Source organism: Rhipicephalus microplus, chromosome X (genome assembly GCF_043290135.1).
Source record: "Rhipicephalus microplus isolate Deutch F79 chromosome X, USDA_Rmic, whole genome shotgun sequence".
In the NCBI taxonomy this organism is placed as follows: Eukaryota; Metazoa; Arthropoda; class Arachnida; order Ixodida; family Ixodidae; genus Rhipicephalus; species Rhipicephalus microplus.
In genome coordinates this window covers 39,268,110-39,401,091 of record NC_134710.1, presented here as the reverse complement: position 1 = coordinate 39,401,091, position 132,982 = coordinate 39,268,110, and the positions used below count along the sequence as shown (strand labels likewise).

The following is a 132,982-nucleotide window of genomic DNA, read 5'->3' as shown; positions in this document are numbered from 1 at the left end:
TCTGGACCGCCATTTCAACAATCAACGTCGACCTAATAGTTGACTTTAGTGTCGCTTTAACCAGAAAAGAAACGCCATGCCCGTCTCTCGGTGACCGAACGAGTGTGAGGGGATGCCGGGGAAGGGGGGCTGCATTGATCGAGCGGTGACTCTCAACATTGACTATAGGGGCGCGGTCGCCAGCACTCGCGTGCACTATATCTCGGCAGACATCAGGGAACAGTTCGTATACCCTTCTACGCACTATCTCCTCGCTTCATGCTGTGTCCACTGACATGGTAAACTTCACGAAAACCGCTTCCTTTTCGGGAGCGGCAGTATTCCCGTACACTGGCGTTTTGCCGAATTACGTGACATTAGATGAAGAAGAGTTAGCTGCTACTATAGTATAAGATTACGAAGTGCTGGTATCGCATTCACAGCATCGCCCTTACGGGGAAACAGATTTCTTTAGGAATCAAGGAGACAATTTCTCTTTCCACCAACTCTTAAATCTCTCCCCCCCTTCCTCCGCACCACCACCGATATGACGAATGCCGCGCCGTTGATCTGGGGACGCGCTGCAGCCGGAGATGGCAACACCGGCGCACCTACGCTGGTGATTTTGAGACAAGCGCACAGGTGTACCTCAAATAAGCTTACTGCAAGCAACCACTTTGCCTCTTGTTCGTTGCTAAAGACGGCGTTCAGCACTTTGAAAAGGTGCCTGTCGCGTATTCAAGACCCGAGACCTACACGAAGAACGTCCCTTTATTCCGACAGCTCATGCCTAACTTCTTTCTTCTCGGTTCTCCTGCTTGTTGTCGCGCGGCCACAGTCATCCGCAACATACTTTCAAGGGTCCAAAACGATAACCAGGCAGTCTCGCTAGTCCAGATCCCTTGTCTCGCTGACTTTCCTCCAGAACATATGCTAAGTGAACCCGTCCCTTCCCTTGCCTTTCCAGAAGCCATTCACCCTAAAGGATGCGCACAATATCATTCTCTCCTGGGTGCGCAGACCACCCCATTCAGCTATTGTAGCATTGAACGTGCGCTACCGTCAACACAGGAACACACTTTGCAGTTCCCAGCAGCGAGGCTTTTGGCGTTCAAGCTCTAGCACAAATGACCGTCTCGATGTGTTTCCTGTCAAGCGGGTGATACGGTATGACCGGTCTTCCCACCAAAGATCTCCCCTGAACTTCCACTGGACGACTGGTTGGCTCTGCAAGACGAGCAGCAACTGCATAACATCAGCGTTGAGCTTTGGACCCTTCAGCAGGGCATCGTTGTGGAAGGCATGACCTAGTGCACGCGTTGAGGCGTCAGACACAGTACGAAGCCTTGGTATGACAGCATTTTCATGAATGTCTGCTTGATGAGGCACATAATAGCCATCGTCTTGTGGCTGTGGTATTTCAAATCGCCTTGTCTGTTTTTCGCTAAACGCCACTGCGATTGCCTTGCCATGGTGTCTATACAGTTCAGAACGTTTCTTGAACTAGTCCAATGGTACTTGTGGATAGACTTCTCCCAATCTTCGATGAACGCTGCCTGAATGTCTACCCAAAACTTGTGGTTTTAGCAGAACCTTGTAGCAGCCGTGAAACTTGATGCTGCCCTGTTCAGATGCCTCAAGTTCTGGCGGAGCCTTGCTCTTTTTCTCAGTAGGGCCTTAATCCTCATGACGCCGAGGCACCACATTGCAGAAAGATCACCGTTAGGAACAAACATTGTGCTACAGTACAGGAATAGAGTGCTTGTGCATGCTGAACTTCTCTCGCGTTATATGGTACCCTGAAAAGTCCAGTCGAACTTGGTTTCCATGGCCGTAAAATCACCGGACAAGTGTTTTATCCTTCCAGTCGCTACTTTGCAGTAGACGTCGGAACCGAGTAAAACGCTTACTTCCTGTGGGTGCCAGGTGTCGGGATGAAAGTTGTCTGCAGCATCATAGTTCTTGTCGCACAAAAGCTTCAAAGCATCTTGACAGAGCGGCGGACTTGTAACTGCACAATATTTGGGTACTTCCAAGCATATAGCTTCTCAAATTTAACTAGTGGGCACTCTGGTGCTGTGATCGTTCAGCAACCATGGGAATGATGAGTAGTACACATATTTGCCTAGTTTTTGTACTTGCGGGCGGCGAATTGTACTTGCGGCTTCGTTTATTGCTGTGTTTCGATTTTGTTTTGAAAGAAGGATTCAACCTTTTTGAACTTCGTGACCCAATTTGGCAAAGTAATTTCGAAAAAAAAAATAGACTGGTGAAGCGCAATCGCTGAACCTTTGCTGATATTTGATTCGTAAGAAAACAGCTTCAAGCCACATGAACTCACACGGAGCCAAAAGCAGACCAGAAGTATGAAGTTTAGACAAATGTGTGTACTACCCATGATTCCCATGCTCACTGAAGCGCCGTGCGTTGCAGCTCCCATAGACACTAGCACCAGAGTTCCCTTTAGCGTATATTAGGAAAATCTACGCTTCCAAGGCTTCCAGGGTTATCGCCATGTCCCTACGTTAGCCTCGTAGAGTCAAAGCTACCCGTCAACTGCGTGTAACTTCGCGGAGCTTCGAGTGGCCGAACGTAACCAAAGAAAGTTTTTTGGTTCCGATAACCAGGCATCTGAGGTCCTTTGAGACATGATTGATTGATATGTGCGGTTTAACGTCCCAAAACTACCATATGATTATGAGAGACGCCGTAGTGGAGGGCTCCGAAAATTTCGACCACCTGGGGTTCTTTAACGTGCACCCAAATCTGAGCACACGAGCCTACACCATTTCCGCCTCCATCAGAAATGCAGCCGCCACAGCCGGGATTTGAGCCCGTGACTTGCGGGTCAGCAGCCGAACCCCTTAGCCACTAGACCACCGCGGCGGGGCCCTTTGAGACATCTGCTCGGATGAATATGCGCTTTCTGCCGTTGTAAAGAAGAATGCGCACGAGACGCTTTCGGGACCCGCACTCGGTCCAGATTCATCCTGTTTGAAGAAGAACGGCGTTGATTTCGCTCAGGGCGCTTGGGGCTGATGATACTGAAGGCTTGTTAGTGACTCGCTCGGTGATGCGTGGGTCATCCTGGTTCACTGTCGTCGCGTTTGTACGGGTTGGGGCTGCCGGTGTGAATAATTCACAGAGAAAAGTGAGGTGTCGTCGGTTGCAATTACTACAGGTGATGCCGCGTGTACGTCGGCAATAACATGCCATGTGGTTTTGCAAGCCACAACGGTAGCAGCAGTGAGCAGTGCACAACCAAGCCCGTTTTTCCTCAGCGGAGAGTTGAACGTTATAGTTCGCCATGGTGTGCTGACAATGCTGCATAAAGGGCACACCTCTTCCGTAACTGTAACAGATTCGGCAGCAAGTGGGGACGGCGTAGGCAAAGGTACCATCGGTGCTGATGGAGGTTCGACCTCTTCAGGCCGAGACCAGGAGGAACCAGACGTCGTTTGTTCTGGTCTGCTTTCCCCTCGAACCATAATCTGAATGCACAGAAAATTGAGCAATTCGGCAGCCTAGTGAGCTCTCTGTTCAAGTGTTGCGATGCCGGATGTTTCCTGCGGCACTTCCTGCACCTTCTGGCGGTAGAGAATCGCGAGGTCAACCGGAAGGCACTTCATCAGGCCGCGCTTGAGGACCACATCGTGCTGGTCCGGAAAGACGCCCAAACCGGTCAGCGCGGAGACTGAAAAGTGGACCTTGTCGTAGAGCAGACGAAGTTTCTCCACGTCTGCCGACGACTTGACTGGCGCTAAGACGAGCAGGGGGTCAACGTGCTCTCTGACAAGCAAGTCGCGTCGACCAAATCGCTCCGCCAAAGTCTTGACCGCGATGTTGTAATTGTCCTCGGTTAGTCGAATGCCTTCAATTGCTCTCTTTGCTGCACCGCTCAAATAGGACTGAAGGTACTTTAGCTTCTAGATCTGTAAAAGTTCTTCATTCGGGTGAATCGTGGCACTGAAATGGTCCCAGAAGGACTGCCGATTGCGAAGTGCGCCGGAAAACGTGGGGATTTGTAGTTTCAGCAGGATCCCCGTGCGATGACGCGGCATCATTCCTTCACAGGGAATTGCATCGGCTACTCGAGAAGAGTCACATATCTGGCTTTGGGTGGCGTTGCTGGGATCACCAGCGTAGGCGTTAGGTGATGTAGCCACTGACCTTGCAGCACTCGTTACTGTCGCCTTGTCTGCAGCCTCTCGTAGGTAGAAACGCGCTCGTGACACGGCGTAAGAGACCGTTTGGTCGTACTCTTCCACGACCTCGAGCTCATTCTCGTAGTCGTCGTTGTCAGTCGCATCAAAGATTTCTTTGTTTAGGGTGACGAGTTCGGCGTTCTTCTGAGTGAGGTAGGCAACGTGGGAGTCAACCTGCCTGGCATGGGGAACGGAGACTTGCAGCTCGTCGTTCAGGAGCGTGATAGTTCATGTGACGCTGGCCCTGACGACGCCACGGTTCTTGCGCAGCCACTCTAACGGCGCCATTGGAAGTAGAAGTCTTTGAAGGGTGTGACTGACGGTTTCAGCACCACAAATATGTCGCGTATTAAAGACCCGAACCCTACACCAAGAACGTCCCTTTATTCCGACAGCTCGTGCCTAACTTCTTATTTATTCTCGGTTCCCCTGCTTGTTGTCGTGCGGCCGCAATCATCCGCAACAGTGCTGACAGCATCCGTCGAAATTTCACAAGGATTCCTTCGGCTAGAGTGTACTTACCTATTATTATCCATATCTCACGGGCAACTGTTTTCTTTGATAATGTAGCCGCAGGAATTTTCTGACTACAGCCTGACTGTTTAAGCTCAATTGATTGATTGATTGATTGATTTGTAAGGTTTAACGTCCTGAAATTACCATATGATTATGAGAGATGCCGTAGTGGAGGGCTGTGGAAATTTGGACCACCTGGGGTTCATCAACGTGCACCCAAATCTGAGCACACGGGCCAACAACGTTTCCGCCTCCATCTGATGTTTAAACTCAAAACGTCTTGTTTCTTCCAGAAAGTGGTAGTACAGGTCAATTGGTATTTTTTTTCCTTTCTGCATTTGTTTTTCATTCATGCTGGCTACCTCACCGTGAGTCTGTTTAACGGCGTTACTTCCATATGCACGCATCAGTGTAGGTAAATGAGCATGCAATTAGTACGTTGTTGAAAGCTGCGCGGTCAGATCAGGCCCCGGAATCTCAGCACTAGTTTCGGTTTCAAGTAACATGCACGCTCGTAGCGCTTACCTGACATTCTAAGATCAGGTTGAACGGAGTGATGTTTATGTGAATGTTGGTATTTATTGACTTTGAGAAGTTTTACAAATAAAAAAATTGATAACCCTGTAAAGAACTTCTTTTTTTGTTTATATGTCTTTTCTTATTTCTCATTTTGTTAATTTTAAATCAGGTGATGTACGGGAAATGATTGTCTTGCGTTCGTAGTGCTTGCCTCTACTGCTTCTCGCCCCTCGCTCAGCAATATTTGAAGTTGGATCCCGCTCAGTTATCTCGCTCGGTGGTGGCACGGCAACTACGGGAAAGATTAAGACAGCAAGCTGTGGCGGGCAGAGAATGGAAGCCACAGTGAGCTACGCCAAACAAGTACACCATGCATTTGTCCGAGATGGCTAAATCGGACAACACATGTTTTTCGTGGCGGTGCGGTGTGCTATCCCGGGGGTGTCTAGTTGCGCAAAGGCCTTTCAACGTTTCCTAATGGCAACGGGTGAGCACAAAAATTTGCACCCATTATTTGAGCAGGAATTGATTTTTCATGCGTACTAGAGTAAAACCGCTTCTCTGCAAGCCTGGTTGGACTGTCAGAAGTGTAGTGTCGCTTGACTAACAGGTCAAGCCAAGCTGCTGTACGCAAAATGCGTTTATTGAAAGGCTTGAATTTGAGTTCGCTCGGCTACATAGTTTTAGCTTTTTAGCTTCTTTTACTTTTGGCGTGTACTTGAAATGGTGTGAAGTAATTATAGGCTGCTTAATTTGGTTTACTGTGATATCGACTTGCCTTGAAGGCATACTATTTTTTTTTGCGTGTAAGCGAATTATTGTGCGCCGTCAGGCCGCTTTCTTCTGATAAAATTCTTGTAGCTGTGGTTTGAAAATTTGTGAGTGTTTACTTTTAATACTGACACTCAAATACACGTGATGTACCAAATGGTTCTCAAATTTATTACAGAGAATGTCGATTGAGCCAACGTTCTGACCAGTGAATTTTTCTCCGTCAAAGCACTTTTCTTCGTTGCTCTGACTAGTTCAAGTCAGCTAGCCAAAATAATACACTGCTTTCAGCTACGTTATTTCTTGAAAAAACTCATCGCTTCAAGCCTCCCCGTGCCTTTGAACTTGTCTCGTTTGGTACTAAGTTCTGTAAGAAAACCATGCGCACCGCCAGAACAAACGTGATTGAGTCAAATACGACGTGTCCTACTAGCGATTGTTGATAGTTTTTGCATTAGCTTGGATATTCTGGTTTCAATGTTTGCTCATTATATGTGTATGTCAGTTGTAAACTAAAGCTGCTTTTGTATATTGACACTTTCACCTTGCGTGTATATCTGTTTTTTTTTTGTGGAGAACGAGCAATAAAAAATAGGTCATTTCATATGTGCCGACCGACTTTCGTCTTACAGAAAAATCCATTAGCTTGAATTTCGCCTCTTTAGAACACTCCAAAAATAAAAAAAATGATTAACAAAATTGTACGAGTGGTCGCATCACCCAAGCGGCCAGTGGACCTCATAGATAGCACGAGTACATGAGCACCTGCATGCGAAGGGAGAAAGAAGGGCTTGCGCAGCAGACCTCCACCTCTCATTTTTTTCGTCCTTTCCGTCTATTTGATGACCTTACCAGTGACGTCATGAAAGAAATTTTCTGTTCGTAATTTTTTTTTTAGTAGGATGCCCGGCAGCGTGTTTCCGTATTATATCCCAGGAGATGTATGGGGAAAATGCAGCGCCGTTATTGGCTGAAGGCAATCTTGTGATCTAAGCGTACTTTCGGTCTGTTTTTTTTTTGTTTCTTATGCAAGATGATGGCGTGCATAGACATTAGCACAATGCTAGTTTCGCAATACGCCAGTGAAGCTCGTTGAAGCAATACGCCGTAAAAGTTACGCCGAAACGTGTGGGCTCTCCGCTGACAGTGTGGCTGAAACGAGTTGCGTTCTTAAGCATCTGGTGTGCTCCGATTTTTTCATTTATTACGCGTTCGTTTGGCCGCCAGCCGGTGAAAAAGGCGCGCCACTTAAACTACACCGGATGTCAGCTGTTTTAAGGTAAGTCGGTTGTATCACATGTGAAATTTAGGCTGTGGTCTTCTGTGCTCCGCGCGTAAAGACGAGACGAACTTGTTTCAATGTTAGTTGTTTTGAGATAGTGTGCTGTTTCTCGCTACGCCATACGTTCGCTCAAGGGTCCTTTGCCATCTTATTTCTCTTTATATGACGCGACGCACTGCCAGCTTGAGCGCTGTGAACGCTCATGAAACGCATGAATTAGAGTAGAGCGGTTGGAGTCAAAGCGTTCCCCTGATGCAACTGCGCATTTAAGAAGGACACTGAAATGCGCATAGCGTGGGCCTTGCCACAATAAAAAGTAGATAGCGCAGTTGTCCCTCCCAGACTGATGGGTAATATAGCGTTCAAAAAAGTTTTGGGCTGTTTTTAAAAAAATGAAATATGAAGCACGAAATGGTACATGCCACTTAATGCATATCTCTGTCATGTTGAATAAAACATGCCGTACAAGTAGTAGTGTACACTGTTGTCCAGGCAACCTGAATATCAAAAATATTGTATTGTGAAAAAAAAAACATGGCTACTTAATTCAGACACATCGTTGTACAGTGAAGACACACGAGGTATTTGGAGACATAGTTATTGGAAATATTGTACGCATTTTTTTACTGTAAGGGAGCATATATTACACAAAAGTGTTGTTGATACAAATATCGACAAATGATCTGCGAAAAATTTGCTTTGCAAGAAAAAAGAACTAGCAAAAAATTGGTGAAATAATACACAGTATGAAAACAAACTGAGACGTGTTGACTCGTTTAAAAAATTGGCCCCGTATCTGCATGTAATCTGCAAATGTCGTCGAAAGACGATAGTCTTGCGTGTGAATAGAGGGAACAAAACAATCATTTGATGTTCTGCGCAAGGTAATTGGTGAATGGTAGTCCGGAGGCGCTGCGTTAGAGTGCCCCGAGCGTGCAGGGGAGGCGAACGAGCGAATCAAGTCACGTCACACGTGAGACATGAGCGCCATCTGGCAGTTATTTTTGGAAAACAAAGCGCGTGGCCCTGAGACGGGCGTGAGAACCCGTCTCAGAGATGATAAGGTGTAGAACGCAAGGCGACGGGTAGTGCCACCACCGAGTCGTCTTAGCAAAGCGTTGGAAACACTCGCTTCTTCGTGAAAGCGTTGCATGGTCAGCGCAGTGTGATAAGCGCTACGGTCCTTAGAATTGCTTATGTATGCATTTTCTAGTAAAAGAAGATTATGTAGAATATCTATGTGCTGTTATGGTGCCTCAGATATGCGCAATAATTGATTTTTAATTGACAATCGCACACTTATGAACACTGAATCTTGAGCAACATTGGTGGGTGCTGCGGATGGGGTCGGGGTATCGGCTGGTGCTGTTCAGAGGACCCGGTTCGCGGTAACGGTTGACAAACACACAAATGTGCAGACAGACAAACCAAAGTTTTGCGTGGAAGGTCCCTAAGAAAGACTATCTTCTTTAATTAATAAACTGCTTTATACTTTATGCATTTCTGAAAATGAAATCATTTGTGAGTCACTGCATATGTCTGTCTTTTTTGTCTGTATCTTCTCGTGCCATTTATCACTTCACTATGTTTCAAAACCAATCAGTCTACAAACCCATTGACTGCGAATAGGTTTCCTAAACTGTGACATGTTTTGAAAGAAATGATCTTGTGAAAGAAGATTACTTCGCATTGCATGCTATATGAGAGAGACATAACGTCATGATCCCAATAAAATGACGTATTTGTTCTCAATTTAACACACCATGCAGCAGCCAAATTTAGGTGATCTTTTACGGGAAGCAGGACTAAAACACCACAATATGTGAAGTGGTGTTAAAGTTTGGAGTGAATTGTGTGCTCTAATACCTTGCACAGATGCCATGAAATTGCACCAGACCGCCATTAACAGAAAGATATGTCCTCCTACTTTTTGGTAAAGCCTCACCATGGTGGTTATAGTATATAAAGCACTCAGCTGCTGACCCGCAGGTTGCGGTATTGAATCCCGACTGCAGCAGCTGCATTGTCGATGGAGGCAAAAATGCTATAGGCACGCGCGCCCAGATTTGGGTGCACGTTAAAGAACCCCAGGTGGTCAAAATTTGTAGAGCCCTTCACTATGGCGTCTCTCATTATCACATGGTGGTTTTGGGGCATTAAAGCCCACATATCAATCAATCAATACCTTTTGCTGAAATAGTCTCTTTCTTCGTCCAATTCATGTGAATGCACAGTTCACCCAATGTAGCTTTTTATACAGTTCGTCCATAGCTTAGTTCTAATTTTTCTCTTAGTGATTTTTAACTATATCATGTTACTCAGCATGAACGTTCCCTAGAAATTGTTCACGGAGATTAGCGTTGCTTTAGAAGTAGCACCAGGCTTACGATACCATCTGGTAAGCAAAGACTTGAGTCTGAGCATCTGATTTATTTATTGATTAATTTGTTTTTAGTTATCTCGTACACACTGCTGGTCTTGAGCAGGAGTGAATTTAAAACGATGTAAAAATAAATGAAACAACATGCGAATACATCTGAGAAATTACTGTACAAGGAACCTTAGCATGTGACTGCACTCTGCACTGCACACGGCAAAGTAATTATTGAAATACATAGCCAGTTCATTAGAAGCAAGCACAAAATACAGTTTTGTAGCTGGTTGACCATAAACAAGGTAAAAAGATATGAGCAGAGAAATGACAGCAAGCAACGTGAGATTTCATGTGAAAAATTGACATATACAGCACCTTAGTGTCCTTGCGTATAACATGTAAAGACTAAAAATCACGGCTAGTTGAAGCAAACAGAAAAGAATTACTTTATATCAAAGATGCATGAAAAGTGTACGAAAGGGCCAAAACCAATTATTATGAACAATCAAGGGCACTCAATAAAAATGAACTAGTCTGGCATTGAACCAGCTCGACATGCGGATCCTTTAAATAATGGTCACTGCTGCAGATGAACATCGTTTGCGCCGTTATTTGCTATTCTTCGTTGGACAGAAACCCCAGATTTACTACTTCTGTACTGGTGAAAAGCATTGTTTCTGATCTGCTCCCAGCTCTAGTTCTACTCTAATTCGACTATCTACGTCAACCATCTTAACTCTGAGTTTCGGTGTGTTGGTGACTAAAAATATAAAAAGGTTAGGCAGAATCGATTGATTTGATTGATATGTGGGGTTTAACGTCCCAAAACCACTATATGATTATGAGAGACGCAGGTTAGGCAGAATCTGCAGAACAATATAATTCACTTTTATTGTTTGTCTTTAAAATATGAAATTTTGAACCGGCACATGCCCAGCATGAGGTCATGTAAAATGATAGGGTTTATGGCGCACATAGTAATGGAATTTATTCTAAGCAATTTGGCACACAATCTCGAGCAGATAAAACCGCAGTTTTGAGCAACAAATCAGCCTTTTTTAGCTCATGACAGTCCCACATTTTTAAACATACATTTTAGGTCCCTAAGTGGGAGTACTTTACCATGTTTAAAAAAATGAATATATGCATACGCACTTGTATATGATGCCACAAAAAGTGAACTTAACCCAGAGCTTCTCGTTTTCTTGCTGACTGCCCTAGATTTCTGTATAGTCTTGGCATCAGGCTTTTTGGTACTTCCTTGTAATACAAATTTCATTTGCTAATCCGTACAACTTTCCCTAACGCTTTCAGAGGCATAAATTTCCACACATATTACGTTTACTATAAGAAAGAACTAGCCATGTGATCACGTGTGGGCTTTCAATGCAACCTTGGAATATAAGTTACATGTAGAAGTACGTACTGTTGAACTTTATAGACAGACTCATTAAGCTTTTGGTTTTTTTGCACCTAATGAAAAATCGGGATATTGTAAATTTTAACAATATGCAACATGATACTAGCTAGAACGAAAGGCTTGGCTTTGAATTTAATTTAGACAGTTTTTTTTAACTTGCACTCGTGCCTAAGAAGGAGTACTGATATACAAGGGTAGCATTTCACTGTGCTACAGCAGCAAAATCTTCTGGCCACTGTAGTGGCTGGCATTGTTTATATATGCGGTTCATATAGTATGATAAACAAAACTTAAGTGACCTGCATAAATCTGATAGAAGTCAGAAGAAATGGAAATGTAAAATTTTCTAAAATTACTGAACTCATGCGACATGTTCTAATTACACATGCGTACTTCTTTCTGTAGTCAATGAAATCACTCCTCACATAACAGAATGTTGTCTTATAAAAACTTGCAATTCTGCACTCGTTTTTATCATTTCTTTTTAGTTTCCTACTCTAACATGCAGCTTGACCAAGATGAACCCACGCCAACTGGACAAAATTTCTACACTGCTCCAGCACCTTCAGTTGCACTGCCAGGCGCACTATACTAAATTCCTTCCTTTTTTGTGCACAGGTTGGTGTACAGTATTATTATGCAAAGTGTTTTAAGACGAGCTATGCATACCTTAGAGTTTTTCCCAGCCTTGCCTGGCGTATTGCATAACTATCTTATTGTTAGTTATGAAGGGTGATGAAGAAATACCAGGGCCTAATAGCAATTTTCCGTGAAAGATCTTAAATACCGCCCCAGAAAATAAAGCTTTACATATAATCTGAATTTCAAATTGGAATGCAGAGTGTCCAAACACACCTGTCTCTGATTCAGAATACACTTTCGTCGCTTAAATACTGTAAATAAAATGGGGAAAAGTGTGCTGCAGTAGTGAATACGGTAAGTGCTTGAATATTCTTCACGAAGACACCCTTTGCAGGCATCGTGTTAACTAGGTGACGAATCACATTAGTTGTTCGGAAGAAGAGTAGATTTGCATAAGTATTGACTACATGTGAACTGCTTAATGAGTGACTGGTCGAAAGCTTCGCACTCGTTGTGAAGGCCCGAAGCATTGCTAGCCATTCTCATCATAATCGGCTGCAGCATCAACAAAGCTTGCAAGCTACGTAAACAGCTTACAGAGGCACACTGGGTACTTTGCTAATATGCAAAATGATGGCGATTGGTGTAGTGGGTACCTAGCAAGTGTACCTGCAGTAGGCACCCCATGAGAGTTTACTGAAGGCTCTATGGAAGGCCACTCCTCCAGCTTATGGTGTGATTGTGCTACGTTGTCCACACAGGCCTGACATCTTTAGCCCACTTGTTTTTGTGTGAGTGAATTTTTCCATAATTTTTTTTCAACATTTTGACATTTAAACAAAACGCACTGATAGAAAAAGACCTCTCAAGGGCCTATATGTTGTGGATGTTACCGTAACTCACTGCCTGCAGTTATCTCTAAGCTCATTATACAGTTGGTTCGAACCTGTTGCTTTTTGTCGAACCAACCTGAAGGGTCCTATGCCGTGTGTGACTGTAGTGTCACGGCCATGGTAGTGTACTAGTTAACTGTGAAAAGATTGCACAGTCAAACTTGACACATATTTATAAAATTAGGGTATAATTTGACAGCCTGAATTTAAAGTCTGATAAATTGATGAATAGTCTGGTATTGATCATTAACACTAGTATAACGCCTGCTGTGGCCTTTCCTCACAAAATTTTTGTAACTGCCAGTTATGATGTGTGCTATTTGCGTGGAGGGCTTTACTTGATAATAAATATAGTTCAGAAGGAAACATGTTTCCTTCGGATCGGTAGGCGTGAAAGCTACTGCCAGCAATGACATGAAAAAAGAAACTAGCTTTTGTGTAAAGATGCTCCAAGGGTAATATCCTACAATGTTTTTTATGCTGTGAAAGCATAGGAAGACCCCACAGTCTGCTGTTTTCTTTCAGTTGCCTTTGCCTTGCTCCTATTTTTGTTTTCAGAAGAGAGCCAGGAGACTCCACTGGAAATTCCATTCACCATTAGATTGCAGAACTTACAGTAAAGTAACACCGAAGCCCCCCCCCCCCCCCCACCCTCCGCTCCCCCCACCAAGTATCTTTTGACGCTGTTTCCCATATTGCAATAAATAATGATATCACACTTAACAGTTGTTATTGTAATAGATTAACTGTATTTTTTATCTACTTACACCAAATAAACTTATTCAAAATCTAGTTTGTTTCCGGACTCATTTATAGTGCTTTGCCCAACACCCACCATTATTCACAGCAAGGATAATACGAGATGAATTGGCCCCCCCCCCCCCCCCATAAAAATGTCTCAGTTATTTAGCAACCACAACATTAATAGGAGCATGGAATTTGCAAAAAAAAAAAAAACCAAACAAAGTACACGACTCTGCACGTGAAGGTACGCTAGCTGACCTTAGAGTCGCTGAAAAGTAACTTTTGTCTTTTGAATTATAGGACAACTTTTGACAATATATATTGAGACATAGAACATTTTTTCAGTAAATATATGGGCGTATGATAATTTAGCAGTATAAGTGAAACTCATGAAAGCTTTGTTTATATATTAAAATGCACTTAGCTTAATGCTTAGCATTTTACCTGGTAAGGGCTCCTAAGAAAAGTAGGAAGTCATGGATTACTTGCACTTTAACTAAACGTTTTATAAGAAATGCTTCATATTCCATAGTTCTCAGGAAAAAAGGCTTGAGCAGCATTTTAGCCCTGAAGCAATGAAGATATGGCTAAGTGCTTGAACTGAATTTAAAATGTGTAGGTTAGAGTTTTTACCACTGGTGTATATATTATCACAAGCTCAAAGTTAAAATATGCGACATGCAAACACGGACACATGAGATATGCGCAGACAAATTCACATGTCTGCTTTTTTTTTCTGCTGCTGTGCATTATTTCAGTTGTTAGTTGGCATTTGTGGCTCCTTTATTTCTCTCTGGTGTCCATGTTTGCATGCCCTGTCTCTTAACAGGTATACAACAATCTGATTGATTGATTTGTGGGTTTAACGTCCCAAATTCATCATATAATTATGAGAGACGCCGTAGTGGGGGCTCCGGAAATTTCGACCACCTGGGGTTTTTTAACGTGTGCCCTAATCTGAGCACAAGGGCCTACAGCATCTTCGCCTTCATCGAAATTGCGGCCCCCGCAGGCGGAATTCAATCCCGCGACCACTCCCCAGAAACCGTGTTCATACACGAACCTTTATTGAGGGCGTGACGTCATTCGAGCCTGCTTTGTCTTCCTTTATCTAGCTTCAATTCTAGAACCACCTCCTTCCTTATAAAATAAATATAAATCTGTACTTTTGCCTCACATTTAGGTGCTAGCTACTCTTTCACCTAAGCCCAGTACACCATATGTTCCTGACGGGAGTAGAACATGTTTCCTCGCCATGGACCGTTGTGAGAACGAGGGGCAATAAGTCGATCGCTTACGTTTTAGTCTTGCTCCGCTGTCGCAGGAAGTTCGTTTCCTGCGGACATGTTACTACTGCTATAGTCAGTTTCTTCTGCTTGTATACAGTAACGAGTTCAGTGTGACAGAATTCTTCCACTCGCGATTGGCAATGCCTTGAAACTTTCATTGTGCGATCGAGATTTTCAACGGAACCTCGCGAGAAGCCCATTACTTTGGTGCAGACTCATTGTGGCTTTCACTGAATCTAGCGCTCAGAACATTCAATGATACTCGTCGGCAGAGCGTGTCTTTAAATTCTAAAAAGTCAGTTCGGCCTTAATCGTTTCATCATTTGCACTTCAGGGCAAGAACTGACGTACCCCAGCGACTATTTGTATAGCTAACCAACCATCGCTAGCATAAATCTGTTATTTACCAAATTTTATGGTGTAAGCAACCAAAAAAACTATCCGCCACTCGCTCAATGCTGTCAGTTGCTATGTGTGGATTATTCGTGTGTAGGCGTTGCTGCCAAACACGAAAGCGCAATCTCAGGATAGAATTTTGTACATTTCGTAGTCAATGCAAGTCTCATATTTGCGTGCGTACTTTGCCTGGGTGACGAAGTTTGCACGTTTGGGGCGCCTTATTCGGATTACCGCATACACTTGACGCAAGAATCTCAGCAGAGAACGCTAGCTCCTACGGGCAAAGCAAGAAGCTGCGCACGCATAAGAACGATGGTCTGGCTCTCACAACGCCACCTGCGCCTCACACCTTACTTTCACGCTAGCATCTTCACCAACCAGGCTTCTAAATCGTTCAGGCGTACGTTTGCTCGTCTGTGCGTTTTTTGAATGCCTGGAGGTAAAGCTTTCGTTCATGCCAACCAGACTTCTCTGACACGTTTGCTTGCTGTTCTTTTTGTGCTTATCTAAGTCGAAATTTATCTTGGAATGCATAATTTTGGCATTGTAAATTAAATTACATGGCTTTACATGCCAAACTCACTGTAGGTCACGAGGTATGTTATAGAGACGCCCATGGTTTAACTTCGATTTCCTGATGCTTTATTTTTTTATTAGCGCGAACTCATAGCACGACTTTGCAGCGCCATTTCGAAAAAGTGATCCAGTGCGTGCTCTCAGTAGAAAGTCTAAACGCCTGAGGCACCGCCCAACGGGCACAGTCCTATAGTCTCTCGATGAAAAGATATTGAACAGGGGTGGGCAACATTTTGAGATGGAGGGCCAAGTTGCGCACAGCCTACATAGCCTGAGGCCAAACGGAAAAATTGGGGAGGTATGCGAAAGGGTATTTGAAGGCAAAGCGTGAAAATTCGGCGAATGGACGCTAATACATAATACTGGATGACAAATCATGTTTATTTTGTGTGAAGATCCCACTTTAGGTAAGAACTGCCTGCCGGCAAAGCGAAGAGAGGGTTTGGCGTCATTCTGGGGGGCCTCATAATACTGCCACGCGGGCTGCACATTCCCGATTCCTGGCGTAGGGCGTACAGGTGCGTTGCATACACGGAGTACTCCTTTGCTAAGATGCCGTGGTCAGAAACGCACCGATCCCACTTTTGTCAAGCGTGCGTGCATGCATACATGTCGAAGGCCAAACGTGGGAGCCCAGGCTTGCATATATCATCGACTGATCCTCTCGATATACCATGAAAGATTTTGTTTTTTAAGAACGTATGTGTACAAAGTTGGTATTCTGACTATAGAGATTACCATGAATTCCTACACAAAGTTTTCTGCGAAAGTCATAGTGCGTAAGTTGCCTGGCAGTTATAGCTGACGTGACGTCATTGATTATACGAGGCAGAGGCACATGTGAACAAGCCGAATTTCGGGGTGCAAAGGTACAATGCTTGTCAGTAAAAATGTCACAAGAGAAGTGTCATTGGTTTTTGAGACAAATAGCTATCGTTTTTTCCTATTACAGAAAGATTCTTCACCACAAGGCACTCTTTTCTCACATTTTTTTGTCTTGATGTGTGTTTCTTATACGAAAGTATTCAAATCGCATTCTCATAACAATTGTAAGGCTTTGAATGTTTAGACTATAGGTTACGTCAATCTAAACCACAAGAATAATTTTGCTACGGTATTTTTATGCCTACCGTTGTTCAGACAGGGTTTTTTGAAACACTCCGATCGTATGGTCAAATCGTGGTGACCGCTTTCTTAAGGCTGTGTGCTAGAAAACCCTCTTTCACTTATATATTAATATGGGTAAGAGTATCCCATTGCTCAAGTTAATTCTAATTCTTTTGCAGGGTCATGCCTCCTAATCATACTTCGCTGCTTTCGCACAAAGAACTGCGCGTTATTTGGCATGTAATTTGATAGCACAAATAAGTCAGGGGACACCAGCTAGTGCAAGCATACGCGATCATCCCCATGGATTGCTGACTACGGCGAAAATTCTGCACTTACTTGCTCCACTTGATGCTTTTAGTTGCCACCTTGTGAAAGATAGTCCTACGCCTGTCGAAGCTTTTGCTCTGGAAGCGATATTTCTTGTTCAACAATTTTTCTTTAATTCCCACCTCCACCTTTCCCTGAACTTCTCACTTGCCCACATAAATAGCTCTCTCAATGTTTCACATGGCTAGGCTTTAGAATGGCCAACAGGATTCAGCAAGTATATTGTGTGTGCATTGCAGGTGCTGTATATTATATAGGCACTCACAAAATATTTCGAAACACCGGACAGGCTGCCGCGCTTTTGTAACTAGAGAGCCGTAGTGCCGTAGTTTGGGGGCATCACCACGAGATAGCTTTCAGTGAGCACTGATTAGCTGGTGGATAAGTGATCGCTTCACTCATTGAACGAGTGATGTTTTCCGCCGCGCAAAGCGCGATTGTCGCCAAAAAGGATCGTCCATAGAGTTTCTTAATATACACTACAGGGAACTCTGGCGCTAGAGTCTAGGGGAGCTGCAACACACGGCGCTTCAGCGAGCATGGGAATGATGGGTAGTACACACATTTGTCTAATTTTCCTACTTCTGGCCTGCTTCTGGCTCCGTGTGTGTTCGTGTGGCTTGGAGCTGTTTTTTCACGAAAACATAAATGAGCAAATGTTCACCGTTTGCGCTTCACAACTTTATTCTTTTAGGCTTACCATTTCGAATCAAGTCACTAAGTTCAAAAGGTTTTGTTCTCTTTTTCAAAACAAAACCGTAACCAGCAACAAACGAAGCCGCAAGTACGATTCGCCGCCCGCAAGTACGAAGACTTCGCAAATGTGTGTACTACCCGTCATTTCCATGCTCGTTGAATGATCGTAGTGCCAGAGTGCCCTCTGGTTAATTTTTGCAAACTCTATGAGATCGTCAAAACGGCCCATACTCTGCGCATACGCGGTCTTCCGAGGAAACAAGCCTCGCTCCGTAATTTAGAAAGGCGTTGCCTTGCACTGAAAGGGTTGCGTTTAGTGCACATTTAGCGTTGAAACATTGGGGGTTGGGTAGATAATGTCCGTGGCGCAATGAGTGCGCATGCGCATTCATGTACTTGCGCACTACCTTTTTTCACTGGGGCGCCAATCACATTTTCAATAGAACTTGCCTGACTCCTCCGTATATCTACCGTGTGCGATCGTGATTTGCAGTGACAAAGCCCTGCGTTTTGACTGTGTTAAGTGAAGTAGCATATAACGCAAGTCTTTTTTTTTTGAACAAAACAATGTCAATGTACATGCACTAAGGAGTGAGGCTTACTCTCTCAGGATGTCGCGTATGTGAGGCCATGGCAGAATTTTTTTTCACCACACCCCAACGTTGAGCGTCTGCCTGTCCGGTGATCCGTATTATTCTGTGAGCGAACTCAGTCAACGATTGAAGAATTTCCGGTGGAAACATGCGCCCGGTCCATGATCGGTTGAAACATGTGCGCTTTTCTGCTATAGCTGTTCTCTTCTTGAAGACTCACCTTCGTGCAGCACATCAATGATTAGTGGAGACGTAATAACTTTGCCTCTTCAGACTCAAAGTGGTACATACCGTGCTGTTGATGAACATTTTGCTGTCTTACATCTTTTGCACGTAACTAGTTCGAGTGCGATCGGTGTATTTCTTGCATGTATTAACCGTGGAAAATTTCGGTGTCAGGTGCGCAGTTGGAGTATTTATTGAAAGTGCTTTCTCCCAGCAAGTGAGAGTTTAGAGTGTAGCACACACTTGAAATCATGCACCGTTCAAGTGAAAATAATAATAACAACAACAACATCCTAAGAAACCGGATTTTCTCAAAGTGATTCTTTAAGATATTGTCTACAACATGTTTCAGAACATATACTGAATGCAATTAATCCTGCTGCACATGACAAACCATAGGCTTTGTATGAATTTATTGAATAGCAAGGGGTAAAAAAGGTCATACAAAAAAAAAAAAAGAAAATGCATGTGAGCGCTTCGCACTTTGTCAGAGGTTGCAAGTGCTTGGTTCATCCAGAACTACTTGCGAAGCTGGCAGTCAATTTTTTTTTACTCTTTGACTATTCGGGAACGTGATTTTCAGTTTTTGTATATTTTGAATCTCCGACAAAATTTCTGTACAATATATAGCGGCATCTGGCTGAATCAAAATGCCGACATCGATATTGATGCATGGGTCGACGAAGTCAGCCTTCGTGGATGAAAGGCTCCAGAAAGCTGACGGCCCTTTTCACCTCATCGCTGTCGTCGGGCAGTTCACTTTCGTCCTCTTCGGGGAGAACCTCGTCGCCGAACACCGTCTCGTCCACCACTCCTGTCGTGTCCCACACAAAAAGGCTGCCGTCGTACGAACCGGTGAACAGTTTGCCCTTCACCACCTGCAAAAGCCCGCTGCACTCAAATTCACGGTCGTGCTCCGAAATGTGATGACTTATCGCCGGGAACCTCGAATTAAAAACGGGGGATAGATGTATTAGAACTCTAATTTAGGAAGCTTCGCCTGCTTTTAGGCAGCACTTATCCTGGGATGAAGTTCTGCCGAAGTGCAGTTGTTAATAGAAGTCGGCAACGGTCTGCTTAGCACTCTACGCTAGTTGGTTGGTGCACATAAATCTTGTTGCCCAACGTCTTCTCTCTCCGCGCAGTAAGCCAAATGCCCCTGAGGCCCTTGTGCTATAGCTTTTATAAACAAGAAGCTATCCAATCCCGCTATTAATCAACCTGGTCTATCCCAAGTTTTGTGCTCATACAACATGTGATAAATGGGACGAAACCATAGATCTTATGCTCGGGCATCGCTCCACGTTACGCAGTAAAAAGGACAACACTGAAGAGTGGTGGGACGTAGCTCTATTCAGTCTCACATTAGAGGAGCAGCTATAGTCAGTCCAACCAAGCCGCCGAACCGCTTCGGGCTAGGAAACTAGCGCGAGCTATTGGACTTCAAAAAATTTTTGCATGAGTCTATCCATGTTACCACAGATTAACAACATGTAAGCGTTGCCAAAAACAGTGCGCGGCTGATCTGCCCAGACTGAAGCATCAATGCGGCGCTAACATTGCTCCCTGGATTGCACAAAACCACTTGGTTGCTATGGGAACGCGCATCTGCACGTCCGTTGACGCTTCTGAAAGTCATGCCTGTGAATGCAGCTCACACGAATGCTGACTTGAGGGTTGTGGAAGCAATGCTCGCCCTTCAACTGACCACCCAATTGATTTTGCAGGCATTTTGAATAAAGTTGTTATCTCTCTCTCTCTCTCTTTCACCACCAGTTATCCATCTTACGCATTATGAGGCAAAGTGAATTTCGTTTGCAAACTGCCAAATGAAAAAAAAAAAAACAGTCACACGTACTTGTGCTTTCACCAAATTTGCTGCCTCCGATACCTGAATGCTACCCTTATCATTTGCCGTTCTATCACACGCTGCGGGATCCTTAACTTCTTTCAGGAGTTTCTTTGTTAATATGATTATTAGTGTTTAAAATTCAAGAAACCATGATGTGATTATAAGCGATACAATATGAAGGGCTCCGCAAAATTCGGACCGCCTGGTGTTTCTTAACGGGTACCTAAATCTGAATACGCAAACCTCAAGCGTTTTCGCCTTTGTCGAAAATGCGGCCGCCGCCGCCGTGATTAGGTCTCACCATAGAGTTTCCCAAAATTAATTAGAGGGCGCTGTGGCGCTGCGATCGTTCAGCGACCACGGGAATGATGGGTGGTACACACATTTGCCTAGTTTTCGTACTTGCGGGCGGTGGATCCTACTTGCGGCTTCGTTTATTGCTGGTTACGGTTTTGTTTTGAAAGAAAGAATGAACCCTTTTGAACTTAATGACTTGATTCAAAATGATAAGCTTAAAAAAATAAGGTTGTGAAGCGCAACCACTGAACATTTGCTAATACTTGTTTCGTAAGAAAACAGCTCCAAGCCATATGAACACACACGGAGCCAAAAGCAGGCCAGAAGTACCAATATTAGAGAAATGTGTGTACTACCCATCATTCCCAAGCTCACTGAAGCGTCGTGCGTTGCAGCTCCCATAGACACTAGCGCCAGAGTTCCCCCTATTAAGTATTGTGAGAAACTCTATGGGTCCCACGACCTCCGGGTCAGTAGTCGTGCATCATACCCACTATACCACTGTGGCGGGTGTAGTTTCTTTGTTATCCTACATGTTTCAGCTCACAATATGCTAGCACTAGCGTTATGCGACGACTGTGAACGGTTAAGCTAGGCGAGGTTACGTTGGGGGCCTAACCCCCAAAATGCAGAGATGTTAATTGGCTGGCGCCTTCGACTTGCCTTGAGTAAGTCGGCTTGAAGCAAGCAGCGGACTTCAGCACGCCCAAGTCAGCCTTCGCGTTTTATAGATGCTCAGGCTGTCTTGCTTGGTCAAGTCGAGAACGAGCTTGAAAGCAGAAACAAATTGCTCGCCTGGTAACGAGGTTAATAATCAGGTGGTTTGTGTAAGTCCCGTGTTATAGGAAAAAAAAGATCGTACATATCAAAATAACTATAAAAGCGAAGTGCCACTAGCATATTTTTGCCATTTTACGGCTAACGAGTGGCACGTTGTGCCCGCCGCCGCAGCGATGCACAGTGTTGCGTTTGTAAAGCATCTGTTGCCCGCTGGTTTTAGTGGCCCCCCAAGTGCAGCACGTTTCTCCACGCTTGCTTGTTTGGAGGTGAAACAAGCATCGCGTAGGGTTCTTTCTTAGTTTTTTTTTAATCGAAGGACACGGCGTGTATTTGGCTGACCTGGCTCGCGAGGTAACGCGATTTTCAAGATATTCGCCTTTCTATTCGCCCGTGGACATGCTTGTAGCGGGCTAAGTCACAGTTTTATATGAAAAAAAAATAAAAAGCAACAAGTGCAGGAAAGAAAAGTTATTCAAATTCTTTTGTTAAGTTTGGTAAACAAAAGAAAAAGTGGGGGTCACGATATTGCTCTCGGCGAAATTTTGTCTCGCGGGGTGCAGCAATGTCTCGCTGCATGATGGTCAAGGGGGAGGCTCATGGTCTGAAAACCCGTCATAGGGGCACCTCTTTTTTTTGTGTGTGAACTTTTTCTTAACATTGTGCTGCAATTGATGCCTGTCTGAGCGAAAAACAGCGCCCTATACAGAACGAAAGGATAGATAAGGCACACAGACACAGCGCTGAGTCAATTTTGTACCGAAAGAGACGGATACAATGACAAATGTCGTCGTGTTTTAGACAAACAGAAATAGCCTTTGCTGTTGCGGAACAATTCGGCGTCTTCACCACCGGGGCTATTAATAAGCACGGCTGTGCAATCGAGACATCCTGTAACGCCAGGAAACTCAGCCATTTCATAAAAGTCCCGCATAACTATAGTAAGTGCCACCGGCTGCGGAAAGAGCACCAGCATCGCGTACAGGTGCTTTGCGATGAGTACCGTAACTTTTCAGACTGCACGGCATACTGTCGACTATGGAATGCGGACAAGATTCCCGGTGACTGTTTGGAATGTGCCAGCGCCGTAAAACCTGAGCGCCATCAGTAGCCGTAACACTGGAGGCACAGGCCGTCTTCGGTTGTTCCCACTTTCACGGAGCGGCAACATCGCCAGCAGCTGCCGCACGGCGTTCTTCGTGAATCTGTATCGAGCGTGGAACTGTTCCTCGTCGTACAACTCCATCGAATTTCCTGGGTCACGTAAAGTGGATAGAGGAATCTTCGACAGGCAGTGCGCCTCACAAATGCTACGCTTAAGGTGTGGCAAGCAAACCCAACAGCGGCCAACCCCCGCGCGACGTCCATTCAAAAGGTGGCCATGTTGGAATAACACATGATGTCGCTTTCAAGCTAGCCCCGCAGCTGACTTGAAACTTGTGTGCTTTGATTGAGCCAAGTCGCCTTGAAGTCGTTCGAAAGTTCGAGAACGATTTATGGCGAGCGGCAAGGCTGTCTTGAATCAAGAACGAGTCAAGTACGAGTCAAGTACAATCTCCGCTTTCGGGGAAAGTTTTGGACTCGGTACTATCTTGCACCCTTCATGCCACTGCTGTGCACCGGAGAGGTACGTTTTTAATCACTTTAGCACCTTTATTTTTGTTTCATTAACACAGTCTCGTATAAATTTTTTTGTTTTTTGAGGTTATTTTTTGTCTATATACCTTACTACTACGCGCTATGGTTGCGTCTTTCAGGAAAAGTTTAGCCAACCACCCATTCTTTGATCAATACAAGAGTTTTAGAAGTGCTATGCACGAACTTTAAGACCCAGCATGTGCAGCCATAAAATACTTCACAATAGGTAACGCCTCATTTTCTGCTTACCGCAAAATCAACTTCTAGCAAGTTTCTTTTTTAATAACGACGAAGAATGTTCATAATCAAGGACATTTCAATGCTGGATATTAAAGATATGAGCTGTCGAATTACCACCTTCATAAGCTGCTTTTATATGTGAAAATTTGCGAAGAGAAACAGAAAAAAAGAAGGGCTTGTGATGAGATTTTGTAAGCACATTTTTTGAAAGCAACGTCTTTCAATGAAATTCGAGGACTGGCTCATTTCAGGGCATTGCTCACACACTGGCGCCACTCCTGTTATAAAACATTCAGTTGATGTAAATCTTTCATTCAGATACAAAGCAAATAGGGTGAAATAAATGAGCTTTTTAGTTCTTTTTTTTTTCTTTGAGAATTATGTATGGATGATGGATGATGAAAAACTTGAGATGACGGATGGTTGTATGCAAAGAGCGGTGGTGGCCAATAAACTTGCCTTTGTTCAGAAAGTAATACTCGTAATTTAATGACGAATCATAGTACTGCACCACCGCTGAATTCAGTTTGGTACTTTATAAAGTAATGAAAAAGAAATGCGATAGTGCAGGTGAGGTTGCCTGAAAAAATATATATGTGCAGGTTGCAGGCGGTGGAAAGATCAATCAAGAATGGTTGTTTTTTCGCTAAAGAAAAAAAAAGTGGGACCACAAGAACACCATGAAATCGCTCGTGTCTTGTGCGTGTGTGCTAAGTTATACGCTCTGCTTTGGTCCCTTGTACCAAAGAAGAGTCAAGGGCGCATGGCAGCGTTTCCACGGACGCGGCACAAAAAGCTGCTTGGCCCGCACAACGTGCACGCCAGCTGTTCCCCACGGCCGGAATCGTGAGCGGGATCGTAACTTTGCAAAGGAGCAAGTATGATTTCCCTTCCTCAGCTGCAACAACGAAACAAACGTTAACTCAATTTGTTTCTGGAAACCACACGTTTTGCCCCGACATGCTGAACAACACCCTCACAAGAAAACAAACAGTTTGGGTTGTTGACTTACCACAAAACATATCCAGCGTTTTGATCATCTGGCTTTCCTCTCGAGCATATATTAAACTAAAACAATGTATGTTTCGTTGTTCTCTCGTAGATAACATATTTTAAGAAAAAAAGAAACTCGTCCTGTGGTGCTCTCAGCCTACACACGTGTTAGCGATATTCTGAAAAAAGACCTGGAGACAGCTTCCTTTGATCCAATAGCCTACGGCGTGCGCACGTGCGCGCGCGCACACACACACACACACACACACACACACACACACACACACACACACACACACGCGCGCGCGCACGCGCGCGCTCTTTCTCACTCACTCACTCATGAACGCACGAACGCACACTTTCTTTATCTGTTACCCGAGTTTAGCATACTACTCTGGTGAGGGCAAGGAGGGACACAAATATAATGAGGAGTGACGAAAGTTGACAGTGAATGCTTACGTGTGCAATGCAGTGCTCATGTTAATTCAGCAGAACTTCCAGCGGCTATTCAGTTTTTCTTTTCACTTCGATGATGAACTTAATTGAACAGGCAAGCTCCACCTGAACAATGAGACCTGAATAATGAGAAGTGAAAGGTTGCATGGTGGAACGCTGTGTTTGTTGTACCTTTAAAAAAGAAAACAGGGTAAGCAAAAATATTATTAATTTTTTTTACTTCATTTGAAATCTGCAGCTTTTTCTGAGCCAAAATAAGTCATTTGTTTATCTTAGAACGATTTCGTTTCTGTAACAAATCACATATTTCAAAACTTGTGCAGTGGCCTGTCAAGCCCCCATACTTACGTAGCAAGATATTCCTTGCAGTTAAAGCATCATAGTCATATGAAACAATTTTATTTTTAAAGCTGGGGTGGATTTGGCACATTCAGAAAAGAATGAGCCTAGAACTGCGAAAACGAAACAAAGCAGAGACATCAAGCTTTCTGTCGGGAAATATATAATTTGTCGGGGACGTCTTAGTGCTGTCATCATTGGGCAGCACTAAAAATATTATCGTTGGATTATTAAAAGAAATAGAGCCAGCTTGGAGGACATCCGAAAAGCTGTTCTGTCCAGATAATTTCACAAGGCGTCAAAAAATACCAATAAATCTAACGGCCTTTACTCGAAGGACTCCGAAAATTTGTCAATTCATCAAAGCTCACTTGAATAAAGAACAATTCGTTCATAAAGAAAACATTCCAGCGTCTGTTATTGGGGCTGTTAAGCCCAAATATCTGCAACTAGCGCATCCAGAATTACTTTCTAACTGCCTCCGCGGGAAATCTCAAAACCATAACGAGTCGTTGAATTGTCGTGTGTTCTGAAAAATGTTTTTCTCGAGCTTCAAACACTGTAAAAATGCACTCTTGATGCTGTGTTCACTTTTCATGATGAAAATATAGCCCTTGTGAATGTGATGAACTAATTTAGAATTTTATCAGCGCTCGGCACAGTGCAGGGTCTACGCACCCTTGAACTGCGTTGACAATACTGTGCTGACACGGCTTCATAGCACGCGACAGATGAAGCCCGCCACGGAAGACGTTTCAACACAAAAATAAAAACAAATATCGATGTATCTTGCAAGTGCCTATTGGACAAGTCCGTTAGTTTTCTGTTATGTCATTGTATTTTTGAAATAATGTAGATTTTGAACTTTAATTGAGACTATCTCAAAACATGCTTTTTGTACTTATGTTCTTTCTTCATAGTAACCACACTAACTAGAATCATAGTTTTTGGCCAGTATTTAGATGGCGTAATGGGGAATATACTGAAGCAGAATTATTGTTGTGTGAGAAAGTGCTATTCTGCGACACAACATCTGATAGCTATTATGAGTGATAATATTGTTCCTGAACTAAACTTACAAAAAATGAGCATTACAATTCTCAGTGTTAAATCTGCTTCAGTAAAAACAGGAATTACTCATCATAACAATCGTAATAAAATAATTACTGTATATTTTGTGGTTATTTAGAAAAAAGTATATAAACTTCGCCTAAAATACATGGCGGGTGTAGGGTTTGCCCTGTTCCCTTAAAAAAATCAAGAGTATACCCTTGTGGTCGGTCGAATGGTGACAAAGCTCAAAGCGAAGTGTCCCTATTCTCCCATCGCCACTCGGCTGTAAGGGCCATCAGAACAAACTGGGCCAGTAAACTGATGCGATTAGTTGAATGTATAATAAGTTCCTGGGAAATTCTGCACTAACTGATCATGAGGCGCATGTTTACTACGTAGAGAGCACGCATATAAAGCTTGAAAACCCTAGTTTCTCGTTAGTATACACGCTGACGGCGCACTGTAAGCGCCACGTGAGGCTCCGACGTGGCGCATTTCTGCAGCTTCTTCCTCTAAATTATTTGCCTGGAAGTGGTAGGCGTAGTCTTATTCATAATGAATCGATGTAATAAGGGAGAAGAATGGCGCAAAGGAAATTGTCAGGTTTTAGCATTTTGAAGTTCCTTGCGCAGGCAAATGCACGACGTTTGTTTTGATGCAACATCGGTTTTAGTGGCGCATTTGGCACTTACCTGAATACAGACGACGCCATGCTCATGGCCTCGAAAAGAGCGCTTCAGCGTGCCCGATTTGGCTTCGAACATGCGGGCAACCTTGTCTCCGGAGCCTGTGTACACTGTGATGGGCATTGAAAGAGAAAGGAAGGCACAGATAATTAAAAAGAAAGTTGAGAAAAAAGTTTATCCTTGAATTAGTTTCGTTAGGCTTCATTAGCGTTGAAGCTTTACTGATTAATCAACAAAAGGGCAATTAAATGTTGAATAACCCATAGTTTCCTTCTATCCAGTAAAAATGGTGGTTGTCTTTGCGGAATAGCGTGGCATTGATGCGGGCAACTTCATTCCTAATCGAGTGGGCCGTCCCTCCAAGCTATAAATAGCGCTGGAGAATGTACCTTATTACAGGTTCTTTTCGAGTACATGGCGTTTCATTTTTATTTTCCAACCGTGCTATTATGCACAAAGTTTGGCATGTCTCGTAGATAGAAAGTGATTATCACCAAAAACCAGCAGCTGCTCGTTCACCGCCCAAGCACTCACTACAGCCAGTTGAAGGGAGAAGATAAAACGTGCGGCCCTCACAACCGGTGTTTGCCACCCGTGTGTCCTTTGTAAAATTTTACTGCACTTGGCTGCTGAGTAGTGAGATTTGTTCCATTTCTGTGGCACACATATAATAGCAGTTTTAAAGCAGAGCTTTTATGGTTAAGAAGTGAGAAGGATAGAAGCGTAGAGAACTACAGGGAGATAGAGAGAACAAAGGAACGAAAGAAAGAAAGGGAGGAAATATAAAGAAAAAGAAAGAAAAAGACACAAACAAAAAACAAAAGACGAAAAAGAGAGAGCAAGCGAAGCCTTGTATGTAGTATGAAAAGGAAAGTTGAGGGCTCGTTCAGTTCTAGTTAGCCACAACTATAATTAGAACTAATAGACAATTAATTCAAAGAAAGTATACGGGAGGCTGTTTGTAGTAATTCTCGTATTAATATAAGCATATCAAAATGGACGACAAGACAACCTGCCACCAGCAGGGACAGAACGTGCCCCTTCAAATGACATGACCCCGCCGCGGTGGTCTAGTGGCTAAGGTACTGGGCTGCTGACCCGCAGGTCACGGGATCGAATCCCGGCTGCGGCGGCTGCATTTCCGATGGAGGCGGAAATGGTGTAGGCCTGTGTACTCTGATTTGGGTGCACGTTAAAGAACCGCAAGTGGTCGAAATTTCTGGAGCATAATCATACGGTGGTTTTGGGATGTTAAACCCTACATATCAATCAATCAATCATCAATCATCATTCGAATGAAGTGCCCGATGCTCTACGAATTCAGCTGAAGTGGCGGTCAGTCCGCGCCGACTTTATCGGGTATATATGTGAATTTCAACCTGGAAGTTTTAATCATCCGCGGTCGTAACCTCTCGAGCTACGTGATGCCAGCAGGCAGAAAAAAAAGGTGTCCTTCACTCGCCGCTATGGCTACTCAGAAACACTCAAAAGTGTCATAATCTCCAGAGGTAACCGCACAGTTAGAGAATGTCACGACCTATGCACAAAATGAAGCTCTTAATAGGCGACAACACGATTAACGGCTCGGTTATTGTACTTGTTTCCAAGTTTTCCAAGTTCGTCAATAAACTCAGCCTCAACAATCAAGCGAATGATCATTTACTTATATTGATCTATGATGGAGGTTCTGCTTTAAACAATATTCAGCTCAGCAACCAGACATCTGAGTGTGGTGGAAAAAAAAACCCGTCAGGCAGCAGCTTTCCATGCCTTGTTGTTCTCTCTTAACCATTCATTTAAACGTGTGCCAGTTTACCCGAAGCGTATTTCCCACACGGGAGTGTTCTCATGTGGTAAATACTTCGGCGGCCAAACTATAGCGCAAGTTTAAACGAAAGAATTAAGGCAGCAGAACAACAAGGCAAAGAAGCTGGGCTTGGCGTCGTCTTAGATCGACACAAGGAACAAATTATCCACGTAATTGTCGATGTTGGCCATACTGATGTGCTTGCCAACAAGTGCATAAACAAGCTATAGATAGCATTGTCGCCTAAAGCAGTATAATTTCCTGCGTAAGCGCTGACGATACAGTAAGGTGTGGTTATCGCTGGTGGCCATGATGTTTTCTAATTGTAGTTTTTCTCTAGTTTCTTGGTTCATCCATGGGATATGTGTTCGCCACTGCGGTTGTTGGATATACAATGGCCGGGTTTTTAAAGTAGTGAATATCTGCAGTAGCGATACGAGAGTGTGTGTGTGTGTGTGTGTGTGTGTTTGTGTGTGTGTGTCGATTGATTGATTTGTGGGGTTTAACGTCCCAAAACCACCATATGATTATGAGAGACGCCGTAGTGGAGGGCTCCGAAAGTTTTGACCACCTGGGGTTCTTTAACGTGCACCCAAATCTGAGCACACGGGCCTACAAAATTTCCGCCTCCGTCAGAAATGCAACCGCCGCAGCTGGAATTTGAACCCGTGACCTGCGGGTCAGCAGCCGAGTACCTTAGCCACTAGACCACCGCGGCGGGGCTGTGTGTGTGTGTGTGTGTGTGTGTGTGTGTGTGTGTGTGTGTGTGTGTGCGTGTGCGTCATGCTTGGGCCGCAACTAATAGTCCTTCTAGCTTTAAAGCCTATACAACTCCAATACTTTTAGCTTTGAAGAAGACAAGTTTGCCTGTCGAGACACCATCTCAAGCAGACAGCCCCTGTTTACGAGTTCATTTGATCGCAAGCTTCCATCTTCCCTTTCCTGCAGTTTTTTACGAAATATTTTTGTTACACAGGTGATTTTTAAGGGGTCCTACAACACTTTTTCAAGTAAAAATTGAATGACATCAATATATGAGATTATGGCCACATGAATCGCCTGCCGTAAAATTTTTACAATGCATGACACAAATTTGTCACACGTTTTGAGCGCTTTTTCTCTGCCTTCACACCAGAGATCGCGTTGAAAGCTATTCGAAGGTGAGGAATTACAAAGGGGCAGGAAGATGCTTCCATTCATCAGCGCGCGTCATGACCTCACGACGCCTTGCACAAAAGAGCGTTTTGCCGACGATATGGTGCTGCCACCTGGCTGTGCTCCTGCGTTCTGCACAAACTCATGTTTCCCGACGGCACTGCCAGATGGACTCCATAGCCCCTCTTCTAATTCTCAATACCAAAAAGACACGGCCGATCCAACATAGAGAAGGCACTGTCTGAGGCAAGACAAAAAATAAATGGCCACTTGGCCGGCAGAAGACTATCGTTTTTTGACAACATTTGCAGTGAAACACACAGATAAGCGGCTATTTTTTTCTTTGAAGGCATGGCTTGAGGCGATACCATCTAAAAAATAATTCAGGCCTGCTCCCTACTCCGCGGACATGGCCTTTGACGTCACTCATCTCTGACCCTCGTATTCTGCCGAGTAGGCGTGCGCGTGCATGCCTGCAGGTCAAAAGAGCTGGATTGCCTAGCCTGTCTTCATATGCTGGCCTTTCTTTTGGCGACTGCATGACGAAGACCGTGTTTTGCTTTGTCTGTGAACCACAAGTGAATGGTTTGTAGACCGGGCCGTCAGGAAGCGCTCAGACATACTTAATAATAATGATAAGTAAGAGTGCGCCACTGCATATGTTCGCGTGTGGCTTTTGGACGCGTAGCGGTTAGTTTGCTGATTCGCAAGAAATAAATAATGACGTAGTCGGCACTTCGCAGCTGTATACGCATTGCAGGATAGTTTTAAACGGACAGTATTATTCGATCAAACGTTTAGTTCTCTGTGGAATGGTTGCGGCGTGCACCGAGAACAGAACTGAGGCTATACCGATTGAGAGGGCAACGCGAACGGGCCAAGTTGCGCGACCGCAATCTGCTCTTCAAGCAAACTTCGAGCGTCCTCCATATTTCTGCGTTAATAAAGGAAGAAAAACTCCTTGATAGGCATAGTTAGTGTAAAGGCATATGTACACTCGTACGGAGACACACCCTTCCTCCTCCGTGAAAAAAATGTGGTCATTGAAATGAATCATTAAAAATAAATTACCAGGACTATTGTAATGTTTCGTTATACTAGCAAACGGGGCATGCATATATCAGACGGCGCCATGCTTACGAAATACTCATTTAAGAAGTACCCTCTTAAAATAGGCATCTTCGTTTGTTTGTTTTGTTTTTAAATGCGTAAGCTTGTTTAGACCGACCGACGAACATAAAAGGAAATGAATGTATAAGCTAGAATAAAATTCCTTAGTTGTGCTAGATTTCGAACGCTTACGCTCGAAAGCCGATCAGCTCGTTCACCACGCTGAGCACCCACGCTTCTCGCGGAACGTGATTATACCGGAATGATATAAATGCGTTGTACCCTTGGTACGAAACAAATGTGAAATCCTTATACTTTCTAGGCTTCCTTGAAACATCTCGTTGTGCTGAAAATAACGCCCTCTCTAGGGACAATATGTAATGCTAACCTGTAGGATAGAACTTTTCGGGAAAAGTCTGACTTTGCGAGACTTTAATGCGAAACAAGTGTTTCGGTGTTTGCTATAGGTGCGCTGTCCGATGAGACACTTGCAGACGCCGTCAAATGCTGTAAAAAAAAAAAAAACGATGAAAGCGCTGCTTTCGTCTGACTACAACATTCCATAGAATGTCACAGACATCGGGTTTTCTGCAACAAAACACTAAGCTAATGAATCACAAACCCAACTTCCGATAGAGATGCTGCGTGGTGTATTTTTTTTTTGTCGTTTATGCACCCACGCAGGTTTTCTAATCCAAGCTGAGCCCCAACGGCTGGTTAATGCTCAGTGGATCCTTCGCCTTATTAGACATGCTTGTTAGATATTTCGCAATTCTTGCGTGCTCCTTCGGTCAAGCTCCAGAATAAGTTTGAACACAGAAACAGCCCCGCATTCGTAGCGAGCGAGGTAGTGCGAACACTCGCTGGTTCACAAACAATGGAAGTAAGCATTACGTCTACTAAACACCTTAAGTAGCCTGAACACAGCCGCCCTTAATCGACCGTCCACACACCGCTTTAAAAGTAGTCAGTGTGTAGCGTATACGAACGTTGTTGTCCTGCTGCTATATTCGGAAAACCCAGTTCGTTGCGAGCGCTAACATAGTACCTAGTCTGAAGTCAATGTATATATATATACAAATAAATAAATAAATAAATAAATAAATAAATAAATAAATAAATAAATAAATAAATATATATATATATATATATATATATATATATATATATATATATATATATATATATATATATATATATATATATATATATATATATATATATATATATATATATATATATATACTTCTTAACATACGCTCCTTTCCGGATGTCTTTCTTCGTGAATGAAATTTTGTGCGCACCCGCGGCTACTGAGTATATTGTTACCATAAACTGATTTTGATTACTAAAGTCAAGGTCACTTTGTTCCAGCTCTTGCTTGAGGCTGCAGCACTCTCTGACCTCTACAATTGTTTAAGTCTACGCCTAACAGTAATATAATAAGTGTCGGGCTTCTTACGTGCCAGAGCCATAACAATTTTGCGGCCCAGCGTAGAAGAAAGGGGAAAAGGGCGACTTCCAACTAATTTTGAGACCACCTGGGGTTCTTTAACATGAACCAAAGTCTAAGTATGCGCATGTTCTTTACATCTTCCCCAGCCTTCTCTCCATCAATGTTCCGCCGCAGTGGTGGTGGCAGTATATAGGCAATCGAACCCCCGTCCTCGGGCTTCTACGCATGCTAACCAGACACTGTTAAAACGTAAACTATATTATGGACTATAGTATACACTAAATTACAATTTCCCGTCTGGGGGGCATCTTCGGACAAGACTTATTCGAGTTATTGTTGGAAAAGGGTAAGGAATTAATATACTGTGTTGCCGTACTGTCGGGAAAACGGGCTTCATCGCCTCGATATAGCTGCTCGCTCCCTTCTCTCTAGACTATATAACGTCCACAATCCTTCGCCCAAGCTAGACCCGAGCTTGGGAGTGCGGCACGTTCACATCAGGGGCCCGCAATGTTTTGTAGTATTCGTTTGCTACTGTGCCATGTCCTCCCAGTGACAGTCATACGTATACGCAGACTCGCGTACCAAGTCTGCATGTAATAGGGGAGGGAGTGCCCGCAGAGCCGCTTTTGCGCCGAGGAATTTTTACCCCGAGACGTTGGCTCTATATGACTGGCTTATTCTATGTCGACTAATGTGTTGAAATGTGTTGTGACAGCACATTTCTTGGAATTGTCAATAAAGCAGTAGAGTTCAGAACTATTGAATATTCGTCACTGAAAGTTCATTGGAAACGCATTGAAATACTAACTTTTCAATAATTGCTGAGCCACCGTTTTGTAGAACGTTGAAATTATATTACCATTTTGCTCAGAGGATATGGTTTTTTTTAAATAAGCACGCCCGATAGCTCCCTCATATAAATAGGCATGATGACTTCCGCCTTATTGTAGCAGTGTTATGCGAAGCTGATTTTTGTGTGTGTGTGTGCTGGTTGGCATTAACGTTGCAATGGTAGAGCCCACTTGCATTCACGCAGGTTACTCGTTAGCGTTGCTGCGCCTGCTGCCGATGTTATAACCTAAGCTTTGCTTTCGCGTTCGAGGGTCTTACATGATGCAGTTAGTTGTATAATTCGATTAGTTAGGGCTAGGTGCAGACCGAATCAAGAAGGGATAGCACAGTATACAAATGCTGGTCGGCTGCTTTGTGGAGTGAATGCTTGAAGTATGGTTCCGTTGGTGTCGTTGTCCACTCGTTTTTTTGTGTGTTTATGATAAAAAAAGCAAAGCCCTCTTCTTGGCAATCTCCGTTCTCCTTCATATTTATATACAGAGATACTCAGCAATGCACCAGAATGGGTCAACGCGATTTATTCGTCCATGATGACCTTTTGTTGTGCTGAGCTGAACATTAATACAGTCGAGAGTTCGCTAGTTATATGGATCTGGTTGCAAAACTGTTGCTTCAACTCTAAATCATGGAGGTGAAATGGTAGAGGCCCGTGCACTATGTGATGTCAGTGCACGTTAAAGAACACCAGATGGTATAAATTTTCGGACGGCGTTTCTCATATTCATATCTCGGTTGTCGGAGGTAATAACCCATGTATTATTAATATCAATTATAATCGACCATATGTCACGAAAAAAGTGGCTGGTTATTTCTGTAAAGGACATGCACGAGCCGTGGCCGGGCTTCCACGAAAGCAAGAGTGTTTGCGGTTCTATTTGATTGATTCATTGGGGGGGGGGGGGGGTTAACGTCTCAAAACAACCATAAGATTATGAGAGACGCCGCAGTGGAGAGCTCCGGAAATTTCGACCACCTGGGGTTCTTTAACGTGCACCTAAATCTGAGCACACGGACCTACAACATTTCCGCCTCCATCAGAAATGCAGCCGTCGCAGCCGGGATTCGATCACGCGACCTTCTGGTCAGCAGCCAAATAATTTAGCCACTAGACCACCACGGCGGGGCTGCGGTTCTATTTGAAATCACAGCTTTTTTACGGACTGTGAGACCAATTGATAATTTGCTGATACAATCATCACCATGCGATAAACGTGCTGCGCTTGTCAGTTTGCAATGACTAATGCTATATAGTGAGAGGGCTCCCCTAAACATACTGCCTTTGCTTTCGGTTTGTGTCTCCTAACGAAGAAACGAATGATCAACTGCAGGTGTCGGTATTGAACAAGCACTATCACAAGCGTCAGTCCAAGCGAGCGGTGAAGTAACTACAAACTGATGAAATATGTATTGCTAATTGAAAGATGGCACGATTTTACTTAATTTATTATTACCTCGTTCTACACTTAAAACAATCTATATAGACGGCAAGTGTGCCCCCGCTTCAGTAAAAGCCAAAGTTACGCATCTTCAAAGCGGGGAAGGCTTGCAAAAGAACGTCACTATATGATTGTGGACCAGAATGTGCCCGCTATGCGATATCGTTAGACAGTCCATACTCAGCGATGTCCACGTAAAAAGTTTAGAGGCGTTTGCAGGAAAGGGCTACGGACACATTTCATACGAATTTTCTAATATTAATGGTTTCCGCAGTAACGTTGCGTCATAGTTCTGGTAAAACGAAGATCTGTCTTCAACCTCTTCAGAAGCTGTATGTGCTTCGAATCTAATAAATCATCACAAGACGGATCGTTTGGAACTGTCGTCTCTGTTTCGAAATAAGCGATATACTCGCACCGAAATGACCTTGTTGCGTGTTTCTTTATTTCTTTCAGATAAAAATATTTTCAACACTGAATACAAAATGACGCTTAGCAGGAACACTGCAGCGTTCCGGTGTCGCGCCTTAATTGATGCATCCAGCTGCATCTGCTACGTAAAAAAGGTGCCAGAGAAAAGCTAAGCCATGACGACAGGCATCTTACGACAATATTGTGATATCAAATGAAATATAGTATTTTTAGGACTAGAAATAAATATTTCGGTGCTATGACACAACTATTATTGTGTCTGACTTCCCTGCTATTCAACAAACTTTGGCGTCGGGAAAGCACGCAACATCAGGAAGGCACCGAGCAACTTTCAATCATGTAGTCAGAGCCGCATTTTATTAGGTCTTTTTTTTTAACATTCAATGCGATATAATACAACTACTGACATGCCCGTGGCTGATACTTTATCTATCTGGAACAAGGCTTCACGGGAGCCGATAATAGAGAGCAAAAAGAATCGAATACCAAAAGAATGCTAATAAAAATGGCCGCTGGTACTACGACAGGCTCTCTGGTTCTTTTGGGAATTCAAATATTTTTAACCATCACTGGCCAATGAAAGTGCACCATAGCTATGTTGTTGGTTCAAACTCACCTTCATGATAGTTATTTTACATATTCGAGTTGCTCTTGCCTTATTTGAGTTCTCGTCGTCTGAGTTGTGGGTGTATTTTTTGTTCAACTTGGTATAAACGGTGATCTGTGTTAGTTAGCGAAGTAGTGTTTACTCTCAAATTAAGATTACCGAAGTGTGGTGACACGTTAAAAATTACATTAGGAGCGTTAGTCGGAAGGTAATAGCGGTATGCTGCAACGCCCATGGTTCAACAAATCGCGGATGAAATCAAATGCAACTAAAACAGCTAGTAATTCTTTGACGGATAAAAGAATAACATCCTTAGTTTCAGCATACAAAAAATAACTCATTGCTGAAAAAGTTCGATGAAGTCAAGTATCTCGGTGTAAATTTTAAGAATAAAATTAAACTGGGAATGTCATTTGAATACCATATACCAAACGACTCCAAGTAAGCGGCGCCTTTTGAGTAGAAAACTAAGAAACAACGCACCTCTCAGCGTTAAAACTGAATGCATATGATACACTATTAGGCCAGCTTTAGAGTATGCGGAAAAATGGGCTCCACAACAGGAATACTCAAGCAATAAACTAGAACGCATAAAGCCCATATTATTGCGGCTTATATAGTCACAGCATTCACGACGAACATACATTAAGAACTTGCGTGTCAGGACTTACATCCAACCACTTGGGCAACGTAGAATGGTTTCTAGACTCAAATGTTCATGCCTCCTTTATAACGACTCTTATCTAACACACCAAGCGACGTACTACTATCAACAGCAAAAGTTTGCGGGACGTTGGATCCACAACAAACGCAAATTCCCGCTATATCAGTGATTGATGCTTGTAATCAAGCTGGTAATTGTACAGGTCGGAATGCCAAGTGCAGTATGGAACATTTATTTTGAAATTACATTCCCAGGCATAGCAGAAAGTTAGCTTTATCGAACATACCGCGTGCCGGAAACTTTCGTTGTTGAGAGTACAGTCATGCTCCATTTATACTTTCAACTCGAACTAAGCATAATAAAAAAATACCTCAACAATTCAGTCGTAATAAACTTACAAATATTCTTTTCTTTATTTCCGCTTACCATTTTTCATTGAAATATGCAGCCTACCAACGTTAAAAACTGATTCTCTGTTGATTAATTCATTAGCAACATTCAAATCACTTGGAAATCAAATGGTAAAACATGATTGGTGTCATTAGTATTTCATGTACAACCCCTTGAGCCTCCACAGTTATTATATTGCTCAATCTTTGTTCACACCTTGTTTTCTGTTTAATGTGCGTATTCTTTGTTTATTTGGTATGTGTTCATGCTCTGCTCTGTACATATATAAATTCATTTTTTTTACAGCGAAAGCTGTTGTGAGATCGCAACACGGTTCACGTGCGTGGCGCCTTGGCCGCCACCACCACCCGTTACCACTATCGCACGAAATGAGACAAAAAAAAAAGCTCAGTAAACAAAAAAACACCATGGCCACAGTGGGATTTAATCTCGGGTTCCCTGCATACCAGCCCAATATTCTACCCCGCTAGTGGTAGAATATTCTACCCTGGATCTCCTCTGCAAACTGTCCTTAGGCATGCTTATTGTCGTCAAAATAATCGCGTTCATATGAGTAATAAAGCGTTTTAAAACAGCAATGGAACTTCCCAGGTGGTCTAAATTTCCGGAGCCCTCCACTACGGTGTCTCTTATAACCATATAGTGCTTTTGAGATGTTAAACCCCGCATATCAAACAATCAATCAGCAATAGAACAATCAGGTGTCACATAATGCAAATTCCGCAAAGAGGGGGTCGTCGAATCATCCAACCATTTACAAAAGCTCGACATTGTTCACAAGTTAACTGTGGCGCATGCCCACTGTTGGGGATTGTGGTGATTGCAAGACCTTCTGCCATAAATCCTCATCGCCGTCAATCATAGCACGAAAAGTTGCACAAAGTTTCTTGCAAGTGTGCAGCAGGTACCACGCTTCTCCGAATAATGACGAAGGATGGCAAAGTGAATGCCTGCCTACTACACAATGATTAATGGCGTATACTAGACACCCTGCAAGAGTGCGTGATAGTTACTGAAGAGCGTTTAATAAAGGCTCTGAAAGTCCACTTATCCAGATTCAATGCGATAGTGCTACGCGTTCCACGCAGGCCTGGCGTGTTTTTTTTTTGTTTTTTGTGAACTGTATTCAAGTTAGACCCACTTTGGCATGAACCCGAGAAGGGCCTGTAGTAGTATGAAATAAATAAATGAATGGATGTATAAATAAATATTTAGAGAAACAAAAAACAAATAAATAAAGTTTATGCTTTCATAGGTTACGTTTCAGTTTGTGCAATTTCAGGTAAAGTTCCTGAAGCCGGGCAGCTGGCGGCCGATTTTACGTCATATATATTTTGAAGAGAAGTGCACGTCGCTATTTTCACTGTGCAAAATGGTATGAGCCCACCGAGAGGATGATTTTAATAGCTTCGGGAACAATAAAATCCTTTCGAAGACGTATGTGTGGAGAGTCTTGAATGGGCCGAAAGGTCCAGGCCTCATGCAGGCCAGTTCCCGACAAAGGAATCACGGCTTCTGTGGACAATGGAAGGTTCATGGCCTTATCTTTGTTTCTGCGCGCGAGCCAGCCGGCAGCAGGCGGACAAAGCAGTTGAGTCGCCCGGAGGAAAGTGCGAACAAAAACGTGGGCGTGCTTCCAAGAACGGTTCGCAAGGGGGAAATACTATGTGGAAGAGGGGCCCAGTATTTTGCCGCCAGGAGAGAACACCGAGAGTTCCGCAATTTATTAAACGTGGCGCAAGGAAGCAGTGCTGCAAGGTCCGCAGTATCAATTGACGCCGTTGTCTTATTTGTGCTTTTTACCGTTTCTATACATCCATCTGTCTCAGCCACAACGAGGCACACAGACCCACTCAAACAAGCACGCTTGACCGATTACGCTACTGAAAGACGGACGCACAAAGTCGGGCTTGTGCGTTGTATTGGTAAAGAATGCATATCAAATCGTAGGAGATCGAATAAAAGAAAACTAAATATTTATAGGTAAGATAGATTAAAATGCGGCAAAATTTTTATTATAGTGGATATTTGTTTTTATTTCACTTCTTAATATTAAACATCAATGCTAAAACTTCACTTTGAGTACAGTGTATGTGCCACATAAATATTGCCATGGTGCCTCCACTGAAAACTATATTTTCTAAAAAATGCTCCAGATGTCTCATTTTGCCCCCATCTGTGGGCAAAACGAGACAGCGTGAAAAACTTCATTGCTTTAGTTTTTGCAGTAGAATGATTTGAGCCTTACTTGGCCATTACACAGTCTTAAGTAACCGAGTACTTCGACTACACGCATCGGATCTAGACAGAACGCGGTGTTGTGTTGCTCTGAAACTCCTTGCAGATCTAATACTGCCACTCTTTCTTTGTATTATAGTGTTATAATTCATTGAACTCTTGCACCTCATTGGATTACTCTACGATTAGAGGCTACATATGTTTTGACGTATCTCCTTCACCTCTTTTTGCCGTTTTGATGAGAACTGCTCAGGCGTTTTATGGCTTTTAACTTCATGCGCCGGAGTCTGTGAGGCAATGATTTTAAAGCTGTGCCAATTTAAGATTTTCAAGCACTTATTTTTTTTCAATGAGAGTATTTGGAGAAACGGCGGTAAAACCAAGATGTGTATGTGAAATGACTTGACTCGGAGATTCCGCCATTTTGATGCGTCTCTTGAGAGAATCCTTGGGAACACGTGAAACCTCGATGCAGCGCGAATCCAGGGAGTCATGTCGTATATAGATTAATATAAATTTTATGAGTGTCTTTAACTGTTCAATTATTAGGACACTGTCTAAGGCGATCAGATGCGATTTTATCGTGTTTTTCCCCTCTGACACTGCAGAACTAAAGAAAAAAATCCGCTTCGTCATTGGGCACCAAATAAACTAAACTTTTGGTGCTATGTAGCTTGTAGTCTAAAGTAACAAAAAATATTTACGTTGTTTTACTGCCGCAGCAGTAGCTTCATGCATGGATCCGAAAATTTGGCTGAGCAGAATTTCGCCCCCTTTCAATTGACGGGCATGAACAAACCGGCTCCAGCCGCGTAATATTTCCTGCGCGAATGCTGTGTGAAATCAACTTTTTTCAGAGCTAGTCAGGGGCTAGCGTGCACTTATTGGTAGAAAAAATAAACAAATAAACGTAGTTTTTGTGTTAGCTACAGAGGCCGGAAAAGTCAAACTGTCACGTTTTGCCCCGTGTCTCAATTTACTCCACCCTATCATACCTTCTTTTTTTCACTTTTCTGAATCGTCACTTTAGTCCTGGGAAAAATGAAGATGACAGGGATTTGAAACGCTATGGCATACAGACAGGTATACAAACAACACCCTGTAATAAAAGAAATAGCTGATCTGGATGAAAGAGCGGGCGGATGGCACTGACGAGAAAGACACTGCTGCCTTGCGCGTTGAATGTCCAGGTGCGAACAGCCCTGACAGGAGCGATTCTGCCGGAACACCATTATTTTTTTTCTTTTCGGTGGTACGTTAAGCCTGCTTTACTCCCTCCTTTTGCCTGGCAAAATGAAGCTGTAAAAAAATTAGCGACATCTTCCCAAAGGAAACCCTGATGGGATACGAAGCAGCATCGTTGCGCACGGTGATTCGGCGGAGGGCGCACAGCACTTCCGAGACGTTGTCCACGACGTTGCCGACGACAACAACGTCGAGGATTTACCGATGTTGGCCATCCGCTGTCGGCGCTTCCACTCGGCTTCCGTGGTTCGCGTCTTGTAGGCGTTGCCGTTGCGTTGAAGGCACTTGCACCCGGCTTCTTCGACTCGCGCCTCGTTGGTGCTTTTCTCACACTGTCCCCATTCTCTAACGCGATCGGCATGCTTGACTCGCTTCTCGTCCGTGTCGTTGCTCTTCCGCTGCCGACGCTTGCGTTCGGCTTCCTTGGCTCGCGCTTCTTCGGGGTGGCTGGCGCGACGTCGCCATTCGTGAGCGTGATCTGCTCTGCTAACATTCGCAACGCCGGCCACAATCGAGTTAGGGTAAATCGCTTCGGCGCATGTTTCGGCGGGCGAAGGAGCTTCGCTTCCGCTTAGTTCACACTGAAGCATCCGCTTTCTGCAGTGAGCGAAATTCTCCTGTCGGCTCAATGCAGTGTCGTTAGCAGTGGATGCGCACCGCACCACCGAATTCGTTGAATAGCCATGGCGCGCCATCTGCCGAGTGAACAATTAACAACGGGGCGAACACGGGATGGATACGCTGCTCCCCGGAGGTTGTCGGCGACTCGTAATTTCAGTGCGCCCCTGAATAGAAGATCTTTTTCTTTTGCGCGTTTCAACGCTTGTTGCAACTCTGAAGAGAAAGACAACTACATCACAAGGTGCTCGCGATTTAAGGAGCAAAGCAACATAGGTACATGAACGCGTTTTTACCAGTCAATCCGAGCACGTTTTTTATTTTATTCGACAACTCGTCCTTTTGGAAGCTGTCCTTGTGCATGGGGTGGCTTTTGTCGTATAGAACGGGGTGGCTGCACACCACTTCAATGAGCATTTCTGCTAAGCGCACGTTACTTGACTGTGACATGACGAGCCAGTCGTACTTGGCCACAATTTTTTTTTCAAATTCATCGGCTAGCGCTCATATGGGTTCGCGGCAAGCCGATCCGGCGGCACACGCCGCAAAAATCTGTCCGAGAGTGATTGGCGTGGAGAGGGCCCTTTCGGCGGATCTCGCCGCCGCCTAATTGAATTCGGCGGCCAGAATGCTCATTGTGAACGAATCATTTCCGGCATCCTCTCTGTCGCAGATAAACGAGCCGAAACGCTCGAACGTTGTGATCGGTGGAGAGGGTGAAATGCGACAGAGGTGACACGTGGTGAACTCACGGCAAGCGAGGGAGAAGTGATGTCACCGCGCACTGCGAGGGAAGGCGTGACCCACTTGGCATTGAGTAGTATTGAAAACTGGGCAAGTTGGTAACGATTCAGAGCTGGTCGAGGTTAACAGCGCAAAAAGTGAAGACAGGGTAAAGCAGGGACACAAGACGAGCGCTGCCTTGTGTCCTTTCCTTACTCCGGCTTCGTTTTTTGCGCTGTTTACCTCGACCTACCTAGCACCAGCCCAACACCTGCGGTGAGGTGAAGATGGTGCGGCGCGTTGGCACGGAGACACGGTCAGACAGCGTCACACAGGCTAGTCAAACAGCTGCATCGGTTCTAAAAAAGTTCGATTCGCATGATATATACCGACTTTGGCGCAAGAGCGTGACGGGGCTCTGTGTGACTGAATCATGCCGCTGACCAGGGCGGCGCAATTGAGGTCGCGTGGTCTGCTGGAGCTGAACCTCTACACTTCCGCCTGTGGTTTTAATCACTTGTCCGGGCCCGTTGTATTACTGGAACGGCAGGAAATAGACAGTGGGCGTATACTAGTTCAAAAACACGACGGACAGCTTGGTCCACAGAGAAGCCCCCTTCGTGTTGACACAGTGTGCAATTATCCCTTTTCGCAATGCAGAGCGGTCAAGGGTGCAAGACGTACGCATTCGGTCGTGGTAGCAGAGGCAGTCAACCGTGTGCTGGTGGCCCCGGTAGACGCGGGTGCATTCGCCGAACTCCATGACCCACGCTCGGGCGGTGCTGTCCGAGCTGCCGGAATAAAGCATCTTGCTGTGCGCCTGCGCACAAATTCGTTTTTGCGCCACTCTTACTCGAGCCTTCAAACCAAGGCGCAATGCGCGACGCACTGCTGCGAATGCTACCGCAGGCAGTAAGAGCACCGCGTAGATGCAGTTAGGCCACTACGTTATGCGATGCGTTCCTAAAATGCGAGAATGTGAATTCAAATACGACTATTACGTACATTGAAAGGTTTATGGTTGACAAAAATTACGGCACACCGCATTCACTATGACTATGATGTTGTTATAGATAACAAATGTATTGTGGCGAAGAAAATAGCCTCCGTATTTTTGTGTAGACTCATCATGTTCCTATATAGATATCACACTCTACTCTTTTCAATGCTTCTATACAGCCTCTCGCCATCATCTAAAACCTGGCAGTCCCAGTAAGGACGCCTAAATAAATTGATTTTTGTATCTCCCTCCCAACCCTGCCGACTAGGCTCCTATGTTTTGGCTATTCGAAGAAAGAATGTAAGCGTTGATTTAGACCCATTTGCCAGAGTCGGTGTCGTCGAATGTGATTTCAAAGTGCACTCATGATTATAGTGTTGCTTGGAAATGAATCAATCAATGATTCAATCAATGAATCAATCAATAATCAATCAATAAATCGATCAATCAATTAATCAATTTTGTATATTTTCTAACTGTTCCAGTGGCGCTATTAGTCGGGAAAACACAGTATTGTAGCTTTCAATCTTGGTGGTTTCACTCACGAGCAAGCAAACAATGGGTCCCTGGTGTCCAGTGAGCACGTGCTGGCATTCACCGCTGCGAACGTGCCAACTCCTGATTACGCCATCACCGCCACCCGTGAACACGTAGACTCCGTCAGCATCCACTTCCATGGCGTTGATGGGCGCTGTGTGGCCACGTAGAATCTGCAATGCGGCCAGGACTTGACTGTGGGTGAACCGCAGCCTGCGCAGATTCAGTTCAAGGACCAAGTCTACGGCCCGGTAGTGAAACGGTTCAACATGTTGTTAAAAAAAAGAAAGAAATCGTGTAACTTTAAATCCGTAAGCGTGTGTGTACATGCCGACTCCACGAGAAAACAGTGTGGCCACCAGTTCACTGTCACGTAAGACGGACGGCTATAACAAAATACACGTGTGCTGCGTTGCATGTGTAAAACAAGAGTAATTTTCTTCGCACTGCAGTGCTTTTTTAAACTTTCTACTTACGCTCAGAAGGTAAATTTGTAACAATAATCACTGGGGTAAAGTTCAACACTGACGGTCGTACAATGGAAAGATGTCTAAATTATGTGGGTGCGTTGTGCGAGTGAAACAAATCGAACGTAAGCGGATAACACTTTCTATGAAGGCTTTTATCAAACATTGCATAAAAGCCTACCCCCAAAAATGATGCAAGGCCGACATGAAGAACTGAAGCAATCGAAAAAAATTTCAACTTTGTGAGATTGTAATGAGAAAACTCCATGCGCTGATTCTGAGACGTACCTTCCAGGTGCTGAAAAACTATATAAAAAGAAGGTGAAAGACGCCCTGTCTATGGCACTCGGCAACTACCACAACGCTCCAGAGATTGCCGTAACAGCGCAGCTTGCTGCTGACTCTGCGATTACGCATCGCTTAGACAAGTCGAACAGGAGATTCCGCATAGAATTTTTTGTGGTAAGCTGTTGAACGTAATAAAAGAAAAATATATGAAAGAATTCGAGGCCTTGACATCAACACCGATAGTTCACTATGCTTGAAACCCTCTGCCCCCTTCCAGCACTCCCCCAAAATGGAAAGAACACGAATAAAGGTGCATTATAAATGTACCCTGTAGACTCAGCCAACTAACACTACTGCAGAAGGAATACCTGAATTGTCGCAAAGTTGTCTTCATAAAAAAACAGTTTAAACTTATTCTTTTAATTGCGTTCATGATCTTGAACCTGATGAAATACACAAGAAAACATTAAATAACAGGGTGAATTGATCAAGAGCTTGTTTTTTTTGTTAGACAAAATATACTGATACCAACATTTAATCAAGCTGACGAAGGTATTGTCCCCTACAGACATTCCTTACCTTCATTATCTGTTGGAGGCATTAGATTGCGTCATTGAATGTAAATTATGCAATTAGCCGTATTTAGTATAGATGAGTTGTCCTAAAAGCTTCAAAAAAAAAGCACAGGGTTCTCGCGACCTCTAGTCGAGTTCAAGGCTATTCATCACTGTATGCATCACGCGGAACGATTTCATAGACAGTACAGTAGCTGATTGCGAAAATTCTTAGTTTTGCTTTTGTTCTTTTCTCGAGACTCGCGGCTACTATGGTGACCCCAATCCTTGCCCGTTCCTCTAGTTGGGGCTTGATATCAGTATGGCGAAGTCCAAGCACTCCGTATAGTGACCTGGTAGCATCGGATCAGTGGAGCGTGGTGGTAGCCGTCGCAGTAATTGCTCACATCGTTTTGTCCACTGCGACGAGCCCTGAAGGGGGCGCGAAATAAAAACCCATCCATCTGGCGTTCCACGAACGCCTTTCGGAAGCTCGCGTGTCCGGCGTCCTCATCCGGTCATTCTCGACTGTCTTCCGCAGGAAGCTGTGTTCCCCAACTTGGCCACCGGGCTCTTTCCGCCTGTGCAGAGCAACACCGACTTACACACGGACCACACTGTGCCTTTCATACAACAGCCTCTACATTATACTGCTGGCGACTTGCGTGTTGCAGCAATTGATCGCGCAGCGAAAAGTGCGGACAGCTGTTGTGAAAAGGGTTGCGATCCACGGCATCGCCACGTTTTCCCGTAATGCCTCGGCGTAAATTTAACTGCTCCGTTTTCGGTTCACTGTCTGCTTGCAAGCCTGCAGCAGATGACTCCCGGCTTGACGTGTCAGGAAAGAATTATGGGAAAGGAGGGACCAGGAGAGAGCTGATGATTTGTGGCTGCCTGCACGAAAGAGGTATTCAGCCCCGGGAAACCAGGTCATCGCCACAGTCATCTTCCTGCCATGAATAACATGCCTGGCCACTAAAATATTGCGGCATCGTGGTTCCAAGGGCAGCGTGAGCAATCTGCGGCAACGCGACTCGCAAAAGGCTATCGTGTCCATACGGGAACGTTTCAAGTTGCCCGCGGCAAGAATGGTTGAACAGTTCACAGGGGAATCGATTGCAGCACAAAAAAAGAACATTATAAAAGATTGCTGGTATGATACGTAAGGTTTTCCATGTAAATAGTAAAGAGACATATGGCAGACGACCCTAATTTCCACGGGACTGGCTCTTCTAAAGTCAAGCCATGTCCTATAAATTTGGACCCCATCCTCATATCTCCTCAATTGCGTCGTAATGATTATGGATAACACGTAATGTGGAAAATATGGTATAGGCTACCACTGAATTGTGGCCAGTTCATTAAAACGGTAAATTTTCCTATCTCCGGGCAAGTTTCACTGCCTTGACATTGTTGTAAAGAAAAAAAAATTCGAGACTTTTAGATTCTTCTAATTTATTTAAATGTGTGATACATTTGGTGCTGATTCTTCTTGTTTTATATTTTTGCCACTGGATGCTTCTCTTCTCAAGATTATAAAAACTAAAAGCACAATAAAACCTCATGGCATCGAGAGAAAACGAGGTACCATCAAAGTGATCGCCATTTCGATTGAGGCGAAATGGTAGAGGCCTGTGTTTCGTGTGATCTCAGTGCACCTCGAAGAACACCAGATGGTCAAAACTGCCAGAGCTCTCCGCTATGGCGTGCCTCATAATCCCACCGAGGTTTTGGCTCGTGAAACTTCAAATAATAATAATAATAATAATAATAATAATAATAATAATAATAATAATAATAATAATAATAATAATAATAATAATAATAATAATAATAATAATAATAATAATAATAATAATAATAATAATAATAATAATAATAATAATAATAATAATAATAATAATAATAATAATAATAATAATACTAATAATAATAATAATAATAACAATAATAATAATAATAATAATAATAGTAATATTATTATTATCCTACTTCTTCATGACCATGATTGCACCTCCTGTAAGTGTACTCCTATTAAATATGTTAATTCTATAAAATATCTTGGTGTGTTTTCCGAAAGCGACCTGTCCTGGAATGATCATTTTGCTTACATTTGTGACAGACTACGAAAAATCTCGTGGTTAATCTTCAATATTAGATCGATTGCACCCACCAATATTAAAGTGACCATCATGCTTGCTCTTGCGTATAGTATCCTACGATATGGCATCACTTTATTTGCTTTCTGCTTTTCGCGATGGCAGCGTCGGGTTGACAATATTTTAAAAAGCAGGTTGAAATCTATTGTGCACAATCGTTTTTCAACAGACAATGTAAATTTATTTTCTCTACTTCACCTTACCGTCTTTTAAAGCGTCCTTTAATCAAACTGTTGTATTACGACATTTCTGAGGCTCTCAATTCAAAAAGAAATGCATTACCCCTCGTATATTTAGAAAAACTTCCCGCTTTTCTGTACCATTCGTCAAAACACGATATGGCAAAGCTAATAGAAAGGTCTACGTCCCTACTGTTTTTAATGACATTCCCGGCAGTGTTTTTTCGGCAACGACTAAGCGCAGTCTACGAAAGAGCCTAAGGTCTCTTTAATGCTGCATCAGTTGTTGCATTATGGGTAAAATCTGTTTAAAAATTTTCAATACTTATCTTCACATTTCTGCTGTTTGGGTAGTATTGCTTCCGCTAATTTGATTCTTGATTGTTATTGTGTTTAAAAGTTGCGTAAATGAGTTACATGTATTCTTTCTTTGATTGTTCACTTGAAAAGCTTTTCAATATGTATGTCATCTCTCGTTTGCCGATGTGCCGGGCCAAGTCCTCCAAGCCACCGTCTGGCTTTGACGGGCCTGTTATTTGTTTTGTACAACTCACGATGACAATAAAGATTATTATTATTATTATTATTATTATTATTAGGAAAGATGAAGGGTTACGATGTTCGGCACACGAACAAAAGTAAGGCGAAATTCGGCTCACGGGCAGAAAACGCAAATGTTGGAAGCTCTATTTGTTAACGGGCGTTATGCTAAAAGAGTAGACAGCATTAGAATTGGGGCCTCAAAAGTGTGCTGTCCCGAAAAACTGCTTGTACTGGCTTTGGGTCACGCGAGAGGTGTGGATTTCAGAACCCGCTCTAACGTTCAGGTCTTGCAGTTGCAGTGCTACGGGGGCTAGAAAAGTAAACTACTGGAATAACAGTTACGATAATACAGAAATTAGCCCTCTGTGCACGTACTATTTAAAATTGTTTTTTTAGGAGTTGCAGGAAGGAAGGACGAAGCATGTGAGCACCCAGGCAGGTTAACCAGGCTCATGTTCAGTAGGTTGATACGCTGGGGGAATGAGAAAGGGGAGTAAAATGAATATAGAGGAAGGGAAAGAAAAAAGAAATGAATAATAATTGCCCGGCAGCGGTGGTGTAGCGGTGGCGCTATGTGAAAGTCAAATGCGCTGTTATATAATGAGAAAAAAAAAGGCGCAGATTATGTCAGCCAAACGTCGGTAAGTTTTCGGGTGAGTTGCAGTTCTTTGAGCGCAGTTTATGGTAAGTCCTTGTCATATACCTCACTAGATACGTGCGCAGGAGCGCCTGTGGTGTACTGAGCATTACGTTATCAGGTTCTTTATCGAGTAAAACAATTTATTTAGTAAGCGCTCATGTAGTCTTCTTCTCGTATTTTGCCTTTTTGCGCTGCAATCTATATCAAGAATTAACTAACAAGCCCAAGAAAGCATTTTTGTTATGTAGTGCAATGAATTCGCTCCCCTATGGTGTATACAAATTCCAGAGAGTTGTAGTGAAACGAATTGACTGGTAGGGAGTAAGTCGGGACGAAATGAGACGTGGGGTGAAATGAGGTACTTTGGCCTGGCGGTCACCTATACCTAAAAGAAATAGGTTGTGGTAGTGTTCATCATCTCATCAAGTGCCGCCAATTGACCATTTCCTTTCATAAACAACTCCGTGATTGTTCTAAGGTTTCATACGGGAAAAATGCACTGTTGTCCCGCCACAAACTCTTTCACTATATATATATATATATATATATATATATATATATATATATATATATATAAATATATAAATACATATATATATATATATATATATATATATATATATATATATATATATATATATATATATATATATATATATATATATTTATATATATATGTATATATATATATCCTCTTTTTGTCCACTTTTCTTGCTTGACATTTGACATTTACATTATAACGAGATCTAATCACTTCTCTTATAGTTTTCTTGGCATTATTGTGTGTTAAAACTCATCAATATTGTGTCAAAAACAAAAAAAAACTTTCCCGAATTTATTAGCGAGTGTCTCGTACTGATAGACATGGCTCCTTTAGGTTGCAATACGAGGGATTATTAATCAGCTGCCACCAGCTCGTAATAAGTTCACGTGCTACGTGACGACAAACAGGCTCATGAAGAGTGTTCCACCCTTGCCGCCAAGGCTACTGGTGGCGCTGACTGCCACTCCACTTCTAATTCACACACACACACACACACACACACACACACACACACACACACACACACACACACACACACACACACACACACACACACACACACACACACACACACACACACACACACACACACACACACACACACACACACACACACACACACACACACATATATATATATATATATATATCGCTTCATCAGTGATGACTCATAACTTGACCGAATCCAGGAAGACCTTCAGGATATATATATATATATATAGGAAGAGAAGTAACACAACTTAGCGGTTGTCTTAATTTTATTACCAACGGTTGCGACCGGTGGACCGGTCTTCGTCAGGGTTTGCGAACAAGTGCGACGCTATGCGAACATGCGGCATCGACATGGTGGTGCAAGAAGGAAACGGGAGAGAGCGACAAATATATATCCCACGGCCGAAACGTCAATAAAATAACTTCGTACGTGCGTCTTCTTTCCTATACGATATATATATATATATATATATATATATATATATATATATATATATATATATATATATATATAAAGGGAAGGCACGGCACGACAGGTCCGGGTATTTTCTATATTGAATTAACTTGCAGATAGCACATAAGAAAAGGATCGTATTTACTAACGTTTCGGCCGGGGCACGGCCGAAACGTTAGTAAATACGATCCTTTTCTTATGTGCTATCTGCAAGTTAATTCAATATATATATATATATATATATATATATATATATATATATATATATATATATATATATATATATATATATATATATATATATATATATATATATATATATATATATATATATATAGATTCTTGTACTAATTCAGACTTTCAAAATTATTTACACCTGCTGATTCTTGGCCAATCCCCTTGAGTGTGGTGTAGGTATAATTATTTCTCGGGCCATCATTGATACGCTATAATGGCCTTGTAGTTATGGTGCCCAACTGCTTATGCGAAGGTCATGGGATTGATTTCCAGCCTAAACGGCCACATTTTCGATGAAAGCGAAAGCGCTTCAGGCTCGTGCGCTTTAATTTAGGTGCACTCTAAAGAATCCTTGATGGTCGAAATTTCCGGGACCCTTGACTACAGCTTTTCTTGTAATCATATAGTGGTTTTAAGACACTTAACCTCAACAATTTTTATATTAGTATCCTTCAATAATGACCATCATAATAACTTCATTGGCGCCACTGCTCAGTGTGCCCAAGCATCTTCGCCACAGGCGCGCAAGAAAATGGCAAAAAATTAAAAAAAACAGGCACTTTACATATGCGTCTTGAAATCAAAACGACGAGTTGCATATCTGACGAACAAACAAAGCAATTCATCGAGAGCACAAGGGGCGGTGCTTGGCCTGAAAGCAATGGTGGAGCTTTGCAGAGCAAGGCTCAGTTTGGTTTAAGTGCGAAGAGTTTAAAGAAGGATGTCGACTATTCCCGCAAAAACTGAAGTACATTTTTTTTACATCGTCTCCTTTACCCAATGCTCTTACTCGTTTTGTTTTGGAGGTTGAGACAATACGTGTATGGAAATTTGTATTTATTTTTCTCAAGTTTTTGAACTGCAAAAGCATGGTAATGTTTCAAGGAGTGTGGTGTGGGGACCTAATTGATAAGGGTCCTCAAAATGTTTGGAGCCTGTGTTCGAAAAGTCTCTAGTATAAAGTTTTAGGAAGGGTGGAAGCACTGAAAAGAATTCATAAGAAGTAGCTTGTTTTTCTTTCTTTTACTGTTTAAGTTGCGCTAAATGCTTCAAACTTCAAGCTGCATGGTTTTCTGTTAGACTGTAACATCAGCGATGTCGTCGACAAGGCTCTGTTGGTTTGACGCTGAGGACACAGCTTTACTAAAACTGAAATTGTGCACGATTTGCAGTGAGTTTCACTGAAATGCACTGCATACATTTCAAATGTGAAAATCATAACAATAATAATAAATAAGAACGCACCTTTAAGCAATCACCGGAGAAAAGGCCCCAGGTTCGAGCTGTGCAGTCGTGGGATCCCGTGACAACGATATCCTCGGGGTCAGAATCTGAGAGCCCATCGGATGGGACGAAGATCACCGGGAAGACGCTCTTCGTGTGACCCTAGAACGAAACACATTTGTGCTACAAACTGCGGGCAAGGTTTGAAACTTTCAATGTTCAGATCACATATTACTTTTTTTTTTCGAAATTTCAGTTTCCTTTCTGGTTTCGCGGAGCAAACTATTAATTACCAAAGAAAAAAGTTTAACCGCCCTAAAGACACATTTCGTGCACACAGGTATACAGAGATTGCTTTTGGCGCAAAGTGTAAAAAAGCTGAAGAATATAGTTTCCGTAATTGGTATAATGTATTAGCCAGGTAACCCTGTCGTCTAACAGTCAAAGTGCACGCATAAAACTGTTTTCATGCGCACCTCCAGAAATGGGAACTTCGTTTGTCAGTTGGGGCAATGCAGCTGCAGAACCGAGACTGACGACAACTACTTGTCTGTTCAGCTCTCTTTGTAGCAAGAGTGGCTCTTCACCGGAAAGTTTCATGATTAAGCTTCTCCACGGCTGCACCCGTAAGTACAACTGGACCAAGAGGAACGAAACAACACTTCTTGGTGGCGCACGTTGCGCCGTTATACACTCTGGCTCCGGATGGTGCCAGGCCCACTGTAGCGGTCCCTCGTTAACTGGGGTAGTATAGGGAACGAAATGAAAAAGCTAGTATGATTATTTATGTGTTTTCAGATGGAAGCAATAATAATAATAATAATAATAATAATAATAATAATAATAATGACCGGTGTCAACGTCATTGCTTTCAACTGCGTCAAAAATCTATAGCAATGTTATGTAATGCATGGAGTCTCATTGAGGGGGCCCTGGAACTCTTTTTCAAGTAGTCATGGAATGAATTCACTAAATGAGCTTATTAGGTACCTCACGAATCCAACGCTGCAAACATGTTTTTGGAATCTGTTCAGCACGAGTGGAGGGACAACGACTTGTGGAACACTGTAATTGCATTCTTTCTTCACTCGCCCCTATGGAAGCGCTGGGAGCTAAGCAGGGAGGAATGGCACGGAAAAGAAAATGTGCCACTCGCACCTCGTGACCTTGAGCACTTACTCTTATTTTCTGCTAATACGCGGCTTTTCAGTGCGGTGGCAAGCACACTCGTGGACAAGCCGTGACCTTCCGCGGCGGCCCCAGTAACGGCTGAGCGTGCCATGCTTAATTCAACCAATGGCTGATACAAAGTTTGCGACGCATAATTTTTTACCTTAAAGCGTCATTTATCGAGATAAAAAAAAGCAAGTTATAGGTGAGTTTGAGAGCCTATTATGAATTCCAGGCCACGTGTTACGCTACTATACTTGGCTCGCGTGTTCTAGGAAGCCTCGACTACCGATCGGCAGCGTTTTTTGATCATTCTCAAAAAGTGGGACCCTTTAAAGAACACTAAAGGAAACTAATAAGTCGACATCGATTGTTGGAATAGTGGTCCAGAAACCTTGTAGTGTTATCTTTGCGTCAAATAAGGACTTATTTTGCAATAAAATTCCGTTTTATTGGCCCGCATTGGATCAGCGCACTTAAATTACCCGCGTCATAACGCGGACCGACTCACGTCACTGTTGCCGTGCACAACATTGCCCGGATTTACTACGTGGTCGCCGACACTAGTAGACAGAACGGAAGCAGTGGGAGCCACAGCAGTAACAACGGCCATTGATAAATTTGCTGCTATTGACTCCGAGATAGCAGACGTGTTTTGGTTTAACTGGGCCCCGCTAGATGGCACGACAAGTGCAGTTTAACCACGTGAAAATTGAATTTTTGAACCACTCGTGCAAAATCTCCATAGTAACGTCCATCGGTTCTTTTTTTCATAAAGCAAACAGAAACGAACAAGCAGGATTTTTTTTCGTCTCTTGATGCTCGGAAGGTTCTTTATTTAGTGCAGCTAGAGCGATTACTAGCGATTAATCATAGGTGGTGCATCTGAAGTCATCGGTATCATTTTGAGATTGTGCTACTGCGGCGCATGTATTCGTGTGCGTTTACCTTAATTTCTCGGTAAGTAGGGCGCTGATTGATAATATTGTTGTTTTAGATGTCTTCATATATTGAGCTTTCCCTCTGACGTAGATTGTTTTTTGACATTGGTGTCCTTTTGACGCATGTAGCATTGCGTAGTAGGAGTGAAGGACCACGGCAGGCGTCAAGACATGTGAATTGCAGAATGAGTGAGGGGGTTTACAGACCTACCTTTTACAAGGCGCTAAGACATAAATAATTCTCAGCAGCAAAAGCATAAACAAAATGAGAATCTGTGTAGGATCGCGTGTGGCCTTTCGGACGCACAGTGAGTGCTTCGCAGATTCGAAAAAGGAATAATTCGTAGTCGGCACTTCGCAGCAGGGCTGGGTAGACACACTCTGAAAAGTATTCCGGAATAAAGATGTTGAAGTACCTGCGCTGCATGTTTAAAATGCAAATACTGATATATATTTGCCTTTGACGTAACGGGATATTTGTGAAATACTTTTGAAAAAATCCCGAAAAGTATTACGGAATACAGATATAGGAACACAGATATAAGAATACAAGTGTTACAATACTTCTTTGATTGTGGGATTACCATTACAGACAAAGAACGTCATACGCGCAGAATAATATTGTGATAATTCTTTCATGACATTGAAACTTGCAACTCAAGCATATTACTCGAATCACTCACGAACAGCAGTATTTATACGAAGTCGTGATGTTGACGAAGAGAGCAGACTTCACGTCGAAGATGAAACTTTATTTGGGCCTAACTTGTGTGCACGCAAAAGGAAAGTCAGAATACAGCAGGACGCTGGCACTGATAGCGGCAGACAGAGCGTCAGCCGTTGATCAACTGGCAAGCGGTGAAGCGCGTTGGCATTTACTCACGAGCCGTCAAATATTCTAGTGACTACGTAGCCCCCAGAACAATCTGTAATGCTCGCGAAGTGGGCGTAAATTTAACGAAATGATCTACTGCAGTCCTGAAGCTTCTCAAACACTGCAGGCGCGGTTTCCGCTGAAAGTTACTGACAGTAAAACGGGGCGATAACATGACCTGGAAAGTGGCAATAACAAGGAAAAGTACACATCTATTCTAGATGCAAAATATGAATGGTTGAGGTGGTTGCTGCGTTGGCTACACCTAAAGTGACACTTAAGTCAAATAACAATTCACGTCAGAGTGAAAGCTCTATGTATTACAACAACTAAAACGACAATAATATCAACAAGAGTGCCCTACTTACCGAGAAATTAAGGTAAATGCACAAGAACACATGCGCCGCCGTAAAACATACTCAAAATTATCCTGATGACATCAGACGGACCACCTACAAATAATCACTAGTAATCAATCTAGCTGCACTAAATAAAAACATTCCGTGCATCAAGAGACGCAAGAAAAAACTGCTCGTTCGTTTCTGCTCTCTTTATGGAAAAAGGAACCGCCGGACGTTACTAGAGGTTAAGGCGGGAGTTGTTCAAAAATTCAATTTTTGCGTAGTTACACTGGAATGGTGGTGCCATCTAGCTGGGTGCACCATCCTGTATCACCCAGATTGGAAGAAGGCCAACTACTTTGCTACAATCCGCGAAGCCATCGGGGCCTTCCTGTCCAGCTTCCCGGCCACTCGGCGCGTCCGCCTCAAGTTTTGACGTAAGGTGGTCGCAGTGGACGTCCAACCCCTCGCAGATCCTGCACATCTTCCCCAGGTCGCCGGGCCTGCGAGATCCACATCAGGGGGAAACTCCTCGTGGAGAACAATTGCGTGGGCACCACCTACGGCGTCGACGCAGCCCTCGACTCGGCTGACATCGCGGTCAACCTCGTTTCTGCTATCCCTGTCGTCTCCTGTGTCCGACGAGGCAGGTGCCTCACGACCACATTGCAGGGCACCACAGTACAGCCGGTCGTGTCCCTGCCCAAACTCCATAGGCCGGTCCACCCTCGACAGCCGCGGCCCCTTCGATGCGCTCGCTGCGGTCACTTCGTCCATGCCACGGCGACCTGCACGCATGACGAACACTGCCTCCGCTGTGGTGGTAGACATGCCAAGGGACCGTGCCCCCTCATCCGTGCGCTGCCTAAATTGCAACAGAAACCATTTGACGAGCGAGCCTTGCTGCCTCTCCTGGCAGCTCCAGCTGAAAGCCGCAGTCATTCTTGCCTCGTCAGACGGCCCTGTGACTCGCCGCCAAGCGCTGGAGTGCGCCCACATCCCTGTGAACAACACCGACAAGCGGGGATGTCGTCAAGGGACTATCTGTACGCGACCCTCCCGCCGATGGCGGTCGAACCACTTTGGAGACCACCCCTCACCCTTCCACGAGTGCACCTGCTGCCTCGCCAAGCACCAGCACGACCTCACCTCCTTTTTCCACCTCGTCAGCTTCATCTATCGATCCGAAGAACGCGGTGATAGCGGCCCTAGCCACCACTTTTCGCGCTGTGCACGTGATGTTGCCGGCTGACTCACCGGTGCGTGGACTTTGTGCTGCGGCCCTTGTTGCACACAATACCACCGTGCCGAGGATTTAGCCGGAGGAATCACGACCACATCGAGGCCATCAGGACTCTCACCCGTGAGTTCAACAGAACTCTATTTTTTTCTGTGCCGGGGCTACGCGCCCAGCAGGTGAGTGTTTAGTGCACTTCTGCATTATAAATCGCCTCTTCGGCTGATCATCTTCTTCTTCGGCGAATATTTCCCCCTGACTTTCTCTGCGGCTTTTCCGGATGGTTGCGGTTCTCATGGTGGTTTAGACGCGCGCTGTGAGTAGCGCAGCGATTGTGCATTACTTTTTTTTTCTCCTGTAGCATTTTTCAACCTGTTGAGGTGCCATCTTAAAGCTAGACAGTTACGGGTGGCACTCTTCTCTTCTTTTCCATTTTGTAACCATTTAGAGAGACCGCGTGCGATCGGTCGACGCTCTTCTGACGGTGATACGTGAGAACAACAACCACAAAAGACAGCGCTGTATATGGCCATATACTGCGCAAGGATCACGCCCAGAACGAACGGAGAAACCGTTCCATCCGATAAAATTGACTCAGGACGACTTGATTTGCATGAAAACAAACGCGCTTGGGCCATATAACTGAATTAGCCTGTTTTTCTTGGACCCGCCGCGGTGGCCCAGTGATTATGATACTCAAGTGCTGACCTGCAGGTCGCGGGATCAAATACCGGCTGCGGTGGCCCCATTTACTATGGAGACGAAAGTGATAAATGCCCGTGTGCTTAGATTTAAGTGCATGTTAAAGAATCACATGTGGTCGAAGTTTCCGGAAGCCTCCACTACAGCGTCCCTCAAATCATATCATTGTTTTGGGACGTTGAACCGAACAATTGTTAATATTTGTGCCTGGTTTAATGCACCCCCATACATGTAGATTGTGAAAATGGCGCCCTCTCCCCTACCGAGCTTAGCGCCCACCATCTAGCAGCCAATAAAGACCACAAAATTATTGTTGAAGTTATCGCGCACTTGAATTTCAACCTTCGAAAACAATGGTTCCCTAGCCTTCTCCTGCTACCGGTCCAGACAATATTATATGTGTGTTTGTGCGAAGAAAATAAAACACTTCACTTCACTCTCAGATGTGAATATTTCTGATAACAATTCTATGTCTCTCATGCGTTGAATCTGAATTTTCTGATCTCACCAGTGTGCTGTTTGCTCCCTCTCGTTCTTCATGACATCGCGTTCCGTTCTGACACAGAACATATATAAAAACATATAAACGTCATCATGAACTCCAGTAAATTGAAGTGGCGGAAAATGCACGTTCACCTTGTTGGTGATCAGAGCAGCGAAAACCAAGGCATTAATTCATTCACCTGCTAGGTACTTCAATGTTACCCAAGTGAGCCGAGCGAAAGTAAGGCAACCTTGAGATGGTCCTTAATTGAGCATCCCAGTTACGCGAAAGATGATAACTTCAGCTGTGATGACGACGGTCTCAAATGTGGAAACCCTGTTTTCTTAGCCATTCCTATATATTCCACCGCTAAACTTTCACTGCTCATGCCTTCCCTTTGACATATCCAAAGCTGAGCTCTTTGAACGCGGAATAACAAAGAGCTGTTGTTATGGTCTAAATGATTATGATACCCCTTAAAGGGACCTCAGGAGCTATCAAAATAAGCCGCCGGTTAAGACGGTTTAGAAAATAAACGCTCCCATTGTTTTCATGGTATGCAGCAAAGCGTACTCCTTATGTCGGAAGTAACAACTCTAAAGCTTATTCTTGTTTTCTGTTTCTTGTATTTGCTCCTTGATTGGACAGTGTACGCATATTAGCCAGGGGTAGTTCTGATATCACTCTTTGTGTGATGTATTTTTCACATCTTATAATCAATGAATTAAACGACGCAGAAACCAGACGGCCAAAGCTCTACCACAAAAAAGCTGTCCTAGAAGAACTCGTGGCATTGCGACATCCCGTTGTGTTTGTCTCGTGAGTGCACCGTAAGGAGAAAAGAAATGGCAGCTGCCGTGTGAGCTCTTCGTTCGGTCGCAGTGGTTCGTACGGTGTGCGTGGCAATACTCCAGTGTAAACAGTAGTGGATATCAAGTGCTGCAAATACCCCCTTGTTTTTATGACCAGTTGTTATTGGCATGGCTGGAGATATTTACCGACACGCGGGCAGTTTGGATGTCGTCACCTTATTGACTATACCGAAGCACCGATCTCCCTAGGCTATATATCTGTATATACGGAGAACGTATCGAGCAAATATTGTTGTTCCTTACTCGAAAGACGGTGATGCGGTCATCGACTTTGCGAGTTCGTGATCTGGAGTCGGCTCCCTCCGAGAATCCTGAGGACGTCGAAGTGTCGTCCCCTCCGGAGTCTTTCGGCACGTTGCTTGCCTGGCTGTCTGGCCGCTTCTTTGTGGCGCTGCTACGCGTACTGCTGCGGCCACTACTTGCAACTTGACGCAGCAGCCGTTGCTCTTCCATTTCCTGAAGAGAGAAACAAAATACCCGACTTCAGCAAATTGTATTGCTTTGAACGTATTTAAGCACGAGCAAATTTACAAGAGACCGTTATGTTTTAAAAAAAAGAACGCAATAGGATTTTGCTTCAGCAGCAAAACTTAAAACAAGCTCGCCTTTCGGATGTGCCACCCCTCAGGGTGCCGTATTGCCGCCTTTTCTCTAAAACCCTCCACTTGCTCCCTGGAAAGCTGGGCTATATCCCAGGTCTTAAACACGCCCTGTACCCTGACGACGTCGCACTTTGGGTCACATCGGGCTCTGAAGACTTGCAACGCGCAACCTACGTCGTCACTTCCGACATGCACACTGCCTGTCTCACTTGCTCGGCAGCCAAATCGGCTCTCCTTCCCACGCAGCCTGCCGACCGCCATCGCTAAAAAACACCTCCCCCTACCAGCACTGTCCATGTCAACTCCACTCCTGTGACCGTCGTTCCCCAACTACGCGTGCTTAGGCTACAGTCCAACAGCCATAACACACACACACCATCGACAAGCTCTCGCTATCGGTACAACAGACCACACGAATGCTCGCCAGTGTCTGTGCGCGCCGTGCGGGCATGCGAGAACATGATCTGTTTCGCCTGGTCGACGCCTTCGTTGTTTACCGCATCCCGTGCGCCCTTCTTTATACTCGTCTTCTCAAATCAGAACGCAACAAGATTGACATCCTCATTCATCGGGCATACAAGACTGCCCGCGGCCTTCCACCCAGCACGTCTACGGATTGTCTTCTACGCCTTGGTGTACACAACACCCTCGACGAGTTGATTGAGGCTATGCGTTGCGCTCAGCTGCAAAGCCCTTGTCGCCACATCCTTTCCTGCATCGGTCACGACTCTTCCTCCCATTTTCTGGATCTGGCCTCATTGCCCCATGCTGTCCAAACGGCCTTCTGCATCAAGCAGTTTCCAGGAATATGCTCGCGGGTCACCACGACGCTCGCCGCCAAGCCTGGGTGACCATTCTTCACGCCAAGTACGCTGACACATGGCCGTTGCCTACGTCTATGGGGCCCGTTACAACTAACTCAGGGACGCCTTCACAGTCATTTCCGTGTCGTCCGCGTCAGTGCTTTCTGGGCCTACAATCGTGGCCGGCACCATTCAAACCCCCTATACGCCGTCGAAGCGGAGGAGGTGACCATCGTTGGCTCCAGCCTCGGCCGACGCTCGCGTCATACTGAGCGACTGCAAAGGAGCCATCTCGAATTTCCGCGAGGTCTTGTCTCACTTACTCCTCCACCCGGTACAGCAGCAAGATGAGCAGCGCCATTTTGAACTGATCTGGGTCCCCACCCACTCGGGTCCCCCCGGTCATGAGAGAGCTCACAAACACGCTCGAAGATTCGTCAACCATATGGTGGGCCCCTCAGCGTCGGGCGCCCTGGCACCGTGGCCCCTGGTGACTTACCATGACATTATCCAGCACTATCGCCTCGAGCGATACACCTATCTACCCCCTCACGTCAGTCTTCCCATCTGGTCTGATGTCGCTTTGCGTCGCCTACAGACGTGCACCTTTCCGTGTCCTCTCGTCTTTTCCTACATCCGCCCAGTCATCTATCCATGCTGATGTTTATACGGTGGTATGGCTTCACTGAACCACATCCTCTGGTTATGCCCGGAAGATCGCCCGCCCACCGATCTCTTTTGCCAACCTCCCATCGAGGAACACAGGGATGTTATTCCATGCAGCGTCGACAGGAACATCTAAACGCGTATCCTGGAACGAGCGCAAGACGTAATTGAGAGGCATGGCTTGGCAACCTACTTGGCTTAGCCTCGCTCATCCTTACCCGCCGTGGTGGTATAGTGGCTAAGGTACTCGGCTGCTGATCCGCAGGTCACGGGATTGAATCCCGGCTGCGGCGGCTGCATTTCAGATGGAGGCGCAAATGTTTTAGGCCCATGTGCTCAGATTTGGGAGCACGTTAAAGAACCCCAGGTGGTCAAAATTTCCAGATCCCTCCACTACAGCGTCTCTCATAATCATATTGTTACGAGACTACATCACGCTGAAGAATCAAGACAGACAGCGAGAAAGACGACGTGATTCTGGGATGTGGGGTACGCTCTGGCTTGCCATCTCGACTTAGGCTTGGCGGAATATATCTTAGCTGTAACCTCGTTTCTCTGTGTACCCTCCCGTAACATTTTGGTGGAGGTGCAGGGTAGCAAAGCACGACGGAGCTTCGCAGCGGACGCCAAGTTGCCGCTTCTAACATGTCTACCGACAGGGATGCTGCGCCAACAGCCACGCCTCGCGCATCAACGGCGCCCACCTCACATGTGGCCAATGTGACCACTCCACCCCGTGATCCTGGCAACTTTTCGGGCACTGATGGCGAAGACGTCGAAGAGTGGCTTCAGCTCTACGAGCCGGTGAGTGAAAACTAAAGATTGGACCCAACCATGATGCTGGCAAACCTTACCTTTACTTGAAAGGGACGGCCAAGGCGTGGTTCAACAACAACGCGGAAGAGCTCACCAGCTGGGATGTCCGGAAGACGAAGTTGCGCGAGTTGTTCGGCTAATCTGCCGGGTGCAGGCAGACCGCTAAGAAAACTTGATAACCGTGTCCAGACATCCACGGAGTCTTACCTGGCATATATTCAAGATGTCTTGACCCTCTGCAGTAAAGCTGATAACACCATGGCCGAAGCCGACAAGGTTGCACACGTACTCAAGGGCATCGCTGATGATGCCTTTAGCCTTCTTGTATTTAAAGGCTGTTCGACAGTTCAAGACGTCATTAAGGAGTGCCGAAACTTCCAAGAGGCTAAAAGCCATCGCATTGCACACCACTTCACCCGTCTTCCTAACACCGCTGCAACATCAACTTGTGAGGATCTCCATTTTGAGACCCTGCCCAATCCACCCTCTGCTGACATTGCGAGGGTCGTTCGACGCGAAATCAAAGCGATGTCACCAATACCCTTGAGTGTCCTGACGGCGAACGATCCTCAGCCCACCATATCCCTCATACAGAGCGTTGTGCGCCAAGAATTGGCAAACGCGGGCCTTCACACGATTTGTTCTGTGCACCGACCCGATGTCCATCCGCCTACCTTGAACACACGTCAGCACTACCGGCGTCGTGCTCCACGTAACCGAGATCCAAACGCATGGAGGACGCCTGACGACAGGCCAATTTGCTTCCGTTGCGAACGAGTGGGACACATTTCGCGTCATTGCCGAAGCACGTGGATCTGGCCCTCGCGCACAAACCCTAACTTCACGAACTTCGACACATCAGCCCGCCCTTCTAGCCAAGAACAAACCCGCCGTGATGACTCAGCTCATTCCGACATGACCGCCACGACCAATGCCCAATACAGCCGCTCGCCTTCACCACGACGTAGATTCTCGCGGTCTCCTCCGCCACCCCGTTCCCCATCCCCGTCCTTCGCCCGACGGTTTCCTTCGGGAAACTAACTGGTGCAGCTCCTGGAGGTGACGATGCTGCTACGACTTGCCCTACAATTCCTATGTTGACCCTCCCGACCAACCAGAACTCGATTGAGCTAAAAGTGGATAGTTTACCTGTTAAAGCTTTAGTCTACACTGGCGCCGAAATTTCTGTTATGAGCTTGCAGGTTCGTGACTGCTTAAAGAAAGTCTTGACTCCAGCCCCTTCACGATGTGTTCGGGTTGCTGATGGCAGTGCAACTGCCGTCGTTGGTGTCTGCACAACACGCGTTACTATAGCCGGACATCAAACCTCCGTCCTCTTCAATGTTCTCACCAACTGCACCAATGATGTTATCTTCGGTATAGACATTTGTCCGCCCATTCGGCCCTCATTGACTGTTCAGCTAGCACGGTGCAACTTGACCAGCCCTGTACGCCTGATACGCCCAGTCTAGTCTCTGCTCTTCTGAACATGTCCGTTTGTCACTGCAAACAGTTACCTGCATTGCCGTAACAGCGTCGCCACCTGTACCTGATGGAGACTACGTGCTCACGCCCATTACATTCGTCCTTCTGCGTGCAGTGTTACTTTTCCGCACACTATTATTACATTACGAGAAAACCGTGCTTGCATCCCTTCGCTGAACTTTGCTCTGTGTCCGCAAGTGCTTCCGTGTGGAATAGCTTTCGCCACGCTGACACCCTCTGAGGATTGCGTCATCTCAGCTTCGTACCCCAATGATGTGCGTCGCCCCAACTGCATGCAAACTTGTTCTTCGACAGAGAGTCCATCTTCAAATGTGGAAAAAATGATCGAGGTGGACCATTTGCCGCATCAAAATGACGTGCTCCGTCACGTCCTGGAATTGTACTTTGACGTATTCGACTTCTGTGACCGTCCGCTAGGTCAATCGAGCATTGTGAAGCACCGCATTAACACTGGCGATGCATCTCCGGTACATCGACGGCCGTACCGCGTTTCTCCTGCGGAGCATCAGATCATTCAAAAGGAAGTCAAGAAGATGCTCGCCAAAGACATAGTTGAGCCATCTTCCAGTCGATGGGCTTCCCCTGTTGTTCTTGTAAAGAAAAAGGACTACAGTTGGTGATTCTGCGTCGACTACCGACATCTGAACCACGTCACTAAGAAAGACGTCTACCCGCTACCGCGCATTGACGACGCCCTGGATCGCCTTCATGGCGCCAAGTATTTTTCCTCCATCGACCTTCGCTCAGGGTACTGGCAAATTGCTGTCGACGACATGGACCGCGAGAAGACTGCTGTTGTGACCCCTGATGGTCTTTACCAGTTTAAGGTCATGCCGTTCGGATTATGCAATGCCCCAGCCACCTTCGAACGAATAATAGACACTCTCTTACACAAGTTCAAGTGGTCAATTTTCCTACGTTACCTCGACGACGTCATTGTGTTTTCCCCGACCTTTGAAACAAACCTCGACCGCCTTTCCTCCATTCTTTCTGTTTTTTCGTAACGCAGGACTGCAACTGAACTCATCGAAGTGCCACTTCAGACGCCAACAAATAACCATGTTAGGCCATCTTGTAAACTCCTCTGGCGTACGCCCTGATCCTGATAAAGTTTGAGCTGTGCAAAACTTCCCCGTCCTGACCAGCACTAAGGAAGACCGAAGCTTTTGAGGTATATGTTCTTACTTCCAACGTTTTGTAAACAATTTTGCAGACGTGGCCCGACCTCTTACGGACTTGCTGAAGAAGGATGTTTCATTCTCTTGGGGCGCTGCCCAGGCTTCGGCGCTCTCCAATCTCATCGCGTTGCTCACAACATCACCTATTCTGGCCAATTTTGACATGTCTGCCTCAACAGAACTCCGCACTGATGCCAGCAGCCATGGAATTGGTGCTGTTTTGGTACAGCATCAAAGCAGCTGCACCCGCGTTATTACATATGCCAGCCATCTGCTCTCTGCGGCCGAGCGGAACTACTCTATCACTGAACGGGAATGCCTTGCTCTAGTTTGAGCAGTTGGCAAATTTCGGCCCTACTTACATGGTCGTTGTTTCACTGTCACAACTGATCACCACGCCCTCTGCTGGCTCTCGTCGTTAAAGGATCCCACTGGGCGTCTTGGTCGCTGGGCACTACGGCTCCGAGAATATGACTACTCAGTGTCTTACAAATCTGGCTGTTTACACCATGACGCTGACTGCTTGTCCCGCCATCCAGTGGACCCTCCTGAGACTTTAGACGAAGCGCCGCCATGTGTGCTCTCTTTCTCTCTGCTTTGAGCAACATCCGTGATGAACAGCGCCGAAACCCCGTCTTGCGGGACATTGTTGAGAAGCTGAACTCTCCAACGCCTCATCCGTCTACTCGACTGTTTGTACTTAAAGAGGGCACCTTGTACCGCTACAATGTCAACACAAATGGGCGCGAACTGCTCCTTGTGGTGCCTTCCCACCTACGTTCGAGTGTTATCGCCCAGCTCCATGACGCCCCCACCGTCGGTCACCTTGGTCTCTCTCGGACTTACGACCGCGTGCAGCGTCAACTTTACTGGCCCAGGCTTTATCGCTCCATGCACCGCTGCGTCATCGCACGCGACCAGTGCCAACGTCGAAAAAAATAAACCCTATGAGTCCTGCCGGACTCCTCCAGCCACTTGATATTCCTATTGACCCCTTCTTTCGAGTTGGTCTTCATCTTTTAGGTCAGTACCATCAGTCTACCTCCAGAAACAAATGGATAGCTGTCGCTACGGATCATACAACCCGGTACGCCATCACGCGGGCTTTGCCAACCAGCTGTGCCACAGATGTTGCCGATTTTACTCTGTACGATGTCGTCCTCCATCATGGTGCTCCATGCCAACTCCTCACAGATCGTGGACGCTATTCCCTCTCCCGAGTTATTGACGACCTGCTTAGCTCTTGCGAAACCAAACATAAATTTACGACGGCCTACCATCCACAAACTAATGGGCTTACCGAACGATTCAACCAGACTTTAACTGACATGCTCTCCATGTACGTCTCCTCTGACCACCTACACTGGGACGTTGCATTGCCATTTGTCACATTTGCATACAATTCCTCACGCCACGACACCGCTGGGTTTTCACCATTCTATCTCCTATTTGGCCGCGACCCAACTCTACCTTTCGATACCATCTTTCCGACAGCTGTCGATTTGCCGACTCAATACGCCCGTGACACTATCACCAGAGTTCACAAAGCACGAGAAGTCGCTCGGAAGCGCCTCTTAGCATCGCAAGAGCAACAGAAGCAACGTTACGACACACATCATCGTGACGTCTCCTTTGCCCCGGGTTCCCTTGGGTTGTTGTGGACACCGACTCGGCATGTTGGTCTCTCTGAAAAGCTGCTTTCCCGGTACTCAGGACCCTACCGCGTCTTGCGCCAGGTGACCGACGTTACCTACGATATAGCCCCACTGAAGTCGACATCTCCAATGTCTACATACATTGTTCATGTCTCCCGACTTAAGCTCTACCACTCCGCAACATCATAGAAAGCACCGAGGCGGTGCTTCTGCACCCGGGGGTCATGTTACGAGACTACATCACGGTGAAGAATCAAGACAGAGTGCGAGAAAGACGACGTGATTTTGGGATGTGGGGCACGCTCTGGCTTGCCATCTCGGCTTAGGCTTGGCGAAATATATCTTAGCTGTAACCTCGTTTCTCTGTGTATCCTCCCGTAACAATATGGTAGTTTTGGGACGTTAAACCTAACATATCAATTAATCTCCCTCATCCCTCGCGCTTTTGATGAATAAACGTTGTCACTCACTCGCTCACTCACTTTAGGTAGCAGCTTACAATATTTCCTGCAGTGGACTGTCAAATAAACGCACCAACGACCAACGGCACAGGTTTCTTCACTTCATTCAGCTTCACTTGAAGCCCAGAAGCTGCTTGACAGCAGTATGATTGCATCGCTTTGCTCCTAAACGCGTACGCGAATCGAATGCGTTTGGGCTGAATGTCATGTGCGTGGCAGCCTTGATTATTATTTTTTTCATAGATTGTTGAAATTGAGTGAAAGAATAAAGACGTGTTATAACAAAGGCATTGCAATAGTTGCGTAATATGATACTTTTTTTATGAAAAACACGACATGGCTACCACTTCTGGTGGAAAATATAACCAAATGTCAGTTAGCTTTTATGGTTTTGTTTGCCAAGGCTAGAATACAGAGTTATGAGACACCTCGTAGTGGATGACTGCGGATCAAATTACGGCCCCTTTAACTTGTACCTAATTCTAAGTGCACTGGCATTTTTGTATTTCAATTCATTGACATGTGACCATTGTAGCCGGAAATCAAGCCAAGCTCTGGGGCTTAATAGCGCTAAACGTCACCACCTAAGCTACAATGGCATGCAAAGTAAGCCTATGGTGTGTGCCACAAAATCCCATTCTAAAAAGCGCTTGCTAATAGCTTTTCATTCTAATTGGTCATTTCTAAGTACGTAAGTGCGGTGCACAGTGTGACGACATGGAGCTAAGAAAATGGTATTCCATACTCAATGGAAATGAAGGTATAGTCCCCAAAAATATAAAATGTTGGACTTCTGTGAGAACGGAAGTACGTGCTGTGTCTTACCTAACAAATTGCGACTGACTTACCCAATTAACTTTCCTTTCAGTAGCAGAGTATAGGATAACAGGTGGAAGCCGCGAGTTTTCTTTTTGCGCTTTCTTTCTGATCAAGCAGGAGGCTGATGATCTTCCAAGCAATACGTTTGTCTACGTCGGCGCTGGCAAATTTTAAACTGCCCTGTACTTAGCGAGCACATTCGCAAGGCATCGTCTAGTCAGCGCTGGGAAAAGAATGACGTTAGGAGTGGGTTGCAAACAGGCGTTTTCACGAGTAGGCACAATTTTGAGCGCCATATAGTCCGTACCAGCCTAAGAATAAATATATAGGCTCCACCCACATGGCTGCATTGCCTTTATTTTTCATGATTCCGCTGTGTTGCTACTGCACACTGCGGAAACAACAGAACGCGATAAAGCATTGCAAAACACCGCGAACTGCTGCAGCTTCGGTGCACGTATAACGGGGCACATTCACAAACTTCAACTGCATCGTATGGTGACCGGCGAGGATGATATCGTATACTTGTGGATAAGTGTTCAAATTATTTTAATGGATCGTCCCAACAATTACGTTATAGCAGAGGGCAGCTCTACAGTTGGACGAGCCTAAGCCAAATGGACAGCTGTGCACTTTCTTTTTTTATTCTTAGCCTGTCACCGACTGCAGTGAGAGCAGGAGTACCAGACATTGTTGTCAGTGATGTCTATACCATACACTAAAGCGAGGTTCTGCACATGCGCAGTGTGTTCGTAGATAGACAATTTTAAAGTTCGAAAAACTTTAGAGGCTCGGCTTGTCTATCCACTGTCTCACGTATCGTGGTCATGCTGTGGCCACCACAAGCCGACAACAAGGCTCATAAGGCTTGAAATCATTCGAGAATGAACAAGGTTTAATGAAATGTAAGCTACAGAAACAACCAAGAATTACTTGCAGTACTTTAGCCAAACTTGCGAAAAACGCTTATAAACGTGCGGTTGACACCCGCGCCGCGCAAGAGAGGGCAGGGCGCCGCCGCCTTGGCAAGCGCGAGTACAGATGTATTGGGATGTGCCGAAAGAATCACTTGGTTACCCGTACTGCGCATTCATTTATGTTTCATCACAGGTGGAATGGCGTTGAGCGCATAATATAGTATTGCATGGCTGCAAAAGCACAGCATTTTTTTAGGAAAGCCAACGCGTATCGCGAATTCGAAGTGACTGCGCAGCTCACATGCCTGTAGCGACGGAACGAATTGGTGGCCGATGTGTGGTTCATGTCATTTCTTGTGCAATATGGCAGATTTTGTCCGGTGACCCTTCTGAGAAGACACTTAAGGCTTTCACCTTAAAATCTTAAATAGCTGTACCGTACAATAGCGAACACAAACACTTTAGCGTAATTATAAGTGAAAAAAAAACACGAAGTTACAAAATATAGCAAAACACACAATAAAAATTGAATTGAATTGAATTGTTTATTTGTCCTGAAATTCTTACAGTATCAGGAGCAGAGGCTAAAGGCGATATAGCCTGACATGGGTCCTCTGCTCCTAAATACAGTTTGGCACGCAGGCCGCTCAATCTGTCGCATATGTTTACAGAAATAAATATATAACACAACAAATAACACACAGAAATAAATAAATAACACTACAAATAAACCATAACACAACAAAATTAAGCATGGTCTTGTTACACAATTTCAGGGAAAATATTAGAAAATCACTTCATCACAAAAGCGTCATCTTTTTTAAGATACTTGAAAGAACTACAGAATACATTCAAAAAAACCGAAAACCACAAAAATAATAAAGTTTTGGATAGAACATCAATTATTGTTGTGACTAAAAAGTAGCACTATGCAAGAAAAAAAAAACGCCAGGCCTGCGTAGAAGGCGCAGCTCAGTCACAGTGAAAGCTCGAAGAACAACCTTTCAGGGTTTTTTCAAAATACTCATTGGGTAACTACTGCAAGCACACTTGCTTGATACCCACCAGGGTATTAATAATAAACATTTGGGTAGTAGGCCAGCATTATCTGTGCTATTTTTGTCATTCTTTTGAGAAGCGTGGTACCCGCAAAGCACTTGCGAGGCATTTCGTGCCAATTGTTGATGCAGTGGCTTAAGACGATGAAGATTTATGGCTGAAGTGGGATTGTGCCACAGTTAATAGGAGAGCTAGAACAAGCTTTTGTAATGGGTTGGACCGTTGGTTGGCCCGCTCGCTACGCTATTCGCATTGTGCGACGACTGGTTGTTCTTGCGCTAAAATGCTTTATCAGTCGTAGTAACGCGATTGTTTTCCCGACATCATGCCTGCCTAAGGCTAGTTTGCCTGCAGGTCTCAAGCGTCAGCGTAGCTCAGTGGTAGAATACTGGGCTGCCACCCAGCGGACCTGGGTTCAAGCCCCACTGTGTCTTTGTTTGCTAGGTTCACCAACAACTCACAAACACCGGCGTAGCTTAGTGGTAGAATAACGGGCTGGCACCCAGCAGACCCAGGTTTCGAGCTTTACTGTGTCTTTGATGCTATTTTTTTTTCTAATTTCGCACAATGTGATTACGGACACCAGTGGTGGCGGCGGCGGTGGACAACTGCACGTGCCCGAGTTGTGATCTCATAACAACTTTCACTGTAACAAGTAAAACGAGGTCTTGCTCGGAAACTACGTAACTTCGCTCCGTAACACTTAATCAATAGTGAATATAAATAGACATTTAATAGGTGCATGGGCACCCTAGCTCAATAAAGATAACATCGAGAAATATATTGTAAGTGCTGAAAAAAGCACGAAGAAAAGTTAAAACAGTACATAGCGAAGATTTACTCGTAAATTGTGCATAAAAGCTGCGAAATCGCTTTGAGAAGCATTGTCGGATGCCAAGTTATCTTTCACCATAGTAACGAAGGAGTGAGCACAGTGAGCTAAACAACAAGTAATACGTTGTATTTGGAAGATGTGGTCGGCTCGTGAAAAAAAAAGGCTGCAGGTGGTTCGAAGGTCTGGTGAGGGTATCGATAAGCAGTCTGTGTTTTCATGTTAGTTTTACTCGTTTTGTATCCTGACATAAAAACATTAAGCCGTAACGAGTCTATTTTAAAGCTACTGCAGGGGAAGCTTCCTGGCGACAGTAGACAGATATAGCTGTCTACTGTCGCCAGATGTGCTTACGCCAGATGTATTTACGCCAGACTAACGCCAGGTGTATTTTACGTCTATCCACCGTTCCCATCCACCTATATTACGACTATCCACCTATAGGTGCCATGGGAACGGTGGATAGTCGTGAAATACATCTAGTCTTGCGGCTTGTGTCTTTAAACCCTCTGATAGCATTATCGAAATTTATCTTTAAATGTCTAAGCACTAATGCTTTCACAGAAATGGAGGCAACAAACACCTGCACACTCCATTATTACTAGCTCCACCTTGAAGATTTCAAAGTGAGTAACTCGTTCTTAGCAGAAAAGATGAAACTACTGGAAAACCTTTGAGTAACCTTTGTATCTCTGCTGGCTCAACCTCCAAATAATTGCGATACGATATAAACAGATCAGCACCATATTTTTCTTCAGTGATGTTTTCGTAAAAAGGAGTATGAATCAGACCTGGCTCCCAAGATAGCGCGGGTACAGAGATGTGTGCCGGTGTGATTTCAGATGCCCTTTGACAGGTCACAGCCAAATATATGATGATGATGGCACCGACAATAATGATTATAATGCATAATTATGAGACCACATAGCAACTGTCGAAGCAAATACTTCCCCTAGTTCAAAAGAAAAAGAAAGCAAGACTTTGGTATTTCACTTATTAGAGCAAGTAATGAAAGCGATGAAGCCAATTTTGGCACCATCGTTTTCGCATTTAGAAAAACTAGTATGCTGAAGTCAACACTTTCGTATAAGCTGCCCGTGTGCTCAGATTTGGGTGCACGTTAAAGAACCCCAGGTGGTCTAAATTTCCGGAGCCCTCCACTACGGCGTCTCTCATAATCATATAGTGGTTTTGGGACGTTAAACCCCACATACCAATCACTTTCGTATAAGCTGGGTAGCTCGAATATTACTGATGAAGCGCGGCAGCACTTCATGTTAACTGCGCGTCATGTGGGCCTGTGGCGCAACGGATAACGCGTCTGACTACGGATCAGAAGATTCCAGGTTCGAATCCTGGCAGGCTCGAAAGACTTTTTAACACATTTTATTCGCAGCCCGTATTTTAAACTCAGCAACCTTTTTCTTAAAACCGCTGTGTCCTAGTTCTGTGGCACTGCTGGGAGTCTATTTTCGGACGTGCTAGTGAAGCGTAAGCCCGATGATATGTTATCATGCGCTCCGTCGGGAGGGTGACAGCAGCTCTGCCAAGCTGCAGCAACAGGGTGAGCGGTTCAACTTATGAGAATTACCAAGTGGCTTTACTGCAATCACCTACATTTTCGTGTGTTTTGGTGTGTGATAGATGTGTTTTTTCTCTTCTATGGGACATGAAAGTTGGGTCTTTTCATGCGAAAGATGTTCGCGACACGCTGATCCATCTTGGACTACTCGAAGCCCTGCCCTAAGAGCGTCGCAGATGGATTATGTATGAGCGGTTACACTCAAAAGTTGCGGAAGTTACAAAAAGTTTGTCTCGCGGGAACTCGAAAACCGATGAGCTCTGTCCTGCATGTGGTGGACTCGTGGAGCCAAAACGTACACGTCAGCCTTTTGTAGGCTACTATACACAACGTTCCTGTCGCAGAACGTTGCGCAGCACTGTGCAGGTACTTCAAAGTGTGAGAAAGTCGGAGTGTTAAAAGAATTTCATTTGAAGGCTCGTCAGTGTGCATGATTTGACTGAAGCTAAAGGCTGGCGTCTTTATTCACGATGTATGGCATCGGCTTCGATTCACCCAATGTGGATCCACGGCTACTATTGAGCACAAATAAGAAAAGCCGTCATGTGTCTCGTGACGTGGTGCGTGGGCGTTTTGGCTATAGCTTTGGCCATAGAGAGAGCGAGTGCGCAAGCACTTTCGCGTATGTCTCTGGGCCTTTTACGTGTAACTAAACAGGGAACATCTCGAAAATTAACTGGATGCCGAGAAAAGCGCAAGCGAACCGGCGAGTATACGCTGTCGGTTACGCCCTCGAGAGACATGGCGAATAACATTGATAAACGAAACTGTATAGAGGTAAATACGTAGAATAACTTAGAGAGCAATGGGAAGAAGTCGAATGGCAAGCTACTTTGAGACACAAGCAGACCAGGCCCAAGCGGCTTGGATGCACCCCCAAGTGAGAGCGTTAGAAGGGCTAAAAAAAATCGGCCCCATATCTGCATGTTAACCTGCAAATTTCATCGAAAGACGATAGTCTTGCTTCTGGAGAGAGTGAAGAAAAACGTTTAATTGGTGCTCTGCGCAAAATAAGTTGGGGAATGGTATTCTGGAGGCGCTGCGTTAGAGTGCCTCGAGAGTGCAGCGGAGGCGAACGAGCGCATCAGGTCACATCACACGTGAGACATGAGCGCTATCTGGCAGTTATGTTGGAAAACGAAGCGTGCGGCTCTGAGACGGGCGTGCGCGCCCGTCTCAGTGGTGATAAGGTGTAGAGCGCAAGGTGACAGGTAGGTGCCACCACCGTGTCGTCTTAGCAAGGCGTTGGAACCACTTGCCTTTTCGTGCAGGCGTTGCATGGTCAGCACAGCGTGATAAACGCTATGATCCTTAGAATTACTTATTTATGCCTTTTTTAGTAAAAGACGCACATACAGAATATATTCGTGTTGTCATGGCGCCTCAGATATGCACAATAATTGCTTTTTAATTGAAAATCACACAAGTATGAACGCTAAATCTTGAGCAACATTGGTGGGCGCTGCAGATGGGGTTGGCCGTTTGGGGTATCGGCTGGTGCCATTTAGAGTACCCAATATCGTTTAGAGTAGACAAACAGACAAATGGACAGACTGAGCAAAATTTTTGCGTCGAAGGTCCCCAAGAAAGACTATCGTCTTCGAAAAACCTCCTTCAAGACAACCTGGTCGTCAGCCTAGTTTGAAGCCGGTGCCAATTCTCATGCGTATACCCCAAAGACGCTGGTGGAAGCACAGACTTCATCGTTATTAGTGCGTTTCGATGCGTTTCTCTTTAAGGGTATTAGGAAAGAAGAGAGATTACAAGATTTTTTCGTATTGAGCGGAAAAGCTTACTTCTTACGGAAAGCTGGATCTTGTATACATAAAAGTATACAAGATCCAGCTTCCTGTGAGTGAGCGTTGCTGAGCCCATCTATTCGTCAGAAAAGAAGGATAAACCTAGAAACAGCCTCGCTGCTATTAATGTAAGTGACTTACTAGGACGCGGGAAGAAATACCAGGTGCAATGAATTTTATCCGACATAGATTTGGAAATTACTGTGGTGTCGGAAGCACATAGAAATAAAAGGTATGAGCAGAATGATAAAGCATTTGAAGTCACCCAATCTTCTTGTGCGTATTTCGTATGTCAAAACGAATTGGATTGTACGGCGCAAAAGAAGAGAGCTCATTGACAGCACTGACTCTCAATTGAAGGTTTATTGCGTGCTACACATGTGATACAAATGCAGTTCCTGAATATCATGCTCAGGTGGCAAAAAGTTTGTGGTAGCTCTTGTGTGCTTTCTTTTTGCTCATAAAAAATTTCCATCGCGCATGCGGGTGCTTGTTGACCAGTGTTGCCAGCCGCTGCCGAGCAAACAAGCGAATACTTATCACAAAAAAGCACAAGAGAATTGGTTGAACAAAGGATTTTCTCATTCTTGAGAATACTGTTATTTATGATTTACAATGTGACTAAAGTACGAAAGGGAGTTAAAAATTACGTGATTGTTTTGAAGAGCGAAAACATGCAGAAAAAGTATTGAAAGCACGTAGCTACTTCTTAACGCTGTCTCCAGCCTCTTCATTCGTTTGAAGGCACGTTCGCATGCTTAACGTTACTTGTTTTTTCATTCAACGTATGTTTTACTGAATGTTTACTTGAATTTCCCCCAACCTACGTTTGATCCACCCACCATAGTCGTGTGCTAAGGGGACGGGTCAGGGGTAGGCGGCAATGCTCCCTATAGTGACTGAAAGAGGAAGGGGAGGCGCTATGATGAACCCTGCGCACACCTACAACTGCTCGGTCATCAACAAACGTGGTATTAGGAAACGAAAGATGTGCTTTGGTGAACGTGATGATCAATAAAGTAACTGTATTTGCTGGCATAATGCAAGTAGGCCCCTCCCCATGTGCCCCCTCCTCCAGAAAATAAAATAAAAATAACGTGGCATGCAACTGCCAAATTCTACAAGCGCCTCAGCGAAAAAAGAACTCCACATCCGCTTATATAGGAGGAACTGACAACTCTGAGATTCACACCTGTATTGTATGCAGGGAACCGTCGGTTGAGAGGCAGCGCTCTTCATACGTGCTTTTTCGCCTTTCGTCTCGTTGTTTCTTTCGCTATTGTGCGCAACGTCCACTTTTTTGTCTGTCAGCGCCATATTATGGAACGAAGGTACACAAGATTGCTTCGTGGACATGTGGTTATGGGTATATACTTGTCCTATATTCAACTGAAACTTAATTCAGTCGTATAGAAAAGATACACAGAAAAGACTGCTATTAATGCACAATATCTAAACATTTGGTTGACTGTACAATTCAATTCATTATGAAATAAGACCGGCTGTTCGTTTTGGAATTTTGCGTTCTGGCACCTGACGATGTACAGTTGGTGATTGCGTGCTGCAGTGCTGCAATATCGCCGAAATACATAGTAAAATGAACCTAAAGCAGCCACATTCAAAAACGGGAGCCTTAGATGCCTTATCAAAAGTGAAAAGAATGACCGGTTGGCGACTTATGTCAGCGGCATCCACAAGAGCGGTGCAAGAAATCACCACATGATGACGACCCCATTGTTGTCACCAAAAACCAAACCTCGTGGCGTCATGGCACAACACAATGTGGCATCCCATGGTGAAGCGATTCCGAATCATCATTGGCTTGGTCGAAAATGGGCCGATCTAGGAAACTGTGCAAAACAAGGTGAGGTGCAGAAAGCTGACAGTGCCTACGATCCTGAGGCATTGCGAGACCATGTTAGTTAGACAAACCAATCGGAGGGTGTGTGGGAGGTTGAGTACATCGACTTCAAAAACAAAATGCAGATCCCACGTACAGTGGGAATGAATGATACGCGAAGCATGAATGATGAAGGTTGATATGTCACTTTAGTATCACCAGAACGTTACGAGGTGAATGAATGTAGTACACAATAAACACCAGTAGAAATGTTATGCGCACTCAGGTATCTGGATAAGCAGCAAGTATGTTGTTAATACCCCTGTCGCACGTGGCAACTTAAGTGCACTTTTAGCGAGTGTACTTACGCTCACGAAGTGTCATTTTGGCGGTTCGCTGCTACACGAGAAATTTAAGTGTACTTTGGAAATGATGGCAGTGGCGATTGACGGATATGTAGCACAATGTATATTTGTTATTTTTGCCTATGTGTCTCATCTTCGGTCCTCGTTGACTTCGTGCAAGTAGCACCTGTGGCACATGGCATCTTAAATGACTAGAGAACAAGTCACCTACACATGTGCAAGTGTACCTGGAAGTAAACAACTTGAGAGACGCCGCCATTGCTGTGCATGTGCTGCCGCATCCCCCTAGCAGACGTGGCCGCAAATGTCCCGATGGTGTAAGTAGCGAGGTTATTGTTGTATTTTATGACTTGTTTTATACATAACAGTATCCACCACAACAATAACAATGGTTTAAATATAATATGAGCACCGCTTTAGGCAACAGCATATTTCTGTACAAGCCCTTGTACCGAGGTTGCACACTTCATCGCAGTCGTCGCAGTGAAGAGAGGTTGGGGAACGCACTTGCCGGCAAGTGTACTTTATATTTATTCTAAAACACATTTTAACCATGCACTACCTTATGCTCAACAGCGTCCCCCAAGCAGCTGTGAGTGACCGCGGTGATCCAATCAGTCCACCATAGATAATCCTTAATAGCGTGAATTCAAGTGAACCCGTTAATGACTAATTAACCCGTTAATAACTTTAGTTTAATTTTCGTGAGCCCTAGTTAATTTTGTGTATTAATTACTTATGAATATCAGTAGGGATGTTTCAGTAATAGGTAAAATGGTATAAATAATTTTCCAGCAAATAAGCTGTTCAAGTTACTTACTCAAAGGAGAAACAGTAATGTCGAGGAACTTATCAGTTATCATTCACATGACTTGAGATGTTGTTGAAAAAGAAAAATACCGCAGGCATCCTTGCACGTAGCATGCAGCATCTTCAAAAATGAAAATGCTCTCGAAGTGACGTTACATAAAATACCGGCACTTAGCGCCTTATTTGTTATTTATATAGGCAGATAACTCAATAATACACTTTATGTGCAGGCAACACTGGTAGAAAGAGAAAAAAAGATTGCTACGCTTAACTGGCTCAACGTGGTATACTTTTGCTTGGTGCTGGGCAGAAGTTTCTCGATTGTGGCGTTGGATCGCGTTGCTTTGTTGAAAGCGAAAAGGTGCTGGCCATCAACCCTCTCATTACTATGGGTATAAAGGATTTCTCTGGCGAAATAGCGGAAATAGTTGCGCTGTGTGTGCAAACATTGAGTCTTTTCGGCGGTGAACCAAATTAGATTTACTTGAAGTTGAATAGCGTGTCTAGTGTGCCTGAGGTTGAAGAAGGAAACTGCTCATGTGTAGCGGGCCTCTCCCAAAGGTGCACGACTTGCGCGCTGCGTTGCTGCACTGCTACAGGTAAGGCCTTCACTAATTTCGAGGTAACTCTATGTTGAGAGTCGTGTTGTCGATTGAATGTATGCCATAGGGTTAGATTGTCCCGTCCAAAGCTGAATACGCATGCCATTCACTTGAGTACAGAACGGAGCAATGCGTAAGGCAGTGAGTATTGAGACAAGGCAAATCGTTGTTTTGCTTGCTTTATAAGAGTGCTCCTTTCTTTTTTTTCGACGATCGGTGTTTTTAGGTTTGAAAAAGTAAGGTCGTCTGCTTCCGAACGCTCGCTTGTTCGTGTTGGCAGTATTCGATATTCGAAGCAGGCGTATACAAACAGACTCCGTACGCTCGAACATAATATATACATGAACACACGAATCACACGCGTGCTATACATACGTACGAACTTGAATACAAGGTATTTCAACCTCCCCGCTCACCCAGAAAATGTCAGCAGCATAGCTCTGGTGCTGGCATTGATAAATGGAAAGAGCTCGTCACTAATAAAGTATGCTAATGTTAATTAGTCATGTTGGGTTTCTGGAAGCGTATTCAGTGAAATTATGATAAATGCATCACCTAAAAAACAAACTCATACCAAAACAAGTTGTGCTGCAATGCGTCGGAAAAGAACCAAGTGATGCACCCGCAAGTCGAATGATTTAAAACTGTGAAGAACTACTTTTTGCAGTTTCTCCTAAATTTCTTGCGAGCTGATGAACCTAAACTGTCAGTGCGCCACGTTTAATGACAACGCATCACCGTCTGTAGGCACCATGAAGCAATCGCCGGCATGAACACTGCATGTTTGTCCATACTAAATATATTTCAGGTTTCTTAGTTCACGCCGAAGAAACGTACGTTAATGACAGGGGTGTAGGGAGAATTGAATGAGAATTGGTGAGGTACACTAATCTTTTATATATAATCGTCCGTGCGTTTGTGCTCGTGAAAATACACACATGAAAAATGAAAAGGGGGGGGGGGGGAGAACTGCAGCAGCTGAATTTGCCAGTGGGTAGCACTACGACTTTCAGAGAAACGAGCACACGCGAGAAACACTCACACACATAATGTAAGAAGTTTCCTAAAGCGCTCGCGTATGCAACCGAAACTATATACTCCGCTCTTTGAGAAGCCCGAATATTGACAAGAATGCAAACGTGGTAAATAATGGAGTAGTCACCGGGCAGAATGAAGTTGTCGTGAACGGAGCGATCGCGCGTCATCTGCATCCTCCAGGAAGTGACATACCGATATGTTACCATCATTACACCGCGATGCCACGCATTGCGACTCACTGCGATGGTTTTCGGACATCGCTTTCTTCTTTTGGGGGCTCGTGCGCGTTGCACGAAAGAAATAAAGGAACTATGCGGCGCTTGTCAACTCGCACAACGTGGTAACATATCTCCTCTCAAAGATGACCCTGTTAGGGCTGTTTTCAGCTGCGTGGTCGCTAGGTGGCGAGCGCTTACCTGGAATCTGGATAAGCTATCCCAAAATTAGTTTTCCCGAATGTCCGTTTTACAACTATATAGCTAATTAAGCTTTGTACTTCAGGCAGGCTAAGTATTCCACTCTTATAGGCCCACTATGTTCACAATGGTAAAAATACACCCTCTCCCACTAAAGAGAATTATGAGTAGCATACAAAGCAGCGCATGGATCGACTTTACGTTTGGTTCATCACGGGCATCTTGTCCGATGTTAACCTGTCCTTGCAAGTAGACTCTAAGCGAAAATTTGGCAAAGTTGAACTAACTGCAGCCGTTAAACCAACAGACGAACGGTTAGTCCCACAGGCACTAAATGCTTGACAGTGCGTATCGTGCGCAAACGCCCGAAAATAAAGGTACCAACGGGGAGGCAGCGTAACTGCGTCACGATCGTCTTCTGTCGATGCTGCATTGCAATGCTTGGCGTGGTCGGCGATCACGAAAATGAGTTATATCAGCTATACGCCACTGTGAAAGCGAAGCACAATGGAACGAATAGAAGCTGTTATGAGAGGCAAGTACAAGACGCTGTCAGTGCGCACAGGAAGTGCCCTCACGTTTTCATCATGCCGGCATGGGCGGGCCGAAACCGAGTCTCTCCAACCACGGGCAATGCGGATAACTCGCTTCCATATGCTGAATTAGTTAGAACTACGAAGAACTCTGACAACACTTATAAAATAAGCTGTTGGTCAGTGGTCGTGTATCCACGCAGTCAGTGGCCGCCTCTTCAAAGCAATATATAGAAAAAGTAGGCTTCGTAAGTCATTGGTATCAATCTGGCTGCCTGTGTGAGTGCATTGGCAGCACACGCGAAAAAACGTCGCATACAATTTATTTCACAAAAAATAATGTTTCCTGCATTAAAGCCCAGATACACTTATGTTTTTTTCTCCATGCGACAATCATTGTCATAAATCAAGGGCGAAGGTGATCGCGGATGCGACTAATCGTGTGGCCGGTGGTGCACAGCGAGTGACTTACCAGCACGATGAAAGAACCGTGCCTGCTAACGGTCACGTCGCAATAAGTAGGCTATATAGATATCTACATCGCTCCGTATTACGCCGCGAACAGTGAACACCTACCTATTGTTCATTTGTTACTATAGAGTAACGACGACGAAAATTCTACACGAGCCGCATGTTGCCACGCCAGTGGTCGTTTAGCCGTATTCCTCGTAAGCCTATAGCGACGCCGTCGGCAAGCCGACACGGTATAGCATCGGCGGGGCGCCTAGCTGCTTCGCCGGCTTTCTTGCATAAGCGCCGCTGCTATGTTTCTGTTTGCAGACTCGTGCACCAGCACTGCGAACGCTGGTTTGACCAGCATGATTGACTGCCAGCTGATACTTCGTATTCTCTGACTGAAGGGATGTTGCAGATTAGATGGATCTATATTAAAACATTGGTGCGCTTCGGTGCTACGAATTAGCACGTGTAAATTTTCGCGTTACGGTGTCGATGTTTATTCTTTTTTAAGACTGAGCAAAAGTCGCCCACTGGCACTACATGGGAGGTCAAAATACTGTTCTATATATATCTGATAGTTCGATTTCTGTATTGTAGCGTGGGCGGTCAGTGTTTGCAGTGTTTTACTTTGAAATATTGTTGTGCATGTATGTGTGTGTTGCTTGACAAAATGTACTGCGTTATTCAGTGCTGAATAAATTGGAATAAACATAAAATATACTCCACAAGTGCAGGGTTGCTATTTTTTGCCATTTTTCCAGACGGTTTAACTGTTAGTCCCACTGGAGCATTCTACGAGAACCAACAGATGAACCCTGTGGAGTAATTGCTAGGGGGTTACAGTTGAACCCTTGCAGTTGCTTCCGAAGTTAGTCTGAAATTGGTAAGAAATCTGTGGCAGCCCATTGAGTGCCATTAAGGGCCAATGGCATACCCCACTTTAGTCCTTTTTGCTTTAGAGTGCGAGCGCACCATCAATTCACTGTAACTGTAGTTTCTGTTGCTGTTACTCGTCCCGAGCTCTTGTTGGAGCACGCTATATGCGGGTTAATCGCCAAGCGACTTGGGAGCACGCGCGTTCATCATGCTTCTGCGGAGTCTCATACTCCGACGCCATCACATGAAATCGGAAATAGGGTTAGAGAGAGAGGCCACAGCGTCTTAGCCAGCCCCTTACATAGGCCGGAACGTGCTAGCGTAAGAGCGCGTTCTGGCAGTGCTTGGGCCAGCTGTCTTGCGTGTGCGGTAAGGGTGATTACGCACACCGGGTTGAACTTCGTCATAAGCTGTTTCGAATCTACAAAAAAAAAAAAGTCACAGCTTTGCTGCAGAGGCGAAGCAATGAATGCGATAGCAACAATTTGAAAGGTCACGCGCAGAATGGAAATCAGATCGAAACGCGTCCCGCGTTTCTCGCGCATAAATTACGCACAAAATGTACTCACAGGTATGGATGCACGCGAATAAGCGTCTCATTTGTTACTTTGATGAGTCTGAAAAGCGTGCACTTTTCGGGAACGGAGACTCCAATGATGGAGGTGACCTTTGTGCACCTGGTAACTACAGCAGAATCGTTCCACGTAAACCCCGAGGCGAGCAAAGGCGCGCGATCCTCCCCTCCTCGCCACCGCGAGATAAGGGTGCACAAGGGGGCGTCGCCCCCCTTTTCTATGCCGGGCAAAGTACGCGTAGGAGATTAAAACGGGCGCTGCTGCGCGATGTGGCGATGTGCGCTCATTGCGCCATCTTTCTGGTAAGGCCAAAAACACAGCAGCGGTAAGTGGTAGATATAAACAGCTGGCCGTTTGAACGGCAAAGAACATTCTCCGGAGTAGCTGAGTGATTAACGCCTCGCTTTCACGCCGCAGAAGGCCCGCGTTCGATTCCGCGCACCGGAGTGCTTTTTCTCTGGATTTTTTTTTCTGGCGTTTTCATATATATATATATATATATATATATATATATATATATATATATATATATATATATATATATATATATATATATATATATATATATATATATATATATATACGGCGCATGAGATCGACGCCGGTGCAAAATCAAGCCGAGAGTGTCCATATAATACATATAATTGTACCGCAATAAATTAACTTTTACGTCGAAGAATACCGATAGCCCATTTGCGTAAGCCTGTCTAATACGCTTCTCTCCTAAATTCACAGATATTAGGCAAGAGTGTGAACTGAAAGATGCCGGACACGCATGAAGCAACATTCTTATCACGTGTGTTGTTGAAAAAGCTCGATGATTCAACAGTTTACGGTAGTAAAATAAGGAAGAAGCTATGCCCGCCCCACCTTTTTTTTTTCTTTTCCTGCGTAGTCGCTCCCTTTGCCAAACTGAAGCAACACAAAGCCCTAACATTCCGCGTACAACAATCAGCAGAATAGACGTACCTGTTCATCCAGGTCAGCGTAAAAGCGCCATGCCCGCGCTGTCTTGTCATGTGACGTGCTGAGTACCAGGTCACCCGTGCACAGCACTCGGTTGACTCGGGCGCCATGGCCGACGAAGATGTGAACACACTTAGCGTCTACGATGGACCACTTGCGCAGCGTGCCGTCGGCAGAACCGGTGAGCACGAAGTTTCCGTGGACCGTGCAGTGCGTGACGTAGCCCGCGTGGCCGCTCAGCGTGCCCAGGAGTTCAACGGGCGTCGACTGGCTGCTCCACATGAGCACGCGGCCGTCCTCACTGCCAGACACGAGCAACGAGTGGTCCTCGCTCAGCGACAGGCAATTTATGCCTCCCTGGTGCTGCTCCAGCCGCTCGGTCAGGTAAGGCCAGCGCACGCCTGCCGGATCTGCACTGTCAGTCACCATAGAGGCCCTCTTACGGCTCCGGCGGATGCTGCAACTGCTGCCCATGAGCCGAAGCCTCAAGAGCCGCAAATGTTGTCGATGCTTCTGGCAACCCTGCAGCGCGTACACGTAGTAATCACGCACTTAACCAGCTTGTGATGCCTGTGGTTTGATCTTAGCCAAATCCTGGCTAGAATACACGCCTGCAGGGAGGAAATAAAGTCAAATTTTCGCCGCTTCCAGTAAGTTCGCTACACTGCTCCGTAGCCGTGTCCGAGAGAAAGCGGCTCTTGGAACGGGCCTTTAGAATAGTCGTGACAAAGGTTAGCCGAAATTGTAGGTCACATTTTTCCTGTCTAGGTACGGCCTGCCATAACGCGTGACAGCCCGTTGGCGGCCCTAACGAGATCGTGTAATAAAAAATAGATTTCTACGCTTTCAGTGCCCTGCCGCGCTAATTTACGTGTACTGAATCTTTTTACCGGTAATTAGATAACGAATAACACCATATTCACTCGAATCTACGACATAAACAAAGTACAAACAGCACTGGAACCGAACTCAGGACCACATGCATTCGAAGCAGACAGCTTACCCACTAAAGCACCTGAAACTTCACAAAGTAGTGACGTATATGATTATACGCGCGCCCCTTTTTCCTCCCCCTCCGACCTCTTCAATGCCGGCGCCGCTTTGGTATTGGCCAGTGCCATCACGTGGGACCGCTCGCAGTGTTCGTTTGCTTACAGTCGCTTGAGGCTACCATCTCTGCTCTCGAGGCGCTGACTCCTTGGGGCGCAGTAAATCTGCTTTAATGGATTTGCACTTGTCCTTCTGTGCGCGCTGTACTGTGAATATACTTTTCACCCAAGAGTAGCTTCGCTTTTCGTTGCAGTGGGTGGTTGTTGCGCCATCTGTTGTCAGAACAAGTTTAGCGACAGCCGGAAGCTCTTGATGATACCACTCATTAAGCGCAACGAGCTGCGACAAAAGACATGTTTGCATAGAATTGGAAGTGAGAACTTCAGGCCGACATTTTTGAATCCACTTTCCGAAGTAAGTTGCGCGTCTCTCACTTTCAGTATGGCGCAATGTTTGCCCAATTCAATGCCTTTTGTAACACCGCAGTGAATCGTGCAGGACGTCGTGATCTCTCACTCAGGTTTCATTAACGCTTCTGTGGGGGCTGTTCTTTTTTGTGTCAATAATACATGTTTACGAGTTCTGCTTGTCGTTATGTGCCGACTCGTTTCAGTTCGTGGTACTGCTTTGCGTGCTTGGCATGTACGTACGCGGAAAGACGCTCGAAATTGTGATCGCGAAACTTCGGAGATTTCGAGCTGCTGTTTTGAACAAACAAAACTAGAGTGCAGCAAGTCGCATTAGGAATGGCACTCTCCGTTGGTTTTAGTTGCGTGGTCACAGATATTTGAGAGCAAATTGCTCTCTGTGAGTCTTTTACAAAACTTGAACGTTCAGCCGAGGGACCCGCGATACGAGGGCTCCTCTGCAAAGCGTTCATGCCTTCTAGTCATTGGGTGTGTGCATCGTTCAGGAACCTCGCATATACGTGCCATTTCAAGTGATAGTTTTTTTTCCTCCTTCGCGTTAGAGTTTATATCCGCAACTCAAACTCTCGCGAAGTAATGACGTATGGGTGTAACGACAGGTAATTCATAAGCTAGCTCATTCTTTCAAGAATATAGTTCCTCCGTGAGATTTGTCCACAAAGCGCAGTGTGTCTAATCATTTTACAAAACAACCACAGCTGTTCTGGTGTATCAACTATAAAAGACGTACGCCTTATTACACATTATTAGGCGACAGCTGTATTGCGTCACCCAACGCTTAAATTGACCATCGACAAGATCGCCAGCCCGCGTCGACAGGGTAAATGCGAGTTGTTGCTTCCACTTCATGACAGTCACTGTGAATGCTCTGTGCACATATTGTGTACCCTATATACGGCGAAGCTTGTTTCACCCATGCGCTGAGTAAGGAAATGTAGTCGCACTGCCCCTCGTTGGCTATCGCGTCATTTATTAGAAAGATAAGCCGTATCAGCCACACATGCAAGTTTGAGCGCTATTATTTACAGTGTAAAACTTATTCAGAGACGCGCACAAGGATGGGCCAAGAAAAAAACTGGAGTTCCATTAACAATTACATTTTCAGGTTTAAGATCATACAAGTTAACATCCGGTCACTGCGACGCCGAGTGACTCAATCACGGCCTGATCACACGTCGCACGTGGCCCTAAACAAAGCTGTTATGGGCCAATGTTACACTCGCTAAGGTAATTTTAAAATGAGCTAGAAGGCTGGTGCGAATACTCTCAGCACGCTGCATGCCGATCAAGCGCTCTCTTCGCGAAAGGGCGTTTGCTACGCAGGAGCAAGGCAGGTGGCGCCACGTTTGAAATGCGAGTGTGAAGAGGAGGAGGTTGAAGAGAAACGCTAGTGGAGGAGAAGAGTGTCGCTACTTTGCGAAGTTTCAGAGGCTATATTACCCATTAGAGTTATGGTATATGCTGCCTAAGGTAGAATATACAGTAACTATATTACCCATCGCATCACAGCGCCACCACATGCAAGGTCGTTTTTTTTTTGTGGGTTACATATTTACGAAGTGGTTTGCAAACCGTTGGCGGAACGTATAAGTTATTTCTTTTTGTCATATGCATGTGTTTGAGCGTGCATTAAGTCAGCTAATAGTTTTAGCGGTTCGATGACCTTAAGACAAACGCGGTAAGAGACTTCAGCTATGATTTCACTACGTGGTGCGCCATGGTGCAAGAACAATTAACGTGTACTTGTGCGTCGTTTTAGTACTTCTCTGTCAACCATGGGTGTTTTGTTCACGGAAAATTTGAAGATACCAGCGTGACGGGGATATCTTCAGCTCTCGAAAGCCATGTATGTGTCCCCCGATTGCACGAGCTGTGAGCAATTCATTTCGCATGATACGTGCTTGTCATTGACAGCAGCCCATTCTCAGCTGTTCGAAGGCCATTTTCTTTCACACGTCAACGTTACGCAGGTAATAAGCGTGCTTACACTAAAATTTGCATTTAGTGCGAGCGAACTTTCGCGACCAGCACGCTTGGGCTGCAGCACTGTTGTAGTATTTCGACGATCATGTATTTCCGCAAGATCACTTATGCACTCTAGTTCGGAATACCAGTGTTTTTTAGTATTTAACTGATATTATAACATATCTTATACCTTATCTTGACATATACTATATAGGGGGAGTAGCTACTCTTATTTTTATTTAGCACCACGCCACTGCTTAAGTGAACGCTGAAATGTGCGCCAATGTCAAGTATGACGTTCACAAGTTACGCACAGGCAGGTCACCCTCCAAATAAATAGTTAATCCTTTCGCACATCTCTTTCGCGAACGTCTGCATGCAGTTTTGGTCAAGAAATGGTGCAGGATGCACCTTAAAATCTGTATTGTTAATGCCCATATCAATAAAGAACAGCTGCTCTTCAGAAAATGAGAAATTGTTTTGTAGTTGGTACATTTCCGCAGCAGTAGACAGGTACACAGGTTGGCTTGATCGAGGTTCAATGTTAGAAATGCCGTGCTATAATACGAGAACTGTAGTATATATTCAAGAGTGAGAAAGTGTGGGTCGCCAATGCTCTCCTGCTGGCTTCTGCACCGGTACCTGTTGTTGAAGTTCATCATGCAATTACCCTACCTCTAATAAAACATAAACCCACCAATTTTCAATGTTGATCACTTTCCGTCTGGCTGCCTTTTGTTTGCTTTATAATAATAATAATAATAATAATAATAATAATAATAATAATAATAATAATAATAATAATAATAATAATAATAATAATAATAATAATAATAATAATAATAATAATAATAATAATAATAATAATAATAATAATAATAATAATAATAATAATAATAATAATAATAATAATAATAATAATAATAATAATAATATATTATTATTATTATTATTAATATTATTATTATTATTAATAATAAGACAATTTGCAACATGTTATATCGCGTCTCTTTTTAAACAACAATAGCTTGTGTAGTATGTGGTTAAGGCAACTAGTTCAGTTCCAACTCCAATCGCAGGTATTGTTTGTATGTTTATTTGGATGGGGCGATTATTATGCTGTTCTTCCTCTGTGATTGCCAACCAAGCATCTGCTATCAAAACATTTATTACAGAAATGATTGACTGTGAAACATGGAATCAGTTCCAAAGTTACAGCCCGAACTGCTTAAAAACACATATTGCACCTTGTTTAGGGTATGAGCCCAAGTGTCGAAAAGAATTAAAAAAAAAGTGCGAAAAACCAGAGTTTTTTAGACTATATTATAGGGCACATCTTTTTAAACCTACGTGTGCATTATGAAGCTCTATTTTTGTTAGTTTTTTCATATTTACATTTATAAAAGAGTGCCCTACGCTCACAAACATCTAATGATTTTTATTCTCTCTCAATAAGTTTTATTCTCTCTCAATTTACTGCAGGGACACAATATAAGCTTTAGCCAGGGCAATGAATCTAAACAAATGAGATGTGACAAATAATGAAAACATAGTGATTAAATGGCCAAACATATATTTACTACCACTAGGCGCACCTTGGTATAAGAGACAGGCATAATAAATCTTGTGGCATGATTTTGCTTATTGAGGATCGTTGGACACCCACGTAATTAAATTATTGAAAAATAATTACTAGCAAAACGGTCGAAACTTTTCGCGTGCGGATAAATACTTAAAATACAAATTCTGAGAAGTTCATTACTATAGGTTTCAAGCAGGTGAAACGCTCACGCAAGGTGATGTGGAACGTTAAATTACTGGATATTTGTAGCCAGTTCGATCAAGGACTTCACTATTCTGCGCCGTCACTCGAATGGCAGCTCACCTTTTTTTCTTGCTTGCATTGAAGCGTCAGTGCTGTGACGGGATTGCTTTCAGGATGCGTTGCTAAAATATTTGGGAACCAAGTTGAAGCGTCAAGTCTGCTCTCGAAATGTTGCGCTGCCACAGTTAAAACACACCCGCTTCCCTAGGCACAACGGAAAAAGAAGTCAGTTTCACCGCAAGCGCACTCTTTTCGCAAACGGAGACTGTGAAGCGATTGCAGTGACTTTTGTGCGCCCGGTAACTACAACAGAATCGTTCTGGTTAAAGCCACAGGCCAGCCATGACGTATGATTCTCCCCACCGCGAGATAAGGGCGCGTGAGCGAGCGTCCACCTTCTCCTCTCTGCGGGCCAAAGTACACGTAGGAAATGGGAGCACGCACCACCACGGGCTCATTGCACCATCTTGCTGGTTATCGTGAAAACAGGATAGTTCCTTCTCGAGATGCCCATCACAAGTAATAAGTCGTAGATATAAATAGCTAGCCGTATGAACGTTAAGGGTTCTCAGTGGTTAATGCCTCGCGCTCACGACTCAGATGTATCACGTTCGATTCTGCGCGCTAAAATCTTTTTCAGATTTTTTTTTCATTTTTTTGCGCTTTAATATATATATATATATATATATATATATATATACTGTCTATCTGTGACGCGTTTAGCATATCGAATTCACATGAACTGGTCTGTTTTCTAAAAGTGTCAAACCCCGGTGACTGCAGCTTTTTCAGTGTAGATAGGCAGGATATGCCGTTGGATGAACGTATGAAGAGTCATAAGTTGTGTATTACGGAAGAGAATGACGAGCAAAGGTACACGAGCGATTGTGGCGTGTCAGTTAGCCCTTTTTAATATCTCCTGTCATTTTATTCAAGGTCGATCAACCTTTGGTCAATGGTCAGCTCTATCTTCAAAAAACAGGAGTTTGCATAGGTTCCAGAGCTGCCCCTATTCAGTCAACATCTTTTTTCGAAGGTTAGACATTCGATTGGCACGACATTTAGGGTGCTTCGCCACAAAAATTGTTCGGTATGTTGATAATTGTCTAGTGTTTATCAGGCCAGATTAGATTCCCCGTAGAAAAGTGTGAACGAAGTTTTGAAGGTGTTGAACCAATTTGGATGCGGACTTAACAGTTGAACTCCCGAAGAATGACAAAATCTAGTTTCTAGATTTAAAATTACACCGTGAACCTAGCCACATACGCTGTGCATACATGCCACGCAAAAAAAAATCTCTTACTAAACTTTAACTTGGGGCATGTTAAAACTGTTAAAATGGCAATAGCTATGCCTTCTCTGGGTTCCGTTTTTGAAAAATTGTGCTCTAATAAAACGGCAGAAAGTTTCTCAAATCCGTTTGAAAGATTGAGCAGCGCTGGCTTCCCTGAATCCGTCCTACGCATAGTTGCGCAGAACCTACTAAAACAGTAAAACTGGGGGACCAAGTAATTGATAAAGAAATCAGTTAAAAAGCCCTCTGTCATCCCTTACATGCACAAGCTGTCGCATGGTATAAAAAATGTCGTAAATTGGTTATGACTTTGGGGTAGTATTTTCGGCTCCAAACAGAATAAACAAGCTATGTAGCTGAATATATAGAACACTACCGATAAAAGCAAAGATTAAAAAACAAGGAGAATGCACCGTGAATCATAGGCAGTCGTATGTAAAGTGTGGAACAGGTGTTGTATATTTGGTACCATTGTCCTGTGGCCACATTTACATAGGCCAAACGGAAAGATGTGTCTACACCAGGTTGCAAGGACATAGTAGATCATTGGACAAAAGAGATAGTTCACACTTGCCGAAACATTGCAGCTCGTGCGATTGCTACGCCTTTTTTGTGGTGCTATTGTTTTATCCAAACACCCAGATCGGACCACCAGAGAGCTGATAGAGGCCTTTCCGTTTAGGAGAAGCGGGATGAAATGCGTAAGCGCACCTTCTATCACGTTAGCAGAAAAACAATTTTCGTACCTCATCCGCACTCTGAGGGTCTGACCTAAGGCACGTGTTTTATAGCCCTATTTGTGTTCTTTTGATGTGTTTTTCTTGCCAGGTCATGTGACAGAAGTGATGTATGTGTACCAACTTCTCTTTCGAATAAGCTTTAATTGGGAGTGGCGCTTATGTTGTGGGCATTTTCTTGTTCTAGTGTGTGTGCCTTTATTCAGTTAAAAGATGAACCAATACCAACTATCCCAATTGTCCGTGCACCTGGAAGAGCTGGATATCATCGTCATGCTGCAGCACGTATGTCCAATTAACAGGCACCGGTGGTGCAGAGACTAGTCTCCGAGCGCTGATTATAGCAGCAAAAGATAAGCGCTCACTAGTATTAGTAAAACATTTTCGAAATTCGCGAGTTGTTGCTTAGCTTTAGAGGTTATTAAAATGTTTTCTATCTGCATGCTGCACACACACCTTAAATGAGGTATCTTGTGCAATTTCAAATGATTGCGACAGATGGAAACGAGGCCATGCAACAGGCCACTCTATCAACTCCGAGATCACAATAATTAAGACCGAAGAAATTTGCAGAGAGCAGTGCAAGAGAAAAAAAAGACAACCAAGAACTCATTAGAGTGAAGAATATGGTCTTTGCTAGATGTCTTATACTTTCATTGTAGTGCTACGATTTCCGTTTTAAATAAATTAAAGCTATGACAGCCATTAAGCCTGAGATTGGGGCAACCCCTGTGCGAGAACAAGAAATATGACTTAAGTTAAAGCATAATCACTATTGAACGTGTGCTTAATGTCTTGGTATAAAGACCGTTCAGCAAGTCGACACGCTCAATGTATCTGCCCCCACAACACAAAGTAATCGAAATGTACAATTTATTTATGAGCACATCAACATGATTATGATTAAGACTACTCCTACAGTGGTGAAGTGTGAAACTATGAAACACAGACGCCAGCTAGCTGTAAAAATGAAGATGCTTTTAGCGAACGGCGTCACTCAGTACTAAAGTATATTTGCGAACAAAAACCTTTACTGACTTGGCTCCTGGTCTTTGCTCGTAAGTAGCCACGGGCATTTTATTTTCCAAAGCAGAGATGTATATATCTAAAGACACAACGAAACAATTCTAGTTCAGCAGAGTTGCACTATATGTCCGCCAATGAACATGAAGGGTAAACATGCACTGACGCCTCAGAATGGCTGCGGGGTGCACGTTAAAAAACTCCAGGTGGTCGAAATTTCCGAAGCCCTCCACTACGGCATTTCTCATAGTCATATGGTGGTTTCGGGGCGTCGAACCCCTCATACCAATGAATGAAAGCAACTAGCCTTCTGGCCGTAGTGAATGCCCGCGAGTAGGTACGGTATACGTGTTGTATACGTGTCATAGCGCAGCAGCGAACAGCACTCAACAAAAATTAGTTCTCATGCGACAACTAAAGAAAAAAAAAACTCGTCTTTTTCTGATATGTCCTTGAAAGAGAACGAGCAAGATAGCGCCATGTTAATTTTTTAACATGCTAAACTGCAGATGACGCCAATGACGATATATAGTGACCGGAGTTCGCGAACTACGACAGGAGTATGACGTTGTGTCGAAGCCGTAAATTGATGCCTTCTCGTGATGGAGGCGGAAATGCTGTAGGCCCGTGTGCTAAGATTTGGGTGCAGGTTAAAGAACCACAAGTATTCGAAATTTCCGGACCCCTCCCTAGAGGGATTGATTGATTGATTGATTTGTGGGGTTTAACGTCCCAAAACCACCATTTGATTATGAGAGACGCCGTAGTGGAGGGCTCCGGAAATTTTGACCACCTGGGGTTCTTTAACGTGCACCCAAATCTGAGTACACGAGCCTACAACATTTCCGCCTCCATCAGAAATGCAGCCGCCGCAGCCGGGAATCGAACCCGTGACCTGCGGGTCAGCAGCCGAGTACCTTAGCCACTAGACCACCGCGGCGGGGCCTCCCTAGAGGGAGTCACTCATAATCATATGGTGGTTTTGGGACGTTACACCCCACCTATCAATCAATGCGTTCTCGTTGGTTTTATGCCACTCTCATCATATATAGTGTTCACGGCTGGTCGATATCAATGATAACGCACGTGACCTAACACCCTGAGCTCTGAATAATTGACAAAGAAAAGCACGGAAAAGAATAAAACTGAAAAAGAGTGGCGGCACTACAAAACCACAGCCCCGGCTTGGTTGGTCCGTGGGTGGTTGCCACCGTCTATCTGTGACGCGATTTGCTTAATTAGAAAACTTTTATATGGACATTGTGACTGCATCGGTTCGTTGCTACATTCTTTAGCTGATATCGTCTTCTCCTCCACTGTGCTTCGTGGAAAGTTTGCGATGTGGATTGCTGTATTTTTCATGCCAGCTGCCATTGCCCATACGTGCTCGCAAAAGTGGTATCGCTTTTTCAATAGATTGATTTACTGATATGTGGGGTTTACCGTCCCACAACCAATTTTTCAATAGATGCTTGTTAAGTTATACCACTTCACTCCGCCGTGGTGGTCTAGTGGCTAAGGTGCTCGGCTGCTGACTCGCAGGTCGCGGGATCAAACACCGGCTGCGGCGGCTGCATTTCCAATGGAGGCAAAAATGTAGGCTCGTGTGCTCAGATTTGGATGCACGTTAAAGAACCCCAGGTGATTAAAATTTTCGGAGCCCTCCACTACCGCGTCTCTCATAGGCATATGGTAGTTTTGGAACGTTAAACCACACACATCAATAAAAAATCAATCAATCAATCAATCAATCAATCAATCAATCAATCAATCAATCAATCAATCAATCAATCAATCAATCAATCAGGCCTGGTTTACACCTATGGAAATTGCAGTACTTCGTCAATTGTGCCTTATCTTTACTTTTATTTATTAAAAGCTCTTGTTCCCGCGAACGCTTAAATACGCACATTCACTCGAACTTCTGCAGAAGCGACTCAGTGACAGCGATAAAGAGCTTGCGAGGGAAACCATCCACTGAAAATAGATCCAATTTGTTTTGAGACAACTTTCGCATAACGTCTCAGCACGACATTGCAAGCGCAGGTTTTAGGCAATGTTCAGCTATAGCCCTTTTCACTATTTTGGAACGGGCCGACATGTATGGAAGCATCTGTTTGCACACCGAGGTGAACAAAGCCAACGGGTGTGATGACTCAGCAATTTAATGTGAAAATCCAAAATATGCAAAGAGCCACAAGCCAGCAACTCGTGCGTTAACAGCGACCCCTTCCCGGGTCGGCGAAAGGCCGATAAAATATTGTTAACGGTAAGCGGATATGTAGCTGTCGTTAGTTGCTTTTAAATAATAAAAAGTCGTCAACGCACCTGAACGCTTTACCCCCCCCCCCCCCCTCCTCATTAAAATGTTTGTGCAAGGCATGGCCAACAAATTATATGAACAAATTGCAGAACAAAGAGCTTCTGCAAAAGCTTCTACTTTCATGCCCGCTGCATTCTGGAAGGCAACAACACCACTCTCGTCTATACAATCTCTTACATAGAAAAACAATGCACCGTGCGGGACAGAATAAAACAGGTCCTCAAGCGAGATTAAGTACTTTATTAAAGGATTCGCTCCAAGAAAGTGAGTGAAACAGGAGGAAATATCAATCCTAAAAGGGTCTTGCACAACAATAGAGTGTATCTGGTTCATTAAAAACTGAGTAATGTCAATCTCCCAGGCACCTCGTTACCTCACAGTCGTCCCGAAAAGAACTTCTGGCTTGTTCGTCTTGGCCGCGAAAAACACAGAAAGGGTGTTGTTCTTGCTGGTTGTTATAGATGGTGCAAATTTTGCAAGTTTCAAGTCCTTACACACAATCACCACCTCGCTTATCACTCATGTTTCGCTGAATTTTATCTTGACAAACTCCTTGTCGATTGTCTGTCCTGCCATGAAGTTGTACGTATCTGCATCCATTGCCACGAAGCCACCGCTTCAATCCGCTTGAAGCAGACACAAACTGCTGTGCTCGAAGAGTTATCGAACAGCTTGACCCTTTCCCTTGCTTTTTCGTCTCCCAAAAATAGCCGCATTTTTGTGGCCAGTACAGGAACATAAACCGAGCAGCCCCGCAAAGAGTACTTCTAAACGGTTAACTGGTGCCTTGCGCAAACCATGCCCAAATGCGAGGGAACCATATATACAATCTTAGAACGTTCTGATGAGATTACACTCACAACGCGAACACCAGAGTTTATTCTGAAAGTTAGGCTGGAATATTCGATGGAACATGTATAAATGCCGAGGCACTTCACCGCTTGGTAGATTATCGATGACCGATGCTCGGTTGGCCGCTATCGTTTACAGCATGCACATGTATTGCCTACAGAGTGACACTTCGTTTTCAGGGCCCAGGTTCGCCTAAATAAATAGTTGAGTCTTGAACACACCAATTGCTGCCTTCGTCAAACGTCGCGATGCGTGACAATTTAGTCGCGGTCGATCTCTGGCATCTTTCTGCGGTGGTGACGGTCAAAATTACTCGTGATTGTTAGTTGGAGTTAGAGATACTCTTCATTGTTCGTTGAAGTTGGCTTTCGGGGTTTTATTTCAAGGGCACTACATAAAAGTTTTTATTGTAATTTGGGAAGGGTTTCTCTTAGTACATAATTTCCGCATTCGTAGTTTTTCTTGAAAAATATACTTGTGAGTGCATAATTTCCGCATTCGTACTTTTCCTTAAAAAATATACTTGTGGCTGAAAACTAGCTTTTCCGACAGCAAGCAGTGAGTGAACACGCACCCTACGACAAGCCCGTGGTATGCACCTCGTGTTTACGCGTCGTTTCGCAGAAAAAAAAAAGAAACATTTTGAGTATGAAAGTCAAAGTGCTTGTCTGGATTAAGCAGTGTAGATGTTGCCGGGTAACTTCTTAGGCAGTTCGGTGACGCTATGTGCCTTCTTATTAACACTTGTTCATCGGAGCGCGTCTATTCGAACCCTTTCAGCTCCTAGCTTACCTTGCCTCGGTGGATAAGGTGAAGTGCTGGTGATAAAGAAAGCTTTCATCAAATTTATACAGTCGAGTTCACTTATAACGATGCCGTTGATTACAATATATTCGATGTAACGATGAATGATGATGCATGCACTTTTTTATGCTTTCAATGGTAATATAAACCGCTTATTAGAATGCTCCAGTCCCACGATTTTGGATATAGTTATTGAATATGGCTACAGCGCGCGCTGAAAAGAGCCATTCGCTTGAATGTCATTCGCTGCTATATGCGCCTACCCCCCGTCAGCGTTCCTCTGAAAACGAGTTGACTGCGCCTCTTACGAGTAAGTGAGAAGAGGAGGAGTTTTTCTTTCGAACTTCCGAAATGATGCCAGGGGAGGCCTGCGAAGCGCCCGTCGATGAAGAGCTGCCAGAGTTGTGGTCGGTGCTTAATAAAGATGCGGCGTTTCCGAACCATTTCATGCAGACGATGTCACGGAAACACGCGAGTGCCTCCGTGATGCGCTCATCGTTGCGCGTATTCATACTGAGACCAGCGTTGAGCGCGGCGACTCCGACAACGTTGTGAGCAGCCAACCCAGGTAGTCTCATCGCAAGAAGCTCAGCGGATGATACAATCACTACGAGACTTTTTTTTTGGCGAAGGACCTTCCGCTCAGCAACGCGGAGTACCTTGATGTTCTTGAGAAAGATGTGCGCAAGCTTCGTGCATAGCAATCAAAGCTGACAGATTACGGCATATCTACAAAGAAGTACATCGTTGCACTACCATACTTGCCTGCGATTAAAATGTTCTGACAATCCTTTTGTCCTTGTTTTCTCAACCCGCCTGTAACAGCTATCGGTTTTAACGTTGGGACATGATTGGCCCTTGGATATCAATATAAGTGGACTGCACTTTATCTAGTAGCAACCAATACAGTTTCCTTGTAAATAAAAATAAATGCTAGTCACGTACAGAAGGCTGAACCAGCAAGGTATTCATCGTTGAATCTCTCAACCTTTTCAGCCTCCTTTATGGCGAATCGCATGCAAAATGGCAGTGAGCATGCTATAGTAGATATGGATATTATTTGTGATGCAAGTAGACAGAATTTCGCGTGCAAGGGGCTAGTGTACAGCTAAGCTCCGCCGCGGTGGTCTAGTGGCTAAGGTACTTGGCTGGTGACCCGCAGGTCGCGGGATCGAATCCTGGTTGCGGCGGCTGTATTTTAGATGAAGATGAAAATGCTGAAGGGCCGTCGGCTCAGATTTGTGTGCAAGTTAAAGAGCCCCAAGTGGTAGAAATTTCCGAAGCCCTCCACTACGGCGTCTCTCATAATCATATGGTGATTTTGGGACGTTAAACTCCACATATGAAAATATCAATCAACTGTTGAGCTAATGAAAATTGCGTAAAAGAGTCGCGGCTGTTTTTTAGGCTTCAAAGTATTATTGATTGCGACACTCGGTGTTGCTGTTTTGTTTTGCAATATAAATACTGCAAGAGACAAAATTTTAAGAAATATAGGATTGAAACTTTGTAAAAATAAAAATAATTTGTTGGAAAAGATAACCACATTCGGTAATTATTTGCAGTTAGGGCTGCACGACCACTCACAAAAGAAGTCAGTAAAGCACTAATAGATGGTTTTAGAGTAAAAACTTGACCTTGGTATATTAAGTTTGTAGCGAGTAAATAAAGTAGTTTAACGGTATTTGTGGCTAACTGTGTTCACTGTTCAGCTCTGTTCAGCTGTTTGCCTTCTTTGAACTCGGTAATCTCAAGAGCATGTCTCTAATCACTTGGGTACCATTAATTTTGATGTATTCCAAGATAACCATTTAGTTGTTCTTCCTTGTATTCTGCGGGAGTGAAAACACCTGCCGGAGCAGAACTGAAGTTTTCACCTAACAGACTCTGTGTTACCAATTTTTAAAAGATGCAAATTCGCCCGAACTTCAGATTATAGGAGTAAAAAAATTCGGGCATAATTAAGCTTTATCTCTAAAAGTTTATATATCTATTATTTATTTATTTATTTATTTATTTATTTATTTATTTATTTATTTTATATACCTCCAAGGTCCTCTACAGAGGGTTCTCCATGAGAGAGTGGGCAAACAATATAGAATTAATAAAACACTGATTCTATGGCATTCCTAAATTTGTTTGTGTGGTGGTGGTGGTGGTGCTGCAACAGGCGGGGTTAGCTTGGCCTGCATGACCGGCAATTGTTCCGCCTGAGCATCTCCTGAATTCGGAAATTGTCACCACGTGTCAGACAGCCCAGTGTCTCGCCGGAAGACCAATAAAATTTGTTGCACGTTCCTCCTAGTTACCGCGGGTCCTTCTGGAAAAAGGACGTCATCAACTGTCGGGTGCCTATGACAGCCTTTTTGCAAGGTGCGGATCATCGCTGCTCTTTGCACATCAAACTGTGGGCAAAGCCAAATGAAATGTTCAATATCCCCGATGTCACCGCAGAAGGCAAGAAAATGCAGTTTTATAAGTATTTAAAACCATGATCCACTTCATACATCACTGGTCAAGTTTTAGCAGGTCACGCTGGAAGGTAACTCTATCTGAAACGTTCGTAATGAGTCAGTATATTACACAGTTATCAGCAAAAAGGCGAATGTTAGATTAAATATTATCGGGTATAACATTGAAGTAAATTAAAAAAAGGAGGGGGCCTAAAATTGTACCTCATGGCACACCGAAGATGACGTCAGAAAAAGGTGTGGATGTATTATTAGCTTCTACAAATTGCTGACGGTAAGTGAGAAAGTCCTGAATCCAATTGTAGACAAGTCAATTAAGGTTTAGTTGAAAGAGCTTTAGTAGTAGGCGGTTGTGGAGAACTTTGGCAAAGACTTTCTAAAAATCTATAAAAATGGCGTCAACTGGTATGTTAGGGTCTACACAAGCGCTTAAGTCATGGATGAATAGTCCAAGCTGGTTATCGCATCAGAGTTATTTTTGGAACTCATGTTAGTTACGATAAGATAAACTTCATTGAGACAAGAAAAGTTGTAGCTTGTGAATGAATTATATGTTCCATTATTTTTGAACAGATGCTGGTTAGGGATATGGGTCGGTAACTAGATGAAGCTAGTTTTGAAACTAGAACAATCTTACCCACTTTCCAGTCATGAAGAACGATGCCCGGTTAGACTGATTGCTAAAATATATGAGAAAGAATGACACTGGTGATTTCTTTGGTAATTTCTTTGGTATTTTTGTGTACCTTAGCATTGATGCCATCGATGCTGCAGGATGAAGTAAGCTTTAACGATTTGATAATTTTCTGGATGCCTTGAGGTCAAAAAATGGCATCTGCCATAGGAGGTTAGTTGAGAGAGGATACAACAGGGAGATTATCAGTTGGTTCTCTGGTAAAGACAGAAGAGAAAGTAATGTTGGGTGCTTCAACTACTTCGTTATTTGCAATAGGCTGTCCAGTGTTGTCCGCTATCGATATGCATTTGTTTTCGTGTCGTGGGTTAATCACTTTCCAAAACTCTTTTGGGTCATCGCGAAGTAAATTGGGCAAGTAGGGCAACGCGGTAGCGATATCCTGTTCCTATAGTGCGTACTTCAAATACTTAGTACATGAAGTCTTTTCGAACTTGATATGCACCCACGACGTGGCCTTAAGGAAACATGTGCACTAACTTGTGTGCCTTTTGTAGTGGGTGACTCGCTTTGAACCATGACGTCATTATGATAATCACATAACCAAGATCCTAATTTGGGCAAGCTGGTTCACCTTGGTTGTGGTTGCTGAAAAAGCAAGAGCACTGTGCTTTTTCGGCGCTTTTTCCTGTCCTTTTTGTCTCTTCCGGAAGTTTTCGCGCTGTTACTAGAACACAACCACGATAATCACGTGTTCTGACGCCCGCTGGTAATGTACGCTTGTACCACGCATTATTACTACAATATTTCTTTTTGTATTGGGAAGCATGTATACAGGACACGTGTGTTTGTAAAACATCAGTTAGTTTCACTGCCTTTCCAAGCAGAGGAAGGTATTTTCTCTGTATTCGAAAGCAGATGCGTGGACGTGTGGTACAACACTCACTTTCTATGCAAGCGACCCGGGTTCAATCCCCACTCAGACGCAGAATTTTATTCGTTTTAATTGCAACTTTCTTGATTTTTTGGTCACGCACAAGATGATGATTTTTCCATCACAACCGTCAAAGCCGACGCTGACACCGGAATTTCTGCGAAATTAGCTCTTTAGCGCTCTCGCGTTAAAATGTTCACCGAAATTTCGATACTAGTCGCATTTAAACAAATATGCATTTGTTGAAAAAAGATTGAGTGGAAATAAATCACACAATCTCGTCCTGAATTAATTGTACCATGTGTAGATGCGAAGCCGCAGTCGCTAACGCTTACGGTGACAGCAGCGTTGCGAAAGAGAACTTGAGGAGACGCGAAGCCCGCAATGATGTACTGGTGTCTTTCTACTTGAACATGCCAATCTGGGACGCGTCTGCGCAGCGTAGCGTGGACGTCACCGGATCAAGCCAGCTCATAAGATGTTTCGTATCTAAAACATGCATTATGTCAATACTTTTTGTGGTCACCGAGTCCAAATAACCGAACATTCATAAGACGTATGGGGTTTTACATGTGCCTTTAAGTAATTTTGTCAACTATGTCGAGCTCTCCTTCATCTGGCAGGCAAGAAACAGTTCCGAATGCAGCAAAATAAGGACTGTCCCCATTAACAGCAATGTAGGACCTGTTAGCGTACGAGACTTAAGCCTCATATGGACTCTTCCAGCCATCCTTGAATTACAGGTATTTCTTAAGGTTCATTTCGAAGTATCTAATTACGCTTTCGCCGTGAGACTCAGCCCTAGTCTTTGGGATTACTGAAGTGCTTTTATGTATTCGGCTGAATGCTTACATTATTAATTACTGTGACGGCTTAATACCGAACGAAAACATAAAGTGAACCTGTATTAAAATAATGTTTGTTTCGCACCGTCTCTGCAGTGAAGTCACTACAGAACTCCTGCATTAATGAACGCAGTCATTCTTTTTCATTTCTGAAGCAAGCTTTTCAGTGCAAGAAGCGAAATAGAGAAAAGGAACCCTCCGGGGCTTCTAATCTATTTCCCATGTAATGGCACGTGCCCGAAAAACGTGCCAGTAGACTTTCCCATCTGTCCTTTGCCTTCTTCCTGGTTTGCCAGCGCAGAGTATACGTATCCCAATTTTTAATTTTTCTTGATTTCATTTTATTTTCCTGCTGTTGCTTCCTTCGTCATAAATCTGATTGTGCAAATAGATTCTTTCAGACGATTAACATTTGCGACTCAGCATACGCACGTGTTATTGCAGCAAGAGCGCTGAAGCGAAAATTACATTTGCACCCATTAACAAACGAGTGCGTGCTCTATGCTGTCCAGCCCACCGGTGGTACCGTAACAAGCTTTTACGTACAGAGAGTTTGCAGCAACAGCTCATCTAGTTCGTTTTCAAGAAGCACTTTCTTTTTGTTTGTTTGCTTTTGTTTTACCTTCTTGGCGGAGGTAAGCTTTTTGTGTGCTATAGAGGGGCTCAAAAAGGAAGTCACGTCAAGACGGCGTAGACCCATAAAGGCCGCTATAGGAACAATGTAATATAGTGTAGGTAAGTTCCTAAGTGACATGAAATGGCACTTGAAAGCTAGTTGGAGAATTGCGAGAGAACACCAAATAACAAAACGTCACTGTCCCGCCATGGTTGTCAAGTGGCTAAGGTACTCGGCTGCTGACCCGCAGGGCGCGGGTTCGAATTCCGGCTGCGACGGCTGCATTGCCGATGGAGACGGAAATGTTGTAGGCCCGTGTGCTCAGATTCGGGCGCACGTTAAAGAACCCCAGGTGATCGAAATTTCCGGAGCTCTCCACTACGGCTTATCTCATAATCATATGGTGGTTTTTGGGACGTTAAACCCCACATATCAATCAATCAACAAAACGTCACTATTATACCTACTGCGAACGTTATCTTGCATTTGTAACGCCAAGTATTTGTCACTCTTACATAGTACTTGAAAGAAATAAGCTGGTTGTTCCAGCAATAGTGGATTATTGCGACAACCATTACATCATATAAAGCGGCTGCAATGCCTCATCACCACCATTAGTAATCTTGCATGAGACATGCTTCAACACGTTGAGTGCGATATCATAGCCCGAAAAGGGTTTCGCAGATGATGCAACTTTTTAGTTGCGTTAGTCATGCATTGTCAAGCGTAGAAATACCTGGAGTTCGTTACAATCTTAGAATAAGTACAAGCTCCGCCCACGGTCATCATGGTTTCTCCCAGAGACAATTTGCGTAAATATCTTATACACTTATATATACTCACTTCTGTGACGTCAAGCACTCTTCACATGTTTCAGATAGTTGGTGTTATCATACGAACATGTATTGTGGTCGCTGGCTTTAAGTCAAAAACTTAAACGCCCTCGCAAATTTGATGAAAAATGTTGACATCATTGCTGAGACAGATGTCACATTTGTGGTAGGAACTACGAACATTTCCGTTTCAATATTCGTTCTACTTAAGCAAAAAAAAATGTTGCGTCGGTAAACTTCTAAGAAAACCTTGCATGAATTCCTAAATTGGAACTAATGGACCACGAAAAAGCTTTATAGCTAGACCAGCTGAACGGCTCTATAGCTAAGAATAGCGATCAGCGTTCGAGGCTTATTTCAAGGGGAAGGCAACATTTGATGAAATTGAACCATTATATGACAGTGTAACCTCCATGACGTTGAATGAAAATGAAATGATTTTCAAAAATGTTAACTGCGTGCCATGCGACACGAGTGTGGCCATATAACACAAGAAAAAAACCAGATAAAAACAAATAAATTCACCGATGTTTACGATACTGCCTTATTGAAACTCGGAACGCAGCTTCATGTTGGGGCATATTCAACTGTGTTTCAAGTTTCGGCTTTCCACAAGGTACCGACCGCGTCATAAATCGCAATTTTTGTGAAGTTGGACAAAGCACACTACGCTGGTATTCGTCTTTTCGTGAATAGGCGAGGCATCTGCTACACATCCTTTAAAGTACTATGGGCGCTTGGTTGATGCTTCATGTAGCTGATGCCAATGAAGAATGATGACTGACCGCTATGCAGTACATGGGAATCATTCAACCACACACTCGCTGAGCAATTAGCATTGTGCGATGACAGATTGTTATTGTACTCTTCTGTAACATTCCATTAAATACGTTAACGCGATTCTCTGGCCGTCATGACTCCTGTATGAGGTATTTTTTCAAATGTGTTTCGAACATCATCGTGGCTCTGTTCAAATCCTTTTTGATCTTATATACCGGGTTCTTTTTCATGACTATCGGTTACTTCGCCGGCAGCACTACGGCAATGACGACGGTGACGAAGCTCCACACAGGATAAGGGACCTAAGAGCAGCGCTCTAAAAAGAACAAACTCAGAGTTGTGTTAAGCGTGCACTGTTTATATATTTTCGCCAGGTCTTCTAAGCTAATTCTCACGTTTATATTAACAGGAGTCTCTCGCTCAGATGACCCTAATAATCACACCGCGGCTTTGGTACGCAAAAGCTGATTAATTAGTCTACCTAAAATTCTCAACGCGAACAAGTGGTAAGTTAGAATTCAAGAGAGCAGGATGTACGCAACATAGCATTATCACTTTCAACTCGAAGAACAAGTCTAAAGTCATCGTACATTAAAGCTGCAGAATTCATAACTTTTATAACACGTTCTTTGGCAATTACCATTTAGTGTTATTCTCTTACCCCGTGCCATTTTTCTTTGCCTTCTCCCAGCACACATTCAGAAATACATCGACGTGCACACACGGGTTCGCACGCACGCCCCCTTTTCTATGGCACACACACTTCTCTCTCACGCTAGCACTCAAGCACGTTCGTTCACGCACACCCGCCCACGTGCACCTACACCCACACGTACGTACTCTTACAACATGCAATTTCGCATCAGCGATTACCCCTGTAAGAACGAATAAAGCCTGTATGCATAAGGAAGCTGGGCTAATGACAACCGAATTGAGCGTTCTAAGAACTTTCTCTCTCTCGTGCATAGTTGATGGGAAACGGAAAGCGTTAGTTGCAAGGATATTGTAATTAGGCGCATCAACACAGCGGCCATGCCGGCATGTTTATGCTTGGCCGACGTGCTTTCAAACGCTCAGCCGGCCTGCTTTATAAATATGCATTTGACTTTACGTAATCACGAGGAGTGTGTTGTCGTGTAGCGCCGTGGCATGAGGTGGACGTGTGTTGCTGTGTCCACAGCCACAGACAGAAAGAAGAATAACAAAGAAACGTCAGAACACATGCAGTTAAGGTAGACACGCGATGCCTGCTTGGTTTACGTGTATGGTTTACTTAACTGTCTTTTGTATTGTGTACCTAATGCTATTTTGTACGAGCACTCACAGGCCTGTATTCGCAGACTGTTGGATATAGCTCTTGACAAGACAATTTGGTGGCGGTTTCATCGGTTGTTGAAATCCACTTTGCATTTTTACAGCGTGATGCACTCGGAAATTAATGGGCGATGAAATATTAAAGTGTAGAGATTTATGTCGCATATGGGGGTAGGGTGGGTGTCATTTTGACTACGATGAGCGACTGTTAGGTGGGAAGGCCTTAGTTTGTGTGCAGAAGCACCAGCACGTATTTAAAGGCACAGCCTGTATCTCCAAGCAAGTTAGAAAAACCCTTAAAATCAGGCGTTGGCGCGTCTCGAACGCAAGCAATGATTTGAAACGATGCACTTAATCTAATTATGAGTAGTTCATTTGAAAGGAGGCCTTTAGAAATTCAATTCACCGAATGGGTTGTGAAGAGCGGGTGCACGGGAAGCCGAAACGGCGCTTATTATTAAGCGTGACGAGGTCGATCCTTGGAGACTATTGGTGCCATGGGGGGAGGAGGGGGGTCGGAGTCTAGGTTGGAAACACTCAACGACTCAAATCGGGAATACTCGCACGCGTAGGCGCGCACCCACCCTGACCAGACTGCATCCACAAACAGATAGGCTGATAAATATTGGCTCGATTTGGTTAATCGGTTTTTCACTGCGATGACAGGAAAAACGTGTATAAAAATCGCATTAGCTGTGTACTTGTTTTATGATACAGTGTACGTAGAATATATTTAACCACGTTAGCCTGTAAAGCTTCTCCGCTATACGCAAACTTTTTAGTTTTCAGATTTTTATCCAAGATTTGTGACAACCAGAAAGGAATAGTTAATCGGTGCATGGCTATGACGGTATGATTTGGTAATAAAGTAGACTATGTGATTTCCAAACTGTCTTCTCTTAAATTGGACTCCTTAACGCTATCATGGCTTCGAAATTTTCTTTCATTTCGTGAACAGCTCACATTTGCAAATGATTCTCATTCAGATATCGCAGAAGTCACTTCAGGAGTGCCGCAGGGTAGCGTCCTTGGCCCTCTACTCTTTTTAACCTTCATCAACGATCTGCCGACTAACATTTCATTCCGTATACGCCTGTTTGCAGACGACTGTGTCATTTATCGAACCATAACATCTCCCTCTGATCATGAGGCCCTTCAAGGTGACCTAGACCTCGTTTGCAGTTGGTGTAATAAGTGGTTAATGAGCTTGAACACTTCAAAATGTAAAATAATGTCGGTTTCCCGAAAAACCTCGATCCCCACTTTTTCATACAAAATTAAAAATAGTGAAGTATCTCGAACCACATCATACAAACATCTAGGGGTTATTATTGACTCTAAACTTTCATGGTCTTCCCACATAACTTCCATTTGTTCTATGGCATCCAAAACACTAGGTTACTTAAATCGAAATCTTCATTACTCCACATCAAGCGTCCGCAAAATAGCCTATTTAACATTTGTACGTCTACAGTTAGAATATGCCTCACCAGTTTGGTCACCTCATCAAAACTATTTAATACAGATGATCGAAGCCATTCAAAACAGAGCAGCCCGCTTCATCACTTAGAACTACCAATGTCACAGCAGTGTATCTCAAATTAAACGCGAGATCGGTTTACAACCATTGAATATCTGCCGCAAGATAGCCCTCCTTGTGTTGTTTCACAAGTACATTAATAGCAGAAATCCCTGCGCTTTCCCTCTACACACACCGGATCGCATGTCTGCACGCATGCGAAATCAGCGAAGCTTTAAGCCTATTTTTGGCAGAACACGCGCGTTCAACTTATCTGCTTTGCCACGGGCAATCTCACTGTGGAATGATCTTCCCGACGAGATAATTTCAGCCACTAACAACAACGCATTCCGCGAGAAACTACTCTCTCACTACATCTAGCATCATTTGATAGAAATTTGTATGGAGGTGCATATACTTGGTGACTGTATTTTCCTTGTTCTATTACTGTTATTAGTGTCGCTGTTATGTTGCATTTATTTGTATATTTGAACTGTATACGTTCTCCTTTTTCTTTCTTTTTTTCCCCTTACCCTATGCTCTAAGGAGAGCCTGTAAGGAATGTTAAATAAATAAATAAATAAATAAAGATGTGTCAAACAAAGACGACTCAATGAATCATTGAATGATTGAATGCATGAATGAATGAATGAATCAATCATATATTCAATTTTTTCTGTAATCATTCATACTAGGTAAAGATATAGAGCATAAAGATATTGGGATGGCTTGACGACTACCAACTGCTCAGGTAGCATGATTAACATAGACTTGTCTCTGAGGGGTAACCTGCGCATCAAGAGCTGAGCTGCGAAGGTCAATCTGCGAATCCCTATTTTACTCGTATCCCACACACAAAAAAAAAAACACCATATTTTCGGCGCAAGGGCAAATCAATGACTGCCACAGCAACAAATGAAATCCAATGAAATTTTTAAATCAAATTTTATTTCCACCATGTATAATCTTACAGATGGAGGACAACGAAAAAAAAAAAGCTGCCGAGAGGTGGCTTGACTAGTCTGTAGTCTAAAGTAATATATGGCATGTGAGCAACAGCAAAGAAAAACAGTTCACAAACGAAAGCATGAAAACGTATGATTAGTCCAGAATAAAAGCAACATAAAATAGCCTGAAAAAAGCATACAAGTATGAAATGCTAGGATTAACAAAATTAGTTTTCTCATACAAACATAGATTTAAGAGCAGCCGAGGAACAACAAAACAAATAAAAGCTAATTAACTTGAAATGATTTACGATGATGGTAAAGAATAACATAAACGCTCTATAACAGTGATAAAACGGGATGTGACAACTTTCGAATGCTTGCTATTTTCGTTTCATAGTAGTGCTCATTTGTTTCCAAATGTGCTGGGGTATCTAAATTATGTATGTTATTTTTTACTCTCTCTCTCTTTCTCTCTCTCTCTCTCTCTCTCTCTCTCTATATATATATATATATATATATATATATATATATATATATATATATATTTAAATTCAGCCGATAATGGTATAATTTGCGAGCTGTTCTAATGCCAGCTTTATGAAAGAAACCAATAGTTGTGCATCATATCTAGCATTATAAACATTTCTTGGATATCGTTTCTGCAAAACGTAAACTTTTTGTAGATTAGAGAATGAAGTCGTACCCCAGACGAGTTGACGACAGTTAACATGTGAATAGAAAAAAAAATTGCAAACTAGAATTTTCAGTTTCAGAGAGAGGATGTATTTGAGCCGACTGACTATTCCTCTTATTTGAGCTAACTTTGTTAGTACTAATTTCACATGAGCTTCCCAAGACATGTCCGCACGAAATACAACACTAAGGCACTTGAGGTGGTCGACAATTTAATTTGGGCGGGAATGAAAAATTAAGTCTTCATGAGAAGGAATTGGCTTGGTCTTGGGCTTACGTTTGACTTATTTTCGTTAACCTTCTCGGAGTTGAATAGAAACCACTGTTGCAGATCAATTAGGGTGTCATTACAATTAGATATGAGGAGGTCGATGCCGTTTCCAGAAAAAATGATTGTTTAGTCTGCATATATAATAACATGGCAGTGTTATTATATTTAAGGATGTCATTATTGTAAAGGTTGAAAAGCAAAGGTCCCAGAATGCTGCCCTGGTGTAACACCGCATAGCAGTGGCAGAATTTGGAATCGTGAGTTATTTATTTGGACAACTTGTCGCCAATGGGACAGGAACGACCACTATAATTTTAACCCACAACCACAAACACCGTAAATATCTAACTTAAACAACAAGTCTTCAAGACTCACCAAGTCAAAAGCCTTAATAATTGAACAAATAAATCAATTACTGTTTTGTTGCTTTCAAATTCCTGTAAAATATATTCTTTCTGGTGAAGCACCTATAATTTTGTTGCTCTGTTCTTCTGGAACCCAAGCTGATGTGGTGTTAATATATTGGAGTTCTCGAAAAAATTTGAGAGCCTACAATAAAGTAGTTTCTCAAGAGGTTTTGAAAAAATTCGGTAATATAGAAGAGGGTGGAAATTTCGCAACTTATTTCGATTCCCCTTTTTGTAGAGCGCAGTTATCTTGGCTATTTGCATTTTTACTCAAAAGCTGATGTAGTTATGCAGCTGTTGTATATGTGTGCAAGAACTGCCGCTATTATGTCTGCAACTACTTTCACAGGTTTTATGTGGATTTCATCCATATCTCCACTGCTGCTGTTTTTTGAATTTGTATTTGTTGAGATCACTTTCTGAACTGTGACTGGCGGCATAAATAAAGTTTTATCGTTCCTAACTTTTATCTAATGAGATTCATCTGTGTGACCACCCGAGGTACTCATATTTGTAAAACAATTATTAAATGCATCAGCCGATTTCACCCCATTCAATTCTCTTCATTCAATTGCAAGTTTGAATACGCTATTATGGTTATTACCACAATGAAGTAGCAAGGTTAACTTCTCCCGAAGCAGATCGCTTTACGAAGTTCTCACATTCATAAAAGACGAGAAGTACTCTTTTCGCGTGATGCGCAGATTAATAATTAGTTTATATCGATATTTTTTGAAATGAATCAAGTCATCGAGATTTCGATTAAAAAAAAGACTATCCAGCCTATCTTTTGTTCCCATTTGTTGGTAGAACTCGTGGGTTACCCAGGGTTTCCTAAATTTTCTATTTCTTTTAAGTGTTTTACAGGAAAGTGAACTCTTAAACACTTTAAATATATCTAAAAATGCATTGTATGTAAGGTCAGAATCATCTAAATTGAGTATTATGAACCGGTGAGTCCAAATCAGCCTCTTTTGAAATGCATTAAGAGCCGTAACAGTTATTGGTTGGTAGAAGCATTGCAAAGGTGGGCTGTTTCTGGGTAACCAGCATTATTTAAACAAAAAAGAACACAGGAAGGTGGTCAATAATAGAACATGGCAAGACACTGGCTTTATTCTTTGATAATGAAAAACTTCTTAATAATTTGTTATGAGTATACGTATAAAAAACTGACTGACATTGAGTTGTTATTCGTGTTAGATTATTGGTAAAATTTTCAAACCCATATGACAATAACATATTTCTCAAATTAGCACTATCTGAAGTAATCATTCCCCTATCAATGTTATAATCCACTGCAACAATCAACATGCAGCTCTTCTCTACAACATACGAAAGAAAACGATGATAAAATTCCACGAATGCGGGGAAATGTCCACATGGCGACCGATAACATAATAAGCTGACTATTTCATGTGCAAATAATGTCAGCTCTTCATAATCGTGTGACGTGATACTGAACACATCTACTAGTTCACAGTCAATTTCTTCTTGTGTTAATATAGCAACACTACCCCCCCCCCTTACAAAAATTTGGTTTAAATAATGTGTGTTATAACCTTACGTCTCACTTGTTTGTGATCCATATTATAATGAACATGATAAACGAAAACTGAAAACAAAATTGACTGAAGAATTCTCCAAAAAGAGATCTCTTATGCCGTATAGAACTAGCGTTTAGATGCATATATTTCAGCTCATGTGATTTAAAATCAGATACCTCACCATTCAGGTCCTTTGGCATATAGAACTCGTGTTTATTCATCTTCACAATCTTCCACTAAGATAACACTGGCCCAGCACATCATCTGGGCTAAAGGCGATCAAGGTCCTCACGGCACTTGATGTGAATGGCATTGACTCCATCAGGCGCGGTACGCAAAAGAACTTTTTCATGCGTATACCGTGCATATTGATACCCAGATGCTTTGGCCCAGCTTTTTGCTGATTGAAGTAGCTCTCTGCCATGACGAGTCAGGTTCTCTTGAATGAACAAACTCAGATGGTTATCTTTTAGTTTATTTCTTTTGTTTAGCCACGAATCTCTTACTGCCTGTCTTGTGAAGCGCACGATTATTCTTGGTATCTTATCTTTCTGCCCCGGCAGCTTGTAAACTAAGACAATGTCTTGTTCGACAAAGTGAGGCACTCCCAGCATGTCTACAACTTGATTTAAAACTTTGTGAAAGGCTTCACTTTGTAAAAAAATAATCGATGACTTTCTAAATGAGGCTGTCGGTTACGAAACTCGAGATTGTTTACTTCTCGCTGAAGCTGTACCTCGACTGACTGGTTCTCACTATAAATTTTTCCCAATTCTGAGTATTTTGATTTCATTTTCTTGTTTACCATTTGTTTTTTTTTGCGTTCCCCAAAACTAGCAGCCATATGCTCGACAGACTGTTCAATTGTTTCCACTCAAGCCACAAGAGATGGCAGACATTCTAACTTCTGATTTATAGATACGAGAATCGTTCTTATATCGGTGTATATTTTGATTTCATCACCATAGCTATCACTATATACTGAGCTCCAGCAGTTTTGGCACCACCATGCTTTCTTTGCAGTTTCAGACTTTCCTTTGAATTACTTTTCTGTTTTTTTGCACATTTTCTAAAATTATACTCGTGCACACCCTTAGAACAAGCTATATGACCCTCATTTTGATGAAGTACTTCATAAAAAGGACAGCAGACATGAGACATCGCTTGAAACTGTGTTCAAGGTCACAGTAAGCTCAGTATTGCTGTATAAATGCAAACGCTTTTGCAGTGGCAGCAGCAGAACATGCACCGTTTCATTAATGAGGAAACGCAGGAGAAAAAAACTAACCTGCCCAATTGTGATAGCAATGTAAGCGATGTTCGCAGGTCGCTCCCGCCGCTACCAAAAGGCAGCGTCCCACAATGTGCGTGAATTAATCCGCAGTCGATTCTTTCGCAGGGCGCGCAGACGAAGTCGGAGCTTGCAACGTTGATTGTTGTGGAAACTTTGCAGGTAGCTCGGCACAGAGTTGAGACAGGCTTTAGATGTGCTATGCAGCGTCGCGTCTCCAGCGGCCGGCAAATCCGAGAATTCCGCAGTCTTCGATGGCTTGCTCACCGGGCAGTGCCTCACGTCGATGTATCTGCACAATTGTTATAGAAATCTAAGCGATATTCACAGGTCACTGCCACCACTACCAAATCGCAATGCTATACTATAGTTACTATATAATTTTTATGGTCACACAGCTGCCACTTTAGTTTATTAATGCCACAGTTTGACATTCGCAGAAGACGCGTGCAACAATTTGCATTCGTAAGAGCTGCCACACAAGTGGCAAGGAAACTGCGTTATAGAACGCCATTCCGAATGTGCCATGGTGCTAAGCCACGGGACCGGCACGAGGCTCAAGGGGTGAAGAAGAGACCAACAAAATTCAAGACAGCGAGCAAGGGACATTTTTGGCCAATCATTCAGTTTTGAGTGTACGGGCACAAGTTTACCCCAAATAAATAGTTTTGTAGTACCAGGCGTTATATTTATTGGTAACATTCTGGTGAAGGTGTTAGGTATGATTCCAAGCCCACTATAGGCTAAGGAAAGAAGCCCCGATGCCAGAAGATTGAAACCAGCAGAATTAATGCCGGTCCACCAACGCACGAGTCATGGGCTATGTGGTGAGCAGCCTGAGTTTGGCCCCCTGAACGATTCATCAAGACCTGTGGAGACCTCAAGCACAGGCGTCACTGCGATGGCCACCCAGTCGATGCCATCTCCGTCTGACCTCATCGTGGATTCACCACATACATTAGAGGTCTTCCACAACGACACTTTTGAAGATTCTGAGGACTGGCTCAAAGGCTTTGAACGCGTTGCTTCTTTGAATGGTTGGGACGAAGCCCGGAAACTTTGTTATGTTTGCGTGGCCTTCGAGATTCGGCACATATGTGGTTTGAGAACCACGAAGCGTCTCTGCTGTCGTGGGACGACTTCCGACGAGAGCTATTCGTAACCTATCTAAACACAGACCGCAAAGAGAAGGCAGAAGCTGCTCTTCAGGCGAGGAACCAACGGAATAACCATCGAGAGCGTGGCCATGTACACAGAAGACATGTCACGGCTCTTCCACCGAGCTGACCAAAAAACATTGCCGAGGAGAAGAACTTGCGGCACCTAAGGCGCGGAGTGAAAAAAAGAAGTTTTTGCAGTCCTGATGCGTAATCCACTGCGAACTGTGGCGGAATTCCGGTCTGAGGCAGCGACCATAGAAAGGACACTGCAGCAACGTGCGCGACTCTACAACAGAGAGTTCGGCATCTCTTTTGTTAGGGCGGTGTCAACAACCCTCCAGAAAAACGTTGATGTCGTGCGGGAAATGGTGAGGGCTGTCGTTAAGGAGGAGCTCCAGAAGGTGCAACTCCCCTAAAGTCCTCCGGCAATGCCCTCAATTGCGGACGTTGTACGAGAAAAAATGCGGCAAGCAATTCTTCAATCACAGCCTCAGGTGCTCCACAGCGCGCAACCGCAACCTCGGCCACAGCTGCCGTACGCGCAAGTCATTCGGCAATATCTCAGACGCACGAACTTTTCACAGGCTGTCGTTACGCCACCGACGTTTCCTTGCAGTACGCTACCACCAATGGCAGAAGCGAGCCCTCGAAAGAGTGATGTATGGAGCACTGCAGACTGGTGGTCCCTCTGCAACCACTCTGACGAGGCAGGTCATCATTATCGGATATGCCACAATTGTCGGGTCCGGCTACGTGGCTTCCCAGTGAATGCACCCTGCCCTCGTAACGGTGAGCGTCCTTCTGAAATCGAAGAATTTTTATCTTCACGCTATGCCTCTCAGAGCACTCAGCAACTTGAATCGCGGTTGATCGCACCCATGCGCAATTGCTGAGTCCACGTCCATCATCTACTTTCCCGAGGCGTCATTCACCAAGCCCGCGACGAGAACCAGCGACCTGTGGAGGCCGAGCCACAGATTTTCAGAAAACTGAAAACCCTACATAGATAACCAGATCAGATGATGTCACTGACACAATAAAGAGAAGACTGAAAAGTACAGCAATGGCGACGTAACATCCGAACTACAAGTCAGAATCGACGACTTCAAGTATAGCGTTAATAGACACTGGGGCAGACTACTCAATAATAAGTAGCATGCTCGCAAAGAAGCTAAAGAAAGTGCTCACTCATAGGACCGGACCGCTGATAAGCAACACCGGAGGGCACTTAGTCAGCCCCGTAGGATAGTGCACAGTGAGAGTAGGAATAAGAAGTATTCTGTATGTCAGCAGCTTCAGTATTCTGCCCGAATGGTCCCGGTAGACTATTCTCGACATGAGCTTCCTGAAGGCAAACAGTGCCATCATCGACTTGCAGAAATCCCAAACTTCTTTCTCTATAGAAAACGCTACTGATATTTTTTCATGCGGAGCAACCAATCGTTTCGCCTCTTCGTATTACGGATGAAGGTGTGGCAGTGCCACCCCGTAGCAGCGTGACAGTTGCTGTCAAAAGCAACGTTTTCCGTGAATATGCCGGACTAGCCGATGAAAATATCGGAGTACAACTCGAGAAGAGAATATGCTTGGCTAGAGGTCTAGTGAGCCTACGTGACAGATATACGGATGTGCTATTCACCAACTTTACCAACGAAGTACAGCATGAGGAGAAGGGAACAGCCATAGCATCTCTTCAAGACTACGTACAACTCTCGGATTTTCCCACTATAGAAAAAGCACCACCAACTCCCTCAACAGTAGACAGGCTTCTTCAGAAAATAGATATTGACCGTGTGGGAATAGAGGCTAGCACGCCGCATTTGCGCGGGCTTTGCTGCCTCTTTCTGCGTTCTCATGTCCCGACATGACTCCCCTCCTCCATGGTCTATCACGCTGGTAGAGCGGGGAGTGGCGTTTAACCTCTGTCATTCGGTAGCGGATGTCGACTGTGGCGCCATGCGCAAGGTCTCACGGGAGGTTTCGCGCGCGCGGGTCGTGAGCGAAAGAGAAGGTCTCCGGAACGGCATGGGGTAAGCAAGCATTTCTTTTCCGCCCATGGCCTCCTTTTGTTTGGGGCTAGTTCGGATTTTGCCAACGGTGCCTTACGCCCGCGGTGCATGTCCACCTTTTGTCACCCCCCCCCCCCCTTTTTTTTTCGAACTCTAGGCAAAAGCGTGATGTGGTGTCCTAGTGCTTGTTCAAACTACGCCGACCTGTACCTCTCGGAAGGCAACGCGAGCAGAGCTGTGCCCTCGCTCGATTGACCGGGACCTTTTGTTCCACTGTCACCGTGAACCACGTTTTCCCACGGAGACGTGCTCGCGGCACCCTTGTGTAGTACTTGTCGCCCGTGTCGTGGATAAGCCGATTTGCTTTCCTGCCGCGCCTTTTGCTATGGGCTCTGTAGTGCGTTTTAGTGTTGCCACAGACAATAGTGTTTCAAACTTGAGCAGTACCGTGTTCTCGCCACGACGATGGTTAACGCGTGCCCTGCGGCTCCTGCTACGGGCTCCTGCTGAACTATATAGCCACTGACAACGAGTCCATCGATCCATTCAAGGTGGCTATGCCAAAAAAAGCCTGAGAGTCGCTCTGTTGCGATCGTCTCACGACAAACTCATGGCTGGTCACCAGAGTGGCTCGAAAGTTTTCGCAGACTGAGCAACGTTGCGTCCTGGCTCGGCACGAAGCGTGACATTTATCACTATTCCGTGCCTGCCACGTCTGACAAATGGTCAGACAATGGTCAGACCATGAACCAGTTGTGAACATCCCAAAACCCCCATATGATTGAGAGACGCCGTAGTGGTGGGCTCCGGAAATTTCGACCACCTGGGGTTCTTTAACGTGCGCCGAAATCTGAGCACACAACCCTGCAGCATTTTCACCTTCATCGAAAATGCAGCTGACGCAGCCGGGATTCAATCTCGCAACCTGCGGGTCGGCAGCCGAGTACCTTCACCTAGACCTCCACATAAACGCGGGCGCAGTTGACCTCTGAAGCAACCTCCGCTTCGTTTGATCACCTGCGTATGTGATATGTCCAACCTCCTACTCACCTCCCTCCTCCACTAGCCTACTATGCTATAATCGCTCACCTCCTTTCAGTCGCCATCAGCCTTCCTTCTGTTTTCCTCCACTTGCTGGTAGGGGTTGTAATTAGAGGAAAGAAAAGACGCCTAATTTCTGCAGCCCAGGGAGCACGGCGCAGCGTCTTGTGGGGGGGGGGGGGAGGGAAGAAGGGAGTAAAGAGATAGAAGATAGAAGATGGGAATAGGTAATATAGCATAGATAGCTACGCTATGCTTACCCCTTTCCCCAGTTGCTTTTTCTCCTGCTCACTCCCAATTGAATTGGGGCTGCTCGGGCAAGAGGAGGTAGGTGCTACGCGAGCGATGCAGCTTTCCCTCTTCCTCCTCGGGCGTTTGCACTTCTTTTCCCGAGGAAAACCAAGTGGAGAGTTTCCAATTTGTTATAGCATGCTCGTTCCGTGAGACGCAAATGGCTTGCTCGTTTCATCTTTGCTTCAGCCACGTTCACTGCCCCTGCTCACGTGCTTTTAGGCGTGGGTAGTTATCCATTTTGACTTTATACGAAACATGACGGCGAAGTCAAGAACCCGTCGATATAGTCCATATAGTTATTATAGTTACATATTTACTAAAGTTACATAGTTCATATAGTTACGTGGTCAAGTAAGACATTTAAAAGGATGTAAACATTGAGCCAACCTTCATTGTGTGTTGCCCATAGGCGTGCGCCGTGTTCTTCGTTGGGAAGGGCGGTGGGCAAGTTTCACTGTAGCACAGCCCTCCGTCCCTTTTTTGGTTCAGTTTGAAATCAAACTCTGTAATGTATAGAAGAATGGAAGAAAAGCGATAACGCACTTCTAACATTGGCCTGCCATTGTTTTCGGTTTTCAAGGTGTTAAGATGGCAGTTAACTTTTATTTGAATGCAACATGAGGGGCCCTTAGGGCCGTCATCGTCGAAAAAAAAGTGCAGTCATAGCCCTGCATATTAAAAAAAATGGTGTGGAAGGGCTGAACGAGTAAAGCTATGGGGTCGAATGCGTTTCCTATTCTAGATGTGTGGGAGGGGGCATACAGAGTAGGGTGGGCAGCCCTGTTTTTTTCCTTGTGCGTGGTGCTGCCTTTCTCTTAGTTTGGTTTAATTCTACATTCATACCAACCAAATTTTCAAGTTAGTTATGTGAGTTCCCGTTACCATTTTGGGACCTCATTATTCACTTGCTGCCTTTTAAATTCTGTTATTATGGTGTTCGGATGTATTTCGATGACAATCTTTTTGAAGAGTCATATCGTATAACTCGCACTTTTCGCTTTGTCATGCATCGTATGCGGATAGCGATAATAATGAAACCTGTCGGTTTACGGGCCAGAATCGTGATATGATTATGAGGTACGCCGTGTTTGTGGGTTCCGCAAATTTCCACCATCACGTTCTTTAATGCTCATCTAACCATTACCATGAGCTAAACATGTCAACTTCTTTTTTTCTGATCATACGGTGGCATATAGGTTCAGTTTTTTTCTTCATTTTATAGAATTGTGGGGTGATATGCCTGGGTATGTTCGATCCGCATCACTGGATGACTTCTAATTGTAATTACTAATGAATGATGTTCAGCGAATGTTCTCATGCTCTTTTAATATTGTATTTACCCACTCCTGTCATAGCCCTTAGAAGCTGCAGTATGTTAAAATAAATGAATAAATAAAAATAATAAATTAATAAACAAACAAATAAATAAACAAACAAACAAATAAATAAATAAATAAATAAATAAATAAATAGATAAATAAATAAATAAATAAATAAATAAATAAACGACTCTACTGCGTGGTCCTTTACCAATTTGACTCTATCGCAAAGCAATCTTCTCGCCTAAAATGCAATCTTTCTGCAGTAAATGTGATCTTCACGGCTGGATCCTTGAACCCTCGAGTCATCAGCCGAGTTACGAGATCACTGTAACATCACGACGGTGGTATAGAAAGAATGAAGGGGATTTAGATGGAACAACGAGCAGGAGAAGTGAGCCTGGGTTGGCGCCCCTCTCTGCAATGCGTGGGGTACAGCCACCCTCATTACGTGCTACCGGCAGCGATATATTGGTCTCAACAGCCTTTTTCTCTTGGTCGGAGATCCTGAGCTGGTCAGTGGAGTCTTTGCCTCTTATATGTTATGAGATGCGTCATGGGCATTAGCCGAGTGGCGCTTGTGCGTGCTATGACACGTGGCAAATCTAAAACGATTCGCTGAATCGCTCATCTGCTGGAGATTTTTTTTTCTTGTGCTTTAGGCCCGTGGAAGGTCTTCAACCTTATTTGCGAGCGCTTTTCGATTATGTGAACCTTTGACTTCTCCGGCACGCCATTGCGCCTTGTCGCATCTTGCCACCACATTTCTTGTCGTTCTGCTATGAACTGCCCAATTATTAATGTAGTGGTGTCGTTTGCTGAGAAGTAGTATTGGATTCATGGCATAGCCTCGCATTGACGAAGTTTTATGACGACCACGTTAAAGAGTGTCGGCAACAGAAACACTCGTTGCTGCGCTCTTTTAAAATTTAGCGTGTTTAGACGCGGCGACCTCACGTTTACCAGCTCTATTGAGAAATTGTGATCTATCAGCAAATTTTTGACATACATGTAAGTTGAAAAACAACAATTCGTGTTTCTCAGACTAGCTAGTACGGCTTCGTGATCCACGTCCTCTTCAATCCCCTCCCCCTCAACTAATCAAGTTTCAGGCAACTATAGATAAATTTCAGGCAAGAGGCGTTGATACATTAAATCTTCCTCCTTTGGACTGTAGGCATACGGCTTGCTTTAAAATTACAAGCTGGGTCGAAGTGGTAAAACAAACGCAACGATGTCACGTAGTAAAGAATGCAGGCATTGCTGTTACTGTGAACATAAACCGCGCAAGCTGAACTCAGGCCGCAAATAAAAAATGAATGTGGAACGAATTGACAATCTTCTATTTGTCTATAGTTTGTCTACGAGGGCGCGTTCCAGCAATATTAATGCATGAGCGAGATGAGTCTAAGGTTTTCCAGGCAGACCGTATATCTCTGCTTTATGTGTTTGACCTCGGAGCGCTTAAATTTTCTCGTAATGCCCCCCTGACGCAGTGTCCGCTCAGAGCTATAATATTGCGTGCATGATTGCGGCAGCTAAGTTTTTCACGCAGTGATCTCCTGAATGCCTATAGAGTGGTGCTTTGAGTAAATATAGCGATTCTTTTCGTCAGCTCTGTACCAGTCATGTCTTGATGAAGCTAAGTTTTTCTGCTGCTCCGGGGTCAAATGAGGCGCTTGCTTTTGTTAGAGTATCACTTGCTAATGTATGTTCTCTCATAATGAAGCGAAATCTCCTCATCTGTGCCTTCGTAATTGGGTAATATTTGGTTCAACGTATGCTATATTACTCTTTTGATGAGTGCAGCATTTGATCATTGTCGGGTTTGCTAAACTCCTTGGGATGCTTAGAGTTTGTTTGAGTAAGCTTCATATTTTCTGCAAGTTTGTTTCTTCGTGCAACTTGCGGTTTAACCGCTGGCTCCAAAATCTTTAGAGCCCGATGTAGCTTATTGTCAACATGCTTATGAGGCTTCGATCCACCTTTGAATTATTCATAACGAGCGCGTATTTCCGTTTGTTTTGTCATCGATTCCTTCCAGTGTTCATTTCAGTCATCAAGATTGCTTTTCGGCTTAGTTTCTACTTGTTCTTTTTCTCACTAGCACTTCACTCAGACGGTGACATAGACGGATATGTCTTTGTTAGAAGCTGGCACACCAGTCAAGCAGCATCAAAAATGAAGTGCTTCTCGCTTGAAATAATTGTTCCTTATTTTTCCTTTAGCATAAACGCTTTCATTGTTTATGATCGTACTCTCTCAGTGGTGAAAAACTTGAAAACTGCAACCCACAGCATCACCTCGAAATTATTAAGGACTCTACAATCGTACTCTATATTTTAGAGTGCACTGCGCGCAAATCAACGAGCAGACTGCGACAGGAGCAAAAGTTTACGCGTGCGCTGTGCGCCCTTTCTGTGTGAGTCACGAAGCCGCAAGAAGGCACAGTGATGACTGTACATTCATACCAACGTCGCATCATTTTAAACCTTGCATGTGCCTGAGGCCATTTCGCATTTGCACCAGGTGCCGTACAAAAATGTCACACAAACACACACACACACACACACACACACACACACACACACACACACACACACACACACACACACACACACACACACACACACACACACACACACACACACACACACACACACACACACACACACACACACACACACACACACACACACACACACACACACACACACACACACACACACACACACACACACACACACACACACACACACACACACACACACACACACACACACACACACACACACACACACACACACACACACACACACACACACACACACACACACACACACACACACACACACACACACACACACACACACACACACACACACACACACACACACACACACACACACACACACACACACACACACACACACACACACACACACACACACACACACACACACACACACACACATTAGATCTGATAGCTTCCCCTATACTTTTCTTGGCATTATTGTCTGTCTGTTAGATTTGAATATTGTGTCAAAACGCGGAAAAACAAGCTCTTAGGTAAATATTTTTTTTCTTTTATTCATTAACGAGGGTCCCGCACTGGCAGACTTGGTGCATTTAGGTTTTATACGAATCACTATTGGTCAGCTGCCAGCTCGTAATAAGTTCACGTGATACGTTACGCCAAACAGGCCCATGAAGTGTGTGCCACGCTCGCTGCCATGGCTACTGGGGGCGCTGACTGACAGTCCCCCATTTAAATTCGCATATACACCCAATAAAGTGGCTGGGGGGATAGCCGCCATGGTAGCTCAGTGGTAGAGCATCGAACGCATCATTAGAAGGTCGCAGGTTCGGTTCTTGCCCACAGCAAGTTATCTTTTCACCAACTTTTCTTTCTTCCATTTACATTACTATTAGGTCCGATAGCTTCCCCTATAATTTCCTTGGCATTATTGTCTGTTTGATCTCTCTCTCTCTCTCTCTCTCTCTCTCTCTCTCTCTATATATATATATATATATATATATATATATATATATATATATATATATATATATATATATATATATATATATATATATATATATATATATATATATATATCCATGCTCGAAGTTTAGCACCAGATATCGTTCAAAAATTATGCATTATGCGAGTGGGAAGCCACCGGCTCCACCTGCAGCGAAGACAGGTGGGCGGCGCTTTTCCGCGGCTCCGAACTCAACAACAAAACCCTGGCCGCACAGAGCGCCCACGATCGGGCCGTCAAGCTCGGCTTGGCGCTCCTTGTGTGGGACTAGCCGGGTGGCGCGGGGTTTCCCTTGCATTCTGTCTGACCCAAACTAAATTCATGCATCATCATCGTTACCAAGTAGCCCCGCAAAGCATTTTGTTGAGAGAACGTTTAGTAGGCTGTCCGACAGGACCAATGACTGTGAGATTGAGAAGAGCGGGTCGAAAGACGCCTCCTTGCGGAACTCCGTCGTGGGTGTACTGTGGGGAAGGTGGACCATGGTGGTGGCTGGACCACCGTTGAGATGCTTGGACGGACCAAGGTATCGGTATACATTTGCGCAGGCTCACTGTAAGGTTTATGGAAATAGCAAAATGACAACGTGCTTAAGAGTGGACTTGACAATTTTTTTTCCCTCTAGACACAAGTTATGTGTAGGAACTCGCCCAGGGAAGTTATACTAACGCCGTGAAGCCCAATTGTAATGTCTCATGCTGATATGACCCTCTTTGCAGAATGAGGCATGGTATATCTCTGTGCGCATGAAAGTTGAATTACTACGAGGATTGTAAACAATTGCCTGACGTGTGCCTTTAGTTCTCCAGTTGCACTGCGCGTCATGATAAACCAATATCGAGTGGCTGATCTTCTTTGAGGGAATGTAAGATAAAAATGAAGAATGTCAGCTTACTTGTTAGAACCAGTCGTGCGTTTATTTTTTGCCCTGGTTAAGCTGGGCAAGCTGTGCGTACAAGAAAAAAGAACACTAGGAGATATAACCAAGTAAGATTGCATGGCACACGAAGGCTCCAAGAAAGTCCCCCACGATCATTAGACTGAAAAATTCACGTGTGCTCGCATTTATTGAAAATTCTGCTAATTTATTTGTGATAACAGGGCAGTAAAAGGGCGCATTAATCACTGAAATATTGATTTTGAACCTAACATTGTTTTCCAGCCTGAATATTGGTATCAAAAACTTTTCACGTAAACTTTCAACAAATATTCAAACAGGATACCTTGACAAAGCTGTAGCTCCTATATCTTTTAAATCCTTGAATGCACTAACAAAGCATTTTTTCCTGCGAGCGTGTCTCAGCAAAAGCATAATAATCACTTACCGGCAAATTTAGCACACATGAGCTTAGTTTGTTTTGAACGTGTGACGTGTAGACTTTTAATGCCAGTGAGCAGCGTTAGAGTATCTCTCATCTGTAATGTAGATGTGTGCTGTTACGTACTAGGTGATCGATGAAGCCCATTGAGAACAATCTATTTTATTTATTATTTCATATACATGTGGGAAGAAAAATCTGGTACCCTTTGCAACGCGTCTCATGGCCCAAACAATGGAAGGTGGGACTTGGACCCTGTAGCAATAATATATACCTCGCTGTCTTCGCATCGACTGAACTCTTGGTGAATTTATCATCGTCACGGCAGCTGCTTTTCCAGTTTCGAAGTGGTCGATCTCTTTTATGAGAGTAATCACTTGAATTCTAAGGCTGCCCAATGGGAGGAATAAGACAATTATATTCTTAAGTGAGAAAAAGGTAAACCTTAAACGGGCTGCATTAGGAGCGTGAATGTCATTATATAGCAGCGTTCGCGAAACTTTGGTGAGCTCTTAGGCGGCTCGATGCAAGTCCTACTTTGAGACTACTTATAAAGGCCATACAATATGCCGAAATTGGCGCGCCTTTCTATGCTAAAGACAGGCACGAATTGTGACGCAACACTAGCTTTACTGCACCAATGACTGCGTATACTGACGTGTCTGCAGCAAATTTCGGGCAGAGATACAGCTATTTCACATCGGCCCCTCTGCGTCTTAGGTGGAGCGTGCAATTCCATTCAGACAACGGATCTATGAAAGAGTCCGTGGGTTGAATCGAGGAAGCTTACCGTTTCTACGGAAAACTTAGTGGATTTAACCCCGTTTCCTTTCTCTTTCATCTTTATGTCCTCATTCATCAATCCACCAGTGTAGAGTAGTGAACCTCACGTTTTTCTGGTTAACCTCTGTGCCTTGTGCTGGTCGGTTTCCTTTCTCATTTTTACCTGAAATAATTATCATTTTACAGCAATATTTACTATATGAATATTTTAGTATTAGGTGGTGTGTTAGAACAAAAAGTTAGTCCTCAAACAACTCCGTATATGATTTTTAAAGTGAAAGCTTTTTTGAGGCCAATACGAAAGTTCGCGTTTTTCCAATTGGCGTATATGAAGGTAAAAATGGACTTTATGATGTTATTTCTGTGAGTGCGAGTTACATACAGACGTAACGTATATATATATATATATATATATATATATATATATATATATATATATATATATATATATATATATATATATATATATATATATATATATATATATATATATATTTATATATATATATATATATATATATATATATGAGGAAGAGCTTTATTCGGGAAGAGCTCGAGCAGGCACACACTGATGATGGTATCCGCAGATAAGGAAATTATACAAATTATGATGGCAGGTCCAAACAAATAACAAAGAAGAGTCGGTGACTGCGCTCACACTGATTCCCCGTCACGCTGGAAGTGGCCTCCTGGCCGCGCGACAGACAATATTGAGAATTGCGTCGGGAATACAGCTTCAGACGAGAAACATGCACAATTTCTGTCTCAAGGCAACACTGTCAGAGATAGATAGCCTTAAGTGGTGAGATACAGAAATTAACGGGGGAGATTTGTTTCATGACCATATGTTCTGGAAAACGACTGAGAAATTTTTCACATAAGCCGCACACACGCACGTTAGTTCAGAGAAGAACTTCGTCTCCTGGAGAAAAGGTGACAGCGTGGTGAGTTGAGTCGTAGCGAGACTTGCGACCTTCCTGGGAGATGCCAGTGTTCATTCGGGTCAGATAACGGCAGTGCGCGAAGCGAGACAAAAAGTGTGCGGATAAAGAGCTTGCTGAGGTAGCAGGAGCCGAAAGGAAGGAGACGTCCAGAGTTACACATGGAGAGCGGCCATGCACCAGAAAATAGGAAGAAAAACCAGTGGTGCGTTGCGTAGCTGTATTGTGGGCAAACGTTACGAATGGCAAAATGGCGTCCCAGTTCACGTAATCAGGGTTCAGGTACATGGCAATCATATCCGATAGGGTACGATGAAAGCGTTCTGTCAAGCCATTTGCTTGTGGATGACAAGTATAAGTTGTGCTATGGATGGCGTTGGTGGCGCGGTGGACCTCAGCAACAACAAAAGAAAGAAAGACCTTGCAGCGGTCGCTGAGCAGAACACATAGAGCTCCATGGCGTAAAACTATGTTACGCAGAAAAAAATCGGCTACTTCTGTGGCTGTACCAGCGTGCAGTGAGGCTGTTTCCGCGTGGTGAGTGAGGTGGTCAACAGCCGTCACAATCCAACAATTTCCATTGGAGGTCGCGGGAAGGGGGCCGTACAAGTCTATACCGACGACTTCGAATGACAAAGTGGGACAAGGAAGAGGTGTTGCAGAAAGCCAGAAGGAGGAGTAGTAGGTCGTTTCCGCCATTGACATAAGGCACACGAAGAAACATATTTCGCAAAGGAGCATGAGATGCCAGGCGAAATGAACCGACTGCGTATTTTGTCGTACGTTTTGTGATAGCCGAGATACCCAGCACCGTCCACCACTTATGAGGAAGAGCTCTTTAATCGAGACGAACTCGAGATGGCACACATTGATGATGGTATCTACAGATGAGGAAATTATACAAATGATGATGACACGCCCAATTGATAAAGAAGAGCCAGTAAGTGCGCTCACAATATATATATATATATATATATATATATATATATATATATATATATATATATATATATATATATATATGCAGAAGAATAACTTCGGTTGCCGCAAGGTTATAAATATGAAAGTAGATGCGCTTTCACATAACAACTGTTTATTGTGCCGACGTTTCGACGAGAACCCCGTCTTTTTCAAGGCATATATATATATATATATATATATTGAAAGGAAGGCATGACAGTTCCGGGTAATTGCTATATTGAATAAACTTGCAGGTAGCACTTTCACTTTTCAAAAGGAAATTGCCTTTCCTAACGTTTCGGCCGTGGCACGGCCTTCTGACGACGACTCCCCTTCCAGTGGTCTGACGAAGGCTGTGGCACGGCATACGTTAGTAAAGACCATTTCCTTTTAAAATGTGCTATTTGCAAGTTCATTCAATATATATATATATATATATATATATATATATATATATATATATATATATATGAGATATAACAGACAGTAATGCCAAGGAATGTACAGGGGAAGTTATTAACATTAATGGAATGTAAATAAGAAGAAAGAAAAGTGGATGAAAAAATTACCAACTGTAAGCAGGAATCGAACCTACGACCTTCGAATTACGCGTTCGATGCTCTAACCACTGAGCTATTACAGCGGCCCTCCCTCCATCCACTTTTTGGGTTTATCTGTGAATTTAGAAGTAGGAGCGACAGTCAGCGCCATCTATAAGCCAAACAACGAGTGTGAAAACACTCTTATGCGCATGTTTGGCGTCACGTAGCACGTGAACTTATTATGAGCGGGCAGCTGATTAATTGTCCCTCTTATACAACCTAAACACACCAAGTCTGCCAGTACGAGACCCTCGTTCAATGAAATAAGGGAAAGAAGTGTATACCTAAGGGCTCGTTTTTCCGTGTTTTTAACACAATAATAATGAGATATAACAGACAGTAATGCCAAGGAATGTACAGGGGAAGTTATTAACATTAATGGAATGTAAATAAGAAGAAAGAAAAGTGGATGAAAAAATTACCAACTGTAAGCAGGAATCGAACCTACGACCTTCGAATTACGCGTTCGATGCTCTAACCACTGAGCTATTACAGCGGCCCTCCCTCCATCCACTTTTTGGGTTTATCTGTGAATTTAGAAGTAGGAGCGACAGTCAGCGCCATCTATAAGCCAAACAACGAGTGTGAAAACACTCTTATGCGCATGTTTGGCGTCACGTAGCACGTGAACTTATTATGAGCGGGCAGCTGATTAATTGTCCCTCTTATACAACCTAAACACACCAAGTCTGCCAGTACGAGACCCTCGTTCAATGAAATAAGGGAAAGAAGTGTATACCTAAGGGCTCGTTTTTCCGTGTTTTTAACACAATAATAATGAGATATAACAGACAGTAATGCCAAGGAATGTACAGGGGAAGTTATTAACATTAATGGAATGTAAATAAGAAGAAAGAAAAGTGGATGAAAAAATTACCAACTGTAAGCAGGAATCGAACCTACGACCTTCGAATTACGCGTTCGATGCTCTAACCACTGAGCTATTACAGCGGCCCTCCCTCCATCCACTTTTTGGGTTTATCTGTGAATTTAGAAGTAGGAGCGACAGTCAGCGCCATCTATAAGCCAAACAACGAGTGTGAAAACACTCTTATGCGCATGTTTGGCGTCACGTAGCACGTGAACTTATTATGAGCGGGCAGCTGATTAATTGTCCCTCTTATACAACCTAAACACACCAAGTCTGCCAGTACGAGACCCTCGTTCAATGAAATAAGGGAAACAGTGGTTAGAGCATCGAACGCGTAATTCGAAGGTCGTAGGTTCGATTCCTGCTTACAGTTGGTAATTTTTTCATCCACTTTTCTTTCTTCTTATTTACATTCCATTAATGGTAATAACTTCCCCTGTACATTCCTTGGCATTACTGTCTGTTATATCTCATTATTATTGTGTTAAAAACACGGAAAAACGAGCCCTTAGGTATACACTTCTTTCCCTTATTTCATTGAACGAGGGTCTCGTACTGGCAGACTTGGTGTGTTTAGGTTGTATAAGAGGGACAATTAATCAGCTGCCCGCTCATAATAAGTTCACGTGCTACGTGACGCCAAACATGCGCATAAGAGTGTTTTCACACTCGTTGTTTGGCTTATAGATGGCGCTGACTGTCGCTCCTACTTCTAAATTCACAGATAAACCCAAAAAGTGGATGGAGGGAGGGCCGCTTTAATAGCTCAGTGGTTAGAGCATCGAACGCGTAATTCGAAGGTCGTAGGTTCGATTCCTGCTTACAGTTGGTAATTTTTTCATCCACTTTTCTTTCTTCTTATTTACATTCCATTAATGTTAATAACTTCCCCTGTACATTCCTTGGCATTACTGTCTGTTATATCTCATTATTATTGTGTTAAAAACACGGAAAAACGAGCCCTTAGGTATACACTTCTTTCCCTTATTTCATTGAACGAGGGTCTCGTACTGGCAGACTTGGTGTGTTTAGGTTGTATAAGAGGGACAATTAATCAGCTGCCCGCTCATAATAAGTTCACGTGCTACGTGACGCCAAACATGCGCATAAGAGTGTTTTCACACTCGTTGTTTGGCTTATAGATGGCGCTGACTGTCGCTCCTACTTCTAAATTCACAGATAAACCCAAAAAGTGGATGGAGGGAGGGCCGCTGTAATAGCTCAGTGGTTAGAGCATCGAACGCGTAATTCGAAGGTCGTAGGTTCGATTCCTGCTTACAGTTGGTAATTTTTTCATCCACTTTTCTTTCTTCTTATTTACATTCCATTAATGTTAATAACTTCCCCTGTACATTCCTTGGCATTACTGTCTGTTATATCTCATTATTATTGTGTTAAAAACACGGAAAAACGAGCCCTTAGGTATACACTTTTTCCCTTATATATATATATATATATATATATATATATATATATATATATATATATATATATATATATATATATATATATATATATATATATGTATATATATATATATAGTATGTCAGGTTGGAAAGGAAGAACAGCTGAGTGGGTGCAAGCGTGAACCAACCACGAACGTTGTCGTCTTTTGTGCCGGAGAGTGGTATCCTCTACCTTTTAATATAGCGCTGGTCTTATGCATTACAGTTATGTCCAATTCGGAAAAGGAGCCATCCTGGCAACTTAGCAGCAGAAGACTAAGGTTGAGTTGTAGTAATGCTTGAGCCTGTCTACATGCAGAGTCTCGCGTCCAAGGCGTCCACGACAAGTGGCTCAACAATATAGTTTACGGGTGATGATTGCCGGGTGACGCAGTAAGGGCTATTTTACTTCGAGAGAAGTTTTGATGGCTGACGAGAGCTGGCGGAAGGTATCCAGAGCCACACAAGTGAACCAGGGTCATAAGACGCTGTCCTCTGCTTTGACAGTGGCACGTGAAGCCAGGGCTCATGTTGCATACTCCCTTATTGGCCTGTGTGCGACCGATGGCGGTGCTGCGAAGCACGCCTGCATAACGTTAGAGGGGGATTCGCGCTTATTGTCTCGGTAAACCTAAGCAAAGAAGCAGTTCAGTTGGTTACCTTGTGTGGTTGCTACCGACGCTGTTCGAACAACCGTAGGTCTCCACTTTTAACGTTCATAAAAAAAAAACAGCACAACACTACGTTTCTGAGAACTGCGGCCGCTTGTATTCGTAGCGAGTGCTATGCAATGGTGAAGTAGTGCTCTATGCCTCTCAATTGTCGGCCTGTGAAAATGGCGTCAGCTTTGACAACTATCATAACAACCCGAAGGTGCAGCTTCGGGTTTTTATAAGGAAGAAGTGGGTAGTCAAGCTCAGAGTGGGCAAACACCCTATATATGTATAGGCCTTCATAGACCGTTTGTAGTAAGGACTTCGCTGACAGTTACATCTGTTATTCCCGCCGTACGCTCCACTGTTCGGTAAGCTCGTAACTCTGTTTGAGCGTCTCGTTAGTACTTCAGCCATTTTGCAGGCTACAAGCATAGGCGAGTTACAACAGGCATGCGGTGCTGTGCCAAAACCTAATGCGAAGGCTCCTAGACATGGAGCCGACGACGTGACCTCCCAATCGTCTCAGGTGGCCTCCCAATCGACGTGGCCTTCCAATCGTCTCAGCACTCAACTGCGCCTTATGAGCGCAGTTGAGTGCTGCAGGACATCAGAGACTATACAGCTTTATTTGATTGGTATATACATTCTTCATATATACGTAGTTTAATGATCAAGACAAACGTGCAGGCGCGCGTTTGTATTGATCGCACGCTGCTTCTCATAAATTCATAAACAAAACCTGCTGTTGGTGTTCAGTGCACATTCTGTAAGGCTTTTCACCAGTGCAAAAACTTTGAGCGCAACTTCTTACGCCTTTCCTTATGACACGTGTGTGGTCTACCGAGATTGATTTTGCTACGTTAATCTCTGTGGCCATGCGCGTGGTATATATAATCACTGATATCTATAGGCTATATTTGAATAACCAATCAATGTCCCTGTGCGGTATTAATATGAACTACTTCGTGATATCGTTTTCGCTGAACCAACATTAGTGGTACAAACTGCTGGAGGCATTTGCAACGGCCACGGGGTGTCACAAGGTGGCACTTGCCCAGCCCCACAGCCACTTCAGCACATGCCCCTCAAGACTACTCTTCCTCCTACACAACACGGGCTTGCACCCTGAATGCAAAATGCTGCCAGCGTCCATGACAGAAATCAGAGCACAATTGTACTATTTAGGGTAATTTGATGCTACTTTGCGTTTCTGGTAGATGCTATGAATAGTTGATTGTCCGCCGTCGGAGCAATTTAAACAGCTGCCCTGCAGTAATTATTTCATGTGTTTGGAAATGCCAGGGTGGCAGCAATCAGCGATTATCACCCATTTCCTCGTGTTCACTGCCACTAGCGTTGCGCTGTAGAAAAAAAAAAGTATCCTAAGAAGACGGGCAAGTGTGCCCTTTTCCTTTAGTATACTTAAGAAACTTAACGTCCTTTTCACGGGCGGACGAAGCACGGCACAGAGCAGTACTCCATTGTTGCGCCGCACTCGATCAGCGCAGAGAAACAATTTATTCGTTTGTAACACTCTGTGTCCAGAGAAACTCAATGAGAATTATTGGTGACGAACTCGATCGACACAGAGACGTTGTGTGGGGGGTTTGATAATCCACTTGTTTACAGGATCAAAGCTGCGACAGTGATGCGATCTCCGTTGACGGCCTCGACTGCGCATTCCATAACGTGGCCTGCGTCGTGCCCCACCGCGCCGCGACGTTTCGGAAGCTGTATCTACATACGTGTACATGCTGGAAAAAGTCACGATTATTGAAATATCGAAAGAAACACCCGAATTAGTATCGCATGGTGGAAACTGCAGATGACGAGCAAGGACACTGACGCATAATTTAACTTTCTTACCAGCAAAGCACTCGATGGCATCGGTCAGTTCGTCACCCAACCGGGAGATTTATTTACCCTGTCGAGGGGGCCGCTACTAAACAAGTTAATAATTGCAATCGAAAATAATTGTTTTAGGTGTTAGTTCAACTTCACGAGGCTGTTCGTTCGACAAGTTTCTGTCTAAATGAGATGACCTGAGTACAAGAGTAGCAGCTGCAGGAGCGCGTTTGAGAGCAGAGTCCCCACTCTGACGTCACACGTGGAAGGGCGCTACTCCATCATCTCGAAGCCAATAATGCATTGACTGGGAATTAAAAGGGGGCTTCCGCCATCGAGCTGTCTTAGGTGAATGCACATGAGACCCTGTGAGTGTTTCTTTGCCAACGTTTGTGACTTATATTTGGGTGGTTGACTTAGCTTTGTGTTTCAACGCACAAAACAGCTTCTTCTTAACATGGTAACTGTAACAAGAGTAGAGTATTATCAAAACTTTGGTGTCTCATACGTAGAAATTGGCGTAAGCCTCGAATTTTATTTCAAGTGGATGTGCCTTGCACACTCACCGGCTACGATATGTCAGCTTCATAATGAATCGCAAATCACATAGTTAAAAAGTTAAGCAGGGTAGTTTAATTACCTACTAAATTACAAGTGATATTTTGTGCGGACGTATTATCCTTCTCTTCAGTTAATAAACGCGAACGACTACAGTTATGCAAACACGTCCCGTCAGAAAAATATATTCATGCATCCACACAACCGTCTTACGCAGTAATTATTCATAATACAAAATTCAACCCCGTTGGCGATAATATCAGGCATCGCAGAGCTGTTTGTCGGAGCTGATGCAGATCCGTGATTACCCCTAAGGAGAAAAGCGCTTGCTCTTTTCACTTCAATTTCTCGCTTCGAGTGTGTGAACAGAGATCGCGAAATGTGTGTGCGGTGCGGATGTGTAGAGCGATGTTCGCCGATGACATACGCTACCTTCATTTTTTTTTGCATATAAAGGCAGCTGCTTTGATGAACATAAATGAGCTATCTTGGTCAGAATAATCGGCAGTAATAAACGTTCCGCCGACACGCTCATGATAACTCGTCAAGGCACTTGTTTTTCTCATTACGTATCGAAATGTGATTTTCGTAAGCATGGTATTCTCTATTGAAGTTGACTCTATTTGCATATTGTCTGGAAAATGTTCTTACTAAATTAAACACCGAAGAAATTTCTGAAAGTGTTCGTCGTTGCGTTTCCGAAATAATTTGCATCAGCCACTCCCTCCTGCCCCCTCCCCCTAAAAAAGGAAAAAACAACAACACTTGAAACACTTTAGTCATTTTAATGTCTCTCGTCGCTTTGTAGGTATATCAAGCATCATATACTTAAGGAAAGCGTCTAAAAAATTGTTTGGCTTACGAAAGAGAATGAGGAAATGAATTTTAAAATGAAAACTTCGAAAAAAAGGAGTTTATTTTTATGTATTGCAGTACGTGAAACTCCGAGCCAGCCCTCTGCCCCCTCTCCCTCTTACGCAGAAAAATAATCGGAAAAAATTGGCAGAAGATTGCTTGGTCTTGAAAAGAAGTTCAGGATGGCGGTGGAGGAGCCTATGGTACCATCACACACTACTGTTTCTAATGAAACGCTGTATTGAGTAATCATGCATTTACACTTTTTACAGGATCGGAAGAAACTCTCAAGTGAAATTTTATGGATTATTGCAAGAGAAAACATATGCTTTTGAGTGGTACCAACAATTTGCGACAACTCACAATGCAACACCGATGCACACCACTATGAAAATACTACGAAATTACGCACATATCTGTCTCTGACAGCTTCAGTTCCCAGGAACCGCTGCGGAGAGCAGGCGCAAATGAAATGTTGTAAGGGGGGGGGGGGGGAGGCTTGCATTTGTGCTTTTTTTCCTATCTCCCGGAATAGGAAATGGGGCACGTGCTCAGAGTTTTACGGCATAACAGACACTGAGATTGTTTACAAAGACAAAGACTGTTTACTTTGCATAAAGCAGCGAATAACAGCAGTGCACAGACCAAAATCAAAAGCAGCAGCTAGTGCGTAGCTACAGCTTTCAGCGAACAATCGCATATTAACAGAATAGCGGCTGGTGCTTTGATGCAAACATATAGGCTAGGCTTGACATGCAAGAATGGAAGAACGAAAGGGGCGAGTAATATTAAACAAATTCGAATAACGAATTGAATTTTACTTTATTCCATTTGGTGCTCGAATCAAATAGTGCACGTTAGAAATACCAAACATTTTTTTCGAAAAATAAGCAATGGTTATTAAGACCTTAATGTAACGACATGTTGGAACAGAGAAAGGTGACGCTGCATGTTTTAATCATTGAGTTATACCAAGATGCATGCAACCGAAGACTTTAAGAGACTATCTATGTCATCCTGATTTCATGATGGTGTTTTTGCTTAGAACTCCTGTGTCGCAGAAGTGGCAGAAGTTTCACTCCGCAATATTCATCACATTGTTGATGATTATGTTTACTTGTGCATGTTATTTGACATTTCTGCATCAGTTTTACTTGAAAGCCGTTGACCAAGTGCTACCTTAAATACTTTAGTCAACCCTGTATCATTATCATCAGCCTAACTGCGCCCACTGCAGGACCAAGGCCTCTTCCATTCTCTCCCAGTTAACTCGGTCCTGTGCATGCTGCAGCGAATTTATGCCCGCAAACTTCTTAATCTCATCTGCCCACCTAACCTTCTGTCTCCCCTAACCCGCTTGCCTTCTCTGGGGATCCAGTTGGTTACCCTTAATGACCAGCGGTTATCCTGTCTACGCGCTACTTGCCCAGCCCATGTCCATTTCCTCTTCTTGATTTCAACTATAACATCCTTAACCCTGGTTTGTTCTCTAATCCACTCGGCTGTTATCTTGTCTCTTAAGGTTACACCTACCATTTTTCTTTCCATTGCTTGCTGCGTCGTCCTCATTTAAGCTGAACCCTCTTTGTAAGTCTCCACGTTTCTGCTCCATAGCTAAGTACCGGCAAGATGCAGCTGTTATATACCTTTCTCTTGAGGGATAGTGGCAATCATGATTTGAGAGTGCTTGCCAAATGTGCTCCACCGCATTCCTATTCTTCTAGTTACTTCAATATCATGGTTCGACTCCGTGGTTATTGCCTTTCCTAAGAAAACATAGTCTTTTACAACTTGAAGTGCACTATTACTTATCTAGAAGCGCTGCTCTCTTCCGAGGTTGTTGTACATTGCTTTCGTTTTCTGCAGAATAATTTTAAGACCCACCTTTGTGCTCTCCTTGTCTAACTACCTAATCATGAGTTGCAATTCGTCCCCTGAGTGACTCAGCAATGCGATGTCATCGGCAAAGCGCAGGTTACTAAGGTACTCTCCATTAACTTTTATCCCTAACAGTTCCCACTCTAGGCTTCTGAAAACTTCCTGTAAGCACGCGGTAAACAGCATTGGGAAGATTGTGTCCCCCTGCCTTACACCCTTCTTGATTGTTATTCTGTTGCTTTCTTTAGGAAGCACTATGGTAGAAGTTTTTTTATGTATGCTCCTGTAAAGAGTGTATATATTTACCTCTTACTTTTACCAATATTTTTTTAATGCTATTTCTTTTTTTCGATACCTTGTCTAAGTATATCTTGTTCATTTCACACATTTATACTGCCCGTAAGTGTACGTGAATGCTGCTTTCTGTACGGGCTACCAGGCACCTTCAAACGGCATTTCGTCACTTTTCGCATGGATGACCCTTGAATAGGGATAAGCTTTCTTTTATTAATTGACTTCTGCGTCGAGTTCATTAGGCAAAACGTCGCTCTAGAGCTTGTCCAGAATATAGTGCACCTTGAGCGATGGTCCCATCCTGAGATACGTTCACTGTCACGTGTGCCAGCTTGCGATGTTGACCAATCAACTTCGTTGAGGAGGCTTCGTCTCAGCTGGATCATACAATGAAGTGCAAAGTACCTGAGGCAGCCGATGGCCCTGTGTGTGTTTTTTAATTTATTTTTATTTTGGACACTACGGGTCAAGTGCGAGGCATTGAAGCTGCTATAACAGTGACCATTGGTTAAACCTACTTGTCGGGATGTGCAAGAAATGATGAAATGTCATCGGCCAAGCGCAGGTTAGTGAGGTACTCTCCGATAACTCTTATTCCTAAGTGTTCCCATTCTAGAAGCTAGTGAGTACTTGTTTTCTATAAAAGTTTTAAACTCTTAGGATATATCAAAAATGGTTACATAACCATTCAGGAGCCTCTTTGAAAATGGTTGCCCTACTATTCGAATAGTGTTTGATTCGTATTGAAGTCCGTATCAACACTATACGGTCCGTATTCGATTCAGTTAAAACAAATATGATTGGCACACCCCTAAAGAAAGGGGGCTTGTCCGCTTTCAAGTGTTACTGAGAGAAAAAAGCCTTCCAAGATACGCTCGAAGGGAGGGGGGTAGTTAGGTCAAGTTAGGGCTGCAGTGATGTTTTCCATAATTAGCATGACCTAGAGTAAAAAAAAAACTATATTATCTAAATTTTTGTGAGCCTAGTGAAAATTTCAGGTTGTGATTTAGTTTGAGCCACCTTTATTTTCTTCTCCGTCGATGTGCTCATCTTTTCCCCTCACCCTCTAAGAGCGTTGTGAATGCAATGCAGTTTTGCACTGTGCCCAGGATCGGAAACATTGCAAGCCTTCTGCACCTGATCTGGTTTCATATTGCCTCTGATGATCAGCACCGTGTGACATCATGTCGCTCGTAGTGTTTTTTTAGGTGACGTAATATTGAGGCCACAAAGCTTCGTGGTCTGTGACGCCATGATTGCGACACACGATCAAGTAAGCAATTTTAATTTTAAAACTCCTTACGTCATTTGTGACGACGCTGCCGCCCCCATCAACAACTTCTTTATTGGTAATATTATTATTGAAATGATGAATAGATGTTGTGCTTTATGGCGGCACTGGTTCTTTCTTATCATTTAGCAGATAAAATATGTAGGCAAAGATAAGAGGAATAACACAAAATGTGGAATGATGTACACTCGAACACCACATGTCACGAATTGTCGAGCACAAGTTTAAATAGGTAAAATGAGCTCACATTCACACGTCTAAACTGAGATATTTTGTATAGCTTTACCTACATAGCAAAACACACTAAATCAAATAGGTACACTTATAAATTAAAACACGCGATCCCGACATTATGCAAATCTGAGCATATAAATTACGAATTTTCTTCCAGTGCCAAGTGTATGCTAATATTTCTATTAAATATTTTATTCTTAGAGAAACATTTTGCGCTCTTTTCTGAAGGCCCGCTGTTGGCCTAGTATCTAGTACTTTTACTTATAGTGAATGGTTTTACATATAAAAGGAACAAGCTGGCTAGTAATACCCTTTTTAGCTGAATTATGCATGCAAAACTCATGGAGTAGTTGGCATACATCTTCATCTAAGTGGCTTCGACAGCACTGTGAACTTTGATGCCTGATTTAACCTGTCACAAAAAAAGTCGCGTAAAGGCTACATCAAGCCGCAGGTGGTGAAGTAATGTCTCAAATTTGCTATTGTGACTCAGATCTGATGAAATGAATGTTCAATAATCATTGTTGCGGTTTACCGTTCTAAACGATGGCAAGATTATGAAGGACGCCGTGTGGAAGGCTCCAGAAACTTCGACCACCTGGTGTGCTGAACGTGCACGTACATAAATGATAGAACAGATGGTTCTATGCAAGAGCCTGCGAACTCTAAACCCGAACTTGTGGATTCTTGATAGAGGAACGTGTCTCTGATGAGACGACCGGGTATAGTCATGCAGAAGGAGGCAGATATGATTGCGTGAAAGAGGAAGGTTTGTCGCCTCTATGTTATTGTGTGCCCGATATTCAGGCGCGTCCTCTGCGGTGTTACCTAAAATGTTGCAGTCACCTGGTATCTATTGAAATGCAACCATGTGATTCAGCGCACCTGCTCTTGTGTGCTCTTTTGGAGTCTCGTATAATAACGAAGAGTTGAGATTCTTTCATTGTTTTGAAGTGATGCGAGAGCTGACCGCGAAT

The 132,982-nt window shown here is 43.9% G+C and overlaps 1 protein-coding gene and 2 non-coding genes across 3 annotated transcripts; 2 read left to right on the top strand and 1 right to left on the bottom strand.

Moving 5' to 3' along the window:
• Positions 1-18,952: 18,952 nt before the first annotated feature.
• Positions 18,953-81,207, bottom strand: LOC119176619 (uncharacterized). Its single transcript, XM_075881174.1, has 7 exons — positions 80,706-81,207; positions 57,771-57,983; positions 50,928-51,068; positions 43,134-43,298; positions 42,273-42,408; positions 26,838-26,941; positions 18,953-19,378 (listed from the first exon to the last, which is right to left on the bottom strand). Exons 1-7 carry the CDS (start codon positions 81,174-81,176, stop codon positions 19,187-19,189), a joined length of 1,422 nt encoding a protein of 473 aa, XP_075737289.1. The 5' UTR covers positions 81,177-81,207; the 3' UTR covers positions 18,953-19,186.
• Positions 70,136-70,208, top strand: TRNAR-ACG (transfer RNA arginine (anticodon ACG)). Its single transcript has one exon. It is a non-coding gene; the product is annotated as a tRNA-Arg (tRNA).
• A 42,952-nt stretch (positions 81,208-124,159) lies between the features above and the next one.
• Positions 124,160-124,232, top strand: TRNAT-CGU (transfer RNA threonine (anticodon CGU)). Its single transcript has one exon. It is a non-coding gene; the product is annotated as a tRNA-Thr (tRNA).
• Positions 124,233-132,982: the final 8,750 nt, after the last annotated feature.

What these genes read in the sequence shown, in the direction of transcription:
- LOC119176619 (XM_075881174.1), bottom strand. Translation starts at nt 81,176, where the DNA reads ATGGGCAGCAGTTGCAGCATCCGCCGGAGCCGTAAGAGGGCCTCTATG. An exon ending in ACCGCATCACCGTCTTTCGA is followed by an intron (nt 51,069 to 57,770) that starts GTAAGGAACAAC and finishes GTTTCGTTCTAG; the next exon opens with GGTCACACGAAGAGCGTCTT. An exon ending in CTGCTACCACGACCGAATGC is followed by an intron (nt 26,942 to 42,272) that starts GTACGTCTTGCA and finishes TGCCCATCACAG; the next exon opens with TGTACACAGGCTCCGGAGAC.